At 41.6% G+C, this 144,179-nt stretch overlaps 1 protein-coding gene across 2 annotated transcripts; it reads left to right on the top strand.

The window, feature by feature from the left end:
* The first annotated feature begins 30,311 nt into the window (after positions 1-30,311).
* On the top strand, positions 30,312-111,475 carry LOC131224791 (carotene epsilon-monooxygenase, chloroplastic). 2 transcript variants are annotated; one of them, XM_058220179.1, is made up of 10 exons: positions 30,312-30,804; positions 43,014-43,310; positions 62,958-63,155; positions 75,843-75,944; positions 99,601-99,741; positions 99,835-99,942; positions 104,641-104,723; positions 105,177-105,339; positions 106,160-106,219; positions 111,250-111,475. In XM_058220179.1, exons 1-10 carry the CDS (start codon positions 30,319-30,321, stop codon positions 111,268-111,270), a joined length of 1,659 nt encoding a protein of 552 aa, XP_058076162.1. In that variant the 5' UTR covers positions 30,312-30,318; the 3' UTR covers positions 111,271-111,475. The 2 variants fall into 2 exon arrangements, with proteins under 2 accessions (XP_058076162.1, XP_058076161.1); XM_058220178.1 differs by lacking the exon at positions 111,250-111,475 and adding an exon at positions 109,724-109,968.
* Positions 111,476-144,179: the final 32,704 nt, after the last annotated feature.

Raw genomic sequence — 144,179 nt, 5'->3', positions numbered from 1 at the left:
TGATATTGATGATGGTGTCGATGATATCGATATTTTCAAGGAATTTTCCTATAAGCTTGTTGGACAGTTTGTGTCCTATTTCGATGACATCGACCCCGTCTCGATATGATCAATATTTGAATATCGATTTTATCGAGTGATCCTCGATACTTGAAATATTTTACCTGTAACCTTGCTAGATAGTTTTGTGTCCCAATCTGATATCATCGAAGGTCTGTCAATATCATCGAGGTTTGAATTTCAAGGATATCGAGGCTCTCTTCGATACATCGAGAATTACATGTTTTGCATTAGCAACATATTGGACACAACTGACCAGATGTCGATTTTATCAAGTCATCTTGATGAACTCGAGATTTAAAATTCGATGATATTGAACTGTCCATCGATTCATCGATAATTCAGTCCAGAATTTTTTGAAGTTTTTCGACATATGAAGTCCTCAATTCGATCAGATCGAGTGAGTTTCGAGGACATCGATAATAGGGTTCGATTTCATCGAACCACGTATCGATAAATCGACAAAGGCAGAAAACTTAGAGATTTTTCTGATTTTGCAAAATAGTTTTCTCACCTTAAACCCTAAGATGTTCTATCCACTTTTAAGGGTTTTATTTACCTGGTGTTTTGGGCCATGGGATGTGAGGCTAAGGTTTACCTTTGACAAGTTCGGGCACACATCCAGTTGAGGCAGACGCTTGAACAATCTTCCTATGGGACTCCTTTGTCGTGCTGACTCAACACTCAGGCTAATTGACAAACCAGGGCACTTTCAATCTCCTCTTTTGTCAATTACGTGACAAAACACCTGAAATCCTAGAATAGCATCTAGACCAACACCCTAAATTGTGTGTACATGAACTTTATACAATTTTGTAATGCTATTGAGTTCATACACACGACTGTATCATTCAGTAGTCGTTGCTCCCCTGTCTTCTTGCAGCTGCTCTCCTTAACACATGTACCACCATTAACAAATAGATACACACAATTTTCCTCTCTGGTGGGATTTCTTCTCCCCCCCTTTTGTTAGTCATTGGCAAAGGGCAATATATGTGGACTGAAGTTGAAGCATAAGGATATGGGAGAACCAATAGAGACCCAGATATTACCATATATACCAGATACATCTTTACAATGCATAAGCAGTAAGAGACAGATGGATAACTGATAATGACGTCTCTCTTTGCATGGAAACCATGTATGCATAACAGGTCAAAAGGAGAGAGATGATTTTAACAGTATAACTTCAAAGGATAAGAAATCAAAATCCAAGTTGCAATCATTAAGGAATATGCAGGAGAAGATAATCACAGTTGATACTAGCATTTCTCAGAATTTGACGCAAAATGGAGAACAGAGAGATATGGCAGCAAATATATATGAATTATGTAAGGCCCATATCCTAGACCGTACAATTCTGTAGGCTTCTGCAGTCCTCCCTGTCGAATTCCGGCACCTCGCAACCTATAACTGATGTTTGAGCACGAGCCTAACCCAGGTCCTGCATATCTAAGTCAACTCGACCCGAGACTTGTATCATTGCGACCATGCCGTTGTCGTGGTTCCGATGTCGCGTCTCATCCACCGAGGTGATACACAGGCCAGAAGATGTGGGCCCGCGTTCAGTTCGAGGAAAAACACCGCGCATTGCAATCCCAAGAGAATGTCTCATCAATCATATTAAATGTCAAGTACTCCATCCCATCATATCAAGTACAAACACCCATCCCCAAGCAACCCCAAAGTCAAAGCAACCCATACATGTCAACTACACCTATCACTCCATCACCTTTCACCCATCCCTCTCTCCATCACTTCTCTCCCATCTCTCTCTCTCATTCTCTCTCCATTTTTCAAGCAACCCCAAGGAGAGAAGAAAACTCCAACGTCCAAGCTCCATGAGAGAACTTTATGTGGCTCACTTTCTATCTCCCATCTCCACCATCCAAGTTTCATCTTAACCATTGAAATTGTACCTTTGGAGCTCTAGCATGCATTGGCGAAAGGAGGAAGAAGAGACCTAAGGTGGGTGGTCTAGGATCTACATTTTTTGTTATTTTACTTATTTATTTATGTATTTCTTTGTGATTTAAGGGCCCACATATGGTGGGACCTACCTTGATGTATGCTTTGTATCAATGAGGGGCCCATAGTGGCGGGGCCCCTCCACCGCCGATCTCTCTCTCTCTCTCTCTCTCTCTCTCTCTCTCTTGTGTGATGGCATAGCCCACTTAATCCAGGCCATCCATTCGTGAGGCCCACCTTGTTGCCTATCCGTTGGGACAGGCATGGATGAAGGAAAACACAAATCTCAGTTTGATCGGTGGGCCACCGCACGGACCCACCTTGATGTATTTTTATCCATGTCATCCATCATGTGAACCCCGCCATAGTTTATTTAATCCACACCATCTGTCCAACAGGAAGGGCCTACCTTACTACTAGACTGCTCATCCAGTGGGCAGGCCCACTTGCTTGGACGGGCCTGCATGGAGAGAAAACCAATATCAGCTTGATCGGTAGACCCCATCCATGTGAGACACACCTTGATGTTTATATGTAATCCACCCCATCCATGCATGGGTAGTGGGGCCCACCTTGGTGACGTGCTGAGTGCAGCACATGGCACCACTCTAATGTATGTATTCTATGCACACCGTCCACTGGATTGGATCGGTGGGACGCTGGCTGCGATGTATGTATTTTATACATACTATCCATTCGTTTAGAGATGGAACCCACCCCACACGTGTGACATGTGTGGGGGTGGGACCCACCTTGATGTAAGTGTTTTATCCACTTTATCTAGTCCATGCACATGGACCCCCACACCTGATGTATATATTTCAATCCATGCCATCCACCGTCCAGGGGTCTAGACGGTGAAGCCTACCCATGATATATGTATCCCCCCATCACTGTCTGTACAGGACGTGGCCCACCCCACACATGTGGGATGGGATGCACATTGATGTATTTATTTTGTGTTCACACTGGACGGTGCTGCCGTCGTACCACATGATATATCTGTGTGCACCACCATGATGTATATTTTGATCCACACCGTCCAGAATGTCTGGACGGTGCTGGACCATCTTTAGATGGTGCTATGGACCACACCATATGGTATTTGTTTTATCCACACCATCCACAATGCTTGGACGGTGCTGGACAGTGTTTGGGCGGTACTGTGGACCCACAAGATGTAGTTGTTGTATCCACACCGTCCACCCTATTTTTAGATCATTTTGAGGCCCACCATGATATGTTTATTTATCTTAGTCGTCCATCTGTTTTACTAGCATGGGACCACCAGCACATATTTATTTCATCCACACCGTCCAGATTATGTTGGACGGTGCTGGACAATGTTTGGACCATGTTGATCATTATTTGTGGGCTATGTGCCCCATGGACTGATAGTGTACAGTGATACACATGTTACACCTTCAACTATTGAAATGATTTTAGATGTAATCCAAGTTCATTTGAGGCCCATTGGTGCGGCCCATCCATGAGGCCCATCATGATGTATCTTAGGCCCATGGGCGAGGCCCACCTATTGTGTATTTAAGGCCCGTGTGATGGGACCCACCTGCTTGAATCTGAGGCCTATGGGCAAGGCCCATTGTGATGTATTTATGGCCTATAGGCAAGGCCCATTGTGATATGAATTAGGCCCATGATGCGTGGCCCTTTTAATGTATTCAAGGCCCAGTTACATAGCCCATTTGATGCATATGAGGCCCATTTGCTGCGTATGCAGGGCCCACCTGTTAGGTATATAAAGGTCATTGGTGCGGCCCATGTAATGTGACTGACTTGATTATGCGGCCCATAAGATGTATATAGGCCCAGGTATGTGGCCCATTGTAATGTATTTGTGGCCCATTTGGCGAGGCTCGATGTGGTGTATATGTGGCCCTTGAGTGAGGCCTATTGCGATGTATATTAGACTTTTGTGTGAGGCCATGGGCCCACTATGATGTTTGGCTCTATGTGTGCCACTACTTGGGAGCAAAGTTGGTTAAATGTCCACAATGACTGGCGATGATGGTTAGATGTCCACATTGTGACCTTCCCTTAGGCCTTGTTCGACCAATTTGTAGAGGCCGATTGTATAGGCCGATTTCGATTATCGAGGCTGAGTATCGAGGCTGATTTCGATTTGTCAAGGCCGATTCCGATTGTCGAGGCCAATCCCGATTTGTCTAGGCCGATTGTATAAGCCGATTCAGATTGTCGAGGCCGATTCCGATTTGTCGGGGCCAATTGTATAGGCCGATTCCGATTGTCGAGGCCGATTCCAATTTTTTGAGGCCAATTGTATATGCTGATTTCGATTGTCGAGGTCGATTGTATAAGCCGATTCCAATTTATCGAGGCCGATTGTATAGGCCTATTCCGATTATTGAGGCCGAGTATCGAGGTCGATTTTGATTTGTCGAGGCCGATTGTGTAGGCCGATTCCAATTGTCGAGGCTCAGTATCGAGGCCGATTCCGATTTGTCGAGGCCGATTGTATAGGCTGATTCCGATTGTCGAAGCCGATTCCGATTTATCAAGGCCGATTCCTATTTGTCGAGGCCGATTGTATAGGCCGATTCCGATTGTCGAGGTCGAGTATCGAGGCCGATTCCGATTGTCGAGGCCGAGTATCGAAGCCGATTCTGAGTGTCGATTCCGATTGTTGAGGCCGATTTCGATTACCAAGGCTGATTGTCGAGACCTATATGATGTATATGCGACCCGTAGTAGAGGCCCATTGTGATGTGTATTTGGCCTGTGTGATGTATATGTAGCCTGTGTTTAAGGCCTAATGTGATGAATAGGATGTCTATGTTATGGGGCCCATTGTGATGTACTTGAGGCCTATGGGCAAGGGCTATTGTGATGTATTCATGGCCTATGGGCAAGGCCCATTGTAATATGTATTAGGCCCATGATCCATGGCCCATTTGATGTATTCGAGACCTATGTGTAGGGCCCACATGTCATGTATTTGAGGCACATAAGCAAGGCCCACTTATTGTGTATATGTGGCCCTTGAGTAAGGTTCATTGTATTGTATATTAAGCCTTTATGTAAGGTCGTGGGCCCATTATATGTTTGGCTTTATGTGGGTCATTCCTTGGGGGCAATGTTAGTTAAATGTCCACATTATCGAGGCCAATTGTTGATGTCGGTTATAGATACCGATTATGAGTATGTGACAGCATAGCATCATGATACATGCCCATACGCATCATCTGCATGTTTATTGTGAGATGTGATTGACCCTTACATATACTATAGATAGATGGTTTATGAGACTCCCTGATAGGTGGAGTTATCCCACATGAGCGCACAGTATGCACAGGATTGATGCATGATTGGACTACATGACTCATGCATCTTGTATTGTGTGATTGTGATTATTGTATACCCTAACGACATTAAGGTTGTGACCTCCACAGGCATGTCATGGATGACCAAATGGGACACCAGAAATGTTTGGTTCAGCAGCTGGGCACTTTGGATATTTGTGGGTGAAAGTCTCAAAACCTTCGAGTCTAGGAGACGCCCCAACGTCTAGACCGAGTGGATACATGAGCACCTGAGTGCTGAATATTAGTAAACCGCATCTCCCACTGTGTCATGATCAGTTGGGAGGGGGTGTGGTTTTATCCGCCCGAGCGAGGGGGCTATAAGCTAGGCTGAGTTTGAGCAGCTCCCAAATGGGTCAGCTATCGATGAGCCAGGTAGGCATTGGTATACTACTGGCAGGTGGATAGTGAGGTCTTTTTCACTCATTGGGCTATGTGGCCGGCTAGGGCGGTAGCCAACTTAGAGTGTACTAGACCCCGGTGATGATCCTAGAGATGTACGATGCTTATATGTAGACTTATTGAGCATGAGTTGCATACTCATTCATTCATTCACTATTCACTCGGGCTGGTGGTGCGCAACTATTTGTTACGTGTACCTTCGCAACGGCCAGGATTTCGATTAGGGGCGCGCGACTAACTTGAGATCAGGAGTTTACCACATTGAGTCTGACTATCCAAATTTAGTTATAGGACTGGTTTGGATAGAAGTCCCTGAAACTGCGGTGAAGACCGCTTTAGTCGAAGTAGGAATATGTCAATATGTCCTAGAGGGAAGTGAATAGGACTTTTTAAGGTTTTATGGTTTATTTAAAATCCTATTACACTAATCCTAACAACAAACACATGTTAAGATTACTCAAAGGTAACTCTATTGGCTTCTAAGCCCAGTAGAGGATCCAATCACAAACTATTTAAGAAGTACACAATATTGAAACTAGTTTATGATGGATATGACTGTGTAAGTGTGTGAGGTGTGATCACAGATATTCAGATATGAAAATATTAAAGCAAATCACACAAACAAGAGAATAGCAATCTCAAACACAGTCATTTTTATAGTAGTTCGACTTCTTGTCTACCACTCCCGGTAACCGCACTCAACCCTTGAGTGTACCAGATTTCACTAAGGAGGTTTCACAGCGGTTCACCTCAAACCTAAGGTTTTAAATCAGGTTCACCTTCAACCTTTACAACTTACACTGAGGCTGACTGTTTATGCTCTCACGAGCAAGGGTCAACACGACGCACCCACTTTTAGGCACACTGGCCAAGGATCTTCCATAAGACCCTGAGGTTTCCCTCAGTTCACCTCTAACTTAAGGTTTTAGACAGGTTAACCTTTAACCAGATGTTATGCTCTCCACAGAACAAGGGTCCATACAAAACACCCACTACATACACTCCCACCGGAGGCCTCCTAGAGGACTTGCAAGGGTGAGAATCACCTTAGACCCAATCTTATAGAGGAATGATCAAAAGGGTCTTCTGGACTCTAGTTACTTACAGATAAGTGGATGAGTCCCATTTAGCTGGTTGACAAAGATATCCTCCTTGTTGATGAAGAATCTTCGACTTCATTGATCCGCAACATAAATGATGTATCAATACGAGGCTTTAGGTTGGGTCAAGGTTAAGACGGAATCCTACTCTATAACATGTTTTCCTATACGGAAGATAGAGTGATTCCAGTTATGCATTCAAGGCATCTCAGCTTAATGATTTGCCATTAAGGTAGTAGTTGGAAGATCCTTGAATGCGGAAGTTCATTCCCCAATCCACTCTATTGAATATCAATGATGAGGGTGGATTGGAGGATGAACTCTCTTGAGAGAAATGGCATTGGGTATATGGTCTAAGGTAAAACACTCAAAAGCACTCTCTTCTTTCTCTACCAGTAACAAGAGCTAAGTTCTCTTTATATAGGAAAAAAGGTTTCAACGGATATAAAACGGTCACTTTTATGATAGAGTTCGATATCATCGAGCAGGGTCGATACATCGAGCGTATACTCTCAATAGTATTGACTGGCCGCTCGATGAACCAAACTTAAATGTCATAAGCTTTTGAAACCTTTTGCCAGTTAGTCGAGGGAATCGATACAAGCATCAATGTCATCGAATTTCGAACTCCAATATTATCGATACTAAGATCAATTCCTCGACATTTGAAAAATGAGAGAAACTTGCTTTGAAATATTTCAGGTTTACAAGAATGATCGAGGGACCTTCGAGATCATCGAAATTTGAATGTCGATGATATTGATAGAGTGTCGAGGCATCGATAAATCCAAAGGATTTTCGTTTAAGCTTACCGGACAGTTTCTGTCCGTGTTCAATGCTATTGAAACTGTACCGATATCTTCGATATTTGAATATCGATTCTATCGAGGGACCCCCGATCATAGATAAACATCCTGAAATATTTTGCCGGAAGACAAGGCACCCATGACCGATAATATCGAGAGCCCTCGATATCATCGAGATTTAAACTTCGATGGTATCGAGAACGGCTTCGATATATCGATGCACATGTGATTTTCTTAAGTAAAAAATAGGGGTGCTGGAGATCTGTCTGTCGATATTATCGAGTCACTTTTGATAAACTCGAGATTTAAATATCGATGATATCGATGGGTAGATCGATATATCGATAAATCAATCTAGAGATATATGTGGTTGCTGGACACTTTTATCCTCATTTCGATGATATCCTTTTAGCATCGAGGACATCGATAGAGCAGGTCAATTCTATCGAGACGTGTATCAATAAAATCGACAAAGTAAGAAAAACTTAGAGATTTTCTATTTTCGAAAATGTTTTCTCACTTATAAGCCCTATAATGTTCTAATTTATTTTAAGGGTTTTATATACCTGGTGTTTTGGGACATGAAATGTGAGGCATAGATTTACCTGAGACGAGCTTGCACACATCTCGGTTGAGGCAGATGCTTGGATTGATCTTCCTATAAGGCTCTGCAGTCTGTCTGACTCAACACTCACACTAATTGACAAACCAGGGCACTTTCAATCTCCCCCTTTGTCAATTACGTGACAAAATACCAAAACACCCTAGAACAGCTTCTATACTGACATCCTAAATTGTGTGCACACACACTTTACACAATTTTACAATCCTAACAATGTTACACACACAACATATTCAGAAGTTGCTCCCCCTAACTTCAAACTCCCCTTATCTTGATGCAGTTGCTCCCCCTAACACCTATAACACCATTCAAGAATATATACAATTTTCCATTTGGGGTGTTTGAATTGTTCTCCCCCTTTTTGTCAGTCATTGACAAAGATATAGCAGTTGATATTGACTGAAGCTTGAAGCATGTGGGAGAACTATTTATTCAGAGGAATATGCATATAACAGATAGATGTAAGATAATCAAATCAGTTTAATCAGACATAATTTACAGTAAGTATGTATGCATAGCAGATTAGATAGAGTAACGATAGGAGTAAAATAATCATGAAAGTCACATGCACATCATATCAAAAACGAGATAAAGCAGGGGACAGATGAGACATAATCATGGCAGTAAAAATATTGAATTATAACGGCCATATCTCAATATCCAAAACACATACTACCACAGACAGCAGTAGATTATCAGTCAGTTAAAAAAACAAAACAAAAAAAAATAAGCCCATTTAAGAACACCTAGAAATATCCATCAGTATTTAGCCCAACCGTGGGCATATACAGCAAAATAAAAAATAAAAAATCAGCCTATGCAAGTTAAAGAGCTATCACATACACCTATGAGAGCATAAAACATCCAAAAAGATACTAATGTTCATATGCTGAAATAGGAGTGAGGTGTGTGTGACATCATTCAAGAACCACCACTATGGAGCAGAGTGGGATGGCGTCGTGTCATCTCGATGGCAGGTCATCAGATTAACCAATTGTTAGACAGTTTGCTGTATTCCATGGACCAGTCGTTCCAAGACAGTAAGCCTCTCGTACACTGAGTGGACATCCTTCTGAATTGTTCCAATCCTGTCCATCTTGAACCATTTAGCATACCCAGGCGTTGACGTTGACGGTGCTGGATCGGGTCCAGGAGGTTCATCTCCAGCCATTTCAGTTCCTTCCATGGAAGCATCCCCTTCACCTCCACCCCCTTCTTCTTGAATACCTTCTTCTGGGTACTCAGGGTACTTATGAAACTTCAAGTCCATTCTCCGAATGTTGCTTTTATTGAAGACTTGGAGAGGGAGTACCAGATCAGTGGTTGTTGGGAAGCCAATGACGTTGCATATCATGTTTATGATCCAGGGATATGGCAGATGAAGGTCCCTGGATGTATGAATGGTGTTTACCAACTGATAGACAAGCAGAGTCGGAAGACAGATCTTTATCCCTTTGGCAATTGACTACACTAGCATGGTCATAAAACCAATGAGATCGGACTGGTTGATACTTCTGGGATATATATTTGTGGTGAAGATACAGTGCAAAACCTAAAATCTTGGTTCCATGTACCTAGATTTCAATGTGTTCCCTTGATACTAGGGGATGTCCCTACCATAACAAAGATACTTAATTACCATGGACCGAATTTCAACATTGTCAAGGTCCATTTTCGAGAGACCCTCAAGTGCCATTGTTAGTCCAAGAATATTTGCCATTATAGCAGGTGTGATCAGCACATCGTCACCATCCAGAGAGACCATGATGGAAGGAGGATTTGACACCGGTGAGTGACACGTGGCAAGGAAGTTGCGTGTTCATTCGAGTTGGCATGGCCCACCAAAGTCTAGAACAGGTAACCAATCGATTGCAGCAAACAGGGATTCGAGATTGTATGGTTTTAGACAATCCCTGTCTACGTTTCTCTCGTGGATGAGCTTCCTACCAGTGTATTTTGGTGGACGTGAAGTTACTCTAGCTGGAGGTGATGCCGGTGTTTTAGACTGGGACCCACTACGTGAAGTTTGTCAAGATCTTCGACGGGTGGGGGTCCCACGTTCCGGGGCCCTTGTGCTTCCTTTTGAAGCAAGCACTTTTTGTCGAGTGGATCTCGATGACTCACCCAAACTAGACACTTTTCCCATGTGGACAAAGAGAGGATTTGAAGGATTTGGGAAAGAGGACAAAGCCCAATAGAAATGGAAATACCACAAAAAAACCGTTGATGATTAGAAAGGTTTTACTATATTTTTGGAACTTCTAGGGCTGTCTGACAATGTACCGAGCCGTCTGGTTAAGAAGAGTGAGCAGGGAAGAGGAAGGGAAACCCTGGAACAAAAATCCCTTTTTCACACTCCACCGACTTATATCTGGCGGCATCTGTCGATATCATCGATCCTTATTTCGATGATATCGAGGTTCCCTGATCGATTTTATCGATCCTGTCTTCGATATCATTCTCGATCACATGACTTTTCTTATTCTAAGGAGGCATCGATGATATCGACCCTTTATCGATTAATCGAGAATGACATATCGATAGTCGTATCGAAGATGAATGATTTTTCATTTTTAACATTCAGATGACCCTTCAAGTATACTTTTAGTATTTCCATGAATCAATAGTATACTCAACAAAATTATGTATAATCACTGCACACAGCAAAATTATAAACATTTGAATGTTTATATACAAAAGATTAAGGGAAGGAACCTCAGATATATCATTTGAAGCTCAGCAAAATTTGCATCATTTCAGCAAATATCCGGATCTAGATGCATGATCTAGACTTGTCTTTTCATGCTTGATATTTCAGGGTAGACAATTCAGTTTTTCTTTTACTACCCATTTTGAGACAGTATTCTTTAGTGTGGTAGATTTAGTTTTTAAGGTTATCTCACCCACTTAATCTAATGATCCCTTCATCCTGTCTTTCATTTTGGGTGGTGATGGATGAGTGTTTCTCCTAGGTGGACTTTTGACATTTTGTATTTCTCTGATCAATTTGAATTTTCTAATATGATTTTGACCAGAGTTATGTAACGTCCTTCTAAGTGTCAAGCATTTAAACTTATAATGACCTATATCACCAAATAAATGACAAACCGGAGAAGTTCTCATATTGCTACCTGAAGCAGCAAGTTTTTCAGTTGTTGGGGCTTTATTTCTAGTTTTTATTTTAGTTTTCTCATACCCTAGGCCACTCTTGTCTCTTCCTTGTCTTCCCATCCCTAACAATTTTTCGAGCTTTTCACCATTCTGGGAAAATTTATAGTTTATTTCAGCAAATTTTTTGGATTTCTCTAAGTCAAACCGGAGTGTGTGATTCTTATTCTAGAGATGCCCATTTTCATCTTTTAAGGATTCAACCTGTTTTATAAGCTTTAATGATTCCGTTTTTAGCGATAGATTTGCTCTTTCTAACTTATCATTGTCTGAGTTATATTGCTGTAAATCAGTGATTAAATGTGTATTAATCTCCAAGGTTTTGTCCAAGTCTCTTTGGAGCAATTCTTTTTTGTTTTCAGACATTCCAAGTCTTTTAAGTATGTGGATGCTATGAATATAGAGTTGATTATACGCATCTTGCAGTTTATCCTTTTCTATTTCTTCTTCTTCTCCAGTTTCTTCATTATCAAACGGAAATGATTTAGTGGCTTGTTGTTCTTCCTTGTTTTCAGATTCTGTGGGAATGATTGGAACAGTGGAGACCATAAGAATTTTCAAGGATTTTTTGTCATCATCGCTCTTTGAGTCACTAGATTCTGAGTTTGACTCTTCTATATCATCCCATGTGGTAGCCATCGCCTTGCCCTTAGTTTTTCTATTTGGGCATTCCGTAGATAGGTGTCCATACTTCTAACAGGCATAGCATTGTGGTTCTTTGGTCTTTCTACCAAATTTGCCTGCAGAGGGTTTGTTGTCCACCTTTCTACCTTTGAAGGGACGGCCACGATTCTTCTGAAAGAATTTCCTAAATCATTGTGCCAGCAAAGCCACTTCCTCATCTTCATCATCTTTTTCACTTCCACTATCCTCATTTGTTGTTTTCTTTGAAGTTTTTAGGACAATATTTTTGAATTTTTGGGTTTGTTTGAAGTGTAGTTTAAAAGTTTGTAAGGAACCTACCAGTTCTTCTACTTTCATTTCATCAATATTCCTACACTCTTCAATGGTTGTTACTTTGGGATTAAACCGTTCCGGCAGTGATCTCAGTATTTTCCTACAGATTTTAGGCACCGGAACCTTTTCTCCCAATCCACCCATGGAGTTGCAAATGATATTCAACTTTGTGAAAAACTCCATAAAGGTCTCATGCTCTTCCATTCTAAAACTTTCGAACTGTGAAGTCAGGAGTTGAAGTTTAGATCTCTTCATAGTGCTTGTGCCTTTATGAGTTGTTTTCAATAGATCCCATGCTTCTTTGGATGTCCCACACATACTTATTTAATTAAAAATATCTTGGGATACGGCACAGTAGATGGCGTTCATAGCTTTAGCTTCAGCAGTCTGTTTTTCTTTATCGAACGTCATCCACTTTTCTTTGGGTTTGGGTTTTGTGATGGTTGTGCCACTATCAAGTACAACTTGTTCAGATGGTGGCACATATCCACTTTCAACTATATCCCAAACATCATGATCCAAAGATCTCAGAAAGTAGTGCATCCTAGCCTTCCAGTATGCATAATTTGATCCATCAAATACTGGAGGTCTAGTGACCGATGAGCCCTCTCCTTTGGCCATATTCCCAACTTCCGTCAAGATCACTCTCTAGGCGATAAAGCCCTTAAAGAGAGACCTGCTCTAATACCAATTGAAATTGTTGTGAAGACCGCTTTAGTCAAAGTAGGAATATGTCAATATGTCCTAGAGGGGGTGAATAGGACTTTTTAAGGTTTTATGGTTTATTTAAAATCCTATTACACTAATCCTAACAACAGACACATGTTAAGATTACTCAAAAGTAACTCTACTGGCTTCCAAGCCCGGTAGAGGATCCAATCACAAACTATTTAAGAAGTAAACAATATTTAAACTAGTTTATGATGGATATGACTATGTAAGTGTGTGAGGTGTGATCATAGATATTCATATATGAAAATATTAAAGCAAATCACACAAACAAGAGAATAGCAATCTCAAACACGGTCATTTTTATAGTGGTTCGACTACTTATCTACCACTCCCGGTAACTGCACTCAACCCTTGAGTGTACCGAATTTCACTAGGGAGGTTTCATAGCGGTTCACTTCAAACCTAAGGTTTTAAATCAGGTTCACCTTCAACCTTTACAACCTACACTGAGGCTAACTGTTTATGCTCTCACGAGCAAGGGTCAACACGACGCACCCACTTTTAGGCACATTGGCCAAGGATCTTCCATAAGACCCTAAGGTTTCCCTCAGTTCACCTCTAACCTAAGGTTTTAGATAGGTTAACCTTCAACTAGATGTTTATGCTCTCCACAGAGCAAGGGTCCACACAACGCACCCACTACGTATACTCCAGCCGGAGGCCTCCTAGAGGACTTGCAAGGGTGAGAATCACCTTAGACCCAATCCTACAGAGGAAGATCAAAGGGTCCTTTGGACTCTAGTTACTTACAGATAAGTGGATGAGTCCCATTTAGCTCATTAACGAAGATCTCTTCCTTGTTGATGAAGAATCTTCGACTTCCTTGATCCGCAACACAAATGATGTACCAATACGAGGCTTCGGGTTGGGTCAAGGTTAAGACGGAATCCTACTCTATAAAATATTTTCCTATACGGAAGATGGAGTGATTCCGGTTATGCATTCAAGGTATCCCAGCTTAATGATTTTCCATTAAGGTAGTAGCTGGAGGATCCCTGAATGCTAAAGTTCATTCCCCAATCCACTATTGAATATCAATGATGAAGGTCGATTGGAGGATGAACTCCCTTGAGAGAAAGGGCTTTGGGTATATGGTCTAAGGTAAAACACTCAAAAGTACTCTCTTCTTTCTCTACCAGCAACAATAGACAAGCTCTCTTTATATAGGCAAAAAAGTTCCAACGGATATAAAACGGTCACTTTTATGACAAAGTTCGATATCATTGACCAAGTTCGATATCATCGAGCGTATACTCCCGATAGTATCGACTAGCCGCTCGATGAACCAAACTCAAATGTCATACACTATTAAAACCTTTCGCCAGCTTGTCGAGGGAATCAATATAAGCATCGATGTCATCATATTTCGAACTCCGATATTATCGATACTAGGATCGATTCCTCGACATTTGAAAAATGAGAGGGACTTGCTTTGAAATATTTCAGGTTTACAAGAATGATCGAGGGACCTTCGAGATCATCAGAATTTGAATGTCGATAATATCGATAGAGTGTTGAGGCATCGATAAATCCAAAGGATTTTCGTTTAAAGCTTGGTGGACAGTTTCTATCCTTGTTTGATGCTATCGAAACTGTACCGATATCATCGATATTTGAATATCGATTCTATCGAGGGACCCCTAATCATAGATAAACATACTGCAATATTTTGCTGGAAGACAAGGCACCCATGACCGATAATATCGAGAGCCCTCGATATCATCGAGATTTGAACTTCAATGGTATCGAGAACAGCTTCGATATATCAATGCACATGTGATTTTCTTAAGTAAAAAATAGGGGTGCCGGAGATCTGTCTGTCGATATTATCGAGTCACTTTTGATAAACTCGAGATTTAAATATCGATGATATCGATGGGTAGATCGATATATCGATAAATCAGTCTAGAGATATATGTGGTTGCTGGACACTTTTGTCCTCATTTCGATGATATCTTTTTAGCATCGAGGACATCGACAGAGCAGGTCGATTCTATTGAGACGTGTATCGATAAAATCGACAAAGCAAGAAAAACTTAGAGATTTTCTATTTTCAAAAAAGTTTTCTCACTTATAAACCCTACAATGTTCTAATTTGTTTTAATGGTTTTATATACCTAGTGTTTTGGGACATGAGATGTGAGGCTTAGATTTACCTGAGACAAGCTTGCACACATCCCAGTTGAGGCAGACGCTTAGATTGATCTTCCTATGAGGCTTTGCAATCTGTCCAACTCAACACTTACGCTAATTGACAAACCAAAGCACTTTCAATCCCTTGTGATGGACCCATAGCCTGTGATACTACGTACTATCATCCTGAATTCACTCCAGCTTGTTCATTTCATTCGCACCGCATATTGCATTGCATCCGCAGCATTTAGCATTTTGGGTTGCTATGTTTCTGCACTTATATGATGTAGATGGACTTAGCAGGATTTACATATTGCATTATACCCTTGCCATATGATATTTGGCTTTCTTTGACTCCTCAGTTGCATAACTGATTTATATTGCTTACTCTGATACTAGATGACTCATGGACTTGTCAGTATTTCTGCTTACTCTGATATTGTATGGCTTGTGGACTTATCGGTATCTCCGTTTACTCTGATATTACATTCTGAGCACGCATATTCTGCTCACACACTTTCACCACCCACTAAGCTTTTTATAAGCTTATGCACGATAGATGCGTGCAGGTGGCGCTAGGTTTCAACAGCGTGGAGCTTAGAGCATGCAGCGGACCTCTGGAGCTTTGATTTTCGATATATGTATTTCCCTTTCAGCATTTTATTCAAATGATTATATTAGTGGATATGTGATGATGATGTTGCCTTTGTGATTTAGGGAAACTTGTGGTAATGCTTCTTACGAGAAAAATGTATGTTGGAAAAATCTCCTTGTAGGATCCCAGGATCGGAATCTGGCATATAGACGCTGGTAGCTAAGAATGAGATACTACGGAGGCTGTCGGCACCGGATTCGGCGATCGGGATTCCTGTGAGTCCGATCTCTGGGTTTGGGGCATGGCAAATTAGCAACCAGCCACCAACATAAATATCAAAATAAGAACTGCCCAAGTTTGGTAATATTGTTAACATCCATTCTAAACCATCAAAAACAAATACCTAGCCCATCCATGGGCTTACAAGTATGTTCCTTATGCAAAGGATATCCATAAACCATTCAAAAAAAAACTGTTAGACTTGTCATGTTAAGGAGCCATCACATACACTCATATGATCACATGGCATTCAAAAAGATATCCATGCCAATACACTGAGTTGAGTATCGGGTGTATGTGACGGCATGAAGACTGACGATACTATGGTGGAGGGCCTAATGAACATGGTGCTATGTTGTCTCGTCGACATGTTATCTGTCATGCCCCAAACCCAAAAATCGGATTCACAGGAATCCCGATCGCCGAATCTGGTGCCGACAACCTCCGTAGTACCCCATTCTCGGCTCGCAACGCCCATATGCTAGGTTCCGATCCTGGGATCTTACAAGGAGGATTTTCTAACGTACATTTATCTCGTAAGAAGCATAACCATAAGTTTACCCAAATCACAAAGGCAACATCATCATCACATATCCACTAATATAAACATTTGAATACAATGCTGAAAGGGAAATACATATGTCAAAATTGAAGCTTCAGAAGCCAGTTACATGCTCCAAGCTCCACGCTGCTATAACCTAACATCACTTGCACGCATCTATCATGCATAAGCTTATAGAAAGCTTAGAGGGTGGTGTGCATGTGTACAAGGTAAGTGCCAAGTATTCAGTACAGTGCCACAATCATACAATATCAGAAATACTGACAAGATCATAAATCATACGATATCAGAATAAGTGAAAATACTGACAAATCCATAAGCCATACAATTTCAGAGTACACAATACAGATCATCTATACAAACGAGGATCCATAAAGAGCCAAATATTAGATGCTAAGGATGCAATGTAATATACAATTCCTGATGTGTTCACGAATACCGTTAGCCATATCTAGACCATATAAATGCAGAAACACAGTAACCCAAAATGCCATATGCTGCAGATGTAATGCAATATGTGGTGTGAATGGGATGACCATGATGGAGTGTGAAGTTGGGATGATAGTACGTAGTATCGCAGGCTACGGGATCCATCACAAGGGACTTCTATCCAAACCAGTCTCATACCTAATTTGGATAATCAGACTCAATGTGGTAAACTCTTGATCTCAGGTTAGTTACACGCCCCAACCAAAATCCTGGTCATTGTGAAGGCACACATAACAAATAGTTGCACACCACCAGCCTGAGTGGATAGTGAATGAATGAATATGCAACGCCTATTCCACAAATCTGTGCTGTATATCTCTGGGATTATCATCGGAGTCTAGTACACTTTACATGCAAATCGTCTCCCACTGACGCGCGACCATGCAAGTGGAAGAGACCTCACTATCCGCCTGACCAGTAGTCAGCCAATATCTACCCAGCACGTCGATAGCGGACCCATTCATGAGCTGGTCAAACTCAGCCTAGCTATGCCCCCTACTCTTGGGCAGGTAAGGCCACGCCCCTCCCAAACGACCACGACACAGTGGGAGACGCAGCCTCCTAGTATTCGGCACTCGGGCACTCATGTATCCACTTGGTTTCGATGTTGGGGCATCTCCTGGCCACGGAGGTTTAGGGACTTTCACCCACGGACATCCAAAGTACCCAGATGCTTAAACCAAACATTTTCGGTGTCCCATCTAGCCATCCACGACATGCCTGTGGAGGCTACGGCCCTGATGTTGCTAGGGCGTACAGTAATCACAACACACAATGCAAGATGCATGAGTCATACAATCCAGTCATGCATCAACCCTACCCATACTGTGCGGTCATGTGAGATAACCTTTGCCTATCATGGAGTCTCATAACAATTTGCCTAATGACATATGCAATGGTTAACCACATCTCATAACAAATATGTAGATGATGCATATGGGCATGTATCATGATGTTATGGTATTACATACTCATAATCGGTATTAATAACCGGCATTGACAATGTGGACATTTAACCAACATTGCCCCCAAGGAATGGCCCACATAGAGCCTAACATATAGTGGACCCATGACCTCACACAAGGGCCTAATATACAACACCATGGGCCTTACTCGAGAGCATAATACACATTACGATGGGCCCTACATACATCACAATGGGCTCCATCGCCTGGCCCTCAAATGCATCACAATGGGCCTCATCTCATAGGCCTCACATACATCACATTAGGCCTTAAACATGGGCTAAATACACATCACAACGGGCCTCAAATACGGGCCACATATACATCACATTGGGCCTCAAACACAGGCCAAATGTGCATCACAATGGGCCTCAAATACGGGCCACATATACATCACATTGGGTCTCAATCATCGGCCTCAATATCTGGCCTCGATAATTAGAATTGATCAATAATCGGCCTCAATGATCGGAATTGGCAATCGGCAATGATCGGAATTGGCAATCGGCTACAACAATAAGAATCGATCAATAACCGGCCTCGATAATCGGAATCAGCAATCAGCTACAATAATCGAAATCGATAATACGCAAGGCAGAGTCCATAGATGGACGGCCGATGATGGATCAACGAAAATCAATGGGGCCCAAGCGTTTGGGTTAACCCACTAGAGAATGATGAGAATGGGTCTAACAAGGCCTAAGGGAAGGTCACAATGTGGACGTCCAACCATCATTGCCATCAATGTGGACCTTTAACCAACATTGCTCCCAAGGAATGGTGCTCACAGGGCCCATCGTTTAATGGGCCCACGGCCTCATATAAGGCCCTAATATACATCATCATGGGCCTTGCTTATGGGGCATATACGCATCACATTGGGCCTCATTCATGGGGCAATATATATATATATATATATATATATATATATATATATATATATATATATATATATATATATATATGTCACATTCTTCAAAACATGGGCCGGTACAAATGGGCCGAATCAAATTGGGCCGAATCAATTAGGCTGATCAAATGAGCCGAGTCGAATAGGCCGAGTCGAAGGGTCAGTACAAATGGGCTGGTACAAATGGGCCGAGTCAAATAGGTCGAGTCGAATGGGTCGGTACAAATGGGCCGAATCAATTGGGCTGATCAAATGGGCTGAATCGAATAGGCCAATTCAAATGGGTCGGTACAAATGGGCTAGTACAAATGGGCCGAATCAATTGGGCCGATCAAATGGTCCGAATCCATGGGTTGGTACAAATGGACCGGAACAAATGGGCCGAATCAATTAGGTCGAAACAATTGGGCCGATCAAATGGGCGAAGTCGAATGGGTCGAGCCCAACTCATCTATTTTTATTTTTATTTTAGAAATCAATGTAGAGTATTATATAAAAATGAATCATATCAAAACATCAACTAGACCATACCATATCTAACCGCAGTGATAATGTTTTCTACGGTTAAATTCCAGTGGGCCCCATCATAGAGTTTATTTCTCATCCAGTCTGTTCATAAGGTCACAAAGACCTGGATTTAGGAAAAAAAACAAATATCATAATGGTCCAAGCTTTAAAGCCCAAGGGTTTAATGGTGGACGTTCAAACCCACTGTTTTCTATAATATGGTCCACTTGATCCTAGATCTGTCTTATTTTTTATCTCAAGCCTTAAAATGAGCTTGCCAAAGGGTTGGACGGTTTGGATGCAACACATGCATCATGGTGGGTCCCATAGATGGATGGCATGGATGAAACTGGTGGGGCCCACATAACTTGGTGACGTCACGTACACCAGCTATATAGTTAGCGTGTGACACTCCAGCCAATCTACTTCATAAGGTGGGTCCACACGTGGGGCCCACCACAGCGTTTATCTAACATCCAATCTGTTGATACGGTCACAAAGACCCGTATGAAGAGGAAAAACAAATTTCATAATGATCCAAAAGTTTTGTGAAATCCCAAAAGGATTTCAATAGCAGACATTCAATCCTCACTGTTTCCCTGTGACGTGGGCCACTTGAACCCCACATATGGATGATTTTGGGGGGTGGCCCATTGCCCTAAGGGGCCCACCCAAATGCACGGTGTTGATGACGACACACATCACAGTGGGGCCCATGGTTGGGACCTTGGTCCCTGCCTCCAATGTCCACGGCAGCAAGACGCTGCTGCGCTCAGCAGCAGCAGCATCTGCTACTATTATATATATATTTGAAAAACCTGTATTTTTGGGGTTTTTCATATGTGGGGCCCGCATCAGGTGAATCCACTCTAGCCATTGCATTCTACGGCTCAAGACAGACCCATCAAGCCCAATATTCGATATGTTTTGGCATATAGAAATATCAGAGTGGATTTCAATGGTAAAACCAATATTTTCTAAGTTATGGCCCGCAAGAAAAATCGAATTGACCTCATAATTTAGATCAACGTCTAAAATGATCTGGGGAATGGAATGGACGGCGCGGATTAGATCTATACATCAAGGTGGGGCCTACATGAGTAGCCCACCCCAAGTTTTAAAACAAACTGATATTTTTTGTTTTCATTTAACGTCCAACGTCTCTGGACGCTGGATGGTTTGGGCACACACATATTTAAGGTGGGCCCTGCTTAGGTGGGCCACCAAATGGGTGGATGGTGTGGATAAGACATACATCAAGGTGGGGTTCATCCAAGTGGGCCACGCAGCCACGTCATCACACACAATAGAAAAATGAAAGAGAGAGAGAACGAAAGAGGCGAGTGATGGAGGGACCCCGACACTATGGGCCCTCCCTTTCCATGCGTCACAACATACATCAAGCAGGTCCCAATACATGTGGCCCACCAAGTCAAAAATCAATGGTGGAGATCCCTTCTCCACCAAAATAAAAGGTCTAGATGACTTCTTTAAATCTAGAAAGTAAACATCATGGTGGGGTCCATGGAGATTGGCCCCATCATGGAATGATCATGAGAATCATAGTGGGCCATTGGCCACATCTTAGGTCCAAAGTGAGATTCATACCATCAATCGGTAGGCCCCACTTGGCCCATCATCAAAACAATAAAATCTAGGCCTATAGAAACACCCACCTTTGATCTTCTTGGACTTCTTCTTCCATCAACGCATCCTAGAGCTCTGGGGGATGCATTTCAACGATGAAGATGATCTTTGGATGGTGGGATTAGGTGGTAGGGAGGTGGGCCACACCTAGTTCTCTCCTCTCCCTTGGACGTTGGATTTTCATGGGGTTAACTTGAAATGAATGACCGAGAGAGAGATGAGAGAGGGTGATGTAGAGAAAGAGAGAGGGATGGGGTGTGAGGTATGATGGTGTAACGAAGGGATGGGTGGAGAGAGGGAGAGTTGACTTTGGGGAAAGGGAGAGAGACGGATTGCTTGTACTTGACTTGTACTTATGATAAAATGTGTACTTTGATTGATTGATGGGATATGTTGTAGAGATTCCCTCGAAATTTACAACGCGCGGCGTTTCTTCAGAATGAACGCGGGCCCATATCTCCTGACCAGGGTATCGGATCGGTGCGCGAGTCGCAGCGTTGGAACCTCGGCGACAGCACGGTTGCTAGGGTACAAGTTTTGGGTCGAGCCGACTTTGGTATGTAGGACTTGGCTTAGGATCATATGCAAACGTCGGATATAGGTCGAGGGTTGCTGAAATTTGACCGAGAGGGCCGCGGAAGCCTATGGAACCGTACAGACTAAGATACATGCCTTACATTATCAGATCAACCAGTTGCTACACCAACTGCTACACCCCAACCACCAATCTTTCTAGGACACTGAACCGTTCATTCATTGTTTCCTTCATCTGAGCTTTTTGCTTGCACAGGGTCGGATGGAGACGGAGCTTGCTACGATGCGAGTGGGTCTCCTTCGGCCAGTCTTGCTCCTTCGGCTTGTGTAACCCCTTCACCCTTTGCACCTTCTTCATGAATCCCTTCCTTAGGTTGATCTTCTGGATATCGATGAACTTCAAATCCATCTTTCTAATGTTGATTTTGTTGAAATGTTGAGGAGGTAGTTCCCAATTGTTGTTAATGGGAGACCGATCTTATCACATAGCACGTGAATAATCCGAGGGAAGGGTAGATGGACATCTCTAGAAGTGTGAATTGCGTACACTAACTGGTGAACTATCAGAGTGGTAAGACATATCTTGATCCCAGTAGCCACACAATACACAATCATGGCCATAAATCCTATAAGGTTAGCTCGATTTGTACCCCGAGGGTACACATTTGTGGCGAAGATGCCATGCAGAACTCGATACTTTGATTCTATGAATTTTGCCTTTAATGCATTACCTTGGTGCCAAGGAATATCCCTACCATGGCAAAGAAATCTCGTGACCTTAGATCGAGTGTCAGCATTCTCAAGATCCAGATCAGAGAGGCTAACTGAAGACAGAGTGAGGCTAAAGATGCTTGTAATAGATTCAAGGGTAATTTCTACATCGATATCCCCAACAGAGACGGTGATAGAAGGAGGTTTGATAATAGGAGAATGGCTGGAAGCAAATAAGCTATAGGTTCTTTCATAATGACATGGGCTGCCAAAATCGAGAAGAGGCAGCTAATCAATTGCAGCCAACAGAGATTCCAGATTGTAAGGTTTTAAGCAGTCCCTGTCAATTTTCCGTTCATGAACCAACTTCCTTCCAGTATATTTTGTCAGAACAAGATCTACCCTAGCAGGAGGAGGGACAGGTGCGTCATGTAGATACCCACCATGCGATGTTTGTCTGGTTCGCTGGCGTGTTGGGGTCCCTTGATCAGAGGCCTTTGCCCTTTCTTTTGGTGCAAGCACTTTATGTCTGGAGGATCTTGAGGATTCTCCAAAAACGGAAGTTTTTCCTTTGTCCTTCCCCATTGAATGGTTACCCCTTAGAATGATAAACGATTGAAGGATTTTGAAAAAGGATTGATGATCTTTTTAGACAAAACTTCTCTCTATAATCTAGAAATACCCAAAGACACAAGATGTAATCTTGAGCGATTAAGGGAATAGACAAGGTATTACCGGATTTTGGTGATCTTAGAGAACTCACAGATGAAAATGGCAGAGGAGGACAAGCATCAAAGAGAAGAACAAGCTTCAAGGAATGAAGTTTTTCCCACTCGTCTGCCTTTTATCGGGCGGTAAATTTCGATATCATTGATCATGGTTTCGATGACATTAATATACCCTAATCGATGTTATCGATGATGAGTTCGAGTGTAGACCAATCGACCCAACGTTTCAGATTCTTAAGAGCTCGTCAATGGGATCGATTTTATTCTGTTGGGATCGACGACTCATTCGATTTAACGATTCACTTATCGAGGAGAAAGATGGGACATGTTATATCCAGTTTTTGATAATCTTTCATATATGTATAATTCACTATATTTTCATATTAGTCTGTATACATATCAAAATTTGTACAAACATTGTACCATTCAAAATTATAAACAATAGTAATGTTTATGCACAAAAGAAGTTCATGAGGTATTGTAACCTCGGATATATCATGATATTCATCAAAATAGCATCATTTCAACAACCATCCAGATCTAGATGCATGACCTGGACATCTTTTCCATGCTCAATTGTTACTAAGCATATGAATCAACCTCTCCATTGCCTTTAATGACATAGCAGTAGTCACTTGTGTGACAACCCTTCATCACAGGTTTACTTGATAGGTCTAGGATCTCGCATTCTTGCTTGTTGAATGTAACCACATGCTCATTGTCACATATTTGAGAAATGCTTAGAAGATTATGTGTCAATCCTTTTATGCAAAAGGCATTCTCATTTTTGAGCATTTTCATTCCTTTGATAGTTCCCTCTCCTATTACCTTAGTAGTGCTTCCATCTCCATAGATGACTATCCCATCATCAAGTTTTGAATAATTTGTAAGTAGAGATTTGTCACCCGTGACATGTCTGGAGCATCCGTTATCCAGGTGCCACTTAACATCATTGCCTGTTATATGATTTGAGTGAGTAACAAGGCAATTTTTCTTCTCTTTTCCTACCCATTTTGTGACAGGATTTCTAACTATGGTAGTTTGTGCTTCATTAATCAAGTTGGGTGACTGAATCATGTTTCCTTGTTTCATAAATTCATTTGTTTTTTGATTTAATTCAGCCACTTGATTTAATAGCTCCTTCAATCTCTTAGTCACTCTGGATGGAGATGGATATGTTCCTTTTTCTATATTATTTAGTGGATTTTGTATTGATTGGGTCCACCTTGAGCAATACATTCAAATTTGAAATGGCCAGAGTCTCCACACGAATGACAAACAAAAGTAGCTATTGTTTTACTTCCAGATGCAGCTGATTTTTCAAATGTTGGTGCTGCATTTTTGGATTTTGATTTGAATTTGTCATATCCTAGTCCACTCTTATCTTTCCCAGGTCTTCCCATCCCTAAGAGTTTTTTAAATTTTTCACTACTCAGGGAAAATTTATAATTCAGTTCAACAGATTTTCTAGATTTCTCTATATCAAGCATGAGTGTGTGATTTTCATTCTGAAGATGCACGTTTTTATCTTTCAATAGTTCAATCTGTTTGTTCAGTTTTTCAGACTCAAATTTGAGAAATGTATTGATTCTTTCGAGTCTATCATTTTCTGAGTGGTGTTGCTGTAAATCATTAATCAAGTGTGTATTGATTTCCAATGTTTTGTCTAGATCTATTTGCAACAATTTATTTTTGTTTTCACTTATCCCAAGTCTTTTAAGGATATTGATGCTATGGATATAAAGTTGATTATAGGCATCCTGTAGTTTATCATTTTCTTCTTCTTCTTTCTCTGTTTCCTCATCATCAGATGGAAATGATTCAGTGGCCTGAGGTTCTTCGATGTTCTCAGTTTCTATGGGAATGCTGGAGGGTGTAGATACCATAAGAATTTTCAGGGATTTTTGGTTTCCATCACTCTCAGAGTCACTACATTCTGAATTTGACTCTTCAGTATCATCCCATGTGGTTGCCATTGCTTTTCCTTTGATTTTCCTATTTGGGCATTCAGTGGACAAATGTCCAAACTTTCGGTGAGTGTAACATTGTGGCTCCTTAGACTTTTTACCAGATTTACCTGTAAAATTTTTGTTGTCCAACTGTCTTCCTTTAAATGGTCGGCCACGGTTTCTATGAAAGAATTTTCTAAATCGTTGAGCCAATAGAGCCACTTCCTCATCTTCATTCTCTCTTTCACTTTCATCTTCCTCATTTGTAGTGTTCTTTGAAGTTTTGAGGACAATATTTTTGGGTTTAAGAGTTTGTTTGAAGTGCAGTTCAAATGTTTGTAGGGAACCTACGAGTTCTTTTACTTTCATTTCATCCATGTTTCTACATTCTTCAATGGTTGTAACTTTCGAATTGGAACGTTCCGATAAGGATCTCAGAATTTTCCTACAGATTTTTGGAACTGGAACTTTTTCTCCTAATCCACCCATGGAGTTATAAATGATGTTCAGTTTTGTGAAAAAACTCCATGAAGGTCTTATGCTCTTCCATTCTGAGACTTTCAAACTGTGATGTTAGGAGTTGCAGCTTGGATCTTTTCACTGTTCTGGTTCCCTCATGGGTTGTTTCCAACAAGTCCCATGCTTCTTTAGCAGTTCCACACATACTAATTTGATTGAAGACTTCTTGGGATATAGCACAGTAGATAACATTCATTGCTTTAGCTTTAGACATTTGTTTTTCTTTATCGAATGTTGTCCACATTTCTTTGAATTTTGGTTTAGTGATAGTTGTGCCATTTTCAAGTACCATTTGTTCGATTGATGACACATATCCTTTTTCAACAATATCCCAAACATTATGATCCAAAGATCTCAGAAAGTAATGTATCATATCCTTCTAGTATCAGGATTTCTTCAATGTAACTCTAATAGCTTCCAAGCCAACTAGAGGATCCAATCACAAAACTATTCAAAACATAAATAAGATAAGAGACATAGTTCATGATGGATGTGACGGTGTGTGAGGTGTAATTCTACTTAGTTCCAGATAATCATGTACACATGCAATATGAGAACAATCAGATAAATCACACAAGCAGTAGAAATAAATGACAATCTCAAACACAGTCATTTTTATAGTGGTTTGATTGCGTGTCTACTCCACTTCCAGCGGACGCACTCAACCAATGAGTGTACCGGATCTCACTAACGGAGTTTCAAATCAGGTTCACCTTAAACCAGTACAACCCACTCTAAGTTTACTCTAACGTGTCTCCACAACACAAGTTTATGCCCCACACAGGAGTAAGGGTCAACAAACAACACCTAGATTTTAGGCCATACAGGCCAAAGATCCACACAAGGAACCTAACAGTTTATGCTCCCATGAGCAAGGGTCAACACACAACACCCAGGTTTTAGACCACACAGGTCAAGGACCTATCCAAGGACCTAAGTTTATGCTCTCCACAAAGCAAGGGTCAACACACATCACCCCCACGTACACTCTCATTGGAGGCCTCTTATGAGGACTTGAAAGGGGTGAGAAGCACCTTTGACCCAAACCTACAAAAGGAATGATCACAAGGGTTCTCTAGACTCTAATGACTTATAAATAAGTAGATGACCCCTATTTAGTACGTTGATGAAGATCTCCTCCTTTGATGATGAAGAATCTTCAAATCCCTTGAATCGCAACATAGATGATGTTCCAATGTAAGGCGACAGGTTTGGTCAAGGTTATATTGGAATCCTACTCTATTAAATGTTTTCCTATAAAAGAAACAGAGTGATTCCAATCATCTATGCATTCAAGGTATCCCAACTTATTGATTTGCCATTAAGATGATAGCTGTAGGATCCTTGAATGCAGAAGTTTATTCCCCAATCCACTCTATTGAATATCAATGATGAGGGTGGATTAGAGGATGAACTACCATGAGAGAAAAAGGCTTAGGGTATATGATTGGAATTTAAACACTTAAATGCTCTCTCTATTTTCTCTACAAACAACCAAAGGCAAGCTCCCATTAAATAGGCAAAAAGTTCTAACAGAAATAAAGTAGTCATATTTTTTTGATAGAATTCGATATCATCCAGCAGGGTTCGATCTCATCAAGTGTATACTCTTGATAGCATCGAATGGCCACTCTATGACACGAACTCAATCTGTCAAATGCTTTTGAACCTTTTTGCTAACTGGTCGAGAAAATCGAACACTTTTCAATGTCATCGGATTTCGAACTCCGATTTCATCGAGGCAAGGTTCGATTCCTCGACATTTGAAAATAAGAGAGCAGTTGCCTTTGAAATATAACAGGTATTTGATATGATCGAGCATCCCTCAATATCATCGGGATTTGAATGTCGATGATATCGATGATGGTGTCGATTCATCGATATTTTCAAGGAATTTTCCTATAAGCTTGCTGGACAATTTGTTCCTATTTCGATGACATCGACCCTGTCTCGATATGATCGATATTTGAATATCGATTTTATCGAGTGATCCTCGATACTTAAAATATTTTACCTGTAACCTTGCTGGATAGTTTTGTGACCCAATCCGATATCATCGAAGGTCTGTCGATATCATCGAGGTTTGAATTTCAAGGATATCAAGGCCCTTTTCGATATATCGATGATCACATGTTTTGCCTTAGCAGCATATTGGACACAACTGACTAGATGTCGATTTTATCGAGTCGTCTTGATGAACTCAAGATTTAAGATTTGATGATATCGAATAGTTCATCGATTCATCGATAATTCAATCCAGAATTTTTTTGAAGTTGCTGGACATCTGAAGTCTTCAATTCGATAAGATTGAGTGAGTTTCGATGACATTGATAACAGGGTTCAATTTCATCGAACCACGTATCGATAAATTGACAAAGGCAAAAAACTTAGAGATTTTCCTGATTTTGCAAAACAGTTTTCTCACCTTAAACCCTAAGATGTTTTATTCACTTTTAAGGGTTTTATTTACCTGGTATTTTGGAACATAGGATGTGAGGCTAAGGTTTACCTTTGACAAGTTCGGGCATACATCCAGTTGAGACAGACACTTGAACAATCTTCCTATAGGGCTCCTTTGTCATGCTGACTTAACACTCACGCTAATTGACAAATTAGGGCACTTTCACCGACAAGAGTATACGTAGGTCCTTAGATTAGGACTATAAAGGTTATTGGTGAACCGATAGAAAACCAATTAAGTTTTTGCGTGAGCCATCGACATGGGTGGAAATGTGGTTCACCGACACGAGTGTGTAAGTATTTTACCAGCACGGGTGTGTATGTATAGGTTCTTATGTAGGATTGGAGGTTTGTGGTAAATTTATTAAAAATCATTGTAAAGTTAGTGATAAACCTATTGAAAACCATCGAGATAGTGAAATCTGATACTTTGGAGGAGAGTGCGTCCGCCGGGAGTGGAGTAGGTATTTAACCGAATCATTATACATCGTTGTGTTTGTGATTGCTTATGTGGACACAATTTTATAATGTTTTTGTTTGAATTGTTCATTTATGGATGCATGAATAAATTGTGTGTTAGGCATTTAATTTGTAGCACACATGCAATTTGCATTTCACATCTTACCTTATAGACTAGTTGCTCATATTGTTGTATCTCTTGTAGTCTATACAATTAGACTCTTATGCCTTATTGTTTTAATTGACAAATTATTTAATTAGGCAAAAAATTTTAAGTGGTCATATTTATCCCTCTCTAGGACTCAACCATAATTCTAAGTTCCGTAAGCTTCCATATAGCGTGGTGTCATATTAGACAACTGACGCAATTTCATTTAACACATGTAGTCTTGTGTTTGATTGAATTGCAACGGTAGTAGCTGAGATCAAAGTCCCCTTACATGAGGATAACCTGAGAAAAATTTCCATTTACAGTCCATTAATGCATGTGTTTCGAAGTTCTACTGAACTGACATTTCATGTAATTAAAATGCCTCGTGAATATTGTGATCTAGGGGGCTGAAATTTCAGGTGAAGGTACTTTATCCCTCTTTCCTTTACATATGGATCTTTTATATATAAGTTTTTAGTTTGATCAATGGATCCAAGTTATTCTATAGTTCTAACTCTCTGCATACATTCGGTTCTTAAGAGCTAGTGGCGACTCCCATTATATCTTCATGTTTGAATGATTGAGTTAATCACACCCCCTAAGGAGAATCAGGGCACGACCAGGAAGTCCTATGTTGAAAAGTTGAGAACAGGAATTTGAAAGCTGTTAAGGAAATGATTCTTAACCAGAAATCTTTCTAACTTATACTCAAATCTAGGTGCATCAATACTAGAATTGGACCAAGCAAAGGTGTTCCTAGTTAGTGTGAGAACCTCAAGATTAGCACAAAAGAAAATGCAATCATTGAAATCTTCTGGATGGTTTAAATCTGAAGAGGCTCAGTCCTTTTGATAGATGTATCTCACACAATTGAAATCACTGCTCAAAATCCCCTGGCCGGAAATTGCGGACGCTATGTCAACAAAGTCTTTCCACATAGATTTGGAATTGGAAGCTTCATTTACACCTTAAATGCTTATGAATATAAAACATCCATTAAAAAAAAATGCAGGATTGAAACTAGCAGTGAATAAGTTGATAGATTTGAGAATTTTGGTCGAGATGTTGGAGCTCCAAGGAATGATACTGCTGGCATTTAAGCAAAAGCTTATGTTAGATGTCTGAACCCACCCACAAGGAAATACATGCGGAAATGTTTGAGCTCCAGGCATCTGCAGGTTCTCGAGTTGAGCTTGCTAGTTCATTTCTCGGTATCCTCCATCACAATGGACTTCAGTCTCGATGGACTGACTCGCCCGACCTTGAGGAAGAGGATACGTCCTCGGTCATTTTCTTGTTGAAAGTGGACCGTTGACTAGTGTCTATTCTGACCGTCAGATAGAAACGGACCCACGGTCATACTGCGCCTGCCATTTGATTGTGATTTGTATCGTCAATCACAGCGTATCGAAGTTTTTTTTTTTTTTTTTTCTAAAAAAGAAAAAAGGGTAAAAAAGAAAAAAGGAAAAAAAAAGAAAATCTAATCCAACCAAATTTCCATTTCCACCACTGACTGTAGGAGCTCTTCCTCCCCCTTCCTCGCCCCCCCTTCACGCACACATACATGGCTGCTTCCGCCATCTCTCTCTTTCCAATTTTATCTCCTCTCAAATCTCCAAACCAATGCCTTCCAAAACGCTCGTGTCTCCGCCCCATCATCAGATTCTCTCTTGGAAGCGACTCTTCTTCCAGCAAGAAGAAGGGAAGCAGCTCCGCCAATGGCTCGTGGGTCAGCCCCGACTGGCTCTCCTCCATAACCCGATCCCTGACCCGCGATGATTCCGGCATCCCCATCGCCAACTCCAAGCTAGACGATGTCTCAAATCTCCTCGGCGGGGCGCTCTTCCTCCCCCTTTTCAAATGGATGAACGAATACGGCCCCATCTACCGCCTCGCTGCTGGGCCCCGCAACTTCGTTGTTGTTAGCGACCCGGCCATTGCCAAGCATGTCCTTAAGAACTATGGGATGTACCACAAGGGCCTCGTGTCTGAGGTCTCCGAGTTCCTCTTTGGCTCTGGCTTCGCCATTGCTGAAGGTTCTCTCTGGACGGTAGGCGTCTCTCTCTCCTCTCTCTGTCTCTCCCTCCACATTCACAAAGTTATGATGATTCAAATCATTCTCATCCTATTCTTGGTGTATGGCTGTAATCTGTATGAGGTCCATTTAGCAGTGGGATCCACGCAACAAACAGGTGGTCTTCATTACTTCAGCTGAAGGGAATCAGTGGACTACCCTCTTTCGGTAGTCAACAGATTTCTGTTAGTCTAATCTATTCTTGAAGGGCTGATCTATTGTGTGCGGTTAGTGGAAAATCATTTGCTGCAAATGTGTCATACGATCCAGACCATTTGCATCATGGCCACATTGTGGATGAAGTATAGCTCAGAATTCACACTGATAGGACAATCGTGATTATTTGATTGGTGGCCATCAATTGCATGGTTTACAGAAAATTCCTAGCTGTTCAAAATTCAAATCAAATGTCTGAGAATGCTGTGAGGTGGGATGGGGTATCGGATCCTTGGTCTGGCTCAGCCCAGTGAAATTCCCTAAGTCCTTGGGGATGATGTTTGGAAGACTCGAAGATTGATAAGGACGTGATCGTCAGCAAAACGACAAGTAGAGGGACCTCAAGAATGTGGTTTCATTCATTAACTATGATGGTAGGGGGTTATTGTTATGAGCCGAGAATATCAGAAGATTCTTTCTTGGGGTCATAGAGGGCTGGGAAGAAGTATGACAGACGAGTGGTTAGGGAAACCATTTCAAGATACCAATGTAGTTAGGTGCATTTGGATGCTCACCTGAACTGAATTGTGATTCTTTCTATTCATCATAGGGCTTGTTTGGTTTTTCAATTTCCCTTGTACATCAGTGTAAATAAGCAATTATTACTTTCATTGGTAATTACTGCATCCTTCCCAATGTGATGGTGACATGCACTTTTTGAAATTATCCATCTCCAATCCCGAGGGAAAAAATGTGGGGCCCACTGTGATATATGTGATATATGATATATCCATCTCTATAGGGTTGCTTTGTTGTACGTTGTGATGTTGAGTCTTTTGGTTGTAAATTTTTTATGCATATAACATGAAGTTATTTGATTTTATATTAATATTACTAATATGATTATATATTCATGATGTAAAGTAAAACACAAAATATAAAAACCATAATAATTAAACAATTAATGTTTTCTTTGTTGAAAAATTGCCCAACAATGACAAAAATGGAAAAAAATGGCCCAAAAATATGCACATAATTAAAATCTGTATAAAAATAATAGATCTATGTTTAGAAAACATAGATGTATGTGCAGACATACATCTATGTCTAGTTATATCAATTGTAAATGAATTTTGGAAAAAATAAATTTTTTTTTTTAGAAAATTGCCCGAGAAAGGATAAAAATGGCTTGAAAATATAGACATAATTGAAATCAATCACATTGATGGTATATCTATGTTCAAGATACATAGATTTACCTAGATCTATTATTCGCCTAAACTAATTTTGGAAAAAAAATAAAAAATTCAGAAAATTGCCCAAAAATGGCTAAAAGTGACTCACTGATACACACATAATGGAAATCTAGCACATAGATGGTAGATCTATGTTAAAAAAGCATAGATCTACCTACATCTATCATTCCCCTAAACTAATTTTGGTAAAAAAATATTTTTTTTAGAAAATTGCGCAAAAATGGCTAAAAGTGACCCAATGAAGTGTTAATAAAAAGGGCAAAAAATGGCCCAAAAAATACATTTCTAATTAAACTCTAGTAGTCAATGGTAGATCTATGATGAAGAAAACATAGATTTACCTAAATCTATCATTCCGCTAAACTTATTTTGGAAAAACAGAAAAATAAAAAAATTCAGAAAATGCCCAAAAAATTGGTTCTAAAGTACGAAAGAAAAGTTGTCAGAGACTTATGCAAGGAAAGTATTATACATATATAGTAGTAACATTGTCTTCAAACATCACTACAAGAATTATTTGAGATTTTTTTTTTTTTTTTTCTAAGGAAGAAAATTGGTAAATTTTTTGAAAGAACTAATGAAAATCGAGAGAAAATGCAAATATCCCCAAATTGCTTACAGATCAAGAATGATTTGATCGATTTAGGGTTATTATGTTGATTCAACATGATTACAACAATATTAAACAAAAGAAGAAGCTTTTTTTACCCATTTTTTAATTTTTCATAAATCGATCACCAAACGTTCGATCATCAATTTGAGCTCAAGTCCCTTGTTTTGATCTTTGAAACAAGTATAAATGTGGTAAAAAATTGGCATAGAAGAATCCATGAGCAAGAAAAATCAAAAGAAGAATGAAAATAGGAAAGGAGTGGAAAACATAACTTTCACATGACATTTATATGTATATTAGCTGTGACTGATATGCCGTCTAAATATCAGTGTCGGGTTTTTTTTAGCACATCCCGATATGGACCTGTATTGGTATTATATTATGCCGATATGGATACGGTATGGCCATTTCGGTTGATACGATACTGAATTGCAAACCTTGAATGCTGCATATCATAGAAAAAGGTGCACACATACACGAGACAACAAAGGCAAAATGCATAGATTCCTCTCGACAAATTGTTAGTGGAAGTAGGAGTTTAAAGTGGGACCAACACTTGGGCAAACAATTCTTGTAACTAAAGACGAGTAATGGTGAGTTGGCAGCAGGGGCAAAGCCCGTCTCGTATGCAGAGGTTGTTTTTGGTAAAAGGATGCTTGAACTCCAGACAAACGACAATGTAAAGGTGATAGGAGCAGAAGAGGAGGTCCCGACTTTAGAAAGATGGGTATGGAAGAATCCCGTGGCAGAGAGAATGGAGATCTGCGTTGACTTGTCTATGGTGGAGAAAGTGAAATCCTGGCTCCAATGGTTTGTCGTGGCATCGACAAAGCAAGGGGCTCTACTCTCACAGATGAGGGTCTGCTTGAAGGCCTACTGGAAATTGGACGATTGGGAATACAAGATCAAACTGCTCTCGGCCACAAATCTGTGTATCTCGGTGAAACCAGAGACTAATATCAATAAAATGATCATGGCAATTGTGATGTTCAATGATGATCCGATTGTATCGATTTGAAGGTGGGAGGACGAATCTCCTCTTAGAAGTGAGATTAGATGGTTTCTGATTTGGGGGATACCAATCGAACTGTGGAACAAAGAATTCTTGCTAGTTCTTAAAGGATGTATAGGTGAGGTTATGGCCATCGATGAAGCAATTGAAGCTGGGGAGGAAATCAATGCCGCTTGGTTGTGTATTAGAAGAAAAAGAGCAACGCCGACACTGGAATTCATTCCTCCTAGGGTGGGAGAGATCTCTCTTCGGATGAAAGTGGAAAAAAGGAAGCTTCATGGGGCTTGCTGTGCAGGTAAGGGGAGTGGAGCCGTAGAGAAGGCAACTGTCGAGATTGCAGGAAAGATGGAGCATTGAAAGGAGAGGCAATGTTGTGTGCATCCTAGATGAACGAGGAGAGATAGACGGCACAGGTGGAGCGTTCTCGACCATCGGGAGAAATTAGATGTTCTGTGGAAGTATTGATTGAGGCTGTGGCACCTTGCAATTACGTTTTGGACGACAAAGATTCATCATCCGTGCGAGCTCTATCAACACGTGTGGCGGATTTGAATCTATTTGAAGTAATGGGGTCGGTTCGGAGTCAACTTTGGTATGAAGCTACGTCCCTCCCCTTGGCTTAGGGAAAGTGGCGGCTATGCAGCAGGGCGTGGTCTCAACCCAAACCTAAACCTCTATTCATGGTAACGAGTCGGTGATGTGTGGCCTCAATGAGGCAACTTTACATTCTCTTAAAGAAACGGATGTCCCCTCCTCACTGTAGAAAGAGCAATGTGGAAAGGTAAGTGGGCCTGTTGGGTCGAAGGCTTTGTCTTCTCCTGCCACATGTCAAGACTAGCATGATTGTAATGAGGGATGGTTCGATGGTGTGCCACAATCTTCTACATGTGTTTATTCCCTGACAATAGTCCTAAGACGTGTCAATGGCACCACACGAGAAGCAGCCTTTGCATGTGACTCGCCTCTTGATATTACTCTTCTTCGCTTTGGTAAGAAACTATTTCTCCCCTATAACAGAGGAGGCCCGCATGAGGTTCTCTTCAAAAAAAATTCTTTACCTTACTCTTCTTCTTTGAGGGCGACGGAGAATGTTGACCACTACGATCAAAATCTTACATAAATGGTGAGGGATGTGACTCCACCCCGATGTGAAAAAGACTTTATTCGACAAGGGTTGGTCTTAAAGAAGAACATATGACGTTGGCCCTACCACAAGAAGAATCCTCAGGAATCAGGGAAGGGGGTTCCTTGGGGGATGAGGTTATGGAGATGTTGGATGTAACCTCGTTACAAGCTGCAATGGAAAGAGGGCAGGCCAATGTTTTTTTTTTTTTTTTTTTTGTGTTTATTATTATTATTATTTTTTATTTTGTACGACTAGAGGTGGGCATCGAGTTGAGTCGGACTAGATTAGGTCCAACTCTACTCGCTCCGGTTTTTGTAAGTACCTGACCCGAACTCGATTCGATTTAGGACAGAGTCTAGCAGGGCTGACTCGATCCGAACCAATTCCTTGCTGGCCTGACCCGAACTGAGTCCAACTCGGTCAGGGAAACCGACTCGGATCGAGTTGAGTCTGTCCGGTCGATTTCGACCAGCCTGAGTCAAGTCGAGTCGGAGACTCTGGTGTTAGGAAGGAAACAGGAGGGAAATCAGGAGAGAGAGGGAGAGAAAGGAGGGAAGGAGAGGAAGTCGGGAGAGAGAGGGAGAGAGAAAGGAGGAGAGAGAATGAGAGGAGGAAAATCGGGAGAGAAAGGAGGAGAGAGAAGGAGAGGATGGAAATTGGGAGAGAAATAGGGAGAGAAAGGAGGAGAGAGGAGGGAAGGAGAGGAAGTCGGCTCGGGCTGCGAGTAGGGTTAGGGTTCGGGTAGAAGAAGGGTAAAGGTAAAAAAAGGGAGTAAAATCTGACTTTATACTACCCGATTCTGGTTTGGATCGGATCGGACCAGACCAGATCTGACTGAATTGGATTCCGGATCTGATTGGATCAAGTTATTACATGACCCGAACTCGACTCGGTTTGGCATCGGATCCGAGTGGGTCTACTCGATCCAACCCGACCCTGGCTTTCGGTTCGGGTCGAATCGGATCCGATCGGTTCGGTCGAGTTGGATCCGATGAGTCGGGTCGGATCCTGCTCACCTCTATATATGATGGACTGCATGTTAGAGAGGTTATGTTAATTGTAGGTGAATCAATCAATAAAGGCCTGTCGGATGAGTAGCGTGATTAGATGAAAGATGCCATCGATAGGGTGGGGAGGAAGTTGGGAATGTATTCTAAGTGAATGATGCATTGATCCAATTGATTGAACAGAGAGATCCTTCAGTCATTAAACACTCTCAGAGGTGCAATCTAAGAAGTCGAAGGGAATTGATTAGGCTACCTTATACGATCAACTATGAGGCTAGGAGCAGGGTAGCAGGTCGAGTGAAGGGTAGAAGGGAGAGGTTCGTTTTCCAATTAGTATTCTCAGTTGGAGCGTGAGGGGATTGGGGTGTAGGTAAAAATGACTCCAAATCAAGGCAATTTGCAGGAAATCCAAAGCCTAAATAATTACAATTCAAGGAACCAGGCTCTTGTTATTTGTTAAGTCTGATCCCAATTATATATTTGAGGCTAGAAGTTTAAGGTTTTTGTTTCTCTAGATGCTCAAGGTTCCTCAGGAGGTATCCTGGAGGCATGGAACGCAGATATCTGGAAGAAAGAGGAACACTGGTGCAGTTAGTATTCCATTTCAACAGTTTTGGTTGAAGTTTCTACTGGTTTCAGATGGCTCTTCTCGAGGGTGTACGATTTGTGTAAATATGATCATAGGGCTGATTTTTGGGAAGAGATGATGATGATTCCAACAAAATGGGGTCTCCCATGGTGTACAGGAGGGGATTTTAACATCTCTCGATTCACATATGGACTATCTCCAGCTTCTTGCTTAACCAGATGCATGAAGGAATTTACTGAGTGGCTTCAGAGATTCGACTTGGTGGACATTTCTATGTTGGGGGCTAAGTCCCCATTGTATCAATAATAGACAAATTCCTTGCTTCCCCAAAATGGATGGACAAATTACCCATTGTTTAGGTTTACGGAATGCCTAAATCTATTTCAGATCGTAGATCCATTCTTCTTCAAGTGCAGGTTGAAAGCTAGGGCTTAAAGCCCTTTAGGTTTAAATTGGCATGGTTGGAGACAAAGGGCTTTACCGATTTGGTTGAGAATTGGTGGAGGTCTCCACGGGCCCGTTTGGGAGCTTGGATTTGGAATGCATTGGAATCCATATGACAATTACATTGGAATCAAGGTGATTTCAAATCCTCATTTGTGTTTGGTATAAATACATTGGAATCCAAATCTTCCATGTTGGAGCTTGTATTTGGCGGGCATTGGAATTCTTCAGTATATTCATAGGGCTTAGATTCGATTAATTAAATCAACTTTCATATACCAAATTAGTATATGTATGTGATATTTGATAGAATGATTGTAATAAGCCTGTTAAAATGTATATTTTGGCAAAAATAGAGAGGAAATTTCGATCCTTAGGTGGGCCACAAATGCAAGGATCATAAACATGCGAATCATCGATATCTTTTAACTGTCCATTTAGATGTCCAACGTTTAGATGGTTCAGATCATTCTATTGATTTGATTTTAGTGTTGCAGCCGATAATTGGATTGTTTTGGGTTATCATCAACCTGCCATGTGTCCAGTAGATTAGGAGCCTAGAGACACTTTTGTGACGTGTGCGACTCTCTTGCCCTTAAAAGTGAGGCAACAAAGGCATTTCCTTTGGATTACGACGGAATCTCAACATTTTGTTGAGATTTCAAAACACACACTAAAATGGTGGATTTGAAATACCTCCGATTCGATTTACCTCCAAAGCCAAGGCTGCCAAATGCAAAAAGCAGCTATTTGGATTTGAAATACACTCATTTACCACCAAATCCAAGTTCCAAACGAGGTGTATAGGTGAATGGGACCGCTGAATCTAGACTTCATAAAAAAATGAAGCTTCTGAAGGACTAATTGAAGACATGGAATAGGGATGTTTTCGAGGCTAAAGAGGTTAAGATGGCTACAATTTTGGATGAGCTTCATGATTTGGATTTGAAGGAAGGAGAGGGTGATCTGATCCCTGAAGAGTTTAAGAAACGCTCTGCCCTTTTGATTGAGTATGAGAAGCTTCTAGGAATGGTGAAAATTAAATAGAGGTAAAGGTCACGGGCTCTTTGGCTGAAGGAGGGTGACAAGAATACAAGGTTCTTTCACGGCATGACATCTGCTAGGGTTCGATCTAAGCTTTGACGATGGATGGATCTCGATTTGACAAGAAGAAACAAGTGTGCAAGGCAATAGTGGACTATTATCAAAAGCTCTTATCCAAAAAAGACCGGGTTCGGCCGTGGTGTCTACCTTCGTTTCGAATGCATATCGGAAGACTTGGCCGAGTGGTTAGAAAGGCCAACATTTGAGTTTGAGGTCAAAGAGGCAATTAACAGTCTGTGTAGTGACAAAGCCCCAGGTCTCGATGGCTACCCCATGACATTCTTTTAGGTTTTTTGGAATGTTGTGAAGGAGGATGTAATGGATTTTATTTTCGAATTTTCCAAAAATGGGAGGATACCTCAAGAATTAGGAGCATCTTTTATTGATTTAATCGTCAAGGTGGAAGGAGCGGAAGGCCTTAAAGATTTTAGGCCAATAAGCCTTATAGGGAGTTCGTACAAGATTTTGGCGAAGGTGGTTGCTTTGAGATTCAAAGGAGTCTTGGGAAGCGTTATTTCTATAAATCAGGGGGCGTTTGTGGGAGAGACACAATTCCTTGATACAATGCTTATAACTCACGAGTGCATTGACTCCCGCTTCAAGGAGAAGAAGTTGGGCATTATTTGCAAGTTGGATGTTGAAAGCCTATGACCATGTTGACTGGGCCTTCTTAGACTATATGTTGGGTAGATTTGGTTGCAAAGTAACATGGAGGAAATGGATTTAGATTTGTCTCTTTGCCTTCATTTTCAGTGCTTGTGAATGTTTCCCCCAAAGGCTTCTTTAAGTCTTCTAAAGGCCTTAGGTAGGGGGACCCTCTCTATTCATACTTGTTTCTTCTGAAAGGGGAATCTTTTAGTCGAATGCTTGCCAAAACCCAAGAGGAAGACCTTATTAGGGGGCCAATATAGGAAGCATGATTTCTCATTTGCAGTTTGTAGATGACACAATCATCTTTTGCGAAGCAGAGGTTCCAATGATAAAGGACTTGCAGAAAGTGGTGATTTGCTTTGAGGCAATTTCAGGCTTGAAGATTAATAGGGTGAAAAGCGAAACGTTGGGGATTAATCTCTTTAAACTTGAGGTGTTTGCATCATACTTAGGGTGTAGGGCGGGTTCATTCCCATCCACGTATGTGGGTCTCCCGTTGTGCATTGGCAAACCAGCCATTCACCTATGGGATAGGGTGATCGAAAGAGTTGAATAGAATCTCTCAAAGTGGAAAAGTCGTTGCATCTCCTTACGGGGCGGATTAATCCTTATCAAAACAACTTTAGCCAATATGCTAGTGTTTTTCATGTCCTTGTTTAAGTGTCTGAAAGCGGTTCGGGAAAGGCTTAACAGACTCAGAAGGGATTTCCTTTGGAAGGGTTCTAAAGACACCAATAAGTTCTGCTTACTAAAATGGGAGGAAGTTTGCAAGCCAATGTCTCAAGGTGGGGCAGGTTTGAGGAATCTTGGCGACATGAATTTGGCCCTTCTTGGTAAATGGTTGCGGAGGTTTGGAATGGAAGAAGAAAGCTTCTGGCCCAAAGTGTCGCTTCTAAATATTGCTTGCGGGATGGTGCGTGGGAAACGAGGAGGTCCTCCGTGTACAGAGTGTCGAACATCTAGAAAGCGGTTGTGTCAGTTAGGGATAAGTTTTGGCTAGGGATCTCTTTTGCAATTGGGGACAGATCCAAAATCAAATTTTAGGATGATGTTTGGTGCAGTGACTCTCCTCTTCATGTTGATTTTCCTAATTTGGCCCATCTCGCTCTTGCGGAAGATCTAAAAGTGATTAGCAACTACTCTGTCTGTGGCACTGCCGTGGCCTGGGTTCACCTTGCAGATGGGTTCTCTTGGATGTGAGATTATTAGACTTTTGGGCCGGCTGCAAAACATTCATCCCACGGGGGTTGCTGATTCCATGATCTAGTCTACACATAGTTTGGGTCAATGTTTGGTCAAATCCTTATACAATTTAATCAGGCCCGACGATTCTCAATCTCAAGGGGGTCATGCATACCACTTCTGGTTCTATGGCATTCTGCCTAAGGCCACAACTTTCACTTGGTTGGTTGGAAGGAAATGTGCGCTCATGATTGATAATCTTCAAAAATGTTCAATGCCTATTCCAAACACATGTTGCCTGTGTTTGCAAGACGACGAGACGATTGACGATTTGTTTATCTTATGCCCTTTCACCCTCTCTGTGCGGTATCATTTTCTGGTGGATTTTGATTTGACTTGGGTGATGTTGGGTTGGGTTAGAGATTTCCTTTGGGCATGGCATAGAGGCCACAGGGGTAGCAGAAATAAAGTTTCTTGGCTAATGGCACTTCCTGCTGTATGGGTGGTCTTTATGCAGTGAGAGGAATAGGTGTCGCTTTAAAGACTCTTCTAGATTAGTTGAGGCGATAGTGAACTAAGTTAAATGGTTGGCTTGGAAATTAGCCGGTTGTAAGGGGTAGTTTGGGTGTGGTCCTGTGTGGGTATTTTGTTTTCTTGTTTTTGTATTCTTTTCATGTTTCGCTTGTTGTGTGCAGGCCTCTAATAAAATTCCATTAACCTTAGAAAAAAAAAAAACTAAGGACAAGAATTCACCCATATTTAGCCAAACTCAACCAATTTCCATACCAACTTGGTTACGTCAACTCAGCGCGACTTAATGGAGTTTGATTTCAAGCCAGTGGAGATAACGGTCCAAACCATTGCAAATATGTTATATTGTTATGTGTATGGCTTTGATGGTGCATCTAACAATCTAATCATTTTATCATTTGAAAATAATTGCAACTTTGATGGCATTGAAGACAGTTTCTGTTCACTACTTTTGAGGCAAACTTGCTACCATGTCATTTTGATTGTCTAAAATAATAATTATGACAATGATAGGAATAAGAAGTAATAATCCAGATTACATACCAACTTGGTTGAGTCATCTCAGCATGACTCCAGGGAGTTTGATTTCAAGCCGGTGTATGAGTGTCCAAATAATTTGTTGTGTCTATGGCTTTGGCATTGCTTCTGACCATCTTGATCAATTTATCATTTGAAAGTAGTTGCAACTTCGATGGCTATTGAAGACAGTCTTGGTTTACTACTTTTGAGAAAAACTTGTTACAATGTCATTTTGATTGTCTAAATAATAATAATAATGACAACGATAGTAATAATGCATTTCATCTTTGCCTTGTAGTGATTTCGCCAACCTATTACCAGCTCAGTGAAAGGAAGGTTTGTCAAACAACCATTTACTCTAAAAGCTTAAGCTGTCAGAGTGTGTTGTATCAATGTATATCAAGGGACTTTATCACTCCAACACCCCCACGCATGTGTGGGGTGGGAACTCCGCACGGGAACATACCGACAAGGATGGAGGGACACTCAAACCATAAATAGGCCGGGCTTGATTTCCCGGTCCCTGGGCTGGACCTGATTTTCCTGACCCCCCTGTCGGAGAATAATATATTAGCAAGGCATATTTGCTGCTCTCGAGATTCGAATGTAGGACCTTCCGCTCTGATGCCATGTCAAACAACCATTTACTCTAAAAGCTTAAGCTATCAGAGTGTGTTGTATCAATGTATATCAAGGGACTTTATCACTCCAACAAGGTTGATGTTAGGTAGGAAGCTTGTTGTCGAATTGTGACCAAGCATTCATGAGAATTCCTGTTTAAATAGGATTTGTGAAGCCAACCCCAGATAACCAGGACATGGCTATGATGATGATAGTGATGATTATAGTTCTATTGCATGTAACCAGAGGCATCGCTTTAATGCATATAAATGTTCTCTTAAAAAAACTGTGAAACTCTTATAATAATAATTATTATTTGTGTAATTTCTTATCCTATCCCAATTTTCATCTATTTCTGTTTTCAATTATGTTTGATCAAAATTTATGAAAATTTCTCAAGTCACTAGGTTGACTAGTCTGAGTAACAAATTTTGGCCAGCTAATTTGTGTCCAAATATCAAGTTGTCTCTAACCAGTTTCCATTTTGAACATCTTTGGATTATGCTAACTGACACAAATCTGAGAATTAAAAAGCATGTTTCTGCTGCCCAATTTAATTTCTAGCAAGTATGCTTGAGGAACTCTGTTAATTTCTGACAAGTTGCAAGAGCTTATGATGAATGATGTTGTCTTGTGGACATAATATGTCTCACTTATTTACAGTCATCACAAGTTGTTCCATGTATGTGCATTAGTAGAGCTATAAAGAATATGGAATCCATGGTACTGGAGTATTTTGAAGTGGTGTTTGTAAGTGATCCATATAAAAAAAAGAAAAAGAAAAAATAACAGAGGTCTTTGAAAGTGTGGATTTCTCTATTATGTATTCATTCACATATAATGGCCAACTTATGGAAATTTTCAACTACTCAACTGTGATATTTCAGCAAACAATGGTCCTAAATGAAGAATTCAGTACAGTCACCGAAAGGATAGTTTCTAAGATTAACCACTATATTTGTCAGCTAGTTAAACTTATCATTTACCATTACTTTTTCATCTATGTTTCCTTCAAGGTTTGTAAAAATACTAGTGTGTTCTATCGTTGGCTCGCTCTGATGAATAGAGAAGAAAGGGTCCTAATGACATGTATGATCTGCTTTTGACTTTTTACCTGTTACTGTCAATTGGTATAAAAGTTGATAACATTGTTTGTTTCTGCCGCGTGTTATTCTAAACTATTCTTATAGTCCATTTGATGAGTAGTTCATTTTTTTTTTTTTTTTTTTTTTTTTTTTTTAAAGCTGATTCGATTGCATTGCTGTAGATGTTAATGTAGTTGAGATGGTATCTTCTATTTTATCTTACCATGTTGATTCATCTTATCTACCTTCAGGTTATCCTTTTTTCAGTAACACAGTTGACTTGTTGCAGGTGAGACGTAGGGCTGTTGTTCCATCTCTTCACAAAAAATATTTGTCTGTGATAGTTGATAAGGTGTTCTGCAAATGTGCTGAGAGATTAGTGGAGAAGTTGAAGCCAGATGCCTTGAGTGGTGCAGCGGTGAACATGGAGGAAAGATTTTCTCAATTAACTTTAGATGTGATAGGTTTGTCATTGTTCAACTACAATTTTGATTCACTTACTTCAGATAGCCCCGTTATTGATGCAGTTTACACTGCACTAAAAGAGGCAGAGGCCCGTTCCACTGACATTCTGCCATATTGGAAGGCAGGTTTTTACGAAAATTCATTTCTTGTTTCGTTTGTTCCCTGACATATTTGTCAAATTTTAAGAAGTCATAAATAAAAAGCTTTGGAGTTTACAACCTTGAGTGATTTTCATGTTTATAGTTGACAAAGTAGATGTTTTGGAGCTACATTGCCTAATTCTGGGTTATGGTATACACATTTACTATGGTTTTTAATCTCTATTGCTTTTTCCTTCATCATACGTTGATTCTCTATATATGGCCATGAAATTATCCAGTTTTAGTTCTACATGTATGTTGTAGGAAGGCTTGTACATAATGGAGCGTAGAAGACTCTTGAGCACATTGACCCTTGTAATAATGTGTGGAGATCTTTGGAAGATTTTAGAGTTCTTTAGGTAATTTTAGCTAGACTTGTGCATTGTTGTCTAGAAGTTTTAGGGGGTTAGATCATCTAATGAATGCCAAGTCTATGGTCTATATGTAGGTGAGCTCTCCTCATTTTGGACTCATTGCTCCAGATTCCTCAGGAACACCTCAAGAGTAATAACCTTCTTTTCTTGGTACATTGCAAGTTCTTTTCCATTCCCTATTGTGTTTCTTCAGTATCTAACCAAGTTCTTTGGCACAACATTCACTTGTGCACTTGGTAGCTATGGGGCATTGTGTGAGTGTTGCACGGGTAAGGGGGCCATGGATATAACAAGTCTGTGACAATTATAAGAGCAAGTCAGTTTCATGGGTATCATGTTGGTGTTAGAGTTCATTATGGTTAAGCATGCTAAGAGCCGCATTGAGTCCAGGCCAAGTAGGGCAAGTCCACTAACTTGAGGTCCATGGACTTTTTTGTCTTTGGAGAATCACATTGGTGGTCTGGATAATGCAGGGGCATTTTCACACCGGGCTCGAGTGGGGTAGCCCGTGGGATGTGGGGACACACTCGGGGTGGGTGACCCATGTGATTTGGGGCCCACGGGGGAGGTCTCGTGTTCGAGACTCCTCACCGGGGGTGATTAATGCGCATTTCACAATGGGCTTGAGTGGGGTAGCCCGTGGGATGCGTGGACACACTCAGGGTGGGCGGCCCATGTGATTTGGGGCCCATGAAGGGGGTTCAGCCAAGGTCCTAACCCATGCGATGTGGGGCCTGGGCTATGAGATAAAGGGATTAATTCGCCATACTTTAACAGTTCGAGCTTTTAGAGCAAGTGGTTAATTTGGAACTAGCCGATTCATAGCCTCAAGCCCATCCTCCCCCTTCCCCCTCCCCGTCCACCTCCCCTTCCCCGTCTAATCGTGTCAGAGGCTCCTTCTTTTAAGGAAGTTCTTCTTCATCACCATCCGGCTCAGGCTAGCCCTCTCAGTCTTTCCCCTTTGCCCGATCCATCTCCAACTCCTACGTCCCTACCTGCTGACTCTGATCCTTTTTGTTCTAAGATGGACACCCCCATTACTGTTAATATGGTGAACTTTTGTAGGGCTAAGGATGATCTCAAGGATTCGATAGTCATTGTGTGTAACGAAGGTGCTTCTATGTCGCAGGTGAGGGATTGGATAGTAGAAACAACGGGATTTCGTCTGGGGAACTATAACATTAAACCGTTGGGCTACAATGAACTTTGGCTTAAGATGTGTCCTGGGATTAATTCGGAAATGTTGCTTATGGCAGGCCATCTTCATTCGGGAGGGCCGGTGGCCAGAGTTATGAAGTGGGATGATTTCTCCATCTTTGGTATGGAGAATGTGTGGTTTCAAGTCTAGGGAATTCCGTTGGAACTATGGTATGACGGGTTTTTTTTTTTTAATCTCTGTGGTTGCCTATCTTGGGTCGTATCTCGAAATGGATGCGAAGACGAAGCTCGGTGAGGAGATCGGAGTCATCAGAGTCAGAGTTAGAAGGAAGAAGGGCACTGTGCCGCCTTTGTCGGTGAAGGTGGTCGTCGAGGAGCGTTCTCTGCAGCTTCTGGTGTTCATGGAAGCTCAGGACGTCCCATTCCCTCGGTGGGGTGATATATGACGAATCAGAGAAGGTCCCCCGGCGGAGTTGACGGAGAATCACCACCCGCCTCCTTATGAAAGTGCACAAGCCCCATGGTCCAGTGGAGCACCGTTGCGGAAGCCTGACAGTCTTCCTGCTGCCAGTAGACGATTCGACTGCTCCCCAGCTATCAGGGAGACACGTGGAGCCTCTCTACCGTCTCGGCCGCCTTCTCTAGTACCTGCTTCTCCTCGTTTGTCGAACGCCCTGATGATGGGGACAAAGCCGTTGACGCGTGGCGTGCATGCAGAGACGCAGGAGTCGAAGGTCATGCAACTAGCTGATTACCCGGGAGATAATAACAGTCTGTCTGTCTATTACCTGGCTACTTCATTGTTCTGTATCAGAGGCTTTTAATAGCCTGCCAACCTCTCCCTCCTCGTCACGCAATGTGGGACACATGAAGCATGTTGACGGATATTCGCGCCCAGCGTTTGGACAGGTGGCAGACATCCAGGCTATCTCTCCGCGATATCTGTGCGGTGTTTCCTGTTCAGATTTGGACCCGATTCCTGATGATTCTCTCTCAGCCGTCCATCCAACCATCCCTCCCACATCATCTTCTATCCCTTTAGCCATCACCTCGTCTAATCTTGGGCTTCCATCCTGCGAGTCTCATTCCTATCGTTCCAATTCTCCCACCCCTAAAACACCTAATCTCCTTCTCACTCCCTTGCCTTCTTCCAATCCGAGTCCGTTGTCCGATCCTGATGTCGACTCTGCTGAACGATTCTCAGAGTTTCAATCCCGGCCCTCTTCTCCCTTTTCCCCTTCTAATTCCTCTATCCCATCTGTTGATCCTTTAGAGACGGGTCTGATCACGCTATTCCAAGACAACCTGTCTAATGACATCCTAATGGTGGAACCTCTGCAGATGATTGCTGATACTCAAATTGAGCCGCCGCCATCGGAAAGGAATAGATCCGATCTGTTACCCAAGATTCAGAAGAAATGATGGATAAAAGAAGCCATTGGAAAGGTGGGGAGGTCTCTCAGACTATCCTTTGGGGATAGGTTGGAGGATTACATTGCTTTATTTCAGTGCATAGAGAACAGAGGCAGACCCATCGAGAAGTGCAGATCTTCAGTAAAACATCTAGCAAAGATCTCCAGTAGCCGCGAGTTGCAACGTCTAGAAGCCAATCTAGGGTTTATCTTAGCTTCAATGTCCAAATCATGGAGACAGGGTAATCGGGGAAGTGTAGTGAGCCAATGAAGATAATCTCTTGGAACATTACGGGTCTAGGCTACAGATCCAAACACATCCAAATTATAGATTTTTTGCAGAAAAAAATCCAGATGTAGTGTGTCTTCAGGAGACTAAGGTTTCTCGCTTCAAGGATAATCTGTTGGCTACCTTGTAGAGGGCAAATGATGCCAAGTAGCTATCTCTGGACGCGGTTGGGAGCTCAGGCGGGATTTTGATCGCTTGGAAATCGTCCAAGTGGGATCTCCTCTTTTCATCCAGAGGCACCTTTTCGTTGATGGTTACTCTCCAAGATAAGTCTTCTTCCGTTCAATGTCTTGTGTCTGTTATTTATGGGCCTAACAGTGATTCTCTTAGGGAAGATTTCTGGGATGAGTTAACTCAGGCCAGACAGTCCTATTCAGGGCCATCCTGTGTGGTTGGTGACTTCAATGTCACGCGATTTGCGGAGGAACACTCCAGAAGTAGAAGGCCCTCCTCTGCTATGCTTCACTTCTCCGAGTGGATCCAGCAAGAACAACTTATTGATCTGCCACTCTTGGGAGGTAGATTCACCTAGTCCAATGGCCGTGCGTCTCCTATTCGTCTCCTATTCAATCCTGTTTGGATAGATTCCTCGTCTCTCCTGAATGGATCGAGACTTTTCCGACTGTTAAGTAAATTGTCATGCCAAGAACTACGTCAGATCATTGCCTGATCCTTTTATGTGCGGAGGAAGACCACTGGGGTCCGAAACCTTTTAGGTTCAATTCATCTTGGCTCCAGTCAGAGGGTCTTCGGCAGAAGATTATTGATTGGTGGTCGTCTTTCCAGGTGGAGGGTTATGCTGGCCACAAACTGCTCTGCAAACTCAGACTTCTCAAATCCAATCTTAAGGAATGGCATCATCAGGAAATTCAGAAGAGAGGCCGAAGTCAAAGCTCTCCTTTCCGAGCTCCAGAGCATGGACTTGGAGTCCAAAGCAGTTCTAATGTCGAAAGAGTCATTGGTTAGGCGCATTAGCATCATTCAGGATCTTTCGAACAAAGCCCTAGAAGATGAAGCTTCTTGGAGGATTAAATCCAGAGTTAGATGGATTGCAGAGGGTGATAAAAATACCAAGTTCTTTCATAATATGGCCAATATGCATTCTTGTTCTAAGGCCATCCTCAGTATATTCGATAATGGGAATAGGATTGAGGATAGAAAGGAGATTGAAGACCTCGCCATTTCGCATTTTAAAGATCTTCTGTCGGCTGATAATTGGATCAGATCGCAATTAGATAATATTTTGTTCGGTAGATTGGAGGTAGCTGATGCTGACTTGTTAGAATCCCAATTCACTGAAGACGAGGTCAAGGCTGCTGTAGATGCTTTGGGAGGGGATAAGTCTCCAGGCCCAGATGGATTTCCGATTAGCTTTTACCACAATTTTTGGGAGATTGTCTGCCATGATGTCCTTCTGTTCGCCCGGGAATTCCACTCTAGAGGCATATTATCGAAAGGGCTCGGAGCCACATTCATTTCTCTTATTCCTAAGGTGGCGGGTGCTTCCTCCTTTTCTGACTTCAGACCGATTAGTCTGATTGGGAGCCCTTATAAAATTCTTGCGAAAATCTTATCTGTTCGGCTTTCAAAAGTTATCGGGAATCTCATCTCGCGCAATCAGAATGCTTTCATTAAAGGCAGACAGATTACGGATGGAGCTTTTATCGCCAATGAAGTTCTTCATTCTTGTCATAAGTCTAAGTCTAAAGGTGTTTTCTGTAAGTTGGATGTTGCTAAGGCTTAGGATCATATTGATTGGGATTTTCTTCTGTATGTGCTATCTCGGATGGGCTTTGGGGTTAGATGGAGAAGGTGGATCACTGCTTGCATTGGGTTGGCCTACTTTTCCATAACTCTAAATGGATCCCCCAGAGGTTTTTTTTAAAAGCTCGAGAGGGTTGCGGCAGGGGGACCCCCTCTCCCCTTTTCTATTTCTTATCGTTGGCGAGGCACTGTCTCAAATGTTGAAGAGAGGTCAGAAGCAAGATATCCTTTGTGGCATTGCGTTGCTGGGGCTGGCGGATCCTCTCACTCTCATCTAGTTTGCTGACGATACTCTTATCTTCTCTGAGGCTTCGACTGAATATATCAAGAATCTCCTCATTGCTCTGCGCTGTTTTGAAGCGGTCTCAGGTCTCAGGATCAACATGAACAAATTGAAGTTGCTTGGAGTTAATGTTCCTTTGCCGTCTCTCCAGATCTTTGCTGCTACGCTTGGGTGCCGTGTTGAGACTTTTCTAACTTTGTTGGTCTCCCTCTTTCTGTGGGTTCCTTGCCGAAGTGTGTGGGATAGGGTCATCGGTAAGTTTCATAAGTACCTGGCTTCCTGGAAATGCCGGTATCTGTCTTTGGGTGGTCAGTTTACTCTGATTAAAACAACCCTCTCTAGTCTTCCCCTCTATTTTATGACGTTGTTCAGATGTCCAGGGCTGGTTCTTAAGTGTATCAACAAAATTAGAAGAGACTTTCTGTGGTTTGGCAAGGAAAATCAGAGGAAGATCCATTTGCTAGAGTGGAAAGAAGTATGCAAAGTGTTCAGGGAGGGAGGTGCTAATGTCAAGAATCTAAAGGTCATGAATTCGGCGTTGTTGGGGAAATGGGCTTGGAGATTTGCTGCTGAAAAGGACATTCTATGGGTTTCGATCGTTAAAGGGAAGTATAGCTCTTCCCACAGAAGTTGGTGGCCTAAAGAGTCTTCGTTTTATAAGGCCTCCCATATTTGGAGAGGAATTCTTAAAGCCAAAAACCTAGTTATCGAGAACAGTAGTTATGTGTTGGGTAACGGTACCTCTACTCGGTTCTGGGAAGACATATAGGTTGGGGAAAAGCCCCTCAAGCTTCTATTCCCTCAAATTTACTGGCTCTCTCCTGACAGAGATATCCTTATCAACAGATGTTGCTATCCTACGCCTACCCATACTGTCTGGGACATTTGATGCACCAGAAACCTTAACGATAGCAAAGCAAACGAATATACGGCTCTTCAGGAATGCATCTCTAAGTCAAGGCCTCTCAGTTCTCAGCCTGACAGCATTGTGTGGCTATTGGAGAAATCTGCCTCTTTCTTTGTCAAGTCCCTTTATGCCTTCATCTTTCCTGTGGTGTAGTCCTCGTATGATGTTACGCCGTTCATATGGAAGTATCAAGCTCCTCCTAAGTACATATGTTTTGGGTGGTTGGTGGGCCGAAATGGAATCCTTACTGTTGACAACCTAGCTAAAAGAGGCATGCAGATCGTTAATATATGTTTGTGTTGTATGCGTGAGGCAGAATCTGTGAACCATTTGCTGGTTCATTGCTCTTTCATTTCTTCTATTTGGGCAGATTTTTGTCAGAGTTTTTCGGTTGGTGTGCTCCAGAGTCAGCCGCGAAGATGCTGTCTGCTTGGAATGGTCTCAAGCTTGGGAAAATCAAATCTATCATCTGGCGTATGGCCATTCTAGCCATTTGGTGGGCTGTTTGGGAAGAAAGGAACGAAAGATGCTTCAATGATATTTCTTCTTCTGTCAAGGTTGTGGGATCTAGGGCTAAAAAGATGGTGTTTGAATGGGTTGTTAATGTTAAGGACTTGAAATATTTTGATCTTAGCTTTTTAGGTTGTTAGGGGTCTTCTGCTACCTCAGCAGATTTGCTCCCCTCTTTTCCGTTTTCCACTTTTTTCTTTTCTATCCTTTGTATCCCTCCTTTTTTAGTTCAATGCATTTTCAGTTTGTTGCCTTTAAAAAAAAAAGAAAAAAGAGCAATTGGTTAATTGTCCTGCATCAAATTGGTGTCAGAGCGGGAAGGTCTCGTGTTCGAGACTACTCACCGGGGGTGATTAATGCTGGGACATTTTCACAACGGGCTTGAGTGGGGTTGCCCGCGGGATGCGGGGACACACTCGGGGTGGGTGACCCATGTGATTTGGGGCCCACGGGGGAGGTTTCGTGTTTGAGACTCCTCACCGGGGGTGATTAATGCGCATTTCACATCGGGCTTGAGTGGGGTAGCCTGTGGGATGCGAGGACACACTCGGGGTGGGCGGCCCATGTGATTTGGGGCCCACGAAGGGGTTTGGCCGAGGTCCTAACCCATGCGATGTGGGGCCTGGGCTATGAGATAAAGGGATTAATTCGCCATAATCTAACAGTTCGAGCTTTTAGAGCAAGTGGTTAATTGTCCTGTATCACTGGAGCTTGCCGTGATTGATGGAGAAGAGATGGGAACAGAGAATCCCTAATAAGAGCCTTTCAAGATAGTCAAGAAGCTCAAAGAGTGACATGAAGAATACTCATGGCCTAGCTGCCTAGGTGACCGGGATCCATGAGGCATTTGGAAAGGGAATCGAGGATCTTAGAGTCGCAAACAGCTACGTGTAACGGTCATCGTCTTGGAGAAGGTCACTGCCAATAGTGGGCCTACTCAAAGGGATGGCACCAAACCATCCTTGATCTGTTTTCAATGACATATGGGATGCTAAGGAGTCGGAGAACTTACAAATGAAGCAGTATTTCAAGGCTTCCTAGTTGCACAATGAGCATGCTTCCAAATGTACCTCACCGGAGACGCAATGCTTTGGAGTAGGAGATAGTGAAATTGGAAGGGGCCTTTGTACTATTCAAACATGTGGGAGGCCCTCAAGGAGTTGAAGTTGCAATTCGGTTATGAGAATGTGGGGTACTTGGTGGCATTTAGTCTTAAGAAAATTTGGCAAAATATGTCGTGGACCAGTTGACATAAAGGATAAACGAAGTGCTTCTTCATGGATGGACTTCAGCCATGGGCAGCGTAGTTACAGCAACAAGGTACTTTTGGTCACAAGGTTTAAAACCCATGAGCCAAAAGAGAGCTTGGGTTGCTTAATATGTGTAAGGGAATGCGTGAGAATGTTGGTCTTTTATACCATCAAGTACATGTCCAAAACAAATTTATTTATTTTTATAGAAATTTATCACAACTAAAGAGAATCCCCCAAAAAAAAAAAAAAAAAGCTGTTATAGCGCTGTATTGGCTGATAGGGTCTCTGCATTCTATTTCCCATCAAGCCGTCTGATACGTGAGTTGATACAGTTACATACTTTTTGCTAGTGACCATTAGTGGTCCACCGGTGGCTGTTGGTGGTTGCTATTGCATCCATCGGTGGATGTTGGTGGCATGGAGAGTGGTCCCATGGACTGAAGGGACGTTATATACTTTTTGCTAGTGGCCATTAATGGTCCACTGGTGGCTGCTAGTTGCCAATGGGAGTTTCTCATCTGTAGGTGGTTGCTATGGCATCCATTGGTGGCTGTTGGTGGCATGGAGAGTGGTCCCATGGACTGAAGGGCCAGTGGATGGGTCGATGATGTTTGGTAGGTGGAGATGTAGATGGTCAATGTGGAAATGGTAGTGGTGAACTAGTGGTGGCATGAGGATAATTACAACAAAGACTAGAAGTCACCCAAAGGTGCACTCAGTGTTCGAAATATCGGTACAGATACGTATTGGTTATCGCATGGGATATATCGGTTGTATTGTGTACTGTATTGCTTTTGTTGGAAACGGTGTAAATTGGTCGAATTTTTCAATGAAATTTTAGTGGTTGATACACACAAGTCAAAACATTACAAAAAACTAGTGCACATAATAGGTTTTCTTTGTATGGGGTTCTAATCTGTGCGTTGTCTAACTGAATTGATGCAAGTATATTCAAAGTATATTCATGTAATTTATAAATGTAAGAAGATGTGTGGAAACACAAGCAATACATTCAAAAGCAAAAGAAGAATCACTAGATTAGGTTACACGCATGTTTGATTTTGATTTTTTTTTTTTAAAAAAAATAACCGCAACTTGCTCCTCCTCCAAATCTCGAAATCGAAGCTCCCAATACATGATTTTTCATGAAAAACTTGAAAAATCATGGATTTGTAACAATTTGACACTGATTTAACATGATTTATAGAAAAAAGAATCGAAAATAAAAAATGCTCACCGGATCGAACATATGAGATATATCCCACTACTTGTGTGTTTCATATCGCACAGGTGGGATACAAGATATATCGTGGGATATATCGGCTAATATCGTCAATATTTAAAACATTGGGTTCACTCTAATACCATCACCGTGTTTGAACTTTAAATCCATGGTCACGATAACAAGAAAAGAGAAGGAGAGTGGAGAAGAAAAGAAACCAATGTATGAAGAAAAGAGAGGCCTTGTTATCTGTCATCTATCCAAACTTGATTTATATCATTCTAAACCCCAAACAACCTTAATATATCCTTTCCACGTTATATCATAGGTGTATAGGAGTGAAGAATAAAACACATAAAACAACACATTCTTGCTCGTTCTCTTCCACATGTGATGGTGTCCGTAGAGCTGAGTGCCCACAAAGTAAGACCCTAAGTTAGTCCAAACCAGTAATGAAGGTGAGGAGCTAAGGATGGTGGCGATTAGGTTGCTTAATGTGCTAGAGATGCAATTGGTTTATCATCGTCATCTAAGCTTTATCCCAATTAATTGGGGCTGACTTAAAGGGGTAATTGGTTGAGGGTAAACCACTTAGGAGGTAGTTGATGTACGTGGGCATGCACGTCAAAGGAAGCCCTCTTGAGCCATTGTGGACATGGGGGTATTATCTAATGAGGTGATGTGGGTAGATGGTGAAGGACTCTAGTAGAATGAAGGTAGTCAACTCAGAAGCCAAGCCCATTCACATGGTCGGGAACTTTGAACTATGTATTGGTGGGTGGATTGGCAAGACGAGTTTCTCCGCCATTCTAGTGAACATCTTTAAATTTATTGTAGGCATTGATTTTCAGCACGATTCAATCTCTTCCTCAGTATGGTTTGCAAGATGGATGTCTTCCAACATGGTCCCTGTGGTGCACATAGGGAAGCCTAAGGTTGCGACTATCTTTGCCTTATAGCTAATGAAGGGTTTCAAGAAGGGAGATACCACACATTGCAGACTTTATTGGCAGTAAAAGGAGAGTGGTAGGGGAACATATCCAAAAGAGATAAAAAAGTCCTTGGAGTTTTCAAGGATGTCATGCCAAGGAAGTTGTTGAAGAAGCTACCACCATGGATGGAGATAAACTATCACATTAAGTTGGGTAGGGAGCAAAGCCACTTGCATTGGCCTCACACAAGATAACATCACTTAAGTTGGCAAAGTTGAGGAGGCAACTCAAGCATCTTATTGCATGTAGGCTACATCACCATCCAAAGCACCATATGGAGCCCTAGTATTGTTACAAAAGCATGTTGGTAGCTAATGACTACACATCTAGTATCAGATGTTGAACAAGGTGATTGTCAACATTAAGTACCCTGCCCTTTCACAACAGACTTGTTTGACATTAGGAGGTGTACACTACTTCTTTGAGCTGGATTCAGTGTTCGAGATACCCAAAAAAAAGGTGCAGATCGTGGAAGGAGATGAGCTCTAGACACACGAGGTTTAGAGCATTCGGGTTTTCGTGATATCTTGGATTCCAACTCTCCTCCCATGTTCTTCACCCTTATGGAGAAGAAACTAGACTACTTAGATCTATTCGTGGTCATTTACTTGGATTGTATAGTGGTTGAAATGAACCTTAAAGCGTATAATTTTCTAAATTGAATGGTTAGAATCCATATAGAAGTGTAGTATATATACATTTCTCATGTCTATCTTGGAAGATTCTAGAAATCTTATCAAGCTTACAAAGAAGTTCTTAATCAAAGTTAATTATTTACTTCCTAGGAAGCTTCTAGATTATTGATTATGAGAATACCCTCTTAGAAATCTTATCAAGCTTACAAAGAAGTTCCTAATCAATGCAAAATATTTACTTCCTAGGAAGCTTCCAGATTATCGATTATGAGAATACCCTCTTAGGATAAATTACAAGAATATCCTTATAATACTTTAATTCATGGTAGAGAGAAAAAAAGATTGGAAATAGAATGGAAAAGAGGATATTTAATTGACTTGCCATCTTATTGATATATTGAACCTAAAACAAGATACAAAGGAGTGCCAAAGTACATATGATAGTAGAGGAGTGAAGATTTGAGGTAGAAGATGAAAGGAATGTAAGGGAGAGAGAGAGAGAGAGAGAGAGAGAGAGAGAGAGAGGTTTGGAGAATGCGTGAGTTGTGTGTATTAGGGCATGGGCAACCAATCCCACACACCTTTTTCATTATAATACTAAAGTTACAATAAGGTACTCCACAAGAGCTCCAAACACGGTAAACATGCTGATGAGGACATCTGAGCACCATACCAGAGGAGGGCTGAGCCAATCTTCGTATGGTTAGACGACCATTACATGGGGCCCACTTGACCCAATTCACATTTCTAGCCACGTTGAAGACCCCACATTGGGAAGATGTATGTGGGATGCATATAGGAGCTTGATGGACAAATCGAACCATTTGATTGGGTGGAGACGATGATCCGACCGTTGGATCATCATCATCAGACATCTTGATCATGGACCCCCATGGGCCACGAAATAGTTTAGTTGTTTAGATTGTTTACATGCTTGTTATTTTTGGTATACCTTATATTTGTGTTGAAATTAGTAAGTTAGGAACAACTTTTAATTTATGAAGCATCTTTATGTTGAGAATTTATCTGAGAGCATCTTTTTGTTAAAGGTCTTTTATAAGAGTATAAAAGAAAAAGATGGGTGTGTGAAACCCTAATGCCATTATTTTGAAAAAAAGCTTTGTGTTTTCTCTTCTTCATGTAATTTGGAGCTTGGGTGTGGTGTAATTCCATTCCCCATTCAATGGAGGTGTGGGGCTTCCATCTATCATCTTCCTTCTCTATTCCTTTCTATCCAAAAGAAGTATTTTTCCAAAAACTTCATCTCTCTTCTTCCCTTCCTATCCAAGACCATTCAAATCATCTTTTTCTTGAACTTTTCATCATCCAACTTCAACCCCAGCCGAATCAACCATTAAGGACCCAAAAACCTAGCCAACGACCCACATGTGCGAGCCTCTAGGCTGACCGTATGGACAATCACTCAATCCTTTGATTTTCCTTGCTTCCATCATCAAAACCCCTTGATTCCCCATCTATAATCTTACCCTAAACCCCAGATCCCAAATTTCCTAATTTTCTCAATTTCTAAAAACGCTAATTCCAAAATCCCCAATTCTCATGAACCCTAATTTTTCAAATTTCAGATTTTTCCCTTCCTAACCCTAATCATAAAACCTACAGATTTATCCCTTGAGTGTGGAACGTGCCTATGCTAAATTAGAAGTTCTATCCTTCTATTGGGCCTACTTTTAATTGATTCATGTGATTTCTTAACATGCGGGCATGTGATTTAAGTTAAATCAGATTTTATTTCTCATTGTTTACTCTTAATTACTTAGTGGGTTAGCATCTTTTGTTAATTGAATTACTTTATGGACTCTTTCATAATCTCCACGTTGCATGCTAGCATTAAATCATGTGTCTTGCATCACATGCACACACAAAAACATATATAAAGGAACGTATAAAAGTACATCATCTACATCATCCCTGTAACTCTCTATACTCCCCCTCAAGTTGGAGCATAGATATTGATCATGCCCTACTCGTTAGAGATGCGAAGAAGGGCATCCCTGCTAAGAGATTTTGGTAAGAACATCAGCCAACTAGTCCTCGGAGCAAACGAAAGCAGTAGTAGTCAATTTCAATGTGTTTCGTGCACTCATGGAACATCGGATTGCTAGTAATGTGAATGGTAGCTTGGTTGTCGTAATGCAAAGGAATGGGAGTTGAAGTAGGATAACCAAGTTCTTGTAAGAGGGTTTAAAGCCAAATAAGTTCAGATGTCACATGAGCCATTGCCCGATACTTAGCCTTGGCAGAAGATCGTGCCATGATGGACCGTTTCTTGCTCTCCCAAGTGACAAGGTTGCCACCTACGAATGTGCAGTACCTAGACGGAGAACGTCGATCATGTGAACTTCTAGCACAGTCGGCATTAAAGTAACCAGATAGATGAAGATGGCCATGCGATTGAAAAAGTAAACCTTTGCCGGGGAGGACTTGAGATACCGGAGGATACGATATACTGTGGTCAAATGTGTGGTCTGAGGACAATGCATGAATTGACTTACAACCCCTACAACATACAAAAAATCTGGCCGAGTAATAGTAAGATAGATGAGTCTGCCAACCAACCGCTGATACATCCTAGGATCAGAGAGACGCTCACCGTCATTAGGACTAAGTCAGATCTATAGGCGTGGTAGTAGGCTTACATCCTAGCATCCCAGTCTTGGAAAGAAGATCAAGGGCATATTTCCTTTGAGAGAGCACAATTCCAGATTTAGACTGAGCAACTTCTATGCCCAGAAATTACCGAAGAGTTCCTAGATTTTTGATGTCATCTACATACATAATTAGCACCATGATCCTAGTAGGCCAACGACAGATGAATGGGGAGTGATTGACGTGACTGCAAATAAATCCAAAATCCATGAGAGCACTACTGAATTTATGAAACTAGGCAGGTGGGGACTGCTTAGGGCCGTAAATGGACTTCTTTAAGTGACACACAAGGCGTTTGTTAGAAGCCATAAAAAAGCCTGGGGGCTTATCCATATAAACCTCCTCGATGAGATCTCCATGCAAGAAAGCATTCTTCACATCGAGTTGAAATAGGAGCCAAGATAAATTGACCACTAAGGAGATAACCACACGAACAGAGTTAAGCTTGGCCACATGAGAGAATGTCTCAAAGTAGTCTATGCCATATGCCTGATTATAACCCTTTGCAACTCATCATGCCTTATACCGATTAATAGAACCATCGGGATGGTACTTGATGGTATAGACCCACCGACAACTGTCTCTTTGCCTTCATGTAAGGGAACTAATTCCCAAGTCTTATTCTTTCCCAACACTTGCATTTCATCCATCATAGCCTAGGTCCAATTGAGACTACTCATAGCTTCCTTCAAGTTTCATGGGGTAACATTGGAGGATATGGAAGTTGTAAAAGACTGGAATGAAGCTGAAAGATGGTGGTATGAAACAAAATTGCTCATGGGATTTTTAGTGCATGAGCATGGAGGCTTGCGTGAGGCAATAGGAAGATCGTCATCATGAGGTAAAGTGTTTAGACCTGAGCCACCAACAAAAGTGGATGAGAGTAGGGGCGGCTGAGTAGTGGAGGATTTAGTCCGTCGATGATATACAAGAATGGGCTTTGAGGCAGACGGAGTGGGAGCATCATCAAGACGAGACAAGAAGGGGCATGTAGGTAGATTGCACATGCTCCCCCTGACTCGGAAGAGGACTATGTAAAGATCTCCCTTTATAAGAGAAGTATGAAATGTCTTCAAAAAATGTCACATTGACAGATACATACCTCTTACTGGTCCGGTGGTCATAACATTTGTACCCCTGTTATGACCTAGAGTAACTTAAGAAGACACTTTGTGGCCTGTGGACTCAACTTTTCATTAGTGCCATTGAGAATTTGAATAATGCATGTGCATCCAAAAGCTTTAGGGGGTAAAGGGAATGGTTTATTGTGTGGATGCAAAGTTTCAAATGAAGACTTGTGAGACAATATTCGAGATGGAATACAATTAATTAGAAAAACAGCAGTAAGCAAAGCATTATCCCTTGGGGTCCTTACTCTTGCTTCGGTGGTAGACTCTCAGGAGTTTCAATGCTTGGTCAAGGGTTCGAGTACCCATAGGTGGTAAAATTCCACTAGCGTGAGTGTGTGGGGGTGTGAACAAAAAAAAGAAAGAAAAGAAAAGAAAAGAAAAAAAAGAAGCAAAGCATTATCCCAAAAGTGTTTAGGAAGACTCATACCAAGTAAGAGGGCATGGGTGACTTCAAGAAGATGATGGTTGTTTTGCTCAACCACACCATTTTGTTGAGGGGTCTGTGGAGATGAAGTGCGAGATAAAATACCATGTTGTAAGAAAGACAGAGAGGCATGCGACAGGTACTCGTCCCTATTGTCAGAGTGTAGAACTTTGATAGGACATTGAAATTGGGTAACCACATCGTTGTAAAAGATTTTAAACATATCAAACACTTCATGTTTACACTTTAGAAGATACACTCATGTCATTTGACTACAATCATCAATAAATGTAACAAAATATTTATATCCAAAAAGAGAGATAACAAGGGCAGGACCCCAAACATCAGAGTGGACAAGCTCAAAAGGTCTAGGTTTCCTGGTCCGGTGATTCATACCGTTAAGTAATCAAGCCATGAACTGGTAGTTTTCCTTGTTCCAAGTTTTGTAATGTCCGTGTGGAGGGTCTGGAGCATCAACCAATATGTAGGTGAGTCTCTCTTCCTCCAAAAATAACTTCACAGATTGAGCCCATTGCAAATAATTATTACCATCCAACTTGACTATGGTAATCAACAAGGGGTGCAAATCCAAAGACCCCGTACCCAGTCTAGAAGAGATTTTGTCATCTATATGGTCCACAAAAACTAAAAATTTGAACAACAAGATGCTTATGGAAGATTGTAGAGAATAAGGATAGTCACTAGATTATATAAGACAAATTTCCACACAACCGAAGCTCCAAACAATGGGCTATAGGTCCAGAAAGGAGGGAAAACTAAAAAACCAGCAGGAAACATCACAAAAAGGCTAGCATAGACACAACACACATCTATAAAATGAGAAAGGAACACAACAAGTATACATCAAACTTGTGGTGTATGTCCAGAGTCCCCGGGGGGCAAAAAACGGTGGAGCTGCACCTCAAAAGTGTTTGGAAAATACCAAAAAACCCTTCCCCTGATAAAAAAAAACTCCCATGGATGCCTTTATACAGTAAAACTGACCAACCCTAGGGAGAAATCCCCACAAAAATCTTATTAATTTGGGAGAAATCGCAAAAAATCAAAGATTTTGGGTGTTTTTTTTTTTTTTGCCAGACTTGAAAAATGGCCCAAACACTTTTCAAATCAGCCCCAATGCATACATCCACACATGATATATACATAATTAGGAAACAATATAAAAAATAAACAGATTTTTAATTGATTTTCTATAATTTAAAATCATTCAAAGATATCCCTTATATCGGTGATAATTTCAAGAATATCATTGATACAAATAATACTTCTACTAGCGGTAGCGGGTCAACGATGTATCGACAGTATTTGGTCAATATTGGTGATATTATCACCAATAAAAGTAGATTTTTTTTACCCCATTATCTGTGTCGGCCACCTGACAATACTGCTAATATTATTGATAATATTGGTAATATTTGGTACACTTGTGTCAACTAGATACCTTCATGGATATGTCTAATAACTGATTCTCTTAACGGAAGGAGGCAATCTGGGATGGAGGAGGATGCTGACGGGACAATAATGACTGACAAGTACCACAGAGGAAGTCCAGGCCATTTTTGATCGATGATATCGAGAATGTGACTAGTAACCTTGTACTACGGGGACATGATAAGTACCGTAGAGGAAGTTTAGATCATTCAAACAAAGAGATTTTGAAAAATTGAAGAAAATATTTTTCATGGACCACATCACAGGAAACAATGTGAATTGAATGTATACCATTGAAAAATTCTTAGGGATCACAAAAGTTTTGGATCCAGCTAATTTTTTGTGTTTACCTTCATCCATGTTTGTATGGACTTATGAACATGTTTGTTGACAAATAAACATCACTGTGGGCCTTAAGAAGGTTTCAACAGTGGAAATCATTATTCTCATTGTTTCCAGTGGTGTGGTCCACTCAAGCTTTGGATATGCTTCAATTTTGCGCTTAACCCCTGAAATGAGCTGGAAAAATGGATGGACAGCGTGGATAAACCACATACATTCATGGTGGGCCCAACGCCCAAGAGAGCCTACAATTAGTCGGTACGCAATCGTCTCCCGTCTAAGGAGTGGATTTGGTGAGACCTTGGACACACCCAAGATGGTGTGGCCCTTATTGTGGGGCTCACCTTGATGTATGTATCCTATATCCACACCGTCCATCCATTTTTCCAAAACATTTCACGACATTATCCCAAAGATTAAGCAAATCCAATTATCAAGTGGACCATACCATAGGAAATAGTGGTGATTGACCATTAATAGGCCACAAAAGTTTTGGATCAAGCTGATATATATACATATATATTTTTATCTCCCTTCATCCAGGCTTATGTACCTTATCAACAAATTGGATGGCAAATAAACACTACATTAACATTAAGATGTGCCTTAAGAAGTTTTTAATGGTAGGCCATTCAATCACCATTGTTTCCTATGGTATGGTCCATGTTCCACCTGATAATTGGATCTGCTTCATTTTTCGTATAATACCCTAAAATGATATGTAAAAAGGGATGGACAGTGTGGATACAAAATACATACAACAAGGTGGGGCCCATGGTAAAGGTCGCACTGTTTGGAAGCGGAATGCGTAGTAACTCACTATGCGTGTATTGATTACAATGTTTTAAATATCGTTATACGTAAAGTATCGCATCCTTGGGATATGGATAAATATCGGTTATCACATGGGATTTATTGGTCGTATCGCATAATGTATTGCTGTTGTTGGGAAACATGGGAACATTGGGAATTGGTCTAATTTTTCAATGAAACTTCAATAATTGTTAAAAAAGACATCAATACATGCTTAGAAATCAAAACATTACAAAAAAAGTACACATAATAGGGGTTTCCTTTATATAGGGTCCTAATATATGTTCTTTCCAACTGAACTGATGCAATTATATTTAAATTTTTTTCATATAATTTATAAACGTAAGAAGACATGGAAACACAAGCGATACATTCAAAAGCAAAAGAAGAATCGTTAGATTAAATTACATACATGTTTAATTTTGTGTTAGGATACAAAGATTGCAACTGATTTGTGAGAAATTGAGAAATTTTGATTTTTCTCAATTTTCTGCAACTTGACCCATCTCTCCCAAATCTCGAAATCGAAATTCCAAATCCATGATTTTTCATGAAAAACATGAAGAATCATAGATTGGTAACCATTTGATACTAGTTTAACATGATTTACAACAAAAATATGGATTGAAAATTGAAAATGTTCACTAGATCGAATAAGTGGGATATATCGGCACTACCTGTGCGTTTTGTATCGCACAAGTGGGATACAAGATATATCATGGGATATATTGGCTGATATCGTCGATATTTAAAACAGTGACTGGGTAAACTCTGTGGAGTCCATTGTGATTTATATATTTTATCCACTCCTTCCATCCATTTTACCAGATAATTTTAGGACCTGATCCCAAAAATGATGCATATCCCAAATGGACCACACCATGGGAAACAGTGTGAATTGAACGTCTACCATTGAAAAATTCTTGAGGGCCATTGAAGTTTTGGATCAAGTTTATAATTATGTTTTCCCTTCATCCATGTTTTTGTGATCTTATGAACTGGTTGGATGACAAATAAACATCACTGTGGGGGCCTAGCAAGGTTTCAACGGTGGAAATCATTATTCCCACAGTTTTCCTGTGTGTCCATTGATGAGTAAGTTGATCTACATGTTAGTCACACTCTTTTGTTTTTATTCAAAAAATGAAATTATTAGTATTATCAATTTTTTTTTTTTTTTTTTATAGAAAATTAGTTTTTTTTTCCTTTTTAATTTACGAAATGCACTGTAATAATATCTACTATATCTAATTGATACAATAATCTATTGATATATTGGATCACCATCATCATCTTCTAAGCCTTATCCTGACTAATTGGGGTCGGCTACATGAATCCTTTCCCACCATAGTGATTTAAATATTTATTAATTGAATATGTATTTAAAAAATTATTTAAAAATTGTGAAAACAATTATCTTTCTTGTATTTTGGTACTTGTATTGTATGATTTATGGATTATATGAGCCGATTTTGTATATAAATGTATCACTTCTGTCAGGCAATGCATATTTTGGTACCCCATACATAGGAAAGTTATTATCCATACTTGTTTTTTTGTTATGTTTTGTGTTCTAAGTGTTGGGTAATCATGTCTTTTGAACATCTCTGAAGCTTCATTAGAAAATTCCATCATTTTCCCAATGTTCCTTCTGGCAGTGATACATTCTCGATATGTGATTTTTCTATGCAATACTGATATGTTTCCGTATCCCCAAGGGTATGATACATTCATCAATAATGATACTTAAAATATTGCACCATGTAGATGTGCTTGTGCTGTTAGCAAAATTCTGGTCGATGGCCTCATTAGTTCTCTTGGAGTGCTATCTATGTATAATATTCTTGAATCAGTTGTTGATTGGATTTCAACTTTAAAGCTTCATTCATTTGCATGTGCTTTATCTATATATGCTTCTCGTCAATTTTTTGGCTGGTTGTAATAGTTTGATTATTTGCATTCCTGGCTATTTGATTTTTATACCATTTCGTATAGCAGATTGAAATTTTGCGCAAGGTAATTCCAAGACAAATAAAAGCTGAAAAAGCAGTTAGCATAATCAGGAGAACTGTTGAAGAACTGATAGCTAGGTCTAAAGAGATTGTAGAATCTCAGGGTGAACGAATTGAAGGGGAAGATTATGTGAATGAAACAGATCCAAGTATCCTTCGTTTTTTACTTGCTAGCCGTGAAGAGGTCTGTCAATTTTCTTTGAAAATTATAGTTAATTGCTGAACATCTAGCCCTTCAATGCTATTTTACAATGTTTTATTGTAATATTGGTGTATTCATAGTCTGTTTTAATGATTCTGTTGGTGCTTAAGAGGTTGAGGTATTCACTTGACAGTTAACTCAATGTAGGCATTCCAAGTATCCAAGTATTTTTTTTATGATAGAAATCGGCTTCCACCAAAAGCTAAATAAAATGCTTTCAAGGCCGGGATTTATAGTATGATGGGGACATCGGAGGACCTACTCGGGTGTACTAGAGACGGAGGGTGTAAATTGATATCTCATCTTGCATCCTAGGGTAGTTTCCATCATCCTACATAGTATTATATGGTCATTGTTAGGTTAGGGATTTTTCAGTCTTATATGTTAATGGGATGGGAAGATTTGGTAAAGATTTTGTTTTGGTTTTGTAAGTTTGTCATTTGTTGTTCATAGATTTTTCGGGTATAAGGTTTCCCTGACCCCCTCCATTAGGTTTATCCAGATTTTCTATTCTTAATAAAATTGTGGTGGTACTGTCTGCCTTCACCAAAGAAGTGTTGATGTTAGTTAGTCTAAATAGGCAATACTTTATATTCCATCACTTTGTATCCTCTTGAAAATAACATTATTAGGGATCATATCTAGGAATCTCAGAATATAATAATATTAATAATAATGTGAAGGTCGTAATGGAGTTGCACTATCTGGTTTCAGTTTGTGAAGACAGGTGTAGAGCTGGTATCCAGCTTCTGTTTAAAATATACTACTCAGACATGTTATTTAGTCCTGTGGTAGGCTCTAGCTTTATGGTAATAAAATCAGTTATTTATTATGATTATATTTGTCAAACAAACATTAGCAACTAGAAGTTCTCCGCATGACTTTCTAGAAGTGGCTTGAAATAGCTGCACGATACTTTTTCATAATCATCATCATCATCAAAGCCTTATCCGAATTCCCAACTAATTGGGATCAGCTACAACAATCTTATTACAAGTCATTCCACTCTATCAAGGACCATACCCTCAATTAAAACATAGTTCTCAAATGTTTTCTTACAACCTACACCCGCATCCTTTTGGTTCTTCCCCTTTGCCCTTTCAGAACCTTTAACTTGAACCAACTCACTCTTAATCAGTTCATTTATGCTTTTGTTGCCCATTGCCAAACCATCTAACTCTATTTATTAATGCAAGGGCATTTTCACACCGGGCTCAAGTGGGGTGGCTTGTGGGATGCAGGGGCACACTCGGGGGTGGGCCACCGGTGTGAAGCGGGTGGCTCGTGTGAAGTGGGACCCACGAGGAGGGTTCAGTTGAGGACCTAACCCATAAGATGTAGGGCTTGGGCTATGGGATAAAGGGATTGATTTGTCATGCTCTATCGGTTCGAGCTTTTAGAGCAAGTGGTTAATTGTCTTCCATCAAATTGGTATCAAAGCCCATAGGTTTAGCATAGGATTTTTGTGTTGCACTTAGGTTAGAGTCACATCTATGGTAGAACTTACATTTAGGGTTATTAGAGCATACATTGCATATAGAATATAGGATCATATTGCAAATTTTTGTTTCTAGTTTGGAGTGTTCCATTGCTGAATTTTCAGCTAGCATTTTTTATGAGGACATCACTTCACATACACCTTTGCGTACGTATCAGAGGAGGACGTGGGCCACACCGATTTCCTTGTAGTTATGCAAGTACCCTTGATCATGTGAACACCCCATGTGTATGTGCAAGCATCTGGAAGACCCCACACTTGGAATATACACATGGGCTACTTTAGGGAGTGGTTTGGACCCTCAGATTCGAGGGATGTGACGATTAGGCCGTTGGATCGCATGGATCACATGATCAGGCCATTAATCGTGGATCGTCTTCATCAGTTTTTAGAGTTTATCATCTTTTAGGATTTAGTTTATGATTACTTTATGTTTGGACATCTTATGAGTGGTTTTAGTTGATTTTTCTTTAGACCAGGGTTATTTTTATCAAATTTCATAAGACAAGGTTGAATTTGTAATTTTTGAAAGTTATTGAAGCTATAAAAGAGGGGTGGGGCATGTGACCTCTCTTCATTAGGTTTTTGGAGGAAAAAAAAAAAAAGAAAAAGAAAAAAGCTCATTGCTTCTTCTTTTTCCATCTTTATGTGATTTGAAGGTGACTTCCATGTGATTTTGAAGGAAGATTGGTCCAAAGTTAATCTTCATTAACGGAGGTGCGAGGTCTCCATCTATCACTCTCATTATCATCTCTTCATCAACCATCGATGTATTCTTTAAGTTCTTCGATTTCTCCATCCCAAACCTTCCCCGTTCTTCTAATCCTTCATCCTTCCACACTTAACGACGAACCAAACCCTAAAGACCCAAACCCTCACAACCTATCCTGCACATGTGACCGTACGGCCACACATGTGAATCCATAGAGTTAGCCATATGGCCACTCTCTTGTCCCATTGGTTTTCCATTACCCTTGAGTCAAAACCTTACTCTCCCTTTTCCTAACCCTAACCCTAAACCTATAAATCCCAAAGTTTCCTATTTCCCCAAATTACCAAACCCTAATTCTACACATCCTTCAATTAAGCGCAAATCCATAAAATCCTTCCGTCTAAAACACTAATTCCTTTATACTAGTACCTAAACCCTTTAACCTTTTTACCCAATTTACCCCATTAACCCTAATTTCAAGTTTTCCCCAATTTTTCTAAACCCTAATTTCACCTTATGTAGTATTTTAGACCTTCTCCTTTGAAATAGGCTTTGCCCTATGCTACTTGGATGTCCGTACATCCATTAGAACCTAGATTTCCTTATTTAATGGCCCTGTAGGATGATGCTTGTTAACCTCGGCTAGAATTGTGCATGATATTCTCTTGGGATTTTGATATTTGTGATGATGATAGCAAGTTTTGCGATTTTTTTTTTAAAAATTAATTAAGTTGATTTTGCTGATTGTTCTCACACAATATTTAAGTTCATGCATCGGTCTTACATCAAATTTGGTATCAAAGCCCATAGGTTTAACATAGGATTTTTGTGTTGCATCTATGTTAGAGTCACATATAGGGTTAGTAGATCATACATTGCATATAGGATCATATTGCTGATTTTTTTTTTTTTTTTAATTTTTTTATTTATTTGTCACAATTGGGAGTATCTTACTGCTGAATTTTCAGCTAGCGTTTCCACTTATATCATTGCTGAACTTTAGCATAGTAATCTCAGGTTGCCACATTGCTGAATTTTCAGTTTGTAAATTTTAGATTACATTCTTGCTGAATTTTCAGTTTGGCACCCTCAATTATTATCCTACTGAATTTTCAACATAATATTTGAGGGTAGCTGCTTGCTGAATTTTTAGATTAGTGTTTCTAGCATGTCTAGTTTGATCTCTAGGTTGGTTTTATCATTGTCATAACATTGTCCTAAGACCTACGATTTCCTTTTGGAGTTTCCTTGTGTATGCCCACTCGTTCGGGACGTGGTTTTGGTTTATAACCCATAATGAATCTAAAGCAGATTGCCGAGGCCCTTAATGCTATCAATAATCGTCTGATGACCATTGAAATGCACAATAGAACCAGTGCCACTTAATTAACCGCAACCAATGCGTGCGTCAATCAAGTTGAGGCTCCCTTACAGGCAAACCTTGACACCGGAGAAGATGTTCAATCTCAAGCTGGAGATCAAGTTGATAGGAGAGGGCGTGGTCGTGGCCAAGGCGTTGGCCGTGGTCGAGCACAAGTTCCACTACAACGTGAGGAACGTTATGACCGTCATGATTTAGATGCACAAGTCATGAAGGGTGTAAAAGTTGAGGCTCCCAGTTTTGATGGTCGCTTGGACCCCAAAGCATTTCTTGATTGGGTGGCAGACATGGACCACTATTTTGAGTGGTATGATATGTCTGATGACCGTCGAGTGAGATTTGCCAAGATGAAGTTAGGGCGCCAGGTCAAACTTTTTTGGACCAATATGGAGTGTAAAATTGAAAGGAGAGGAGAATCCCCAATTGCGCGCACTGGGCTGAAATGAAAGAGGTCATTAAAGAAAAGTATCTCACTCTTTCTTATCGCTAGAGGCTCTTAGACCAGTGGCATGCCTTGCGTTAGGTACCCATGACTGTGTCAGATTACATCGCTAGGTTCGAGGAATACATGATGTGATGTGACATTGATGATGACCTGATGATTACATTGTCCAGCTTCAGGATGGGCCTCTGATTCGAGATCCAACGAGAACTTTATTCTCATGACGTTGGCACATTGGAGCACATGTACCAAGTAGTGCAAGACATTAAACACTATCTCAAATCACCAGTTGGTAAGCATTATGACTCTCGGGATCCAAGTGTCAAGACTTACCCTCAAGGGACTAAGCCTAACATGGGGAGTCAGTCCAGACCCCAAATTCGTTCCCAGTCCAACCCTAGAGATGTCAAAGGAAAAGGGATAGCAAGTGCTAGCTCTAGAGGAGGTGAACAAACATGATGCTTCAATTGCCAATGATTTGGTCACTTTGTGCATCACTGTCCCTCGAAAGATACGAATAAGGCCCTAGTGATTGACGATGGTGAGGAAGAAGGAGATGAACATGCCGATTTTGAAGAAGTCTATCAGCCCAATATCACTGGTGCTAGTGATGAGGAAGTAAAATAAGAAGAGACCAGACCACTTGCAGTAGTTAGGTGCGCCTTAACTAATATTAAGGAGAATGATGACTGGCGTCAGACTACAATATTTTACATCTATGCAAAATGTGGAGAGAAGAATTGCAAGGTGATCGTCGATATTGGTAGCTGTACCAATGTGGTCTTCAGTAACACTTTATCCCGTTTGGTTTTCAAACCTGAACCTTACCCTCGGCCCTATACAGTGTCATGGGTGGATGCATCTTCCATGCCTGTTATCTAACGGTGTCTCGTGCCTGTTAACTTTGGATCCTATTCAAATTCATTGTGGTGCGACGTTTTATCTATGGATGTTGGATACATCATTTTGAGACTGCCTTGACCGCGATGTGATGATATACAGCCGCTCAAATGTGTGTTCATTCTTGCATCAAGGCAAGAAGATCACTCTAGTTCCTCTCCCACTAAAAAGCAATGCAGAGAAGAAAACTGAGGGAAAGTTGAGTAATCCAAGGGATCCAATGAAATCCCAACCTAAGTCTCTCCATGCTATCAATGCCAAGGAGTTTGAGAGAGAGAGTTTAGGGTGGATTCGATGGTGTATGCCCTAGTGGCTAGAGAAGTTACACCTGAGGTTAGTGTAGACGGACCCCTTGAGGTGAAGCCGATTATGGATGAATTTTACGATGTATTTCTAGAGGACTTACCAAATGAGCTTCCACCCACGAGGGATATCCAACATGCCATTGATCTTGTCCCTAGGTTCACTCTACCAAACCTTCCTCATTATCGAATGAATCCTATAGAGCATGCAAAGTTGTAGAGGCAAGTAGATGAGCTCCTCAGAAAGGGTTTCATTCAGGAGAGTTTGAGTCCGTGTGTGTGCCAGCACTTCTCACGCCCAAGAAAGATGGCACGTGGTGCATGTGTGTGGACGATAGAGTCATCAACAAAATCACGGTCAAGTACCGGTTCCCATACCGTGTCTTGATGATATGTTAGACATGATGGCGGGTGCCACAATCTTTTCGAATATTGATTTCAAAAGCGGGCATCACTAAATACGTATACGCCCATGAGATGAGTGGAAGACAACCTTCAAGACGAATATGGGCTATACGAGTGGCTAGTCATGCCCTTCAGTGTGATTAACGCCCCAAGCACATTTATGAGAGTGATGACCCAGGCGTTGAGACCCGTTATGGGTAAGTTCCTTGTGTATTTTGATGACATTATTATTTATAGCACATTAAAGGAGCAACATTTCCACCATCTGAGGCAAGTTTGCAGGGTCTTCGGAACTGAAAAGCTATACGCCAACCTTAAAGAAGTGCACATTTATGTCAAAAAGCGTTATCTTCTTAGGGTTCATTGTATCGTCTGAGGGATGTGAGAGCGGACCATGAGAAAGTTAGGGCCATAGTTGAATGGCTTGAACCACACAATATTCATGAGGTGCGAAGCTTTCATGGCTAAGCAACTTTTTATAGGTGGTTCATCAAATGATTGAGCTCCATCATGGCTCCCATCACGAATTTCATCAAGAAAGGGGAGTTTTTATGGACTAAAGTTGCCTCCAAAGCATTTAAGGAGATTACGTGTGATGCATCTGGGATAGGTATAGGTGGAGTGCTTAGTTAGGAAGGGCACCCTGTTTCTTATTTTAGTGAGAAGTTGAATGAGGCAAAGCAACGGTATTCCACCTATGGCAAAGAGTTCTATGCGGTTGTCCAATCCTTACGTCATTGGCGACATTATTTATTACTGCAAGAATTTGTCTTGTTCTTTGACCACAATGCTTTACTACCTCAGTTTACATAAGAAACTAAACCTTAAGCATGCTAAATGGGTTCAATTTCTTCAGGAATATTCTTTTGTTCTTAAACATAAGGCTGGGGTCGAGAACAAACTTGTTGATGCCCTTAGTCGTCGTGTGGCACTACTCTAAAGTATGAGAGTGGAAGTGACTGGGTTTGATCGGCTGAGAGAAGAGTTTCTTACATGCCCAAAATTTGGTGATTTGTATGTGTCACTACGAGATGGTTAGTCGACCAGTAGTCGCGGGTTTATCATCATCGATGAGTTCCTATTTAAAAGTGACAGACTCTGTATTCCCCGTACCTCCCTCCGTGATTTCCTAGTTTAGGAACTTCATGCAGGAGGGGTAGCCGATCATTTGGGAAGGGACAAGACTATTGCCCTTCTGGAGGATAGATTTTACTAGACGAGTCTCAACCGAGATGTAGTCAAGATCATTGGGTAGTGCATGCATATATGAAGACCCTACTTGGCCGAATTCACATTCCTAGCTACGTTGAAGACTCCACGTGCATATTCATGCATCTTTGAAGACCCCACATTGGGAAGATGCATGTGGGTTGCATATAGGATCTTGATGGACACATCAGACCGTTGGATCGAGTGGACACGTTACTCGGACCGTTGGATCATCATTAATAGACATCTTGATCGTGGATCCCCTTGGGCCACGAAATAATTTAGTAGTTTAGGTTGTTTACATAATTTGTTATTTTTGGTATAACTTATATTTGTATTGAGATTAGGGAGTTAACTTTTAATTTATTAAGTGTCTTTATGTTGAGAATCTTATCTGAGAGCGTCTTTTTGTGAAGGATCTTTTTTGAGACTGTAAAAGAGAAAGATGGGTGTGTGAAGCCCTAATGCCATTATTTTGAAAAAAAAAAGCTGTGTTTTCTATTCTTCATGTGATTTAAAGCATACTTCATGTGATTTGGAGCTTGGGTGTAATGTGATTCCATTCCCCATTCAACGGAGGAGCGAGGCTTCCATTTATTATTTTCCTTCTCTCTTACTTTCTATCTAAAAGAGGTATTTTCCTAAAAACTTTATCTCTCTTCTTCCCTTCTTATCCAAGACCATCCAAATCATCTTTTTCTTCAACTTTTCATCATCCAATTTCAATCCCAACCGGAATCAAATATCGAGGACCCAAAAACTCTAGCCAACGACCCACATGTGCGAACCTCTAGGTTGATCGTATGGACAATCGCTCAATTCTTTGATCTCCCCTTGCTTCCCTCATCGAAACCCCTTGATTCCTCATTCATAACCCTACCTTAAACCCTAGATCCCCAATTTCTTATTTTCTCCAATTTCTAAAAACCCTAATTCCAAAATCCTCAATTCTCATGAACCCTAATTTTCCAAATTTCAGATTTTCCCCTTCCTAACCTTAATCATAAAACCTACAAATCTTTCCCTTGAGTGTGGAATGTGCCTATGCTAAATTGAAAGTTCTATTATTCCATTGAGCCTAATTTTAATTGATTTATGTGATTTCTTAGCATGCGGGCATGTGATTTAGGTTAAATCAGATTTTATTTCCTATTGTTTACTCTTTATTACTTGGTGGGTTAGCATCTTTTGTTAATTGAATTACTTTATGGACTCTTTCATAATCTCCACGTTGCATGCTAGCATTAAATCATATGTCCTGTATCAAATTGGTATCAGAGCAGGAGGTCTCGTGTTTGAGACTCCTCATCAAGGTTGAGTAATGCAGGGGCATTTTCACACTAGGCTCGAGTGGGGTGGCCCGTGGGATGCAGGGGCACACTCGGGGTGGGCCACCCGTGTGAAGCGGGTGGCTCGTGTGAAACGTAACCCATGTGAATTGGGGCCCATGGGGGGGTTCGGCCGAGGACCTAACCCATGAGATGTGGGTCCTGGTCTATGGTATAAAGTGATTGATTCGCCATGCTCTATCAGTTTGAGCTTTTAGAGCATGTGGTTAATTGTCTTGTATCACTTTCCCTCATCTTATTACCTATTGGTTCTACTCCTAAGTTCCCTCAAACTCATTCATTTCTAATTCCTTCCTTCCTCATCTTGCCACTTGTCCACCTCATTGTCCTCATTTTATTACACATCCTGTTAATTGTTCCTTGACTTTCCAACATTTTGTCCCACAAAGCATAACTTTGTGTTATAACCAGTGTTAATATCGCCGATATGATCGATAATATCATCGATATTATCGGTATCGCCAAGTTAGTGGTGCCAAAATTGTTGGGAGTATAAAAAATTGCAAATATTGTCAATATTTTTGATAATAACTATGATAGTTGGTGATATTATTGACATCAACAATACTTTACGAAGAATCCCTTATAAAAGTTCCTTGCCATGGAGGATACCGTGGATTGTAGTGGAAATCAGTGTCCATTGATTCTCATGCATTGGCATGGATTTGTGGCTAAAAATTGACATTTAAGTAAAAAATGGGGGAAACTGGGAAAATCCTTTTTTTTTTTTTTTTTAAATATATATATATTGGAAAGTGTGTTTTTCATGGTTAATTAATGTGGAAATTTTATAAATTAGTGGGTGTTGGCCAATCTATTGATTGGCTTGAAAAATTGTATATTTATTTTGTATTGATTTTTTGAAAGCACATGTTTAGGCCCGTACATGGATCGGTAGGTTGTTCCTCGAGGTTGAGGTGTGCCCCTTTACTAGTGCCTAAAGAGAAGATTTGGAGCTCTTAAATCCTCTCACTCTTCTCTTTCCTCATTCATCTCTCACAAGGATGATCTTCTAAAAGTGATGGGCTTTTGGGCTCTTTTTATTTATTTATTATTATTATTATTATTTTTATTTTTAATACTATTTTACTTTTTTAGAGGAAAATGAGGTAGAGATAAGAGGGTTGAGAAAGGGAAGGTAAAGAACTGAAGTAGTAGAGATGGTTTGTTAGCCCTCTACCATAAGAGCTTGATTAGCCCTTGGGGGTTTTCCATAAAGATCCCAACAAAAGTCTACAATATGATTTGTCAGGCCACAGAGTACACATACGGTCTCCTAGACCACCAAGACCACCTCTACCTCCGCTTGGGAATCTACCATGGGAAGCACCACACCCAATACGTCCACCATGGCCTCCATGAGAACTAAAATAATTGGAAGAAAAGGCCAATGCAGTTTTATTAGATGCATTAACATTAACATTATCAAATTCGCTTGCCAATGAGACTATTTGAAGCCTTGCATAAGCCTCTGCCACTAAAGTACTAGAAGCTTCTAAAATTTGATCTTTTGCCGATTGGTACTCTTTTGGTAGTCCAGATAGAAGTTTCATTACTTCCATATCTTCCTGCTGTTTTTTCACGAGGGTGACATCAGACGTTATAGGATGATATATGGAAAGCTCTTTCCACATTCCAGTTAATTTTGCGAAGTATTCAGCAAGGGGTTTATCCCTCTTTTGAAAAGAGAAGATCTCCTCATATAATTGATACATTAGCATCAGAGGAATCGAGACAGACGATGGCAATGACGATGATGATGCACTTGTTGCCGGTCTTGCTTCTGGTGTTGTTGAGCACACAGGGATACGATCTGTTACAGGCGTCAACGCTAATGAGCATTGATGGAGTAGAGGCATGACTTATGAGCATATTGATTCACAATACGATCAGTTAGAGGATGAACATCATAGGGAGGCTGACACCAGTGGCACTAGAGGAGATAGAACACTAGGACATCATATGGCTTATGGATATGGATATATGACCATGGACAGTATAGTAAGCCTGTTAAGGCACTTCTTTGTTGGGCTAATCTTAGATTTGATCCATATGGAGCAGGTCGATATGAGGGATATACATATATAGATTCAGATATGAGTTATTCATCATTGTAGTCTCAGCAATATGAGCAATACGAGTACGACTATGGTGGTGGCTAATGACTACGGGCTTACTTTGCCACTGGTGGATATTCTTACTCGGGTTTGACACAATAGATGCACAATATCAGTGATGATCATGATTAGTCATCATCGGTTTTCATTGGCATAGTCTTTCCTTTGGCTTTGGTTACCGTGGATGTGGCACCCATTCCATATTTGCAGCCAAATGATGACAATGTTAAGGTTGCTCAACCACAAGTAGTACGATTTTTATTCTAGTGGTGATAGTGACATTTATTGGTGTGTAAATTGTAATGTTTTTGTATTTATGTTCGTCCTTTGGGCATAAACATCATTTTAATTTTTATCACTTATGTTTTGATTTATGAGGTCACTTCATAGTTGACATTTCATCTATATAACTCTCATTATGTTATTCATGCTCATATAATCTTATTTATATCGAGTCATTGATATTAGATATTTAGGAAATTAAGTATATGAGTTTGCATTCGATCTAAGCCTATTGGGTTTATAAAATCACCAGACAGGCTGAAACAACATTCTTACCAAAGAATGGACTGTCAGGCCATTATAAAGATGTTCAAAACTGGAAAAGAATATATATTTGAAATCCTCTAAAATTTTGGATATTTATTTATTTTTTAATTTTTTAATTTTTTTTTTGGGTAAAAGTATTTTTATTTTTATTTTAAAAAAAAAAAAGAAAAAAAAAGAAGAGGAAAAATGATTGTTATGGATGGTAATGGTTTCAGTCCATTCCATTATGCCCTTCTTACTGTTACAAAATACCTTGGTTTTAATTTTGTAGTTATCTGCCTTTTAACATCTCACGAAGTTTAATTGAAAATTTCATGATTTTGATGATTCCCTTGGACAGCGATGCGGTTCCCATTGTCTGCAACATGATAATGATATCTATACATTCTTCCGTATCCCAAGTCTTCAATACATGTAACAATAACGATATAATGACATTGACCACAACAAACCTATATTTCTTAGGCACTTCCAAACCTCTATTGTTTACCATATGTTCCTAGGGATTTTATTATCTTCATCTTTCTCAAATTTTCTTTTAGTTCATATATCATTATCCCATGGAAGTATCTATGGTCTCAAGCCTCATTTGAGTTTATGATTCCTTCTATCCCGAAGCTATTGCTGTGGTCGACCCATTAAAAAGTTACGGGAATAACTTTTCCACCTTTTATTGACCTTGTAGTCCTAAACCAATACCCTTTCGTCATCACTCTTAATGAATTAAACATGATGCAGCTCCCTACCACTTATCTCTCTTATTTTTGCAAGTTTGGTAGGCATCTTTCTCAAATTCTATTGTCCCCCAATCCATTAGTACATATCACCATATGCCTTAAATTTATTCTCACTACTTTCTTAGTGCTCTTTTTGGCGTTTCTATATTTTTCTAATTTTTCCATATTTCTAGTTCCTTTCCATGCCTTCAAACATGATTTGTCCCACTAATAGCATTTCGGACCTCATCATTTCACCCCCAAGTTTCCTTATATGAGTGACTTTTTCCTCTAGACACTCCTAAAACTTCTTTCTCAACTTTCCTAATGCGTTCAGACATCTCATCACATAACATGAACTTCTTCCTCGACATCCCACTTTCCTTCTTTCATCATTTATTACTAAAGAACAATGTTCTCTCCTTTTAAGTTACACTACATTTTCAGAGACCTATTAATTTCACTCCCTCACTTCCATCTCTCAAAGTAAACATCCATAACCATTAATTCATGTTGCAGAGTCAAACTCACTCTCGGCATAGGAAACTCTCTTTATATTTTGTTCTTTTTCCTGTAATTGTTTTCAGTTCCCTGTAAGTCTTGTGAATGGTGATTCCAAGGATTAACAGCTCATGGTTCCAAAAAGTTGCTTTTAGTAGACAATGCTAACCATCCCACCATGTCTTAGAAAATGAATGGTTATGAAAAATGAGGCCAATCTACAGATGGGTCGTGTCATCTAACCTGCTTGATGAGTAGAACTGCTTCTGCATATGTCATGGTCATGGTGGGGGCTTAGGAGCCACATCATGACTGCTTAGATATTCCATAAGCTTGCAAGGTCGACATGTGTTTTGCATGTATGTGTATGGAGAGAGTCTCATGCAATCTAACAAACCTCCATGAGATGCAACATAAAATTCCTTTATGAATCTCATCACTTCCCACTTCTATATTTTCCAGAAATTGCTTGATATCAATTTGTTTAATTTAGCTTTGATCTGATGTTGGTTTTTCGGTTTTTGTTTTCAATTTTTTTTTTTTTTCATTACCTGATCATGCCCAATTTGAAATTTCAATTTCTTTCAGGTTTCCAGTGTGCAATTGCGAGATGACCTTCTATCGATGTTAGTTGCTGGCCATGAGACAACTGGTTCAGTCTTGACCTGGACATTATATCTTCTGAGTCAGGTACCAATGCCATCTATATGCTACAATATTTACCTCCTTTTCTTTTTCTCCTCTCTCTCTCTCTCTCTCTCTCTCTCTCTCTCTCTCGTGGGAAAATTTTGCTAGTTTATTTGTTGCTGTGTAAATCCAAACCTCGTACATGGTAATGCAAAAATGATGCAATTCGAAAGCTGCAGAGAACCTAAATGCAGCTTGCATCTATATGTTACAATATTTGCCTCTTGTTGTTGTGGGAAAAATTTACTAGTTTATTTGTTGTTGTGTAAATCCAAACCTCGTACATGGTAATGCAAAAATGATGCAATTTGAAAGCTGTAGAGAGCCTTAATGCAGCTTGAGTAGTTAAACTGAAATGATCTCATTGAAATATGTGTGAATTCAATCAAATTGCAAATTCAACTTCAGGAAAGTCAATATATATATATATATAAAATAAAAAATAAAAAAATCAAGAGTTGGGCATGCTAACATCCTCACCATCATGGAGACATTATGATGCAATACACTTGATTTAATACTAGCATGCAACATGGAGATTATGAAAGAGTCCATAAAGTAATTCAATTAACAAAAGATGCTAACCCACCAAGTAATTAAGAGTAAACAATATGAAATAAATTCTGATTTAACCTAAATCATGTGCCTGCATGTTAAAAAATCACATAAATCTATTAAAACTAGGTCTGATGGAAGGATAGAACTTCCAATTTAGCATAGGCACGTTCCACACTCAAGGGACATATTTGTAGGTTTTATGATTAGGGTTAAGGGGAAAATCTGAAATTTGGGAAAATTAATGTTCATGGGAATTGGGGATTTTGGAATTAGGGTTTTTAGAATTGGAAAAAATAGAAAATTGAAGATATATGGTTTAGAAGGTTGTAATGGAAGGGAAAAGATGAAGACAAGAGAAGAAGAAGAAGAATACCTTTAGAAGAAGAGAACGGGGAAGGGTGTACTTTAGGAAATCCACCACCAAACAAGCTTCTACCCTTCCACAATTCAATTGGAAGGGAATGTTTCTCATATACCCTAAAATCACAAGGAGGAAAATTCCTTCCCACAAGAGAGCTCTCTCTCTCTCTCTCTCTCTCTCTATAATACCACTGAGGTTGGAACTCTACCCCTTCTGTGCTTTTATAATTAAAAATTTAGAATTTAAAATCCAGCATAATTACGACTATGCCACTTAAGTGAAGTGGCCTATCATCCAAAATAAGAAAACTAAAATATTTATTATCAATGTCAACCATCAAATAAATCCTAAAAATAACAAAAAACATAAAGAAAGCAAGATCAGAGTCTAAGGGGCCCAAATCTAAAAGATTTGGTGGCCCGTTGGCCTGATTGACAAGATCCAATGGTCGGATCAACACGAAGTAGAAATCCTATGACTAAAATAGTCTCCTAAGCAGCCCACATGCATCATCCCAAAGTGGGGTCTTCTTGATGCATGTCCAATGCATATGGGGTCTTCAAAATGGCTCGGCGGGCCTCATCTAGAACTCGTCTCCCATCCACAAAGAAAGTTGTGCTGATGTGGGTGGTCATATCTGTCTTTGGTACATTCGAGTAGGTCCTTTAATGTCCCCATTAATTTCCCTTGGTTGAGGAGATTTCGCCTCCGGTTAAATAAAGCTACAGTGATGCTTGAGGAGATCCGGGTCTCATCATTGAAGCTTTGCCTCTGTGATCCATGTACCGTCTGAGACTTTGGTGTGCCCTTCCACTTGACAAGATACTCCTGGTAACCGCCATGTCATGTGGAAACCGCTTGTTCATTTAAGATATCCTCTATCTCCTCTTCTCATAGGTATGGATGGTACGGATGGTAAAGGTTGAGAAGAGGGGTCAAGTAATGGCCATGGGTTATGAGACAGGTCAGAGGCATCATCATCAAAGTTCATGTGAGGGTTAGGGGAAGGTCCATGAAACGGTACAAGATCTTCCACATTAAATGTGGAACTGATACCCATGTTAGGTGAAAGATTTATCAAGTAAGCATTCAAACCCAGTATTTTCAAGATTTTATATGGTCCAACGTTATGGGCTTGTAATTTTTTTATGGTTCTTCATGGAAACCTTTTTGGATGTATTTTAATCATTGCTTCATCACCCATAACAAACTCTTTAAACCTATGGTGTGAGTCAGCAATCATTTTGTATGTTTCGTTACTTATATTGATTCTTTTTCTAATCTCCATACACAAGTCATGCATATGTTGTGTAGATGCATGTGCAGACTCTGAAAGCCTATGGAACACAAACATGGGTTTGCAATCTAAAGGGGTCTTAGGCTCATCTACTTGTCTTTCCAAATCAACTTCCTCCCTAAGACTCATTTGATCGTGATGAAGGTTTGGTAGAGTCAATGCGTGAATGTCCTGCACAGGTGTAAGCTCATCTGGTATGTCCTCCGGAATAACAACACTGAACTCTTCCAATACCAAACTCATCTCAGCTGGTAACTCTACACTACCCTCGGGTGTAACCTCATGTGGCATCTCCATAATAACCTTAGGTGTAACCTCACTTGCCAAGTGGGCATACAACGTCAAATCAGTTTCTCTCTTTCAGAGTCTTTGGCATTAACTATAAGAAGAAATTCAAGCTGAAGTTTCGTCACACCTTCAAGACTACGTTTCTTGACATCCTCCTTTTTCGAGGTGCTTGTGGGCGGGAGAGGCTTCAAGACAATCATTTTGCCTTCATACATAAACGAACACATATTCGAGTGACCGAACAATGTTGCGTCCTTGTCATACAACGAAGGCCTGCCCAAAATGATGTGGCCTATATCCAAAGCAAAACATCACACCACAACGTGTCTATATAGGAACCAAATTGGATGGGAATGGGACAATGCTGAGAACCCGGAATCGAAGATGCGTCAACCCATGAGACTCGATAGGGCTGAGGGTGAGGAATGATTAGCATACCTAAGTGGCCCACGGTGCTAGTGGAGACCATATTGATGCAATTGCCACTATCAAAGATCACCTTGCAGTTTTTGCCACCACACTTGGCATAAGTTTGGAAAATTGAATTCCTTCGCCAATCATCACTTTTTACAATTTAGCTTAAGACGCGGCTAATAATTGCAACTGGCACAATCTCAATTTGATCCCCAACTTGTGATTGGACATCTTCCCTAGCATCAGGGTTCGCCTGAAGGGAGGCTTGAAGCTGATTGACACGCGCATTGATCATGGTCAATTGAGTGTCGGTGGTCCTATTGTGTGCTTCAATAGTCATCAGACGGTTGTTGATAGCGTTAAGGGCCTCGGCAATCTTTTTTAGATTCATAGTGGGATGTACACCAAAGCCACATCTAGAACGAGTGGGCATACACAAGGTAACTCTTAGGGAAAAACCTAGATCCTATGCTAATGTTATGACAAAGACAAAACCAACCTAGAGATCAAATTAGACTCACTAGAGACATTAATTTGAAAATTCAGCAAGCTGTTAACCTAAAATACTACCTTGAAAATTTAGCAAAATGGCAATCTGAGAGTACCAAGCTGAAAATTCAGCAAGAGTGTAATCTGAAAATTACGAACTGAAAATTCAGTAAGGTGACACCCTGAAATTACTACGCTGAAAATTCAACAATGGTAAAATGCGAAAACACTAGTTGAAAATTCAGCAATGGGACACTCCAAACTAGAAACAAAAATCTGCAATATGATCCTAGATTCTATATGCAATGTATGCTCTAATAACCCTAGATGTAAGTTCTACCCTAGATGTGACTCTAACCCAGTGTTTGTAATATCGATACTATTGGTCGATATTATCGTTATCGCTTGCCAGCGAGACGAAACTCATAGGAGATCCCTCGGAAGTTTAGAAAAATACCACAAATCTAGATATCCACGATATATCGTAGATATCGTGTGATAATTGTCGATATCATTGATATCCTCACCCATTGTTTTTGGATTTCAATAGACGCGCTCACGGATTGATTGCAGAGGACTCACGAGTCCACTATAGCCAACAACCCACAACAATAATAAAAAGCCGATGCGAGGTTGTGGAAAATTTAAAAAAAGAAAGAAAAAAAGAGGAAAAATTGGAGAGTACCTATAGGCTATAGCGAAGATTGGTGATCGGAGGTGGGCCATTCCATCAATTGATAGGTAAGTTCAATTTCCCTCTTTCTTTGCTGATTTTCCTCTTTATTTTCTTTGAAGGAGAAGATGTGGGGATTTCTCGAAGATTCCAGCGAGAAATCGGGCCGGATTGTGGAACTCCCTTCCCTCTCGAATGCTCGCCTTCCGGAACCCTCACTAAACCCTCGCTTTCGGAACCCTCGCCGAACCCCCGCTCCGGAACCCTCGTTGCTTCACATTTCGAAAGGGCCTCTGTTGCATTGCGTTCGTGAAGGAGAGACGCAGATTAGCTACTGAGTAACGAGACTCACTACTTAAGTGACGTCACCAAGTTTCGTGGGTCCCACAATAATGTATGTGTCAAATTATTTGGAAAGATTATTTTAGGGCATGACACAAATAATGAGGCAGATCTAAATCTGTAGTGGACCCCAGCATAGAAAAAAGTGGAGAGAGTGACGTCCACCGTTGAAACCTTCCGAAGGTCCACTGTGATGTTTATTTGAGATCCAACCCATTGATAAGTTTTATTTTTATTTATTTATTTATTTATATTATTATTATTATTTAAATAAGGGAAAACACAAATATCATCTTGATAAAAAAACTCTTGTGGCCCTTAAGTTTTTAATGGTGGGCGTCACTCTCTCTACTGTTTTCCATGGTGGGGTCCACTCGAGCTCTGGATCTGACTCATTCTTTGGCTCATGCCCTAAAATGATCTCTTCAAATGGATGGACGGTGTGGATACAACAAATACATCATTGTGGGACCCAGAGAACTTGGTGACATCACTTGAGCACCGTCCTATCGGTAGGTAATCCGCGTCAGAAACAATGACTCATTTATCTCGGTGAGAAAACTCCGTGGGGCCCACAGAGAATGTATGTGGTTTATCCACGCCATCCAACCGTTTTTACCACTCATTTAATGGGTTGAGCCCAAAATTGAAGCATATCCAAAGCTCTAGTTGACCATACCATTTGAAACAGTGGGAATAATGATTTCAACCGTTGAAACCCTGCCAGGCCCCACAGTGATGTTTTTTCGTCATCCAACTTGTTCATAAGATCAAAGAAACAGGGTTGAAAGGAAAACATAAATATATGCTTGATCCAAAACTTCTATGGCCCTCAAGAATTTTTCAATGGTATACGTTCAATTCACAATGTTTGTCATGGTTTGGTCCATTTGTGCTTTGGATATGCTTCAATTTTGAGCTCAAGTAATAAAATTATCAGCTAAAATGGATAGGAGTGGATAAAATAATAAAATCATAGTGGACCCCACAGAGTTTACCAAGTACAATGTAAATTAAGGTGGTGGATTTGGTGCTATATGAGCAAGCAATTCAGTGGGTGTTACGCTTAATGTAGGGCCCACAATGATGACAACTAGTAGATCTACACCATCCATTCTTTTTTATAGCCAATTTTATGATGTCATACCAAAAATTAATCACGTTAAAATCTAAGGTCGACCACACCACATCAAACAGTGTTAATGAACACTTGCCATTAAATGACATGGATCTGCTTAATTTTTGGAATAATACGCTTAAAGGATATTAAAAAATAGATGGACGACCTGCATAATATATATATATATATATATATATATATATATATATATATATATATATATATATATATATATATAGCAAGGTGGACCCACAAAACCTATGACAAGACTGGCTGGTCTACCACACACACCCCTCGAGCTCTGAGTGGTACGAATGATCTAAAGGAGATGAAAGTTACATGGGCCACACAATGATGTATTTATTATATCCATCCCGCTCATCTATTTGGCTAGATCATTTTAGATCATGAGCCCAAAAATGAGTCATATCCAAATCTCAAGTGGACCACACCACAAATGGTAGTGGGACAATGATTCTTACCATTAAAACGTTTGTAGGGCCCATAATTACATTTATTTTCCATCCAATCTATTCATAAAGGCCGCATATACCTGGATGAAGAGGAAAGCCAAATATCATATTGATCCCAAACTTCTGTGACCCCAAAATGGTTTCAATGGTAGATGTTCAATCCCCACTACGTTTTGCAGTGTGGTCCACTTGATAATTGGATCTTCCTTATTTTTCGGCTCAAGCCTCATGATGAGCTTGCCAAATGGACGACTGTTTTGGATATAACAGATGCCTCATGATGGGATGCACGGAACTTAGTGATGCCAACACGTACACCAGCCAATCCGCTTCTGTGGATTTCCTGCGAAAGCCTCTAGTAGGAACTAGTTCTACGCTCGAAACCTAGGTGGGGCCCACCATAATGTTTGTGAGAAATCTACCCCATCCATCTGTTTTGTAAGCTCATTTTAGGACTTGAGACTAGAAGTGAGCAGGTTCCAAGACTCAAGTGGGCCGCACTAAAGGAAAAGGTGGGTAGGTAAATTCCTACCGTTAAAACCTCCTTGGGTCGACAGTGATGTTTAAATGCCATCCATACCATTCATAACGTCGTTCCTACAGGGATGAACTGAGAAAAAAAATTACTACCCTGATTCAAAACTTCCGTGGCCCCATGAATATTTCAACGGTGTACGTTCTATCCTCACGTTTTCGCCCCACATGAGTATTTGATTCAGCTCATTTTTTGTACCATGTCCTAAAATGAGCTCACAAAACGGATGGGCGGGGTAGATTTCTCATAAACATCATGGTGGGTCCCACCTAAGTTTCTACATGAACTTCATGCAAAAACGACTTTTGCTGGAAATTTTTCGAGTGACGCAAGACTCGGATCCATAGAGGTGGGTGGGACCCTGACTGTGGTGCTTAAGGTGTACATGTCTTAAATCCACACCGTCCAACAGTTCTAAAAGATCATTTTAGAATATGATCCGAAAAATAAAGCAGATCCAAATATTACGTGGGCCATACTCCCAGAAACACTAGTGATTAAATCCCCACAATTAAAACTTTATGGGGGCCACTGGAATGTTTATTTGCCGTCGAACCTGTTCATAAGGTCTCAAAGATCTGGATGAGACCACACAAATATCAGATTGATCTAAAACTTTTGTGGCCCAAGAGAAGTTTTTAATGGTCGATTACCATGGTTTTCTGTAGCCACATATATGACAGTGGCCCCCAAAGTCAGGGGTCCCACCCACCTCGATAAATCTTGGGGACACATCACTAACGAGGTGGCTACTGACACTGCTCTATGGGCCCCGCACAATATGTCATGAATATTCTTGATTTCCTAATTATTTCTACATATTAATGCATGAGACTAAAATTTTGGTATCTTACTATATATTGCATGTGTTTTTGTCTTGAATTGCTTATTGCCTATTGGATAGTGCTCTATGGCCCTACCATGATGTATGTGTTTTGTCCACGCTATCCATCATTTCCCGGTAATTTTACACCATCCATCTATTTTCTATGCCATCCAAAACTTTTGTGGGCCCTAGGCAGTTTCTAATGCTGGAAATCCCTACTGTGTGTTTCACCTGAGATTTGGATAATTCTCATATTTTGGACCATTCCTTAAAATAATCTGACAAAATGGATGCGTGGCATGGGTATACATCACATGCACCAAGGTGGGCCCTAACAAGTATCAACATAATATTCTTTTACAGATAAAATATGTCGAGAGGAAGAGGAGGGAGACAACCTGATATTGGGTGGGGGTGTGGCCGGCCCACTCCCGATAATCGATTCGGGAGTATTTGTAATTTATGTGGCCATGTATCGAGGAGTGGTGGGGTAACTCACTGAAAGGAGCATTTGGTAGGAGGGTATTGCAATATTGTGGATTGCCTTAAGTGCCCATAGGATGTGCGAGAAGAGATGAGGGCCATATTGAAAAAAATGTAAAGACAAAAGATGAACGACATGCACAGGAGAGAGAGATTAGGGAGGAGTTGCGACGGCTACCATATGTAGGCGAGGAGGATGTAGTGGATCTCGATGGCGATAATGATCCCGAATATATATGCACAGTTCAAGAGTCCATGTGGGATCAGTGGGAGAGGGATCAGGATAGGAGGTGGGACACAAGTAGGCCTAGATTTGAGGGGTATATCCATGAGCGTGGTGGGGGAAGTGGAGCAAGGGGGAGTGTGGCAAGGGGTAGTGGAGCAGGTGGGAGTGTTAGGGGTGGACCAGGGGACGGTAATAGGCGGGGAGGATTATGGGGCATGGGCATGAGTAGAGTGGTAGCATGCGGATGCTGGATCTACCTTCAGATCCGAGGATGTACAAAGAGGCAGAAGAGACAAAAGAAAATAAAGGAGATGTTTAGAGGGGATGTGAGGAAGAAAGTTGAAAAGTTTATAACGAAGTTTTTTTTATATACGATCAAATCCCCACGAATGCCATAGCAAGCCTGCACTTTAAAAATATAATAAGTGAAGTGCAGCATGGGGTGACAGTGTGTAGCCGCCCAAACCCTTTGAGATCATGGGGAAGTACTTGAATGATAAACATGTAGAGATGAAGACATACGTCGATTCGTATAAGCATTCATGGAAGATTTACGGTTGCACCATCATGTGTGACGGTTGAACCGGACCGACGAAGATGTCGGTCATAAATTTTATGGTCTATTCTAGGGGACGGGTGGTGTTCCTAAAGTCTGTAGATGCGAGTAATAAGATTAAAGATGCTAACTACAATTACAAACTAATGCACAACATCATGCAAGATGTTGGGAAGAGAAACATTGTGCAGTTTGTTACGGACAATGGGAGTGTATTTGTCAAGGCGGGGAAGGATATTCAGAACAAGTATCATATGTATTGGACCCCCTGCGCAGCCCATTGCATCGATCTTATGTTGAAGGCGATCGAGGATAGGCCATCGGTGAAGACCGTAATTACTAATGCACGACTCATCACAAACTTCATATACAACCACACCTGGTTATTAGCCGTGATGTGCGAGAGGTGTGGTGGGGATATAGTGCACTCTGGGGTGACGTGGTTCGCCACAAATTATATCGCCTTAAGCAACCTCAAACATAGACACGAGTTACGAGAGCTTTTCGCCTCTTATGATTACGAAGAATGGAAAAGGAGGTTGACGAAAGTAACCTGGAGAATCAAGGAGCTGGTGCTGAGAAATACATTCTGGGATCGCGTGCGTGGTATAGTGGGTATTCTAGAGCCCATTTATGTGGTGCTGAAGATGGTGGACAATGAGACAAAGGACGCTTTCTCACCCACTACATCAGGCTTGTAAGTACTCGTATGGATTTTTTTTTCCCTATATGCAATAATAAACGAGGGTTGTACTGATGTGTATATGTTGGTTTTCAGCGTATTTCCTGAATCCCAAATACCACTACAACCAGAATCTCTTTGAAGATAATTCATTAAAGAGGGCTGTACATGAGGTGTACGATCACTTATTCCCCGACTGTACGGGGAAAGGCACCTTTGATAGTAAGGTAAATATGTTTCGCACTTACATTCTCCTTATCTTCATCTCAACCATTCCATACTTATCCTGATTGTTATACGTCATCAACAGATTGTTAGATTCCGCAACGCGGTTGGAATGTTTGCGTGCCATCCTGCGGTGAAGTTAAGGAACACCATGATAGCATGCGAGTTACTGCGGTAAACTTATCTTTTATATTATTTTGGAAAATATAAAATAATGAAAGAATTTTATGATATGCAGGCGAATGGTGGTCCATGTACGGGACTGACTGCAAGTTTTTACAGTGACTGGCTGTTCATGTGCTTGCACAAACAGTGTCCTCGTTACCCTGTGAAAGGAATTGAAGTACATTCTCCCTCATCCACACAAATAAACGTAATAGACTAGGGTATGAGAGGCTTCAGAAGCTAGTGTATTGTCACTACAATATGAAGTTACGAGAGAGGCTACTCCGCGCGGAAGAAATAAGAAAAGCGCAGGATGACCCACTGGACCTGATGACGGTCAGACATCTTGCATATGCTGAGGATGAGGAGGATGACTCGGTTTATCTATGGGTTAGGTCGGATGACTTGGATACCTCGGATGGGCGACCAAAGCCACATGTTGTGGCGGAAGCAGAGACACGAGGGATTGATGTTGACGCACATGTGGAGCAGCAGAGGTCTCCTGATGAGGCATTCAACCCATTGAGAGGAGTCCGAAGGGCAGCCCGCAACAATCACTATCACGTGGGACACGTGGCGAGGAGACATTGTTTGACACTGAGACTGAGTTAGAGAGTGATGCGGGGAATGGGTCCGGTGATGATGATGACAACGATAAGGGTGACGATGACTCTGATGACAGTGACGATGATGATGATGATGGCGGCGGGGATGGTGGCGACGCGGGTGGGAGTCATGATCATAGACCTATTAGCCCTTTCACTAGATAGGAGAATTTCGATCATGTCATGCTAGACCCTGACCATGGTTCTCGTCCAGGAGAACCACGACTCCATCTTATTTATGATAAGACTTACACGCGTCAAAAGCTACTGAAGAAAAAGCAGACTTAGAAACTTGAGTTGTTGGCAAAATGCATGAGGGATACAAGCATTCGTGATAGGCGAGGTGACTCTAGATTTAGATCACGGGCGAGGGAGGGGAGCTCGAGTTGCAGGCAACAACATGAATCTGGATCACAAACACATGAGAGTAGCTCGAGTTCTGTGCCACAGTATGGGCATGGATATGGACCTAGTGGATATGCGGCGAGTGACTCTACCGGTCATGGCACATCATGGTTCAACTATGGTCAGGAGTTCACTTCTGCATATGGGCAGGGATGAACAACAGTATGGATATGGCCAGCAATATGGATACCAATGAGCTTCATATGTGCCCTTCCCAGATCCATATCAGACACAGACTGTGATGATTACGCAGTACCCACGGATGGGCGTATTGATTCAGTTTGGAGAGGATGAGTACTAACGTTATGTTAGAGAGTATCTTAACTGGTACTATTCTACTATGACCTGGGCACAATATTGTCGATTTGTGGAGCAACAGTACTATTCCCAACCCCGTCAAGATGGAGACATTGATTACGAGCCACCGCGCAACTCTACGTGGGTCTAGGCCACAACCACTCTCCATCATTGATATGTATATTTCTCAATTTTTACTTCTTCTTTTGCTTTTCAATGAATTGGTTGTGTTTTCATACATGACTTTGATATATTTATAAATGTCATGCATTCAATTTAAATATAGTTGCATTAATTCCGTTAAACATCGCATAGCTTAGGACCCTATACAAAGGAAATTTATTATGTGCATATCTTCTTCTTCTTCTCTCTTTTTTTTTTTTTTTGAGATGTTATGATTTAAAAGTGTGTATTAAGGGCTTTTTTAACAATCCCCAAAGTTTCATTAAAAAATTCAACCATTTTCCCAATGTTTCCCCATGTTTCCCAAAAAGTGCAATAAATTATGTGATACAAACGATATATCGCGTGCGATAAACGATACGTATCTTTATCCTAAGGGCAAGGTATTCCGTATCGGTATCGGTTGGCATAACGGTGCCCTCCGATACCGATACGGATACGAGGGTGTAACGGCGATACGGGGGCGTAATGGCCCGTAACGGTGCAATTTTATTTTTTTTTTGCCAAAAAAATATGAAAAAATATGGATTAAATCCGGAATATTCTAAGCATTCCAAATATGCATTCATTTATAAATTGGAACATGTTTATGGTGGTATAACGGTCCACTCTTTGGTGAGAAGTTGTATCGGACTGTCTGATGAATTTATGAACCAGATAACCTGAATTTGACTACAAAATTCATATATTTAATTTTCTTAATATCTAATTTATATACTTAACAATTTGATATCATTTCTCCGAATAGTTCTTTTAAAAAATGAAATTAAATTCAAGTAGATCGCGTTGCCAATTTGGGGCTGACTTGGAGGACCAATCCATGCCCCAAATCAGCCTCAAATTCATGCAATTTATTGGCATTATCCCACTTGTGAATTGGTGGACATTTATTGGATAGTGAATCATGAAAAAAAAAAAAATCAAAAGGCCCTATTTAAAAAAATAAGCATCCACAAATTAACAATTAAAACTATTCAAATAATTTGATTTTGGCATTTTGAGTTAGCAATTACAGTTCATAATTTAATTGGTAAATTTTAAGTTAATATATGTCTCGTGTACAATTTTTTAAGGGCCTGAATTAGGTAGGACTCGGATTGTGAAGTGTAGCACATGAGTGTCCAAGTTTTTCGGACCCCACTCGTGATGAATGTGTTATATCCACACCGTCCATCCATTTTGCCAAATAATTTTAGGGCATGAGCCCAAAAATGAGGCAGATCCAAAGCTCAGGTAGACTACACCATAAGAAACAACAAAATTAAACGACTATCATTAAAAATTTATTGGGGCTACAAAAGTTTTAGATCAAGCTGACATGTGTGTTTTCCCTTCATCCACGTCAGTGTGACCCTATTAACAAGTTAGATAGAAAATAAAGATTACAGTGGACCCTAAGAAATTTTTAATGGTGAGCATTCTATAATCACCGTTTCCTATGCTGTGGTCCACCTGAGATTTGGATCTTACTAAATTTTTGAATCATAACCTAAAATGATGTGGCAAAATGGATGGACGGCATGGATAAAATACAAACATCATGTTGGGGCCCATGTGGCATTAACTTGCGCGACGTGCTGCGTAACTTGTACGCAGTCCATTCATTTGACGCAAGCAAGTCCCGTGGGTCTGATCATGAGGTATGTGTTATATCTAAACCATCCATTCATTTGACGAGCTCTTCTTAAGGCTTGACACGAAAAATAATACAGATCTAATTATTAAGTGGACCACACTGCAAAAAGCAGTGGGGGATTGAACTTCTACCATTGATACCCTTTTTGGGATCACAGAACTTTTGGATCAATATGAAATTTGTTTTTCCTCTTCATTCAGGTCTTTTTGACCTTTTGAACAGATTGGATGGAAAATAAATGTTATGGTGGGCCTACGAATTTTTTAACGGTGAAAATCATCACCTCGCTGCTATTTTTGGTGTGGCCCACATGATCTTTGGATATGATTCATTTTTTGGCTAATGCTCTAAAATGATATTTAAAAATAGATGAATGGTGTGGATATAATAAATACATCACTGTGGAGCCCATGTAACTTTGATCTCCTTTGAACCGTTCGTACAACTCGGAGCTCGAGGAGTGTTAGCGCTCGTCTTAGCATGACACATACCTACAGCAACGATACACCATACACACCAGTCAATCCGCTTCCAATTTCAAAAGAAAAAAATGAGAGAGGGAAACCGAAAAGAAAAAGAGGGAAAGAAGAGAGAGAGAGAGAGAGAGAGAGAGAGAGAGAGAGAGAGAGAGAGAGAGAGAGAGAGAAGAAGAAGAAGAAGAAGGAGGAGGAGGAGGCTCGGGTCGTAGCCGCAGCCACTGCAGGGCGAGAAGAAGAAGAAGAGGAAGAAGAAGGAGAAGAAGAAGAAGAAAGAGGTATGTTTTTTTCCCCCAATTTTCTAGGCCCGTAATAGCCGTTACGGGACTGTAACGGCCATTATGGCTCGTAACGTGCGTAACAGCCCCGTAACGGCCGTTACGGTTACAGAATCGGGGGGGTACCCGTTTCAACCCCGTATCACGTAACAGTGTCGGCCGTTACCGTTACGTATCGGCCGTTACCATTACGTATCGGCCGATACGGCCGTATCGTAACGGATATGGGACACCTTGCCTAAGGGTGCGATACATAGTGCGATACCGATATTTCGAACACTGCTCTAACCTAAGTGCAACACAAAAATCCTATGCTAAACCTATGTCTCTGATACCAAATTTGATGTAGGACCGATGCATGAACCAAATAACATGTGAGATCAAGTAGCAGAGTTAAGACAATTAACAAAAAAAACACAAGCATTTCCATAATCATCACGAATCTCATGAAAATCAAAAGAACATAATGCATAATCCTAGCCTAAGTTACTAACATCGTCACACAAGATTATTAAATAAAAAGAAACTAGGATCTAATGGATGTAGGGACATTCAATTAGCATAGGGTATAGTCTATTTCAAAGTAGAAAACCTAATACAACCTAGGGTAAAAATTAGGGTTTAGGTAATTTGGGAAAGTATAAAAGTTAGGAATTTTAGATTTAGGGTTAGGGTTTCGGGAATGGAAGAAAGGATTTTTTATATAAGGATAATGGAAAACCAAAAGGGGCTAGGTGTAGTCGTATGGCCAACCCGAAGGATTCACGCGTGTGGCCGTACGGTCACATGTGTGGTGTGGGATGGATGTGTTTAGGTCGGTTAGGATATGTGATTGTAGATAGGTAAAGGAAAGATGGGTTTATGAGAAAATGAAGGGTTAGGTTGGGAGAATTGAAGAACTTGAAGAAAATACCTTGATAGAGGGGAAAAGAGATGATTGTGTGGGGATAGATGGAGACCCCACACCTCTGTTGATGAAAATTAGCCTCGCACCAATCTCTCTTCCAAATCATGTGGAAGTATCTTTAAATCGCATGAAGATAGATGAAGAAGAAAGCAAGAGCTCTGATACCACTTTGATGCAGGATAATTAACCACTTACTCTAAAAGCTCGAACCGATAGAGCATGACATTAATCCCTTTAACTCATAGCCCAGGCCCTACATTGCATGGGTTAGGACCTCAGACGAACCCCCTTGTGGGTCCCACATCACAGGGGTACTGCTTCACATGAGCCACCCGCCTCACACCGGCCGCCCACCCTGAGCGTGCCCCTACATCCCACAGGCAACCCTACTCGAGCTCGGTGTGAAAATGCCCCTGCATTAATCACCCCTAATGAGGAGTTTAGAACATGAGATCTCCTGCTCTGATCCCACTTTGATGCAGGACAATTAACCACTTGCTCTAAAAGATCGAACTGATAGAGCATGTTGAGTTATTCCCTTTATCTCATAGGCCATGCCCCACATTGCATGGGTTAGGACCTCGGCTGAACCCCCCTCGTGGGCCCCACATCACATGGGTCCTCACATGAGCCACCCACCTCACATGGGTGGGCCCCGCCTCACATGGGCTTCCCACCCCGAGTGTGCCCCTGCATTCCACAGGTAACCCCACTCGACCCTGGTGTGAAAATGCCCCTGCATTTAGAGGTGTACATGAGTCGAACCGAGTTGAGCTTGGCACAACTCGACTTAGCTCGACCACTAGCTGACCTCGGCTCGAACTCAGCTCAATCCTCGAGCCTGACTGCCCAGCTCGTCTCGGTTCGGTCAGTAGCTTGGGCCAGTTCAAGCCGAGTTTGAGCCAAGATCGCCTGTGCAGCATTTTCACAAACACATGGACTGCACCTTCAAATTCTCACTGTATGTAAAACACCATCAATGGTTTTACAGGTATTTCATTAAACACCTTGTAGGCAACATCAAAATCAAGAAAAACGAGTATTTGTTTGATGAAACATACCTTCCTTGCCACTAGCCGACACTTTGTTGAGTCATTTCATCAAACACTTGGTGAGCAACATCAATATCAAAGTAACTGAATCACCAAATTGGTTTGATTCGAGTTCGATTTGATCTGTGTCGAGTTGAGCTCGAGCAAGCTCGAACTTGGTTCAAAATTTTTTCAAGCTAAAAAAATCAGCTCAACTCGACTCAAACTTAGTTTCGAACCGTGTTGAATCGAGTCAAGTGAGCTAACCAAGCTAACTCGATTCCTGTACAGCCCTACCTACATTACATTAGCAATATCCTAGAGTTTTTTAAGGGGCCGTTTGATAGCAAGAAAAGTTGGAGCCCAGACTGCATTGTCCAAGTTTATAACGATTGGGGAAGAAGTTGAGCATTTGTTGAGAGATATTTCCTGGCTCGGATACCAAGAAAATTGGCGACTAGTATCCCTTTTTAAGAGTTAGCCGGGTCTTCCTCTCTACAAGGAGTAGGTTCCTTGCAAACCGGGACAACTCTCTCTCTCTCTCTCTCTCTCTCTCTCTCTCTCTCTCTCTCTCTCTGATCAAATATTACCGTTTCACAGTTTGGGTGTGTTACATCATGCTTTTATTATTATTATTACTTTATTTTATTTTTGTATTTTCAATTTCTTGTGCAAGACTAGAATTGTATTTTAAAGGGTAACTTGTTCATTGGCAATTTAAGTTGGGTTTGGGGTTGTAACTTGTAACTTGTAAGTTGGAAGCTGGAAGTTGTACTTGTAAGTTGTTAGTAACTTGTAGTGGTTGTTTAACTCTTGTAATCCCAAAAAACATGTAAGAGTAGTTTGGAGACTATAATTTATAACTTTTATTTTTTTAGAAGATGGTGGGAGGGGCTGCCAATGCAAAAGTGATGATATTGGATTGTAGTATTGTGAGAAAGTGGGTGGGGGTAGGCATGTTATGAAGTGCAACTACCGTAATCGATTAATAATTGGAGGAATCACGTGAGTGAAGCAACATTTGGCACATCAAAAAGATAGGTTGCGGGGTGCCCTAGCATGCTAAAAGAAATAATGTTATTGGTGTAGCAAAATTTGCAAGAGTCGAAATAGAAAAGAAAAAGGTGCGGTGTAGAAGAGAAGAAAAGATGCTCTTGATGCGGCCGGACAAGAGATGTTCTGTCTTGGACCTGATTACATGAGCATTGGTCTAGATGATATTGTTAAGTCGGGTGATGATTTTGATTGGGAGGTCACATTGCGTGTGCGTGCGCACTGCTCACGTAGATGAAGAACGACAACTCATGTTTGGTTGTTAGGGGTCTATACGTGATTTAGGGAGAGGTAGTGGGAATGGGAGTAGAGCTGGGAATGTGTGACCCGATCCGACCCAATTCGAAGTGAACCGATGGCCTGGATCGGTGCAGATCGTGTTGGGCCATTCAAATCCGAATGTTTTTCAGATCGTGGTCAATCCGGATCGATCTGATTCGAAACCCGATCCGAATGGATCCAATCCGACCCGATTCGGAGCAGATAAACCACATGCATTCACGGGGACGATGATATCACACAGTCATACTATCATTTTCGGTAAGAGAGAGCTTTCAAGAGAGAGAGAGAGAGAGAAGACAGGTATTGATGGGTACTGGAGCTATCACAATCCCAAACAAGAGATTTGGATTCTTGAGATTGCTTTGGATTTTGCTCTTCTTGCGTTTTCTCCATCTCTCCGTCTTTTGGAAGTAATCCGATTCAGAAGGAGAATATAAGAACGTTTGAATGGGAAGGTTTGAAGATGTAGCTTTTCACATGGTTGGTGTCAGTTTAGACGCGTTAGCAACGACTGATGAATTCCACGTCCTTGCCATCATGACCATTAATTTTCACGTCCTCTCCATCACTACCACTAATTTTCATCATCCATGTGTTAGAAAAATATGAAACGCAGATTGGGTACTACCCCGCCCGTCCCGATCTAGGAACGAGCAGGGGCTTTGAGGGGCCGTAACGTGTGGATTTTATCCACACCATCCATCCATTTTTCTCATATCATTTTAGTATATAATCTCAATAAAGAGATTGATCCAGGACTCAAGTGGACCACACCACAAGAAGCAGCAGTGGTAGTGACACCCACCATTGAAACCTTCCTAGAGCCCATCATGATGGTTAATTTCCATCCAACCTGTTCGTAAGGTCACATGGACCTGGATGAAGTAAAAACACAAATATCAGCTTGATCCAAAACTTCTATGGGCCCCAAGAAGTTTTCAACGGTAAGTGTTTAATTCCCACAGTGTGGTCCACTTGAGCCTTATATCTGCCTCATTTTTGTTCTTATACCCAAAAATGATATGAGAAAAATGAATGGACAGTGTGGATAAAACACATACATCACGGTGGCCACTCAGAGGGGGTAGTACGCAATCCGTGTTTTAAAAATATGACATTTTGTAAATTGGTATTTATCGTGGAGAAATGCTCCCATCCAACCCATTAGATAACTTCCAACATGCCATCTCCTTTTGACATTCAACCCATCCAATAGGTTCGCACCACCATGGGATCACCTTTTTTAAAATCAGCCCCATCACTCATCAGGCAGATCATATTTGTATTTTTTGTTTATCAACGGTTATACATTATTTTCTATTGTGCGGCCCAATTAATGAGTGGATGAGAATGAATTGTTTTATATCGTTATCTTCATGGTGGTACCAACCTATTGGATGAGGCGGATTTGGTACGTACATGATATCTTGGAAGTTATCCGCTTGGTGGATGGAAACTACTCGTCCAACCGGTTGGATGTGAGTAATTCTAATGCTGGCATTATCTTTAGTAGCCGTATAATACCCACGACCCACGGCTCTGTGCAATAGTTGTACACGGGTTTCTAGCGGTCATGGTTACGTAATCCACATCATTGATTTGTTGAATCCCTCCATGGATGGACCATGATCCAAAAGTCTTCCTAATTAGAAGATCTCAGTGGCAATTATCAGGACCTTTTTCAGTTGGATATGGACCGTTGTCACATTTCTCTTATTAGCCACAAATAGAGAGGTGAAGATCATCCAATCTAGGAGATTTGGGGGGAGTACTCCATCCACGGTGGCTTGCAGTAGACCAACTGCTTAGATCTAATTTACCTGATCCATGGGCCCCACTAGTCAGAATTAAAAACCCGCGCATGATGTGCAGAGTGTGCGTCACATGTCAGTGGAAGATTAGGCATAGCTTTCATGCGTTAGGCATGACTAGTAACAAAAGCTGGGAGGTACATGTTGTGCGAAGACGGGTGCTGACGCTCCTCGAGCTCCAAGTTGTATGAACGGTTCAAAGGAGATCAAAGTTATATGGGCCCCACAGTGATGTATTTATTATATCTACACCGTTCATATATTTTTAGAGATCATTATAGAGCAATCCAAAAAATGAATAATATCCAAAGATCATCTAGACCACACCACAAATAGCAGTAGAGATAATGATTTTCACCGTTAAACAATTCATGTGGTCCACTTAATAGTTAGATCTTTCTTATTTTTTGTCTTAAGCCTTAAGATGAGCTCGCCAAATGAGTGAACGATTTGGATATAACACATCCCCCATGATCAGACCCACAGAACTTGGTAACGTCAATACAGCAAAGTGCACCTAAGTCTGCACTTTCGTGCTGTGCACGTCAACAGCTACACCTATGCCTCGAGCTCTGAGTTGTACGAACGGCTCAAATGAGATCAAAATTACATAGGCCCCACAATGATGTATTTATTATATCCATATCGTTTATCCATTTTTTGTGATCATTTTAGAGCATTTGAAAAATAATAATAATAATAATCACATCTAAAGCTCAAATGGACCACATCGAAAATAGCAGCGAGGATATCCGAACCTTGCCCAATCCGATCCGACTCGGTTTTCCTGACCGAGTTGGACTTGGATCGGATCAGGCCATGTACAGTTCGAATCGGTTCGAGTTAGGTGACCTAGACTTGGTCCCGGATCAGATCGAGTTCGGGTCAGGCCGTTGAGATTTCAGATCGGATCGAGTTGGACCCAATCCGATCCGACTCGGTCCGATGCCCAACTCTAAATGGGAGTGGGATTGGGAGTGTGAGTGTGAGTGTGAGAGGTGTTAGAGGTGGTGGGAGTGGGGGTGTATTTAGTGGCTTACGACGTGCCTTTAGCTAAAGGGATACATCATGACGTGTTCCTGTGGAAGATATAGATGTTGATGTTGTAGAGTCTAGGAGACCCTCATGTGATCTAATTCTCTTTATGACTCACTTCGCCTTACAAAAGCAGAGTGGTCATCTTGGCTACATTTCCTCCCTAATTGAAACGCCACCTTACTGAACTTGTTGAACCAAGCTCTTAGAAATTGTTTTAACTCATAACTTGATTTCTTAAGACAGCATACTGTATCCTACTCCCCCTGAGCAACAAACCCAGGTGGTTGCTCTTGCTCAATGTAAACTTCTTTAGCCAGATCTCCATAGGGACAATCATTCTTCACATCAAGTCGATATATTGACCAATCCAAATTTGCACCAATGGACAACCACACGGGGCAAGGTGTAGCCATACGACCAACCCGAAGGATTCACACGTGTGGCCATACGATCACACATGTGGCGTGGGATGGATAGGTTGAGGTCGGTTAGGGTATGGGATTGTAGATAGGTAAAGGAAAGATGGGTTTATGAGAAAACAAAGGCTTAGGTTTGGAGAATCGATGAACTTGAAGAAAATACCTTGATGGAGGGGAAAAGAGATGATTGTGTGGGGATAGATGGAGATCCCAAACCTCTGTTGATGAAAATTAGCCTCGCACCAATCTCCCTTCCAAATTGCATGAAGATGGAAGAAGAAAGCAAGAGCTCTGATACCACTTTAATGTAGGACAATTAACCACTTACTCTAAAAGCTCGAACCGATAGAGCGTGACGAATTAATCCCTTTATCTCATAGTTTGATTGCATCATCGTTTATCTAGGTGGTTGTTGCACTACCCACGCTAGATTGGGTGATAACCTAGGACTTTCGTGTTCTAATTATGAATTTCCGAATCTGTGGCTATGTTTGATTTTACAAGTTGATTGCTGAAATTAATATGTAAATTGATTTCTCATCTTGCATCCTAGGATAGTTTCCATCGTCCTACATAAGGATGAGTAATCGGAATGCAAGATGCAAGCAATCAAATGAGAAAAATATGCTATATTCAAGGCAAAAATTTGGCCATGCCGATTCTCTACAACTCGAATTGACTATCGATCCTTGATTTGTATGGAATCAATGGAAGATGCATTGGTCAAGTTGCAATCTCCACCAAAACCTAATTTCAAGCAAAAGCAAGCCCCTTCTCTTGTTTTCTTCTTCTACTCTGCTTTTCCTGTTGCTGCTCTAGTTCTCTTTGATCTTTTCTGCTCAGCTCACACTCGCTATCGCTGCTTTCTTTTTCATTTTGGTAAGCTGCCATGTTATTTTCGGTTGAGACTTTATCATTTAACCCCTAAAAAAGGAGAGAAGCACTGATACTCGGCAGAACATTATAGTTGATGTTTATGCACTAAGACATTGCAAACATTGAGTTTACGCAACTTAAATCAAACCGTCCAAGTGGTGGGTACCAGTTTAGATGTCTTATAAATAGACAATAACACAGAGTTGATTTCCCAACTATCAGATTGGTCGGCATGAAAAAAAATAATAAATGGTTGGAATTCAACAAATAAATGCAAAGTAATTAGAGGTTAGGAGCGTTAAGTCAATGTGAATTTTGAATGATGAACTATTTCAAGTAGGTCCCACAATTTGGTCTGTTAATTTGGGTTACTGTATGGAACATGTACAATTTATAAACCTTCACATAAACCATCACATGGCGCATTATTTGATACACAGGATATTGTGCATGGGCCATCATGATAAGGCCCATTATATTAATGGTATGGATACGGGCATTGTACTAATGGTCTGAATCACTGACAGGGAATAATGGGCCCCAATTCTATAAAGCATGACTCCTCTAAGTCACCGTGTTCACTCACCCAAGTCAAAATTTGTAGGTGGGTCAAACTGAGTCTGAGTCCGAAGTTCGCCAACCTTACTAAGACAGGAACCTCTTGTGTAAAGATGGTTGGAATGAATGCCATTTTCTTCATGATCTGGTACCATGGGCTGGATGGATTTGGAACTCATCAATTCACCTCTCTTGTCCTTTTCAGTTATGTTTATTTTGCTGAAAGACCCAACTGAGACATGCAAAATCCATTGGTACCTCCCTTCTTTTCTTTCTGTTTAGCTAGTGAACAAACAGAATCTCATCTGTTCGCATTGTGCCCTATGTCCTTATTTTGGGCTCACTATGCTGATGTCTCTAAAATTCCTTGGGCCACCCTCCCTTTCATCTCTCTTCCACTTATTTGAATCCTGGTTAGAAGGCTTTCAACACACCCACCAGAATTTAGTTGTCGATATTGTTTCTTTTCTGGTCATTGCTCATGAGATTTGGAGGGTGAGAAACCACAACAAAGTCCTCAACGCCCCATTTTTCTCTAGCCAATTAATAAATTAATGTTCACTCCTCTGTTGGAGATGTTCAACACCTCTAAACATTCTTATATAGCCACAGTTATTGCTTCAACAACCCATGGTTGACTTTCCCCACCTTTAATTTAATCATGTTGCTAATTCTCATGCCTTCTTCTCAAGGTTATTTTGTAATGATAACGGTGGCTGTAACGGCCACCATTATCTGCCCCGCAACAGACCATTACAAGGCTATTACAGCCTTTTCATGGGGCATAATAGGCCATTAACAATGGTTATGGGTCATTTTTTCCATAACGGCTATCACACACAATGCTTCTTCTTTCCCCATGGTTGTATTACAGCTAGATATTACCGTCAGATGCTGATATTTGGCTTCCAAATTCCATGTTTCATATCTTATCTGCTACCTATGTGTTCAATGTTGGAATGGAGCTTTGGTTTGCTGCTATTTCAAAATTCAGCAGATTTTTGCAGCTGATGTCTTTTTAGCATTTTTGGTTGTGGTTTCTGGCATCACATGAGCTACGTTCTGCTACCCTCGGCTGCCTGTGTTATGGACTGCGTTGATAGCTTTGCAGCTTGAAGGTGGTCGTCGTTCTTTTTTGGGTTTGTTATGGGTCAGCTCAAGGCTTTGGGATAAATATTGCCCATGAGCAGCTCTAGTCAGTTCCAGCTTCTAGATGAGTCTGTACAGGCTGCTGCTATTACTAGATCTACTGGTTCATTTTGATTATTAGTCCATGGTCCCTAGTAGCTTTTGAGATGGCTCATTTCAATCATATGGGCAGCAGGAATGGAGGATAAGTCTGTCTATTGTCTGGTAAACAATAATGGCTATATGCAGAGTTTTGATTCAGCTAGCTTGTTGAGCCTGCCTTCATGCTCAGGGTCCAGTCTCTTTGCATGGCTTTGTTGCTAGTTGTGGGCCTTTGGCCTTGGATTAATTGTCTTAGGATCCCTGTCTGCTTGCTATTGGTTTTTCTAGTTTTGGAGTTGATGATTGTACGAGAATCTTGTTGAGGTACCTTTAGTTTTATTGGCCCTCCTTATATTTTCCTCTTATTATCAATTATTTTATGTGGTAAAAAAAGATATTCTAGGGGATTTTCTAGAATATCAAATGTTGATAATGGAATTCTCCTATATATACAATATTACAAGAATGCCATGATCTATAAATCATTGCTTAGCATGTACTAAATTACATGAGAACTAAAATACAAAAATAATGCCATTTTGTAGAAATCTAGAGAAAAACTTATTTTCTTTGGTAGTGGTAAATGTATGAATGAAGAAATGTACAAAGCAATAGGTCAACATTTTTTAAAATTTTGACCTCAGTTCTTGATGTTGTTCTTACATGAATGACTGCATTGACAGTGAACTTTTAGTGTCTTTGGATTTTTCTATGAGCTTCTTGGATGTATGTTGCATATTCTCTTCATGCTTTTCTTCTCATACTTTTGCTACTAAGTCTTGCACTAATGAGATGTCTGATGAGTTTCTTGAAATGAGTACTGTTGCCTCCATGCATCTTTCTTTGTTTTTTTTTTGGCAGAATCCATCCTCTTTGACAAGAGCACAACTAGAGGTTGACAAAGTTCTACAAGGAAGAGTTCCTAGTTTCGAAGATGTCAAAAAGCTTAAGTATTTAACACGTTGCATAAATGAGTCAATGCGCCTCTACCCACATCCTCCTGTAGGTTGCATGCATTTACCTTTAAGTTAGTGTCTGATGCTCTCTTTCTCTTGACACTTTTCTTCTTGGTTTTGATAAGTCTATAATTTATAGGTTTTGATAAGGCGCGCTCAAGTTGCTGATGTCCTTCCAGGAAATTACAAGGTTAATGCTGGCCAAGATATAATGATATCAGTATATAATATCCACCACTCCTCTCAGGTATCATTTTGTGATTCTCTGTTGGGCAGTAGCTCCTTTATTTCAATGAATAAAATATGTTTGTTGATAAAAACAATTGGTAAATGTGCTATCTTTCTTCTGAGAAACTCCTAATGAGATTCACCTACTGAAATCGATGGATTTTTAGTGTGGTTTACTAGAAGCATATTAGATTATTGAGGGTTGACGTTTTGGATTTTAAGGTTTACAACAAGTTATACATGTCACAGGAAATAAATCTCATATTTTCTCTTTCATCTTTGGGCTTGTGGAAATTATTTCTGACATTTATTGCGCTCAGATTATATGAGCTCTACACTTCATAATCGTTGTTTTAAGTAAATGATGATATCGGTTGATGTATCATTTTTTTTCCAAGAGTTGCAATAAGACATATGACTAGCATACATATTTTACAATATATCTTTAATATTGTTGATATTTGCTGATATATTGCGATATCGATAATATCTCATTATTCCACCACACCTCTAGTTACAAAATTGCACTTTTTGGATCGAAACAGTGTAAGTCAGCATAAATTAGAAAAAAAATTCAAAAATTCAAAAATTCAAAAAAAAAAACCATATTTCCCCAATTTTCTTTTGGGATTCCCCTTGTATTCATGTGGATCTGAGATGACTTCAAGCTGCTACGTGAGTCCATTTGGTTTGTTTTGGTTTTTTGTTGTATTGTCTGTTTCGATACTTGTATTGTATGACATTTGAATGAACTCATTTTGAATATAATTGTTTCATTCATAGCCATCAGTGTGTAGTATTGTCCCCTAGACAATGGGAAAGTACTATGCAGTGTCTTTATTATTATTATTATTATTATTATTATTATTATTATTTTGCAATGTTTAGAGTTTTAAGTGTATAATCATGTGTCTTTTAACATCTCCTGAACTATCACTGAAAATTTTCATCATTTTCCTAAAGTTTCCCCAAAGTTTCCCTTTGACTGCAAAACTTCTATGTGTTACTTGTGATACTTCCCAATATATCCCTCAATATTTCCCATTCTTGAAGGTGTGATATCCAAGGTATTCAATAGCAGTTATGGTTGCCATAATGGCCACCATAATTACTGTTATGATACAAGCAGCAACAACCATTGCAGCCTTTCTTTCTTTCTCTCTCTCTCTCTCTGTTTTTTTTTTTTGAAAACTATATCGGCTCCATAACAGGCCGTTTCGGGCCATTTCTATGGCCCCCTAATGCCTAGTGTTTCCCACTGTTACCTTTACATAACAGCCATTACGTAACCGTTTTTTAATACCTTGAACTTATCATATATACATATACAATACCAATATTTAAATCCTTCTTCAAAATAAACCAATTTCAATGTATCTGTTCAAGGAGTGGAGTTTTTTTCCTCATAAATCTGCCAACAATGTAACAAATTGTAAGCCATAAGGAGCAAGAACCCCCAATCAACATGGTCATATGCTTTTTCCATTTTTAATTTACACAGAATGTCTACTTCACCACATCTCGCTCTCTGGTTGAAGCAGTCATTTGCCACTGGGTTGGTTTTAAGAATCTCCCTCCTTAACAAATGCCTCTTTAGATCAATATATAATCCCATCACCTCTCTAAATCTTTCAGAAAGGACCTTTGCCAGAATTTTGTAAACAGCACTGACAAGACAGATTGGTCTCTATCCCTTAAGAAAGACTTATTGGCCTTGTCTGTGATTTCTATCACCTCATCAATTTCTGGAATAAAATTTAATAAAAATAGCATCCTCTCCCATTACCTCATCATCATCATCACCATCATCTACGCCTCATCCTGATTAACTGGGGTTGGCTACATGAATCCCGTTCTGCCTTATCTCATGATATGCTTCTCTTTTTTAAAGGGACAGCTTGCCATCATGCATCAACCTGTCTTTACTTCTTTTGATCTCCCCATTCCCACTATGATCTAGGAAAGCCAAAAACCCCTATATGGAGAATAGCCCTTTTGGCTGTATGGTGGGCTGTTTGGGAAGAAAGAAATGGCAGATGTTTCAGAAACGAATCCAAATCAGCGGATTCTTCAGCGTGAAGAGTTAAACAGTTAATCATAGAATGGGCTTCGAATGTCGATTCCCTAAAGAGCTGTAATCTTTGTTTCCTAGGAGCTTAGTTGTTGTCGCCTTCTCGGCGATCTTTCTTTTCTTTGTTTCTCTGTTTCTTTTAATACAAATCTCGTGATCGTTTCAAAACTATGACTTGTGTCTGAGTACCTCTGTGTTACTGATGCTCCTTGATGAGACTCATAATCACCCCTGCTGGCCTTTCCTGCTTGCCCCTTCTCTCTCCTTTCCACCAAACCAACTAACATAGGCCTCCACTTCCACACAGTTAAGATGAAACCTAGCCGTTGGATGATTGGTCCTTTTCATCGCCCTGCTGGACATCTCCCATGCCACTTCACCATCATCGTCTATGTGCGAGCCTCTCCATTTATTGATGCTCATGAACCCTACCTGCCGGATTTTCTGCCCTTTGCTGATTTATGATTTTTGTCTTTCCTTTTCCCTCTCTCTCAGAAAGTCGAAGGACTCTCCCACTTATCTGACCTTTACTGGGAAGGTCCGCCCTTTAATGATTAACAGGATTAATGTCTTAACAGGGAAGTTCTATTGGTTCAGATCTTGATTATTCCTAATTCCGTTTCCTCCCTGCAAGCTGTCCTCAAATCCATATCCAGCACCATACCTATGCACGAGTCAATATCTTTGATGGTGTTGATGTCGCATGCATGGAGAGGGATACCCCAGACTTTCATTCGCACTGTCCTGGTTGAGCAGCCAGAAACCACATCACATGGACCTTCCACTGGGTTCTGGTGTTCCTGTAATCTGCCCATCTTTGACACCACCTGTAACATTATCAAGACAGAATCGCAGTCTATCTTCTTCACTCTGATGGGCCGCATGATCTTCCAATGATTGTTAACCCTCTTAGATATCTTCGACTTAGGTGGCCATAAAATAGACCTTGCCAACCAAGCAAGCCTTGGGCAGAGTTCTTCTTGGCAGCTATTGAGTTGTTGATGACTACTCTCATCTTACCTTCCAAAAGCTCCTTCCATGTCTTCATTTCATGAATCATAGTTACAACATCCTGGTAAGATCTTCCTTCCCTACTACTATGCAACTGGATCTTTGCCTCTGCTCACAAATCTTTGCATTTCTTCTCCAGCATTTATGTCTTGAGCTCCCATCAACATGTCTACTTCCTCACCGCTGAGTGATTTCAATGGTGGGGGTCCCCTTCTCTCTGTCTCTGGTGCTTTGGGCCACTTGAGTTTTAGATACGCATCGGTTTTGGGCTCACATCCTAACATGAGCTGCTGCAACTGGTGGACGGAATGGATTTCGCAAATACATCACAATGGTTGGGTCCCACATATATATTTTTAATTTGTTTAATGACATTCTTAAGAAGTTGCATTTGTGTGCACTCTACATACAGAGGAGAGAAAAAGGCGCAGGCTATAAAAATGGATATTGATAAAAATACCCCTGGTTGAAGGGCCAGACACTGATATTCTTTTTTTTCTTTAAATCTCTCGACTAGTAATTGTAGGGGTTAAAATGTCCACCGACTACTTTCGTTATATATTGTAGAGATGGTGTCATATCATAGTGGATTATTGTTGATGTGGGAAAAAACACAAGATAATAATAGTCAGCCAAAAAATCTTTGATGTAGCTTTGTTCTAGCCCTGTACTCAACTGTGATACTGGAATCTGCAATCAGATATTATTTTTCTAAGATAGAAGATAATCACCAAGGTAAGCACAAAAGCTCCTATCAGGACACCAATCCTCAATATCACCTGCCCAATTAGCATCGATTTAGGCTTTCAGTTGTTCCATGATACTATAATAAAAAATCTGATAAACTGAACAACATAGCGAAGGTAACGAACTAATACGTGATATCTGGAAACTTAGTCGGATATGTAGCATTTCCAGTCAGATATTGGTGTAGAGTGGGATCTACAAGTGAATCTTCATTTGTTGTCTTTTGTTTAACATCAAGGTCCAGCCAAGCAACATTCACATAGAAGGTTCCTGCAGCAAAGGTCTAAATATCATTAGAATTGCTATCTGGTGATCAAATCAGATAATTAACCATGCTAATAAAAACATGAAAGAAGTTACTATTTACAGAGTTGGGTCACACTCCTGGAATAGATTTCTTGGGTGCATGATATGTACCCTAACTTGCACGATCCTTCTATCAAGGTGTCACTCCTGCTTCAAATCGCACTTCATACTCGCGCCCTGCTACAATTCATGACTGTTTTATACTTGTGAACATTTTAAAAAACACTCTTCCCCTCTCCCACATCAAATCTATTGCCGCTTCACTTCATACTTCATGCTACTATAGTAGTACTCGAGCAACCGAGATGCTAAACTGGAGGAACTGATTGTCTTTTTATGTATACAGGAATCATGTCACTTCCTAAAATTCCATCATACGGAAAGGACAGCATATAGTAAAGTTAGCTTCATTCATTGCGAGTATATTTTGCATGTGAATGTAAGAAAATTCCAATTCAAAAAGAAATAAGAACTGGCTATTGTCATATATATAATCATGTGTGCATGTGTGCAGAAATGTAACTAATATCAGTATTCTGTTCTTTATATGTTTATTCTGCTTTCATGATTATGTTGTACAAGGTCTGGGAGAGAGCAGAAGAATTTGTGCCTGAAAGATTTGACATGGAAGAACCCATGCCAAATGAGACAAACACTGATTTCAGGTGGGCAATTGTTTTATATCTTTCGAAGGATGGCAGCATGTAACACCTGCATTTGGGAAATTGAAGTACCCCATGTACAACAGTACATTGGTGACATCAGATCCAATGTTCTTCCCAATTTTCCATTTTTGTTGTCCCCCTGACCCAATTTGAAGCCAGTTCTTCCAATATAATGCACAAAGTATATCCAAGAATTTTTCCTAGTACTTCCTCCCCCCCGCCCCCCCTTTTTTTTTCTTGGGGGACTGTTGATAGATGAAAAATGTTCTACCTGCATATACCTGGACACTCTGTCATACAACCTTGCATGTCTGGGACATCCAACCCTGCTTAAAAATCAGGCTGATTTGTGTGTGTGTGTGTGGGGGGGGGGGGGGGGGCGCAATTAACCATTTCCATCTTTATAGCAGTTCATTACTGTTGGATTCTAACTTGAAGAACATTGTGTTGTAGATTCATTCCATTCAGTGGAGGGCCACGCAAGTGTGTTGGTGATCAGTTTGCTTTGTTGGAAGCGATTGTAGCACTTGTGATTTTTCTGCAGCACATGAACTTCGAGCTTGTTCCTGGTCAAAACATCAGCATGACTACTGGTGCTACTATTCATACAACAAATGTATATGCCTTGTCACCTAAGAGCAATCATGTGCTGGATTTTCCACCATGCATATATCCAGACCTGTAAATATCCCACATGTTGGGACCCCTGCACTGTTGCACACAGACACTAGCTGAATTGAAATGCAGCTGTCTTTCGTTACCACCATCTTGAATTCTTTTTTTATCTTTACCAGTTCTGGTTTGCTCGAATGCATACTGATGTATTTTAATGTGATGCCTTGAGACTTTAACCTTCGAATCTGGATCTCTTCCAATTGTCTAAACCGTTTATACAACAAAAAATATCTTACATTAGATTATTCCAACCATTTGAAATTTGGGTCCTCTTCTTTGAAAATGGACAACCCCCCTTCTGGTCTAGCCCGCCCGAACAAAATCAATGTGCCCGGTCACTTCACTACACTCCCAGCTGAAAAATGGAAGAGGGAGATTTAACCACTGACTTTTCAGCCTGGACTTTTTCTTGAGAAAGCTCATGTTTTTTGTCTGGCTTTGCTGAGATTGACGATTGGCTGAGGTTTGGATTATTGAAAAAAACCTAATTCCAATGACTAAATTCCCAACCTATCACATTGCAATACGTCAGGATGTATTCGATTACCAATGACCCTATTCAAGACCTGAACATTTGACGGCATGGTAGGTTAGAACAGATACAGATCATTTTGGGCATTGCGAAAGATTCAAGAATAATTTAACTTGAAAGCAACGGAATTTCTTTGAAGAAACTGTAGATGGGTTTATCTGTTTTTGTACACATGAATGGCATCAAATAGATAAAAGTATGTTTTAAGCAGTTTCTTTTGTTGTTACAGGGCTTATACATGAGAGTGAGTCAACGGCAACCACAACTTGAATTTGCCCCATCTCCTTGGGTAATTCTTATCAATTTTTATGGATGTCTTCACATTTCAGTATTTATTTTATGGTAACACATTGAAATAAAAATAATTCATTTTTGTGGTTGCTTTAGTCCTTTTCTAATGGTAGATCTTGTTCCATAATCATACTCTTGAGATATCTAATATCCTATACACATCGTACATCATGTCATTGTTTCTGCGGTTAGCTCAGCAATGAGTAATGAACATAGAAATTTTGTTATCGCAAATATTCCCGTGATCATAGTTCGAAAGAATAGGCTCTGTGTTTCTCTTTGTTGACTTGCCATTGTAATAAAGAAAACTGCTCACCCACAACCAGTTTTAGGGTGACATAATCTGCAAAACATTTTTAGAAGCATTTTCTTCCCAATGGAAAGTTGGAACCGAAGTTCAGTCATAAAAGGAAATGGGTTGTACAATCGGTACATCTGATTGTTGGTGATCGGCACTATGAAATAAGCAATATCAACCTGAAACATATCTAAACCCTGAATAGCCTAGGGGATTTTCTTGTTAAATCCACCCTTTCCTGGTTCTCTCTATCCCTTGATTCAACCTGGGCGTTTGAAGATAAAAAGCAGGTACACTCATAGAGATTAGTTTCTCTACTATTGACCATAGTTCTAAAGCATGAGTCAGACTCGACTTGAATCGCCACCAGTCAATTCACTCAACGAGATTTTTGGGCTCAACAAAGAAGCTCACCGATGTGGTTATACTTGGTTGTGACTTTTTTGGAAAGCTTTTGCTTTTATTTTTATTTTTTGGCAAAGCATTTTTATTTTTATTTTTTGGAAAGCATTTTTTTCTTGGTTGTGACTTGGTAAGACTTGTCGAGTTAGCTCGTTAACTCAGTAGACTGTATGCAACTCGGTGTGACTTGAACTGAGTCCCTCATTGAGTGATGGGTTGTTTCAACAATTAAAAAGTGGGACACAAGATTTGGACACATGACCTAGCTGTTGAAACACATATCTCACAACCAACTCGCCATGTACTGTGTGAATGAAATTTGAAGCCTTTTTTCATGTACTTATCCCACTCCAAACATATATTATTAAATATTAACCTAATCATTTCTTAATTTAATTATTAAATATTGAGTCGAGTCGATTCAAGTCTTTGGGTTGACCAGACCCAGTTTAATATTGTGTTGAGTTTTCGAGTTTTTGAGTTTTCAAACTATGCTACAGACTAATAAAGATCTTCACTGCTGTGCACGGAGTTTTTATGTGGAGCCCATGATTTGATGATTCAGAAGTATGAGCTTATATCCCTGCCAGTGGGTCACAAAGGATCTCATGGGTGTTTTGGAAGACCAGCATAATGTGACTGTATGTATTAGACTTGGATAAGAAGGTTGCTAGGATAATAGAGACATTAACATTGGTATTTAACTATCCCATGATAGGGGAAATGCATCCTTTCGAGCATGCAAGTATTTGTTTATGAATTCCGGAGTGTTTTTTAATTGGAGTTTGGATAAAGATGGGATAAATCACTTGCAACAAAAGAAAGACAACATCCTTGTTCGACCAAATTTCCCATTTTGAGGGTTTCATTGATTGTGGGGTCAAAATACACATTAGAAGCTGTGACATACCACAAGTCCTTATTTACATCTCAAGTAGAGAAAAACCTTGATTGAAATGGAAACCACATATCTAACACTGTTGGTGGAAAAAGCAGTTTTCACACCATGTAGGGTGATCAAGTGATCTGAAAATCGCCAATGCTGAATCCTTGGCTGCTGATTGGCACTTGGAATCTTATTAGTCACCAAGTGTCAAAGGCAGACTAAATTGTTGGGCATCAAACATGTCTATTAGTTGTTGTGGATATGTTTTTAACTTGAGGCGGTAGAGCCATCGGTATATCTGCTAAGCATGAGATATAACGAAGCCATGAAGAGTCTTGTTGTAGTGTAGAGAGGTTCCCTTTGGCTGGAAAGCATTTGTAGCTCATTGCTAGGGCAGTATTTAATCCACAGGCAGATCTACTGAAGTATGTAACTAGTCCAGTGGGTTTGGAGGATAGCCGGGATGCTTGTGCAAATTACCTCTGCAAGATGGTTTTGTACACTAGAGAGCCACTAGTAACTAGGGACGAACCTTGTGGGGAGAAGAGCAGAGCGCATTAGTGCACTCCATGCAAGAATATGGTATGAAAAGAACCCTAAACACCATTTATCTCAAGTTTTGGATTCAATTCTGTACTGTTTTACTCACATAAGCATTTAATGAACTCGGACCCACTTGATGCTGTGGCGGAGAATTCTGGATAATGTTGTTGGCAGCAGTAGGGGCCATGAGCACGATTTTCTCATCGATCAAGTTTTGGATCCCATGCTTCAAGGTCAACATGGATTGGTTGTAGCCCTTGCATAGGTGGAATGTGCAATTCTTCCATTGTACTTTGGCGCAATGGATTCATTGGGGGCTTAGATTGGAGTTGTTGATGTTGATTTGGATATTGTATAATTGTACATTAGGAATCATATTGTAACAACATGAATTTCTCAATACTCAAGTATTAAATGTACTCAGGTAACACTAGAAACTTTTCCAATTCAGTAGGCGAAAACATATACACACGTCTGAAATTAAGACTTGAAGACTATGAAAATTGGTATATGAAACTTTGATTCTAGAATCCCGACACATTAGAATCACGTAAAATCTTTAGATACACAAATCTAACCGCATGAATTCGATTTAACACCCTTAGAAAGCTACTGATTTCCCCTGAACACCATGATCTTATACTAAACTCTGTGATTTATAAATCATAGGCCACGATCTAAGGAGACCATCATTGATCGACCCAGGTAACTGAATCAGAATGGAGGCCTACTAAAGAACCTACTTAACCAATGGCTTCGATCTTGATTTCCCTAAGTTTAGGAGTTGAATTGACTAAATTACCCTTGTAACACAAGAACCGTGCGATTTTAATTAAATACACTTAGACCATGAATAAATGCACTTTGTAATTTAAATCCTATGCTTGACAATGAACGCTACAAACCTATTACCTAAGTTTAAGAAATATTATTCCCTAAATTGTCTTAAATGTGATTGAAATGTCCAAATGTGTTCTAGACCGTTCATTGGTGGCCAACGATCGCGAAACTATAGGAATACATTTGTCTTAGTGGACTGGACTTTCCACATGGATTTAGATGTCTGAGACCGTACCCTGAATCACGCAACTTAGATCAAAACCTAGGAGTATGAGTTGTGTGACTCACCTCGATTTTCCAAATAAACCTATGTATATGAAACTTTTTTGGGTTTTAGGGTTAGAAAATCATATTTTTAGGTTTTCTTTAGGATTTTTCTTCGGGCTTGCTGGAATTCATTGATTATGTCATCATTTCTTCCGGTGATTGACGCCTAGTGGTAATCGAAGGTAAGTCTATGCCATATACTTGATTTAGAATACTAAAATCGTGTTTTCCTTGTTTTAATTCAATTTTGTAGGAAATTTATGTAGGGTTTTCAGGTTTTCTTCAAAATTTAGATTCTAGATGTTGTTAGTACATGGAATCGTACTCTAAGATGAGGGCTATTATCCTAGGTTAGCTTTTATCAGCTCTTGATGTTTCAGTTGGTGAATTTTGGGTGTTGATTGAAATTATATGTATTTAAATGTTAGAATTATTATATGTTTGTAATTCTTATGCTGTATTGAATTGATAACATGTTTCTTGGGTATGAATTTAGTATTCATTCGGGCTTGATTTTGTGGAAATAAGAAATTGTTCATTTGGCACGCTAAATATTTGATTAAATGTTTATGTAAGAAATTTGATGGAATATAATTAATTCATGCCTATAAACATGATTAATATATTATTGGCTTGTTTTATTTAAGATCAATCTCTGGAAAACCGTTAGAATTGTGGACCACCTATTTCAGGTTTGGTTGCCATAAATTAGTTTGATCGATGCAGGCGGAACACAGCTGGACCGACTTTAGCTTGGGCTACTCGTGAGCTGCTTTGCACCCAATGTCGGCCAATTTATGTTTCCTTGATCCACCAAATTAGTCTAATCCAGAGATGATCATTATTCTGTGAACGTAGACACACATCAGATCAAATCCAGTATACCACGACTACCATTAATAGCCATTTGTAATTGTGATTCAACGAGCTACTCATTACAACTCATGGGTTGGGCGCGGTGATATAGGACACTATGTCTGTTCAAATTCTAACTTGTGGAGGCGAGAGAGCCTGATAGTGAGTCTTGAGCACCGATGGAGGGACGAGCCCGCTATTAATGATTGGGTGATGACCTAAAAATTGTAATGATTTGGAAATGGTGTGCTCACGGTAGTGACCCTCTTGGTCAACATGTAAATTCTTTGATTTTCTAATTCATGAGTTGTGCCGTCTTGAGTTCTTGTAAATCGTCGGCAACTTCATTGTCATTTTTTATGATATTGAACATTGGGTGACAACCCATCACCTTATTGATTTATTTCTTGGGCAAATTGTCAATACCTATGATGTTAATGATTTTGGATATTGGGTGACGACCCTAAATGGATTAATGACACTAGTGATGAGCTATGTGGTTCCTGTGTATTTGACTCATTTTACAATTTTGGTAATCCGGTTTCGCTGATATTGTTGTTTGAATATGGATTAATAAAGGCTTAGTAATCATGCATTCATGTGCATTGGTTCTTATGGGTGTATCGAGTGCCTGGGTTGTTTGACGAGAACCCTCAATGGTTAACTCAACCCCTAGCACTATGCGATTGGCGAGAGGGCCCCCACTGTGTGGTAGGTGAGAGAGCCCCACATTAAAATTGTCCGAACTATGCATCTATACATTTGCACACATGCATTAAACAAGTAAATTATGTAAGTGTTTGTGATCTTTTACTTCATTACTTGAACCTGATTGTGTTGATATTATCTATAACTTAGGGACTGCTAACATTGAGTTGAATATTAACTCTCACCTGGGACGGTATTTTAAAACACTAACCAGATCTCATGTATGTAGGTGTTACCAAGGCCGCTGTGATCAATGACTAAGAATAACTTAGCAGCGCTCTACTTCAGAGTTATCATTGGAGTCATATACAGAAATATCACTTTGTGGAATTACTTTTAAACATTAATTTTGATATATCCATTAATCGAAGTTATTGGTTGCATTTAAATCATGGTATGAACAATAGTGTAATTGTATTTTATCATTTAAATTTTAGTTATTATGCATTGTTTCATTTAAATTTCAATAAGTGAGTTGATGCCAACTAATTTAATCATTAAATTACATTTCTACATGCATTAGTGATACTTGAGAATTTGGGGATCATGGATGTACTCAACCCCTGAATTTCAGGGCATTAGTCATATTCATTGCCATTCATTTACAAAACATTCACAAGATATTCTCACACCATTAACACATTCATACAGGAGAGACAAGGGCACATATAGTTAAAATGATTTTATTATTATATTATGTCACGCCCCAAATTCAAGAACTGACAGCTTCCGTGGTTTCCCGAATTTGATACCCAGCACCCATACACCGAGTATAGAGTTCAACGCACCATAAGGAGATTTATTTATTTATTTATTTATTTTATATAATACTTAGAGCATACAAATCCACAATCACAATACCAAGCAAATAATCTTTTCTATAGATTTAGTCAAATTACAAGTAGAACGCTTTTTAGAAGGTACAAAATGTAGATATCACCAAAGCATAACATAGACGAGATGTATCCATAAAGCTAAGTCCTCCAAGCTACTCATGTCTTTAAAAATGAGAAAAATGAAGGATTAGGCTAGCAGCCTAGTGAGTACGCTCGTGTGTGCGTAGTGTACAAGCATGCAATAACAATCGAGATATCAGAGTACACAAACTAAAGCATGGTAACAATATAATACCACATGAAGCCGAGAGGGCGGGATGTAATGCCAAAGACACAATACAGAAGAAGTTTGTAAGGTGTATGCAGGCATGTAAGTCCTCTAAAAGTCCACATTTTAGCATAGTTACCATATTTGAAAATCACTAGGCCCCGATATCTAGTGCTATGCCAATACCCACCTGGCACACCGGTAGCGGATTCATTTCATGGGTTGGTCAAACTCAACCACATTCGCTTTTCATCTTTGGCTACTCGTGTTCGAACTTTTCCTCACCCGACCGCGTTGACAGGAGTCGGGTTAATAATGGTCTTCAACACTAGGTGACTCATGGTATCCGCCCGGCCTTAATGATGAGGCTTGAGGGTACCACTTAAGGTTTAGCGAATTTCACCAAAGGGTCTCAGACGAGTATAAAGAACCTAAATTTTTTGTGTCTACAAATACCAACCATGGTGCCGCTATAGTAGTCTTATCAATACAATCATGTTGTTGCCATGGTGTTCAATTCATCACATAGAGATGCTATGTGCAATGCTATGATAATTCACAAGTACACCATGCGGAATAATCGAATTCAATCAATGTATGTAAGCCATGTATGCATACCAGGCAGCCCTAATGCCAACCGAGCTCCTCTCCCAATCACATCCAACCTCAGTCCACGGTCATCATGGACTGAATATATGTTGCAAAATCCGCATAACGTACATCGAGCACCAATGCCAACGGTCCCTTAGACCGAATATCATCTGTGTAGATATATCATGTGCATTTTAACAAACATACTCGCATTCATATGATTCCACGTGATCTTGCATTGCACGCCACGCACTTCTCAGCTATGATGCATGTATACGAATGTGTGCGTGTAAATACAACACCTGTACTGTACATTCGAGGCAGGCTAGAAACTACCGTGGCACCAAACAAGTAAGACAGTGATCTGGTGTGCACTCCACACATGGTCAAGGAGGCTATGGGAGTGTTCACACCTATATCAGAAGCGTGTACAATCTGCACATAGTATCAAGCTAACGCTTAGCATAATCACATATCTATAATTATATGTGGAATAATCATAATGGTCGTGCCACCAACACATTCATTGGACTATAAGGATTAAGTGCTCCACCTCATCGGTCCTGTAAGTTTGTGAGCAAGTGCCATGCCGCCAAATAGTGCTAATTAAGCTTTCAATAATTTAAGGCGGCACATGAGGAGGCCCCGCGCAGTCCTTTTACTCCAAATAGGTGCAGGCACTCACATGTATTATCATAGCATCCATGATCCAACCACATACATGCAACATTATTACCACACACGTATATCATCACCACATACATGTCCTACTATAGCAATCATAGATGGTAGCAAATCCACACGTGAACCATATCCATCTGTTGTCCCAAGCGTCTACGACCCAGTCCAATACCCCACTTGAATGGGCGGATGAGTGGATTACTACAACCCACACTTTGATAGCCAAAATGGGTCCATTCAAGGGTGCATTCATTATCATTTGAAAAGGCCCAAGCATTGGCCTAAATAGGACCACCACCAATGGGCCCACAAGGCATGCACTCAAGATGGACCTAAGGCTAGTGGGCCACCATTCCAATTCCCTTTTAAACAGATTAGTGGGGTCCACAAGTTTGCCCAAATATGGTCTAGAAGGTGGGCCCTACATTTGGCCCAACCCACAACTTAAAACGAGCCAAAACCTTAACCCAATTGAGCTTGGCCCTACAATGGGCTATAAATACTGTAGAAGTCATACATCAAGTGTGGTTCACCAATGGACGGCATGGACAAAACACTTATATCATGGTGGGGTTCGCCAATGAACGTCATGGATGAACAATATATACATCGAGGTGGGGCCCACCCATCAGGTTGGATGTCAATTACGGAAACATTTCAGCCGCCCTAGAAAGTTCAAAGGCGGGAACATGTTCCCATGTTACGACCCGCTTCAGATTCAGACCCACCGCATTTTGGACTCTACTGCACCTCGAGGTGGGGTCCACAATGGCCCCACAAATGGACTGATTGGATGGAAATTAAACATTACAGTGGCCAGTAAGGTTTTCAACGATGGCCATTCAAACAAGGCTATCGTTATGTGGTGTGGGCGACTCGAGGTTTGAATCTTTCTCATTGTTTGAGACCTATCAGATATTGTGACCCACCTGATCTGTCTGAATGGATGAACGGGAAAGATGCAGAGTGCGTACATCAAGTTTGGGCCCCAGTAGCGTGGGGATCAACTGTCTCCAGACAGCGTGCTTCAGCACACTGTTTGGGACGACTGGTCCCACCTGCTGGCGGCCCTGCCCGTTTTCTTTCGATGATTTTATATATATATATTATTACTATATTTTTCACTTCGTCATATGAAACACACAGAGTAAGGGGGCTTACTGTTGGGGACAAAAGATACGGAGTTCGGAGACTCGGACTTTATGCCTCGGGTCGCCAAAGGATGTGTCAGATCCGAGGCATGGTTCACTGAACCGAGACAGAAGTTGAGTCGGCTCGGACGACACATCAGCAATCCGGGCATGCATCGGGCCGATCTTCTTATCGGATCGGCCAGCGCAAGATAAAGCCTCATCCCGAATATCTTGGGATAAGATCCCCGACCCCGAAGCTCACGGGATCGGACGAAGACTGGAGATAGGCACGATCCTTTCTCCGTGATACCAGGAGAGGATCCCGCACACGATATCAGGAGAAGAATCCTCGTACGATTAAATGCTCCTGCAGCTATAAAAGAGGAACCTCCATCGTCTTGTGAGGGAAGACAAAAATTCTTTCTCAAAACCCCTCAATACATTTAGACCCAGAATCCAGGCCTGACTTTGGCATCGGAGGGTCCCCTGCTCAAGCCAGGGTCTCCTTTGTCCTCTTTCCGTGCAGGTATACGAAGGTCTAAGAGGACGAACCAGATTTTTGCACCAACAGTTTGGCGCCGTCTGTGGGAACCGTACAAAAAAGCCATCTCATATTTCTATATTGAATTCCATGGTGATGACTAGAAGGACGGTCCCCGAAGAAGATTTGAACGAAATTGCGATTACAGGGCTAGCGGGTCCAGTCGCGGTCCCCGCAGCCCAGAACCCACCTAACAACCGCCAACGAGGAGCGACCAGAACAAGCAACAATCAGCGGGGTCGCAACGATGGGCGGTTGGACCAGGAGGTTCAAGAAATCCGGTCTGATATGAATATGATGAAGCAGATGCTGGAACGAATGTATCAGCAGCAAATGCAGCCACTCCCGCATCCTCAAGGGGAGACAGCGCACGTACCGACTGCGGCGGTTGATCCTCAACCTTCCGCGTCGCAGTCCTTCCGGCCGAGCCAACCCCAAGGCGAATCAGAACCATCTCCAGCGCAGTCGGCCAACGCTTCCCTGCCCCCGACCGATCTTCGACACGAGATAGAGCGAAGAAAGCGCAACCGCCATTCCATGGAAGGCACGGCAGAGAGCAGTGAACCTTGGAAAGCCGATATTCAAAATTTTAAAAGAGAAGTGCGGGAAGAAATGGCGAAAGAGATGGCGGACATAAAGCATGGCCGAAATATGTATTCGACCAGATCTGAGGCAAAGGCGTCCCCCTTTGTGGACTCGGTAATGAAGGCTCGGTTGCCCGAGAGGTTTCGATTACCTCAAATCACTCCTTTCACCGGCAAGACCGACCCGACGGAGCATATCGAATGCTTCAGAACCTATATGGAGCTCCACGATGCCTCGGATGCGGTAATGTGTCGGGCCTTTTCTCTTACATTGACCGATGTAGCTCGACTGTGGTTCAAACAGTTGAAACCAAAGTCCATCAGCTCATTCGTTGAGCTGAGCGACGCCTTCCTCACCAACTTCATCGGTGGAAAAAAGAAATTGAAGCCCCCTGCACATCTGAACAACATAGTTCAAAAGCAGGGAGAGCTATTGAAAGATTATATCAAGCGTTTCAATTTCGAATCCCTTCAGGTTCGAAAACATTCAGAAGAAACGGCTCTCAATGCGCTCATGCAAGGAGTTAGAGATAAGCCATTCCTGGCATCTCTAGACAAAACTCCGCCCGATACTCTGGCAGAATTTATGGCACGGTCGGATAAGTATGCAAACGCCGAAGAAACGCGAATTCTGCGTGAAACTAAAACTTTGGTCAAAGAGTCGGCCAAAAAGGAAGCCGACTCGGCCGGAGGAAGGAAACGCAAGGATGATCAAGCGCGTGATGAGCGAAGGTCAGGCAAACGACCAGATCGAAGATTTTCCGCATATACCCCCCTGAACAAGACTCGGGACGAGGTATTGATGGTGATAAAAAACGAAGGCTTTGTCAACTGGCCCAGTAAGCTCAGGAGTAATCCTAATCGGCGGGACAAGGATAAATACTGCCATTATCACCTTGATCACGGGCATAACACAAGTGATTGCCGTCACCTAAAGGAAGAGATCGAATGACTCATAAAGGACGGCTGACTCAAAGAACATGTGGTTAAAGCTGGGGTAGCTGAGGGACGTCCGACCGAGAGTCAGCCTATGGAAGAAATCCGGACAATTATCGGCGATCCGCGAGGTGGGGGCGACTCAAACAATGCTCGAAGGAATCATGCGAGAAAACTTAGTCAGCCTAAGTCCGAGCTTATGATTATAGATCGGCCACCAAAGGAGAAGAAAAGGGAAAGATATTGCATTTCGTTCACAGAGGAAGATGCGCGAGGTATCTATCACCCCCACGATGACGCATTGATTGTCACCCTGACTATCGCTAACCGAAAAGTGTTCCGGATACTCGTCGATACGGGGTCATCTGCAGACGTGTTGTTTACTCAGGCGTTCGACAAAATGGGGATCGAACGATCCATGCTACGCCCAATTCGGACCCCGTTAATCGGTTTTTCAGGAGGACAAGTACTGCCCGAAGGGATTGTCTCGTTACCACTCACTGCTGGTAGTGCCCCACATCAGACGACGATGATGGTTGAATTCTTGGTCGTCGATCAACCCTCAGTATACAACGCAATACTCGGCCGACCTTCATTGAGTCTCCTCCAGGCCGTGGTATCCACATACCATCTTTCACTGAAATTCCCGACTGAGTCGGGAGTAGGAATTGTCAAAGGAGACCAGCAAGATGCGAGGCGTTGTTACATGATAGCTGTAAAGGGAACCGCCGACAAAAGTCCGATTAACATATCAACGATCGAATCATTGGACCCTCGGGGCGAGAGTCATGAACGAGGGCAGCCGGTCGAAGATCTTATCTCAATCCCCTTGGTCGAAACAGATGGATCCAAGACGGTACGAATTGGCTCGTCTTTACAGTCCCCCTTGAAAGAAAAGCTGATAGCCCTGCTCCGTAGGTACGCCGACGTATTTGCCTGGTGTCATGAAGATATGCCCGAGATCGACCCCTCTGTGATGACTCACCGACTCAACGTCGATCCGTCATATCGACCGATCCGACAGAAGCGACGACCGCTCGGCCCTGAACGATACGCCATCATTGAAGAAGAAGTCAACAAACTCCTCCAAGCTAATCTCATAGAAGAAATACACTATCCAGAATGGGTCGCGAATGTCGTGCTTGTAAAGAAATCCAACGGAAAGTGGCGAGTCTGTATTGACTATACTGACTTAAATAAAGCCTGTCCGAAGGATAGTTTTCCGCTTCCGAGGATAGACCAGCTAGTAGATAGTACCGCCGGACATGAGCTCCTTAGCTTCATGGATGCATATTCAGGGTATAATCAAATTGCAATGCATCAAACAGATAAATCAAAAACTACCTTTGTCACCGACAAAGGCCTTTATTGTTACCGAGTGATGCCATTTGGTCTGAAGAATGCCGGCGCAACTTATCAAAGATTAGTTAACAAAATCTTTGCTCGGCTTATAAGCCGAACCGTGGAAGTATACATTGACGACATGCTCGTCAAAAGTATACACGCGGCAGATCATGTGAATGATTTGGAAGAAATGTTTCTCATCCTACGGAAGTTTCGGATGAAGCTGAATCCGAGTAAATGTGCTTTTGGGGTGGGCTCTGTAAAGTTCCTCGGTTTCTTGGTTAGTCAGCGAGGAATAGAGGCAAACCCTGAGAAGATAAAGGCTTTGATTGATATGGAATCCCCTAAAACCATTAAGGACATCCAAAGGTTGACTGGACGAGTCGCAACACTTAATCGGTTCCTGTCCAGAGCCACGGATAAATGTCTCCCTTTCTTCAAACAGTTGAAAGGAAGACAAATAATGGGTTGGACAGAAGAATGTGAAGCGGCATTCCAACAATTAAAATCATATCTCGGTTCTCCACCTCTCTTATCAAAACCCGAATCAGGGGAGTCCCTGCTCCTTTACCTAGCAGTATCCGAGGCAGCAGTTAGCTCGGCTTTGATACGAGAATCCGAAGGAAAGCAACTGCCGGTTTATTACGTCAGCAAAGCGTTATTGCCAGCAGAAACGAGATACCCAAGCTTGGAAAAAGTGGCCTTGGCTTTAATAACTTCCTCTCGCCGACTCAGGCCGTATTTCCATGCCCATACCATCATCGTGATGACCGATCTTCCGCTTCGCCAGGTATTGCAGAAACCAGAAGCTTCCGGCCGACTCACGAAGTGGGCTATCGAACTGAGTGAGTTTGACATTCAATACAGACCGAAGGTAGCAATCAAAGGGCAAGCCGTAGCTGATTTTATTGCCGAGGGAACACCACCAACCGAACTCCCGGTCAACGATATGCCAAAGGATGTTGTAGTTCCAACAACAACCGCTCCCCCGACCCTACCCTGCCCTATTCCCTGGAAACTGTTTGTCGACGGTTCTTCCAACTAGAAGGAAAGTGGGGCTGGGGTTGTGCTGGAAACCCCCGATCATACCTATATACAGTATGCCTTACGACTTGGATTCCAGGCGTCGAACAATACAGCAGAATATGAAGCATTGTTACTCGGCCTCCGACTCGCCGCTAGCATGGGAGTCACGCACCTAAGTGTTTTCAGCGATTCTCAGTTGGTTGTTAATCAAGTTACCGGTGTATACTAGACACGGAAAGACCAATTAAGAGCATACATGGAGAAAGCGAAAGAACTTATCAATGGATTCCAACTCTGTCGTGTCACTCGGATCCCTCGTACAGAAAACGGCAAAGCCGATTTATTAGCAAAGCTCGCCTCCACCGATGAAGATGATATACCCAGGTCCGTCCCTGTCGAATACGTCGATAAGCCGAGTATAAATGAACCGATTAGTGAGGCCGTCAATGCAATCGACTCGGAACCATCCTGGATCGATCCAATCCGCCAATACATTGACAAGGGAAAGCTGCCTGAAAATCGTGCCGAGGCTCGACGAGTTAAGATCCGAGCCTCCCGTTACACCATACTCAATGGAACCCTCTATAAGAAAGGTTACTACGCTCCGTTGCTGCGGTACCTCAAACCCAGTAAGGCGAACTATGTACTACGTGAAATCCATGAAGGAATCTGCTGAAACCACTCTGGAGGGCGATCTCTCGCCCACAAGGTCCTACGACAGGGATATTACTAGCCCACTATCCAACACGACGCTCGCAAGCTCGTCCAAAAATGCGACAAATGTCAACGGTTCGCGGCAATTCCGAGGCAAGCCCCCGAGGAACTGACGCCGATGACTGGTCCCTGGCCCTTCACACAGTGGGGTGTCGACATCATAGGTCCACTCCCTATGGGAAAAAGGTCAGACCAAGTTTGCTGTGGTAGCAGTGGATTATTTCACGAAGTGGGCCGAGGCAGAGCCATTAGCTAAAATAACCGAGCAGAAGATCACCGAGTTTGTATGGAAAAATATTATCTGCCGATTCAGAGTACCCCGTACCATTATTACAGACAATGGAAGGCAATTTGATAATAGGAGCTTTCGTGAGATGTGCGACAACCTCGGAATCAGAAACGTCTATTCTTCACCTCATCATCCTCAAACTAACGGACAAGTTGAGGCGGTCAACAAGATTATCAAGCAACATCTTCGGACCAAGCTTGACCAGGCCAAAGGAGCATGGGCCGAAGAGCTCCCAAAAATTCTTTGGGCTTACCGAACTACAGCTCGAACCGCCACAGGAGAAACTCCCTTTTCACTCGCGTATGGCTCGGAAGCCGTCACTCCCGTTGAAATCGGATTACCTTCGGCTCCAGTCACTTCGTTCAATGCGGAAGAAAATGAAGAACTCCTTACACTCGGGCTCGACCTTCTGGACGAACAAAGGGAAGTGGCGTGGCTGCGCACGGAGGCACGGCAACGACAAGTGGCTCGGTTCTACAATACCCGAGTTAAGATCAGGAGGTTTCGAGTGGGAGATATGGTTCTCCGAAAAGTATTTTCCAATACCAAGGAATTTGGATCGGGTACGTTGGGACCCAATTGGGAAGGACCCTATATCGTCTCGGGCACCATCCGACCAGGAACGTATCGGCTAGAAGATCTAAACGGACAATCATTGCCTCATCCTTGGAACGCTGAGCACCTCAAGATTTACTATCCTTAGCTCGGTACTCAATGTTTAAAGACTCTGAACTAAGAAAGATTAAAGCTAAGTCAAATGAATAAAACTAAGCGTTTTCTTTCATTCATCAACCACATGCGAGTATAACATGTGAATACATCGATTAAAAAAAAAAAAAAAAAACAACACAAGGGGCCCTGGTTACTGTCCTCCGGTAGGAACGGTACCCGAAGCATTCTCGCATGTACCGGCTTCATCCCCAGCAGTGACTTCAGCAGCGGCGTCCGGATTCTCGGATTCCGAGGCTCCTCCACCCTCGATTTCTGAGAGATCAAGGTCAGGAAAAGATTTCTTTATGTCTTTGACACATTCCAGATATCCGCTCTGGAACAAGCGATCCCTCTCATCCTCGAACTCCGCTGACTCAAGGAAAGCTTGGACGGCTTGGTCCCTAGCCTTCTCAGCCTCCCGAGTCTTCTCGTTGGCCTGCTGAATATGCCCCGCCGCCTCAAGCTTAGCCCGAGCCAAGTCATCTGCACAAGAGGCATGGACTGCGAGAACTCGTCGGTTCTCTTCTTCAGCTCTGGAAAGGAGAGCCAATACCCGAGTAACCTCGGCTTGCGCTTCATCAAGGGCTCTCCTGGAGATAGCTGCCTCTGCTTTTGCGTCTTCGGCAGCTTTCCGGGCAAGGGCCGCCTCGCCCATCAAAACGCCGACCCGAGTTTCGGCATCCTCGCGTCGCCCTTCGGCTTCCGACAGAAGAGTCTACAGCCGATGAGTCGAAGATAACTCTTTGCTGGCCTTAATCAAGCAGGGAGCGAGTTCAAAAAGCACCCTTGCTGCATGGCCGACGGTTTGCGATGAAGGAGCGTTGTAGAGACTGATGAACTCTTTTTCGCTCCCATGGGCTAAGGCCCAGGGAACCATCCCCGACACCACCTTCTGCAGGACGGACGGCCCTTCTTAGTTCGTTTCCTCCCCTCTGGAGGATACAGTCCTCGTCTCTTCTTCCCCTCTGGAAGACGTAGCCCTAGTCTCTTCCTCCCGTCTCGGAACATCCGTCGCAACGTGTCCCGAGTCGGGCGCCGCCTGAGGTTCCGAGGCTGCGGCCACCGTCGCTTCCACCCTTTCTTCCGGGTCAGAAATTACGACGACAGTAGGGGCAGAAGAACTCGCAGGCTCCTTCTCCTTCCGCACCACTCTTTGTCTCTTCAGCGGCCGAGGCTCCGACAGAAGAACTGATCGCGGAGTAGCCTTTAATTTCGAAACCGCCTTAAGAGGAGGACGAGCTCCAGTCATTTCCGAAGGGGCCGATTCGGGAACAATCCTGAGATGGGGTCGAGCTTCGGGCAAATCTAAAAATAATAATAATAATAAAAAACGAAGTAAGTCGGGAAAAATTCAGAAGATACATGAAAATACATTTTCAATTACCTATGACGGTCGAGTCTAGACCTGCGAGATGAAGACGCTCCGGCTGTAAGAGCACCTTCCAGGACCTATCTGCCGGATCCAACGTCCTCAACTCTTTGATCCGAGCTGAAGCACTGGAGCCGAGCTTTTGCCGCTTCTTCGGAATATCTGCCAGACACAAGCCCGTCAGACTCAGAATATTACAAAAATAAAGAAGGGCAAGAGAGAAGACCCAAGTCACCTGCTCTCTGGAACGCCCGAGGAACACGAGCCTCGTAGGACCCGGACTCAGCCGTCTCCCAGCGACCACAGGCCCAAAACCAACGTTCTCTCCAATGTTTGTTGGAAGTGGGAGGGTCAGTTATTAGGGAGTCGCCTCTGCCTCGCCAAGCAGCGAAGACATAAAAGCCGGGGTAGTTCGGGTTCACGCGCACTTGGTATAAGTGGAGAAATTCGTCGACTGTTAGCGGTGGCTGTTCCATCTCGGCCCACAACACCGCACACCCGAATAAGTTCCTCCACCCATTCGGAACTATTTGCCCCGGGGCAATCTGAATACGAGATAAAACTCCCCGGACAATGGCCTGAAGGGGCAGACGCAAGCCGCATTGCATCGAGACTTGGTAGATCGCGACCGCCCCGGCAGGAGGATGATCCGGCAAGTCATTCGGACGGGGGAGATAAGTGATAACCGATTCGGGGATGTGATACCCGATTCGGATTCTGTCTAAATCCGCCTCAGTTAAAACTGAAGGAACCGGGCCGCTTAGATCATCCCCCGATCCTTCTCCTTCAGACTCGGCGTGTGCCGACTCATCAACAGGAACCGGCCCAGAGGTTCCCTCGGCAATCAACATTTCCTCTTCCTCCTCCTCTTCTTCCTCCATGCCCCTTGGAAGATTAGGCCTTCCCGGGCGGGTTATTAAAGACGACCCACCACGAGAAGGATCAACGGAAGTAGGGCGCTCCGCCGGAGCTTCAGTGACCCTCTCAGAAAGAAAAGCAGCGTTCGCATCAACTGCTATCTCTGTCAGTAAGGAAGGCGATTCCGCAACATTCCAAAAACGTTGCGCTTCGCCTTCATCTCCGGAAACTCCCTCCTGGGGACTTCGAGAACCTCTAGCCGCCATTATCACTAAATAAAGAGGAAGGGGAGACTCACCGGAGGGAGGAAGGAAAACGGAAATGGCGAAAGGAGCCGCTGACAGTTAAGAAAGAGGAAAGGAAGAAGACGAAAGACCGAAAAAGCTCCAAAGGAAAAGCAAAGCGGGAATGGCAGTAGAAGTTTGAAATGCGGGACCCCCACCATTTTATAAGATTGCCATGTAGCGGAAGCAATTAATGGGGAAATGATTCGACGCCTGCATCGACTCCCCCACTCGACACGTGGCGCACGTCGACTGACGACAATAATGCCCTTGCTACGTGTCCAACCCTCATTGGCGGGGTGAGCGATTTGACGGCTGTCGGCGCATGCGATGTCAGAAACTGAACCGTCTCCCGTCAAAGGCGACACAGAATGCATTAAATGACTACTTATTGTCTCGGACTGAGTTATGAACCGACTCAAAACTCGCTACTCCTAAGTGTCATATGAAACACACGGAGTAAGGGGGCTTACTGTTGGGGACAAAAGATACGGAGTTCGGAGACTCGGACTTTATGCCTCGGGTCGCCAAAGGATGTGTCAGATCCGAGGCATGGTTCACTGAACCGAGACAGAAGTTGAGTCGGCTCGGACGACACATCAGCAATCCGGGCATGCATCGGGCCGATCTTCTTATCGGATCGGCCAGTGCAAGATAAAGCCTCATCCCGAATATCTTGGGATAAGATCCCCGACCCCGAAGCTCACGGGATCGGACGAAGACTGGAGATAGGCACGATCCTTTCTCCGTGATACCAGGAGAGGATCCCGCACACGATATCAGGAGAAGAATCCTCGTATGATTAAATGCTCCTGCAGCTATAAAAGAGGAACCTCCATCGTCTTGTGAGGGAAGACAAAAATTCTTTCTCAAAACCCCTCAATACATTTAGACCCAGAATCCAGGCCTGACTTTGGCATCGGAGGGTCCCCTGCTCAAGCCAGGGTCTCCTTTGTCCTCTTTCCATGCAGGTATACGAAGGTCTAAGAGGACGAACCAGATTTTTGCACCAACACATACCACTCAGGTCCATGATTTAGGTAGTGCTGATCTCCCAGGGATATCATAATGGGCCCACAAGAGATTTCTCAACCGGAGGAGTTTAATCCCGCGATTCCTAGGTGATGCGATTCACTTGAGGTTTTATTGGCTTTATTTTTTTGTGCCATGACATGAAATGAGCTGTCATGATAGATGAACGGTGTGGATAAAAACAGATACATCATGGTGGTGCCCATCTGCTGGGCCGTGTGCAGCACGTGGACCACCCAGGCCCATGACCTGCCTGGATTTGGATTGGTACACCTTAAAAGGATCTGAAAACAGATGGACGTCATGCACGCCCGCATCCAAGTGGATCTCGCACTCTGGTGGGCCCACAAAAGAATGGGTAGCATGGAAAGAACATGTACGTCATAGTCGAGTTATGCTGCCTCCATGATTTGATGGTGTGGCCCACTCAAGCTTCTGATCAAGCTAACATTTTGTGTTTTTCCTTAACCCACATGTAGGTCCATACTGTTGCTCGGGTGGTAGACTCTCAGGAGTTTCAACTCCCGGTGAAGGGTTCAAGTACCGATATGTGGTGAAATTCTACTAGCGTGAGTGTGTGGGGTGTGCGCGCGCGTGTTAAAAAAAATAATAATAATAATAAATAAATAAATAAATAAAAATGTATGGAACCATCTAAATGGATTAGATGGCGTGCATCATCACAATGGGGCCACTAATAGTGGTTCCCACACCATCTTATCATCATCAAATTATGGCTGAAGTCTAAAAATTAAGTACCGAATCTTAAACAAACTGTTTGTTAACAAACATCTTAATTGTCTGAAATATGTTAATTTGACACATTTGTCCCTATCTCTCATTTGGAAATGTTTTTACATTATAAAGAAATTATTTTGTATGAAATGAAAATAAAATCATTATATTTAATTTAAATAAACTGAAATACTTAATAAAAAACTAAAAATCATCATAAGGCCCTCAATTCCTCCTAGTAGGAAGATTTTATAGAATTGAACACCATTAGCAACAAAACCTTCAAATAAGCCCGTCATATATTTATATGCTATCCAAACCGAAAAAACATAATCATTTTGATCTAAAACTCCCGTGACCCCAAAAAGGGTTTCAATGGTAGACGTTCAATCCCCCGTTGCTTTTTGCAACTTATTTTTCGTCTCAAGCTTTAATATGAGCTTGCCAAATGGATGGATGGTTTGGATATAACAAATACCTTAGGATGGGACCCATAGAACTTACTGACTTTAATACAGCAGCTATATAACCGGTGTGAGGTACACCAACCAATCCGCATCTTACTTGGACGTGGATTAGCTACTTACTGGTTGAATTTGGCTACCAAAGTGACATCATTAAGTTCTATCAGCCCACTACGATGTATGTGCTTTGTCTACACCATCCATTTATTTGGAAATTTAATTTTAGGCAGATCCAAATATGTAGTTGACCTAGTTGCGAGATTGATGCCTACCATTGGAACCTTCCTAAGGCTCACAATTATTTTTATTTGAAATCCAAATCCAACCTGTTCACAAGTTAACATGGACATGAAAGAAGGGAAAAACAAATATCAGCTTGATCAAAAACTTTTGTGGCCCATTTAAATTTTTAATGGTGGGCATCACTCTCCCCACTGTTTTCTGTGGCGAGGTCCACTAGAGGTTTGAATTTGACTCATTCTTTGGATCTTTACCTAAAATTATATTTCCAAATGGATGGATGATGTAGATACAAAACATACGTCATGATGGGGCCCACATAACTTGGTGACGTAACTTTGGTGGCAAGTCTCGCTACTCAACCTGTCTGTATGCAATCCGCGTCTGCGGAAACAGATTGGCTACTCCCCTGCCACCAGCCAATGGCGGATTGTCGGTGTTATGTGGGCCCCACCATGATGTGTGTTTCATCCATGCCGCCCATCTATGTTTATAGATCATTTTATGGTATGAGACCAAACATGAGGTATATCCCAATCTCAAGTGGACCACATTACAGGAAAACATTCTTGAATGAACGTTGACCATTAAAAACTTTTTGGGGGCCATAAAAATTTTGGATCAAGCTGATCTTTGTTTTTCCATTCATCTAGGTGTATATGACCTAATCAACAGATTGAATGTCAAATAAACAGTACATTGGGCCTTAGGAGAATTTTAATGGTGGATATCCAATCACTATTGTTTTCCTATGGTATGGTCCACCGGAGATTTATATTCCTCTCATTTTTGGTATCGAGCGCTAAAATGATCTTTAAAAATGGATGAATGGAATGGATGAAACACATGCATTATAGTGGGGGCATAGTGAAGTTTCATAGGTTAAAAGTTGATTTTGTATTGCACAAACAATTTAAAGAGAAAAAATTGCCATAGTAACTTGAAAAGGGGTAATTTCAGAAGAAAATTTTTTTGTTTAATGAAAAATTCACTGAGCGCATTCCGCGTTCACCGTTAAGCCAGACTCCTATCGCGGAAAGAATTCAGTGAAAAACCTCGTAGTGCTTTCCTTCTTCCCCGTTAACGATGCATTAACAAACACCACTAAACACGGAATATTTTCCCATTCCGCGTTAAGTGCAAAAATTCAGCATTAAGAAATAAGGCCTTAGTGTGAAAATGTGTAAAAAATGTAAGGGGATGGCAGAATTTGTAGGGAATTAAATAGGGTAGATGGTTTGGTTGAGTTAAACTTAAAACTTTAACCAATGTTAGGGATTGGGGAAGGATTAAGGGACTTAATCTATAGTTAGGGCTTAATGGTGATTAAGAAAGGCATAAGATGACATAGCTTGATGAGGTCATAGATAGGGTATGGCATGGAGATGTGAATGAAAAGGTAATATGGGGTGGTGATGTCACATGGCATAGTAGAGATTCCCTAATACATATGCGGTAGGGTAAATGTGTGAGAAGTGGGTGCCGCTTACATGTGTGGACATGAAACATATGGTGGCATGCGCACATTAAACACAAAGGATTCTTCATGACATACTTCACCAACAAAGCGCTACACAGATGCATAGGTGATACTTCTATGATTGCGGCGACGGGGTGATCGATATGGCTGGGGTCTCCGGGTCTCGAGGTTTGGGTCAGACGGGTGCGTACTACGCATAGGCAATCAATGGCCAACCAAGGACATTGGACATTATGCACACCTGTGCAGATGGGTATGTAAGGGACAGTGTCTTACAACCTACCCCCTAACAAAAATTTCATCCCCGAAATTTCCACATGCAAATAATCATCATGGAAGCCAAATATTAACTTATATCATATATCATGTAGTAAAGAATAATACTTCATGCATCAAACAAATGAGGGTATTTCTCATAGATATCAACCTCACATTCCTAGGACTCCTCGTCCTCACTATAATGTCCTCACCGAACTTTAAGTAACAAGATAACTATTGAGTGTCAAATATTGCATATTTTTTCTTATTTATACCTTAGTTTTATGAATATGATAACACTTAATCAATATATTTATGCATGTTTGTCTTGCAAGATGATTTCGAAAGCTTAAGGTGAAAAGGATACTAAAAGTATGAGAATTGATGCTTAATAATTACAAAGGCAAGGAAGATTGAAGATTTCAAGAGTCCATGATCCAAGAGAACTAAGTGAAGAAGGAAGAAAATCGAGTCTACAAAGTGAATAATTCAGAAGTTGTTGAACTTGACTGTCGATGGCATCGAACATACTTCGATGTCATCGAAGTAAGTGTTCGATGCCATCGAAGGAGGTTCGATCCCATTGAGTTTTAGAGTAAAATCAAGTATGGCTGCTGGACTGTTTGGTGCAATTCTTGATTCCGTCGATGACAGGGTTCGATTCATTGAAGTCAGTTAGACGACGTCGAAAGTTTGCTCTTACATTAGAAAGAGGTAGTGTGGGGTGCTGATGTCACATGGCATGGTAGAGATTCCCTAATACATATGCCGTAGGGTAAATGTGTGAGAAGTGGGTGTCACTTACATGTGTGGACATGAAACATGTGGTGGCATGCGCACATTAAACACAAAGGATTCTTCACGACATACTTCGCCAATGGTGCACTACACAGATGCACAGGTGATTGTAACGCCCTGAAATTCGGGGGTCGAGCATAACTCAGCTCACGAGTTCCAAAACATCACTTATGCAACATATTTAATGATGGATGTATGTTGATTGTATTAATGCATAAAACATGGAATAGATTAAGCCAACATGTAGATATAATTCAGGGATAAGTGAAGAAAGCAAGCGGAAGACTTAAAGAAATATATGTGTGTACATGTGCGAATCCCTGAAATACATACACATACCAGGTCGTAAAGTAAGTGTTGCTATCAAAATTACAAGTATCAAATTACATCATTTAATTCCCAAAAGAAATCCCAGCATCCCGCGCATCAGAATAAGGCTCACTAGAACCCGTCTGAAAACTGCATAAAAGAGAAAGTAGCCTCATCATCATCAATCTCCCGCTCTGCCTCAGAAGTCGCATCAACATCTGCAACATCAGCAACTAAGATAGAGTCTGGTGGGTGTTTAACACCGCCCCAGAACGTGGGAGTGAGTGATCAACTCAGTGGAACAATAAAGCACAGGTTAACATGTTATCAGTTCAATCAAGCAGTAATGATAAAGCAAAACAATTAAACATGTCCTAAGTACTCTTGTTAATGCAAGGATGCATGCAGAATGATGCATGCCCTCGCGCGTATACCCTCAGCGTCTTCATCTTACGTTACGCATGACATCGCCTCAAAGTGCGCCACGTCTACAAAGCACATGCAAATGCGGTGCATGATCATGATTACCAAGTTGTTATTAGTCCTATTCATACAGCAGGATTGGGAAGCTAAGGTACCTTCCTCATATCACCATCCAAACAGTGATCCATTCTAGGGTCGTCAGTCCTAGATCATCTCATACGATCATATGGTTTTAGGCCATAGCAAAGGGCTCGTCACAAATCAATGCACGCCTATCATACCTTCGTTACTACAATAAGGCTCATCACCTCAATGCGGTATCCAGGTATGCTCGAGGTCACTACAAAGGGCTCGTCACCAATCAATGTAGGCCGACAGCACGAATATAGTGTCCCATACCACCATAATCGGCTCACGAGTTTGGTTGCTCACTGGTCACTACGGGGAGGCTCGTCACCCCAGCGTAGGCCGACAGCTCGACCACGGTGTCCCATACCACCATGTCCAGCTCATGAGTCTTAGCGGATCAAGGTACCATGGTTATCAGGATGTCATCGGTAAGTTCGGTACCCTAGATTCAAACAGTAGCGTCCATACATGGTGACCATATATCGGACAATCGGGTTACTTGACGAACTCGACTAGCACGAGCGCACGTTGGGTTGAACGACATAGAGTGCGCAAACACTCCGCGTGGCCAAACCACTGCCGACAACTCTAATACGACTCGGGTTCGTCTAATACGTCCTACGTGGCGAAAGCAACCTCAGCCACGATCTTAAGGTCGATTACCGATTTCCTGGACTAATGCATAGTCCCACACACATTCCACTACAACAGATATTCATATCTACAATTTAGAATAGTAATGGAACAACAACTCAAATCATGTAGTACGTAAGCATTTGAAGAAAATCAACTTAACATGGAATTTCACATAAGCAAGACTTGAAATTAAACAACAAGGAATGTAACTAGCATGAAGGAAATCATACACATCAATAGGAGTGTTGAGAATCACTTCTCAATGCCCACAAATAGTATAATATATTACACTTTAGATCATTCAGGCATTTCTACAAACACTTAGAGTACATAGTTCAACATACATGACGTATGTTGAAATACACACATTTGGACAATTCCTTTTACCAAGGAGTTGTCGCACATACAATTAGCATAAGTACACGACAAATAATCATGGCAAACACAGGTTCATATTTTATAAGCATACGGTACTTTATACATACACATAGAATACACAAATCTCAATATAACACATGCATATAAGGAACGCAAAATAAACATAACATTTGGCATGTGAAATCTCATCCATAGCAAGAATAAATCATTAACTGGCATTGAAAGCCTTGAAAACCATAACCTATAAACTTAAAGTCCGCACCTTAAGCCAGAAAAGAACACCGAACTGATTTCAGATGATATGTCTTCGTCAACGGCGACAAGATAACCTAAAGCAAGAATAGAAATGACTTACAACACACAAAGACTATTCTAAGCCCTAACACAGATTAGGGTTAGGTTAACTTACCCAAAGATGAACTCAGAATCGCCGGAATAACGATTCAAAAGTGAAGGTTCAAGGAAGAAGAAGAACAGGAAAGAATCTAAGATGATTCACCAACTTCTCTCTCACTTACTCTCTCTTTTCCTTTCTCTTTCTTAGCTAGGGTTAGGAAATTCGTATGGAAAAGAGAGCTAGGGTTTTAAGGTCTATAAATAGGCCTAATATTGATGAAAATAACCCCAAGGCCAAGGTATACTTAGAGTATAACCAAAACCGGCCTCTCACGATCCAACGAAGCACTTCCGGTGGGCCTATTACCACGAAAGGTCGTACTTAAGCTCACTGACCATGGATCTAGGTCAAGCTGACTTTTCGTACTGACCGGATCTTCAGATCAGTCGTGGCGGACCACACTCAATTCAACGGTCACCGAATCTCGATCCGGTGCACAAGCACAAGGACATGCCTGGGCCATCTTCCCTGGTCAGAGGGTGAAATTGGGTCAGAATCCAACGGTCAGATTGCTTAAAATCATCGTGCAAGCGACACGACTCAGATTTCATAAAATGTCATTTAAGTTTCCAACCGTTCTCACACTCTTCACTCCAAACTCAATCAAATCGACTCAGGACATCCTTTGGACTTGATTTTTGAGGTGATGGTCAAGCCCAACATGGTAACCGCAACAGCCTAAGATCATCGCTATCGGACTTTCGACGCGCGATCTAGGTCCGAACCAGAACTTCCAAAAAATCCCAAGAGCAACTGGCTTTAGCGATGAATCCCAGATTTCAGAGTAATATAGTGCTAACTAATCTACAAGTTTTGAGTCACGCAGATACAATTTAAAGTGATTGATGCAAATTTCACAAGCAATCGAGTATAGCACTAATTACCCCAAAAAAACTACTAAGGAAAGATTAGCACAAAATTTTCAGGGTCATTAAATCTATCCCCCTTAAAGAAAATTTCGTCCTCGAAATTCATACCTTCTCATATTCCTCAAGGATCTAAGGGTAGCTCTTCCTGACCTCAGCTTCAGATTCCCAAGTAGCCTCTTCTTCACTATGATGCGTCCATATCACCTTCACAAGAGGGATAACCTTGCTACGCAATACCTGCTCCTTCCTGTCGAGAATACGCGTCGGTCGCAGTACATAAGTGGCATCCTCACTCAACTGCACTTGCTCCCAACTGATAATATGCGAAGGATCAGGAACGTACTTCTTCAGCATAGAAACATGAAATACGTTATGCACGCCCGCAAGAGGTGTGGGCAAAGCAAGGCGGTAAGCTACCGCTCCCACTCGATCCAGAACTTGAAATGGACCAATAAATCTCGGCGTCAACTTCCCCTTCTTACCGAACCGCAGAACTCCCTTTATAGGAGAGACCTTCAGAAATACATGGTTTCCAACCTCAAACTCAAGCGGTCGACGCCTCGTATCAGCATAACTCTTCTGCCTACTCTTGGCTGTCAGAAGTTGACGTCGAATGATGTCAACTTTCTCTGAAGTCACCTGCACCAATTCCGGGCCAAGCAAACTACGCTCGCCAACTTCTGCCCAGCAATGCGGTGCTCTGCACGGGCGACCATACAACGCCTCATAGGGAGCCATGCTGATACTAGCATGGAAACTGTTATTATACGCGAACTCTGCATACTGGAGACAATCATCCCAACTGTCCTTGAAATCCAAAACACAAGCTCGCAACATGTCTTCCAGGACCTGATTCACGCATTCCGTCTGCCCATCTGATTGCGGATGAAACGCGGTGCTGAACTTCAGTTTCACACACATCGCTTCCTGAATACGAGTCGAGAAGATAGATGTGAAACGCGTGTCTCTATCAGACATAATCTCCAGGGGAACTCCATGTAGACGTACTATCTCCTTGATATACAGCCTAACCAACTCGTCTGCAGAGTTTGTGACTCTGATCAGTAAGAAATGCGCCGACTTCGTCAATCGGTCGACGATCACCCAAATAGAGTCATATCCCTTCCTTGTTCTCGGCAACCCAGAAATAAAATCCATAGAGATGAAGTCCTACTTCCATTCTTCTATGGGCATGGGCTGCAGCAACTTAGGAGGTCAGCGATGCTCTGCCTTGACTTGCTGGCACGTAAGACAACGAGAAACAAACTCAGCAATATGGACCTTCATATTGTCCCACCAATATGACCTCCTCATATCCTGATACATCTTCGTGCTACCTGGATGCATCGCAAGCTTAGAACTATGGGCTAACTCAAGAACCTCCCTTCTCAAGTCAGGGATGTCAGGAACACATAACCGGCCACGAAATTGTAGGCCCCCATAAGAACTAACACTCCAGTCGGAGTTCTCATCTGTACCAACCCGCTTTCTCATCTTCACCAAAAGCTCATCATCTGCCTGAGCTGCAACGATCTTCTCGTCGATAAGGGGCTGTACACGAATGTGTACGATAACCTCATACGGCTCAACCACCGTAAGCTTCTGCTCAAAATCTCGCACAAACTCCAACATATCCCACTCTGCTATCATTAGCGGAGCCGCAAACTCAATAGCCTTCTTACGACTCAACGCATCTGCCACAAGGTTCGTCTTTCCCGGATGGTAAGAAACATCGAACTTAAAGTCCTTCAATGTTTCCATCCATCGGTGCTGCCTCATATTTAAATCACGCTGCGTGAAAATATACCTAAGGCTCTTGTGGTCGCAAAAGAGCTCCCACTCCTCACCATAGAGATAATGTCTCCAGAGGTTTAATGCGAAAATGACAGCTGCTAACTCTAGGTCGTGCGTAGGGTAATTCTCTTCGTGTTTCCTCAACTGACGCGAAGCATAAGCAATCACTCTGTCCTTCCGCATAAGGACACAACCCATGCCAACGCGAGAAGCGTCAGTATATATAATATACTTAACCCCTTACTCTGGCAATACTAGCACAGGGGCGGACGAAAACTTGTCCTTCAGCTCCTGAAAAACTAACTCCGCCTTGTCATTCCAAGCAAACTTCAAATCCTTCCGTGTTAACTGCGACAACGGTCTGGCAATCTTCGAGAAGTCTTGAAAAAAGCGTCGATAATAGCCTGCAAGACCCAGAAAACTCCTTACCTCAGTAACTGAACTAGGCTGCTTTCAGTCCTGCATTGCAGCTACCTTGGCAAGATCGACAACTATCCCTTCCTTGGACACCACATGCCCCAGGAACTTGACTTTCACTTTCCAGAAATCACACTTCTTGAACTGCGTAAAAAGCTGATTCTTCCTGAGAGTATCCAAAACCGCTCTTAAGTGCTCCTCGTGTTCTTCCCGACTCGCAGAATATATCAAGATGTCATCGATAAAGACAATGACGAATCGGAACAGGAATGGCCGAAACACCCTGTTCATCAGATCCATGAACACGACCGGTGCGTTCGTAAGACCGAACGACATCATAAGGAACTCATAGTGACCGAAGCTAGTCCTAAAAGCGGTCTTCTGCACGTCCCCATCCTTGACGCGCAACTAATGATACCCAGACTGCAGATCAACCTTCGAAAAGTACCGTGCCCCCTTCAATTGATCAAACAGATCATTAATCCTGGGCAGAGGGTACTTATTCTTCACAGTTACCAAATTCAGCCTGCGATAATCAATACATAATCGCAAGGAACCATCTTTCTTCTTCACAAACAAAACAGGTGCTCCCCAAGGAGACACACTAGGTCGAATAAAACTCAAATTCAGCAAACCATCTATCTGCTTCCTCAACTCCTTTATTTCACTCGGAGGCATATGATAGGTGGGCAAAGAAATGGGCGTCGCACCAGGCATGAGGTCGATAGTAAAATCAATCTCACGCTGAGGAGGTAATCCAGGAATCGACTCAAACACATCTTCAAACTTTCGAACTACCGGCGTGCTAACTAACGCCGATTCAGCCATCACAACACAATTTCAAAGATAAACAACATGCATTCCATTAATCAAAATCATCGCAATACAAGTAGTGCAGCATTACATGAATCACGACTAGGAAAGCATGTGAACTACAACATCTAACACTTCAAACAGCAATAAACAACTACAAACAACTCCAACTACAAAGCCAACAATGGCTACACACAGAAAGAAAACAACAAACAAAGCAAAGGACGACAACAACGATAACTACTCGTCGGAATTAGGAGATGGAGGCGGGGCACCCTTATCCTGCAAGCAACACAGGATAGACTTTAGAGTTCGAGTCACCTTCTTAAACTTATGCTTCACAAGGCCTCGAAGATCCATAATATCCTGGTATAGTACAGCCTGCCCTTCTTCAAGCTGAACAATACGGGCATCTCTGGCAGCCTGATCTGCGCTCTGCTCTGGTGCCACAGGAGGAGAGCTCTCACTCGTATCCTGTGCCTCAACCTCTTCCTCGTCCTGCTCTGTTTCTTCCTCAATCTCAGCACCACCTTCAGCATAACTCTCTTCATCATCGCTCTCTGACTCATCCTCACTCTCTGAGGCTTGTCGGCCAGAACTAATCTCCATCTGCTTAAGGGTCGTCAGGCTAATATGACGAACAGGAACCAGCTTCTCTGCTCTAAGCCTATAGCCAAACTCATGAGCAAGCTTACAAATGAGGCGACCAAAAGGAAGCGATTCGGTCCTCCTAGTCGAACGAGTGATGAGAATAATCTAGCGCAGGATGTATGTCGGCACACACAACTTCACTTCTTGCCCCACCTGATACAGGAAATCTACCATCAGGTGGGTACACTCGCTGCGATTGCTCCACCTTGGATATATATTGAACGTACACATGTGGTGAAGCAAACGGAAGTCGTCCGTCATGTTGGTAGCCAGAAGACTCCTATTAGGCTGCCATTCGACCAGACGACCACACAAGAATCGGGTGCGATGGTCCCTCTCGTGCATACTGTTTAAATTCTTCTCGCTGGCATGCACCTCACCAAGTGGCACATTCAGGAGTCGGGATATCAAAGAAACGTTGACCGTAACTTCCTGACCACCACCACAAGGAATCTTGAATTGTAGAGGCTCCAGCGAAGGATTATGAATATTGGCATAAAAAGCTCGAACAGTACTTGCATTCGTACGATACTCTCCCTCAAACAAGGGACACCAACTAGCCCTTTCCAGGCGCTCCAACAACAGAAACTCGCCTTACAGCCGCGGATCAACATGAGCCTCAAAAAGGACTTTACAGCCTTCATAGACTCCATGCGATAGCTCCGCCAACAAGGTTCTACCAATGGGAGCTGGAGGATCGAGGTCCCGCTTGGTCTGAAATTCACGAGTGGCGGACGTGCTCGCGGCGGCACCTCTCGGCCTCCGTACATGGGTTGGGCGGCTAGGCCTGGCTTCATCCACGGGCTCTCTCTTCTTCCCCATCAAAGAAAGAAGAGAGGAAATGGAAAAGATGGTCGTGATAAACTCAAAGAGGGCCATGAGAAATGAGAGAAAGAGAGAAATAGGAAGATGGTGAAGCTTCCACACACTTGATCCTAAAGATGGATTTAGGAGCTCAAATGAGAAGAAAAGGAGAGGTAAACAACAAAGAGAGGTGAGGTTTTGAGAAAGGTAGGTTGGGTTTACACGAAAATGGAAGAAGAAGAAGATTTGAAAGGGATTTGAAAGAGTTTGGAGAAGAACTTGAAGGAAAAGAGAGCTAGGGAGGGAGAGTTATGAAGGAAGTAGGGCTTAGAAGGTGATTAAATCACCGAACTATGGAAGGGTGGGCCACAATAGGCCATACAAATGTGGGCCCGAGCTGGCCCGCCCGTCCTGGCCCGCTGATCGGCGAGGCCTCGCCGAGCCGGCGATGGCATCGCCGGTCTCTAGACCATCCGGCGATGCCTCCCCGTTTGGGCGAGGTCCTCCTGGTCCCCCATGCTCAAAATGATGTGGGTCCTCCCCTGGGCCCCACTGGAAATGCCCCGATCGGCCCCTTACATGATTCGACGCTTATCGGGCCATTCAGGCAGAAATCTGATACAAACAGAGATTTCTTGAAGATTGAAGGGTTGAAATGGGATGATAGACTATCTAGACTAATTAATAGATGGTCTAGGAAAGGTTTCGGGTCGCTGTGTGTGATCAGGAGAGAGCACAGACTCGATCTCGGTGATCGTTTTAATTAAACTTTCACCAATAGAAGCAACGGAACACAAACACACAATCTACGATAGACCCGCATCCAAATACACTAAAGTGGCGATAGCGTGCGGTGTATGACCATAACCCAGGTCCGGTTTAATCCATAACATGCTCTGATACCAACTTGTAACGCCCTGAAATTCGGGGGTCGAGCATAACTCAGCTCCCGAGTTCCAAAACATCACTTATGCAACATATTTAATGATGGATGTATGTTGACTGTATTAGTGCATAAAACATGGAATAGATTAAGCCAAAGTGCAGATATAATTCAGGGATAAGTGAAGAAAGCAAGCGAAAGACTTAAAGAAATATATGTGTGTACATGTGCAAATCCCTGAAATACATACACATACCAGGTCGTAAAGTAAGTGTTGCTATCAAAATTACAAGTATCAAATTACATCATTTAATTCCCAAAAGAAATCCCAGCATCCCGCGCATCAGAACAAGGCTCATTAGAACCCGTCTGAAAACTGCATAAAAGAGAAAGCAACCTCATCATCATCAATCTCCAGCTCTGCCTCAGAAGTCGCATCAACATCTGCAACATCAGCAACTAAGATAGAGTCTGGTAGGTGTTTAACACCACCCCAGAACGTGGGAGTAAGTAATCAACTTAGTGGAACAATAAAGCACAGGTTAACATGTTATCAGTTCAATCAAGCAGTAATGATAAAGCAAAACAATTCAACATGTCCTAAGTACTCTTGTTAATGTAAGGATGCATGCAGAATAATGCGTGCCCTCGCGCGTATACGCTCAGCGTCTTCATCTTACGTTACGCATGACATCGCCTCAAAGTGCGCCACGTCTACAAAGCACATGCAAATGCGGTGCATGATCATGATTACCAAGTTGTTATTAGTCCTATTCATACACCAGGATTGGGAAGCTAAGTACATTCCTCATATCACCATCCAAACAGTGATCCATTCTAGGGTCGTCAGTCCTAGATAATCTCATACGATCATATGGTTTTAGGCCGTAGTAAAGGGCTTGTCACAAATCAATACACGCCTATCATACCTTTGTTACTACAATAAGGCTCATCACCTCAATGCGGTATCCAGGTATGCTCGAGGTCACTACAAAGGGCTCGTCACCAATCAATGTAGGCCGACAGCACGAATATACTGTCTCATACCACCATAATCGGCTCACGAGTTTGGTTGCTCACTGGTCACTACCGGGAGGCTCGTCACCCCAGCGTAGGCCGACAGCTCGACCACGGTGTCCCATACCACCATGTTCGGCTCATGAGTCTTAGCAGATCAAGGTACCATGGTTATCAGGATGTCATCGGTAAGTTCGGTACCTTAGATTCAAACAGTAGCATCCATACATGGTGACCATATATCGGATAATCGGGTTACTTAATGAACTCGACTAGTACAAGCGCACGTTGGGTTGAACGACATAGAGTGCGCAAACACTCCGCATGGCCAAACCACTGCCGACAACTCTAATATGACTCGGGTTCGTCTAATACGTCCTACGTGGCGAAAGCAACCTCAGCCACGATCTTAAGGTCGATTATCGATTTCCTGCACTAATGCATCGTCACACATACATTCCACTACAATGGATATTCATATCTACAATTTAGAATAGTAATGGAACAACAACTCAAATCTTGTAGTACGTAAGCATTTGAAGAAAATCAACTTAACATGGAATTTCACATAAGCAAGACTTGAAATTAAACAACAAGGAATGTAACTAGCATGAAGGAAATCATACACATCAATAGGAGTGTTGAGAATCACTTCTCAACGCCCGCAAATAGCATAATATATTACACTTTAGATCATTCAGGCATTTCTACAAACACTTAGAGTACATAGTTCAACATACATGACATATGTTGAAATACACACATTTGGACAATTCCTTTTACCAAGGAGTTGTCGCATATACAATTAGCATAAGTACACGACAAATAATCATAGCAAACACAGGTTCATATTTTATAAGCATACGGTACTTTATACATACACATAGAATACACAAATCTCAATATAACACATGCATATCAGGAACGCAAAATAAACATAACATTTGGCATGTGAAATCTCATCCATAGCAAGAATAAACCATTAACTGGCATTGAAAGCCTTGAAAACCATAACTTATACACTTAAAGTCCGCACCTTAAGCCAGAAAAGAACACCGAACTGATTTCAGATAATATGTCTTCGTCAGCGGCGACAAGATAACCAAAGCAAGAATAGAAATGAGCTACAACACACAAAGACTATTCTATGCTCTAACATAGATTAGGGTTAGGTTAACTTACCGAAAGATGAACTCAGAATCGCCGGAATAATGATTCAAAAGTGAAGGTTCAAGGAAGAAGAAGAACAGGAAAGAATCTAAGATGATTCACCAACTTCTCTCTCACTTACTCTCTCTTTTCCTTTCTCTTTCTTAGCTAGGGTTAGGAAATTCGTATGGAAAAGAGAGCTAGGGTTTTAAGGTCTATAAATAGGCCTAATATTGATGAAAATAACCCCAGGGACAAGGTATACTTAGGGTATAACCAAAACCGGCCTCTCACGATCCAACGAAGCACTTCCGGTGGGCCTATTACCACGAAAGGTCAGACTTAAGCTCACTGACCATGGATCTAGGTCAAGCTGAGTTTTCGTACCGACCGGATCTTCAAATCAGCCGTGGCGGACCACACTCAATTCAACGGTCACCGAATCTCGATCAGGTCCACAAGCTCAAGGACATGCCTGGGCCATCTTCCCTGATTAGAGGGTGAAATTGGGTCAGAATCCAACGGTCAGATTGCTTAAAATCGTCGTGCAAGCGACACGACTCAGATTTCATAAAATCTCATTTAAGTTTCCAACCGTTCTCACACTCTTCACTCCGAACTCAATCAAATCAACCCAGGACATCCTCTGGACTTGATTTTTGAGGTGATGGTCAAGCCCAACATGGTGACCGCAACAGCCTAAGATCATCGCTATCGGACTTTCGACGCGCGGTCCAGGTCCGATCCAGAACTTCCAAAAAATCCCAAGAGTAACTGGCTTTAGCAATGAATCCCAAATTTCAGAGTAACATAGCGCTAACTAATCTACAGGTTTTGAGTCATGCAGATACAATTTAAAGTGATTGATGCAAATTTCACAAGCAATCGAGTATAGCACTAATTACCCCAAAAAAAACTACTAAGGAAAGATTAGCACAAAATTTTCAGGGTCATTACAATCTACCCCCCTTAAAGAAAATTTCATCCTCGAAATTCATACCTTCTCATATTCCTCAAGGATCTGAGGGTAGCTCTTCCTGACCTCAGCTTCAGATTCCCAAGTAGCCTCTTCTTCACTATGATGCATCCATATCACCTTCACAAGAGGGATAACCTTGCTACGCAATACTTGCTCATTCCTGTCGAGAATACGCGTCGGTCGCAGTACATAAGTGGCATCCTCACTCAACTGCGCTTGCTCCCAACTGATAATATGCGAAGGACCAGGAACGTACTTCTTCAGCATAGAAACATGAAATACATTATGCACGCCCATAAGAGGTGTGGGCGAAGCAAGGCGGTATGCTACTGCTCCCACTCGATCCAGAACTTGAAATGGACTAATAAATCTCGGCGTCAGCTTCCCCTTCTTACCGAACCGCAGAACTCCCTTCATAGGAGAGACCTTCAAAAATACATGGTCTCCAACCTCAAACTCAAGCGGTCGACGCCTCGTATCAGCATAACTCTTCTGCCTACTCTGGGCTGTCAGAAGTCGACGTCGAATGATGTCAACTTTCTCTGAAGTCACCTGCACCAATTCCGGGCCAAGCAAACTACGCTCGCCAACTTCTGCCCAGCAATGCGGTGCTCTGCACGGGCGACCATACAACGCCTCATAGGGAGCCATGCCGATACTCGCCTGGAAACTGTTATTATACGCGAACTTGCATACTGGAGACAATCATCCCAACTGTCCTTGAAATCCAAAACACAAGCTCGCAACATGTCTTCCAGGACCTGATTCACGCGTTCAGTCTGCCCATTTGATTGCGGATGAAACGCGGTGCTGAACTCAGTTTCACACACATCGCTTCCTGAATACGAGTCCAGAAGATAGATGTGAAATGCGTGTCTCTATCAGACACAATCTCTAGGGGAAATCCATGCAGACGTACTATCTCCTTGATATATAGCCTAGCCAACCCGTCTGTAGAGTTTGTGACTCTGATCGGTAAGAAATGCGACGACTTCGTCAATCGGTCGACGATCACCCAAATAGAGTCATATCCCTTCCTCGTTCTCTGCAACCCAGAAATAAAATCCATAGAGATGAAGTCCCACTTCCATTCTGCTATGGGCATGGGCTGCAGCAACCCAGGAGGTCGGCGATGCTCTGCCTTGACCTGCTGGCACGTAAGACAACGAGAAACAAACTCAGCAATGTGGACCTTCATATTGTCCCACCAATATGACCTCCTCATATCCTAATACATCTTCGTGCTACCTGGATGCATCGCAAGCTTAGAACTATAGGCTAACTCGAGAACCTCCCGTCTCAAGTCAGGGATGTCAGGAACACATAACCGGCCACGAAATTGTAGGCCCCCATATGAACTAACACTCCAGTCGGAGTTCTCATTTGTACCAACCCGCTTTCTCATCTTCACCAAAAGCTCATCATCTGCCTGAGCTGGAACGATCTTCTCGTCGATAAGGGGCTGTACACGAATGTGTGTGATAACCTCATACAGCTCAACCACCTTAAGCTTTTGCTCAAAATCTCACACGAACTCCAACATATCCCACTCTGCTATCATCAGCGGAGCCGCAAACTCAATAGCCTTCTTACGACTCAATGCATCTGCCACAAGGTTCGCCTTTCTCGGATGGTAAGAAACATCGAACTTAAAGTCCTTCAATGTTTCCATCCATCGGTGCTTCCTCATATTTAAATCACGCTGCGTGAAAATATACCTAAGGCTCTTGTGGTCGCAAAAGAGCTCGCACTCCTCACCATAGAGGTAATGTATCCAGAGGTTTAATGCGAAAATGACAGCTGCTAACTCCAGGTCGTGCGTAGGGTAATTCTCTTCGTGTTTCCTCAACTGACGCGAAGCATAAGCAATCACCCTGTCCTTCTGCATAAGGACACAACCCAGGCCAACGCGAGAAGCGTCTGTATATATAATATACTTAACCCCTTGCTCTGGCAATACTAGCACAGGGGCGGACGTCAACTTGTCCTTCAGCTCCTGAAAAGCTAACTCCGCCTTCTCATTCCAAGCAAACTTCAAATCTTTCCGTGTCAACTGCAACAACGGTCTGGCAATCTTCGAGAAGTCTTGAATAAAGCATCGATAATAGCCTGCAAGACCCAGAAAACTCCTTACCTCAGTAACTGAACTAGGCTACTTCCAGTCCTGCACTGCAGCTACCTTGGCAAGATCGACAACTATCCCTTCCTTGGACACCACATGCCCCAGGAACTTAACTTCCACTTTTCAGAAATCACACTTCTTGAACTGCGGAAAAAGCTGATTCTTCCTGAGAGTATCCAAAACTGCTCTTAAGTGCTCCTCGTGTTCTTCCCGACTCGCAGAATATATCAAGATGTCATCGATAAAGACAATGACGAATCGGAACAGGAATGGCCGAAACACCCTGTTCATCAGATCCATGAACACGACCAGTGCGTTCGTAAGACCGAACGACATCATAAGGAACTCATAGTGACCGAAGCTAGTCCTGAAAGCGGTCTTCTGCACGTCCCCATCCTTGACGCGCAACTGATGATACCCAGACTGCAGATCAACCTTCGAAAAGTACCGTGCCCCCTTCAATTGATCGAACAGATCATTAATCCTGGGCAAAGGGTACTTATTCTTCACAGTTACCAAATTCAGCCTGCGATAATCACTACATAATCGCAAGGAACCATCCTTCTTTTTCACAAACAAAACAGGTGCTCCCCAAGGAGACACACTAAGTTGAATAAAACCTAAATTTAGCAAACCATCTATCTGCTTCCTCAACTCCTCCATTTCACTCGGAGGCATACGATAGGTGGGCAAAGAAAGGGGCACCGCACCAGGCATGAGGTCGATAGTAAAATCAATCTCACGCTGAGGAGGTAATCCAGGAATCGACTTAAACACATCTTCAAACTCCCGAACTACCGGCGTGCTAACTAACGCCGATTCAGCCATCACAACACAACTTCAAAGATAAACAACATGCATTCCATTAATCAAAATTGTCGCAATACAAGTAGTGCAGCATTACATGAATCACGACTAGGAAAGCATGTGAACTACAACATCTAACACTTCAAACAGCAACAAACAACTACAAACAACTCCAACTACAAAGCCAACAACGGCTACACATAGAAAGAAAACAACAAACAAAGCAAAGGACGACAACAACGACAACTACTCGTCAGAATCAGGAGATGGAGGCAGGGCACCCTTATCCTGCAAGCAAGACAGGATAGACTTCAGAGTTCGAGTCACCTTCTTAAACTTATGCTTCACAAGGCCTCGAAGGTCCATAATATCCTGGCGTAGAATAGCCTGCCCTTCTTCAAGCCGAACAATACGGGCATCTCTGGCAGCCTGATCTGCGCTCTGCTCTGGTGCCACAGGAGGAGAGCTCTCACTCGTATCTTGTGCCTCAACCTCTTCCTCGTCCTGCTCTGTTTCTTCCCTAATCTCAGCACCACCTTCAGCATAACTCTCTTCATCATCGCTATCTGACTCATCCTCACTCTCTGAGGCTTGTCGACCAGAACTAATCTCCATCTGCTTAAGGGTCGTCAAGGTAATATGACGAACAGGAACCGGCTTCTCTGCTCCAAGCCTATAGCCAAACTCATGAGCAAGCTTACAAATGAGGCGGCCAAAAGAAAGCAATTCGGTCCTCCTAGTCGAACGAGTGATGAGAATAATCTGGCGCAGGATGTACGTCGGCACACACAACTTCACTTCTTGCCCCACCTGATACAAGAAATCTACCATCAGGTGTGTACACTCGCTGCGATTGCTCCACCTTAGATATACATTGAACGTACACATGTGGTGAAGCAAACGGATGTCATCTGTCATGTTGGTAGCGAGAAGACTCTTATTAGGCTGCCATTCGACCAGACGACCACACAAGAATCGGGTGCGACGGTCCCTCTTGTGCACACTATTTAAATTCTTCTCGCTGGCGTGCACCTCACCAAGTGGCACATTCAGGAGTTGGGATATCAAAGTAATGTTGACCGTAGCTTCCCGACCACTACCACAAGGAATCTTGAACTGCAGAGGCTCCAGCGAAGGATTATGAATATTGACATAAAAAGCTCGAACAGTACTTGCATTCGCGCGATACTCTCCCTCAAACAAGGGATACCAACTAGCCCCTTCCAGGCGCTCCAATAACAGAAACTCGCCTTACAGCCGTGGATCAACATGAGCCTCAAAAAGGACTCTACAGCCTTCATAGACTCCATGCGATAGCTCCGCCAACAAGGTTCTACCAATGGGAGCTCGAGGATCGAGGTCCCGCTTGGTATGGAATTCATGAGTGGCGGACGTGCTCGGGACGACACC

The sequence above is a fragment of the Magnolia sinica genome, chromosome 14 (assembly GCF_029962835.1).
Source record: "Magnolia sinica isolate HGM2019 chromosome 14, MsV1, whole genome shotgun sequence".
NCBI lineage: Eukaryota > Viridiplantae > Streptophyta > Magnoliopsida > Magnoliales > Magnoliaceae > Magnolia > Magnolia sinica.
Note: the sequence above shows the minus strand (reverse complement) of the source record. Positions and strands in the feature narration are given on the sequence as shown.

What these genes read in the sequence shown, in the direction of transcription:
- LOC131224791 (XM_058220178.1), top strand. Translation starts at nt 30,319, where the DNA reads ATGGCTGCTTCCGCCATCTCTCTCTTTCCAATTTTATCTCCTCTCAAA. An exon ending in GCCTCTACCCACATCCTCCT is followed by an intron (nt 99,742 to 99,834) that starts GTAGGTTGCATG and finishes TATAATTTATAG; the next exon opens with GTTTTGATAAGGCGCGCTCA. An exon ending in GAGACAAACACTGATTTCAG is followed by an intron (nt 104,724 to 105,176) that starts GTGGGCAATTGT and finishes ATTGTGTTGTAG; the next exon opens with ATTCATTCCATTCAGTGGAG.